The sequence below is a fragment of the Pyxicephalus adspersus genome, chromosome 2 (assembly GCF_032062135.1).
Source record: "Pyxicephalus adspersus chromosome 2, UCB_Pads_2.0, whole genome shotgun sequence".
In the NCBI taxonomy this organism is placed as follows: Eukaryota; Metazoa; Chordata; class Amphibia; order Anura; family Pyxicephalidae; genus Pyxicephalus; species Pyxicephalus adspersus.
Genome location: NC_092859.1, coordinates 49300503 through 49426451, shown reverse-complemented (window position 1 = coordinate 49426451; position 125949 = coordinate 49300503). Strand labels below are relative to the sequence as shown.

General features: G+C 37.8%; 4 protein-coding genes across 6 annotated transcripts; 2 read left to right on the top strand and 2 right to left on the bottom strand.

The window, feature by feature from the left end:
- Positions 1–39009: 39009 nt before the first annotated feature.
- On the top strand, positions 39010–64510 carry LOC140323549 (F-box/LRR-repeat protein 3-like). 3 transcript variants are annotated; one of them, XM_072400725.1, is made up of 7 exons: positions 39010–39134; positions 43327–43386; positions 54411–54506; positions 58286–58661; positions 59025–59147; positions 60328–60499; positions 61129–64510. In XM_072400725.1, the coding sequence occupies exons 3-7, from the start codon at positions 54445–54447 to the stop codon at positions 61770–61772; spliced, it is 1377 nt and encodes a 458-aa protein (XP_072256826.1). In that variant the 5' UTR covers positions 39010–39134; positions 43327–43386; positions 54411–54444; the 3' UTR covers positions 61773–64510. The 3 variants fall into 3 exon arrangements, with proteins under 3 accessions (XP_072256826.1, XP_072256828.1, XP_072256827.1); XM_072400727.1 differs by lacking the exon at positions 54411–54506; XM_072400726.1 differs by lacking the exons at positions 39010–39134; positions 43327–43386; positions 54411–54506 and adding an exon at positions 55074–56581.
- An 8440-nt stretch (positions 64511–72950) lies between these two features.
- Positions 72951–93088, bottom strand: HMMR (hyaluronan mediated motility receptor). The gene is made up of 17 exons (XM_072400722.1): positions 92923–93088; positions 90803–90904; positions 89552–89640; positions 86721–86798; positions 85777–85965; positions 84827–84913; positions 84399–84510; positions 83811–83876; positions 83663–83736; positions 81927–82013; positions 80632–80843; positions 78770–78874; positions 77460–78662; positions 76864–76942; positions 75593–75769; positions 74472–74634; positions 72951–73649 (listed from the first exon to the last, which is right to left on the bottom strand). Exons 1-17 carry the CDS (start codon positions 92966–92968, stop codon positions 73630–73632), a joined length of 2889 nt encoding a protein of 962 aa, XP_072256823.1. The 5' UTR covers positions 92969–93088; the 3' UTR covers positions 72951–73629.
- Positions 93089–93139: 51 nt separating this feature from the next.
- On the top strand, positions 93140–101140 carry NUDCD2 (NudC domain containing 2). Its single transcript, XM_072400723.1, has 4 exons — positions 93140–93459; positions 97558–97606; positions 99137–99288; positions 101001–101140. The coding sequence occupies exons 1-4, from the start codon at positions 93271–93273 to the stop codon at positions 101082–101084; spliced, it is 474 nt and encodes a 157-aa protein (XP_072256824.1). The 5' UTR covers positions 93140–93270; the 3' UTR covers positions 101085–101140.
- A 9437-nt stretch (positions 101141–110577) lies between these two features.
- Positions 110578–118019, bottom strand: CCNG1 (cyclin G1). The gene is made up of 7 exons (XM_072400721.1): positions 117860–118019; positions 116164–116427; positions 114753–115006; positions 114002–114080; positions 113791–113889; positions 113095–113297; positions 110578–112820 (listed from the first exon to the last, which is right to left on the bottom strand). Exons 2-6 carry the CDS (start codon positions 116425–116427, stop codon positions 113106–113108), a joined length of 888 nt encoding a protein of 295 aa, XP_072256822.1. The 5' UTR covers positions 117860–118019; the 3' UTR covers positions 110578–112820; positions 113095–113105.
- Positions 118020–125949: the final 7930 nt, after the last annotated feature.

Genomic DNA, 125949 nt, shown 5'->3' with positions numbered 1-125949 from the left:
ATATGTCTACTAGGATGTTTGCTACATACTACATATAACACTTACTGCTACTGGACTGTATGTTACATGTGTCTAATTGCTACACTGTAATCTGGGCCATATCTTACACATTTTTGACCCTAGCATTTTATACTCCACTTCCAAACTATTGTTCATCAGTTCACAATGCCATGAAGTGTGTGCGCGGCATGTGTGTAGGTCAAAAAAGGTATTAGATGGGGAAATCAAAGCAGCACAAGCTAGCTGGCCTATGGTACAAAAATGTATAAATCTGGCATTGGTTATTGGTATTGCATTAAGAAAGACCTTAATGCCTGCAACTGCAACCCAGATCAGCCTATTGAACAGGCAGCAGGGACTAGTCACACCGATGGGAAGCCTGAGAGGGGAATAAAGCATATGATAAGTAAAACTACTATTTAAATCACCTCTAGGGATAAACATTTCACCCTCGCGCAAACACATTGCAAAGTAAACTTTTACCTGAACCTCGAGTTCAGTTTCAAAGTACATTTCAAACTATGGAAATGAAAGTATTTACATATTCTTAATATTCTTTTAAACACGCCACTTATAAGATGGAAAGCTATTTAACCAAAATAGTCCAAATAGTCAATGTTCAGGATATCTCAATTCCAAACACAATTGAGGTCAACGGGAAAGAGCCAAATGCACCAAAGTGACATGGGAAGACCATTAATGTCTCTGAAACAATGTGTATTAAAAAAGGGAAGAAAATGTCTAGTGGGCCATATAAGAAAATATGCAAATCATACAATTTACATTTCTGTGGGGTTCCTAAATTCAATGTTTATGGTAACATTGAGTAATGTTTGTGTAAACATTGAGGATAATATACACGGAGCTCCCAAAAGCGACACTGTATGTTTGGCAAGCATACTTTGCTCTCTATTTCCACCTTTTTAATACCATGGTTTGAACAGCAGCAACACCCAAAAAAATTTTAAGAAATGTCAGTCAAATATGATCAAGTTGTTCGTACTTTCTTTCATGCCAAATCCAACAGACACCCTTTAGCAATTGACAATAGGCAGCTTGAAGAACTGTTTTAATATTCCTTGTCTGAGCTTTTGATTGAAGACTCCTATAACCACAGGATGAAGACATAACATACACTTATGTCTGCCCCTACTTCCCTCTGAGAAGGAAGAAGAGTAAAAGCAATGTATGTGGTATAGAAGATGAAAACACATGATGCCACATTTAAATATTTGGCATCATCTACATCAATTTTCCTTGAAAATGGGATGAAGGGCCCTCAAAAGGACCATACATGTGTTGCTGCAGATATGTAGAATAGTATATGTAGATATGTAGAATAGTATATGTAGATATGTAGATAATTTAGAATAGAATAGAATTTAGAATAGAATCAGAGCCCGGTGCTCTACGAAAGAATGAGTGGGCCAAGCAGAGAGAGCAGGAAGCTAAATTTTGTGTTTATTCTAGGTCATGCTGTGGTAACCATGATCCCCTCTTAAGGTAAACCCGAGGATAGCTTTCTGTTGATGTTTTTTGTTAATAAAAGTGGCACAGTGCCCTAAAGTTAAAATCAAGCCTTAGACACCTCTGTGCAGCCAGTGCGTTTGAAGGTAATCTCCCACATTGATCAGCCCTATCTCTATAGGTCATTCTAAAAGGGGATCCAGAGCATGCAGAAAGGGAGGTGTTTCCTTTTAGTGCTTAATGTGAGACTGTGTCCAGTCAAAAGGAGAAGAGAAGTTGGTATATGACAAAATGCATGACCCAACATGAGGGAAAGGGCAAGGCATGTGTGCTAATGCCCAATACAATAAGACTATGTGAAAAGACTGTGAGGTTTTCATCTGTTCCTATATATGATAGAGGGATATCATTATCTTGAAGTCCTGGGTAACCAAGAGTGTACCCCTGTCATCGTGCACCTAACTATGAATACATTGTTACTGCTAAAATACACAAAAGTATAAAACAATGTTTTTTTTTGAGGATTCAGGATAGTAAAAAAAATAGCTTTTTACAAAAAGTCACCGAGATAAAACTCCCTGTGTACAACTGTACAAACATACTTACCACAAAAATAGGCACACACAAAATTTACTCCAAAATTTACAATGTTTTGGTGGATTCAATTACAAAACATCCAACCAAATCAGACAATTAAAATTTTCTGTGTGTGAACTATACAATTAAAGGAAGTACACTAAGTTGCAATAGTCAAACAACTGTGAACTTGTGAGTGTGACAAGTGATTAACTATCATTTATACGTATCAGTCACAACAGAAAGCAGTGGAAAAAATATTCATTACCCATCTCGGCCTGTCTAGAAGATGTAGTGATCAAATAATTAATAACAGCCCAGAGCTTGCTACAGATACAGGTACAGATTCCTCTTCCTTCACGCACCTGCCCAAGCAAAACTTCCAGTCCCCAGATCTGTCAAAGAAATCTGAAATATTGGTGCCCTGTAACAGTAAACCCCTTCTAACAGTAAAAATAATTACACTGAAGTAACAGCTAGAGCAGACTTCTGCTTTCTGGGGTTTGGTGGTAGCATATACGGTACATGATGATCTTAAAAATAATGCCCGACATGATGCCTTCACAAGATGCCCCTTTCTGGGGCAACTACTTGGTGCATTGGGCATTTTAGAAGACATAACATTAAAACCCCAGTTTAGGTAAATCAGCATCAATATTCTGCTTTAGCAAAACTCAATTAAATAAGCACTGGTCAGGTTGACTTCATGATGGGCCCAAACTTGCAATATAACAATACAACAGCAATACCATTCTAGTAATCAGTAAAAGGGCTTTACAATTGTTAACAGTAATTTATTTAAAAATATCCCTCAAGACCACAACAACTCAAAGTTGATTAACTAAAGTTGGTTTAAACAGGTTTCTAACTGTTTAGAATTATATGCTAATGGTTTACATATGAGGGCTGACATTCTGCCAAAATCTGCTATCATAAAAACAAAGCTTAGATTCCTGTGCCTCTGTAGTGATTTTATGAAAAAATGCCTTTAACAATACAAAAAAATAATGGCTTTAACTAAAGAAGAAAACAATAGCTTGTTTAAAAATGCTTTTACTGCTTGTTAATAGTATAATATGGAAAAACTTCATTGACCATAGTCTGGGCACATGTTAACTTTAGAGACCCAACAGTTAGATTTATATTCCACCATTTAAGTGTGGTTATGCTTTCTACACAGAGAAAATTATCCTTCAATGACAAAACACCTTCTGGAGTAGGTTTGTAACTCTTTTCCCCACATATGAACATAAATCTTAAAGAAAGCTTATCACTATTGTGATACTTCCTGTAGAAAGGCACACACCCTGAAGGTAGAGTGGCATTACATCACATTGTTAGTACAAAATAAAAACTCATATATTATCATGCATTCCTCACTAGGAATGCCCAAATGTACAAAACCACAAACCCTACATCACCACTTCTTCTGCAGAGTTTGATCAACTTCATAGCCTGAGACTGTGTGAATGTCTATCTGCCATCTATGATGATGGTGTATGATCCACACTTTTCTGATTGTGGTCAGCTTTTAACTTGAAGTCTCAATGTTTTACCTGATATGAAATAAGGGGAACTCTCCAAAAGTGATGCATAAACAAAACTGCCTTTCTTTAGTACCATAGAAACATAGGTTGAAAAAGTCCATTGAGTTCAACCAAAAGGAAAAAGTTAAATTAAAGTTAATTAAAGTAAAATATACATTTTAGAAAAAAAAACCTGCATATTTAAGACTAGCCTTTCTCTACATTTGTAACATGGGGGAACCCTTAAAATAAATTTCAGGTCTTTAGGGAACCCCTGCTATAATTACTGAACCCACAACTCCTTTTACATTAGTGTGGTGGTCATTGGTAAGAATGCTTGGAAGTTGGAAGAATTTCACCCTTACAGATAGCCAAAAACATCAATTGTCCCACTTATAATAACCTGAGAGATATAAATTGCTCATTGTTCAAGTACCCAACAGTAGCTTCTGGAGGAACCCTGGTTGAGAAACACAGACTAATACCTCTGTAAGATTTGTATTTTTGTCCATATCCTTTACATCCTTTTTCTTTTCACTCACTTTTTCCTATTAAAAAATCTATTAAGGTTAGGTTAATTAACACAAAATTGAAAATATATTTTAACTGAAGAGCTGAAGATATCCTAGCACAGAGCTGAAGCCTTAGGCCACGTACACACGTGCAATATTTGTCATTCACAATCCTTCCCAATGACAAACGACTGCACGATGCATGAACGAGTGCTGTACATACAGCACCGTTCTGCTCTAGGAAGAGGGAAGGGGGAAGAACGAAAGAGCAGCACCCCGCTGCCCTTCACTTGCATTACGATCGTCCACCAGGATGGTCGTACGGACAATGGACGACGAGCATTGTACACACGCCAGATTCTCGTCTGATATCGGCCCTGAGCCGATTATGGGACGAGAACCATTGCACGTGTGTACGTAGCCTTAATAGTATAGTAATCTCTTACTTACAATGGGATATATCTAGCACTGAGGGGGTCCATTTATTCTCTTGCAGATCAGTGTTTAAATGAGTTCTCAGGACTACCAGAGAACTCTGAACTCCTATCAACTGATTACAAATGATTGATATTATCTTCATGGAAGGGGGTTTGCCCTTTTTTTGGTAAAAGTGAAAAATCCCTTTCAAGACATTCAAAAGTATATCTTTACATCTATTTCTAAATTACCGTATGGAATATACCATCAACAACTTCCTACATGAACTGTTTTCCTAAATGTAAAATAAGGCACATTTAAAAGATTTGTGGTTTACACATCTCACTTGTAATCTGTGAATGAATATTGTGTACTTTAATTTACTACACCTAATATTTTGAAGATATCATGTATACCACAGACTATGAGTTAGCAGGTTTTCCACCTGCTGTTTTACTTTAAGTTAAATGGTTTTCTAGTCTCCTCAAAAATAAAAATATGAAAATAAATTGTATGTATGTATTCACTTTAGCAACAAACAAAATAATATTTTATTAGTATTGAGTATATTTTAAATATATATATATATATATATATATATATATATATATATATATTATACTCAATACTAATTAAATATTATTTTGTTTGTTGCATAACACTGGTATTCTTCCCTCCCCTCAGGTACTTTGTCTTGGCCTCACCTTCTGCCCTCTCATTTACCCCTCATATTCAGAACATTTACAGGTCCTGACACTTTGACCTGCGCAACATCTCCAAAATCTGCCTACCCATCTTCTTTTCTATCTTTTGAAACCCTCACTACTTCCCACCACTACTTACCTCTCCTCCTATTGTCTGTTACTTCCCCCACCTCCTAGATTGTAAGCTCCACAGGGCAGGGTCCCCTCCTCCTCCTGTGTCACTGTCTGTATCTGTCTGTCATTTGCAACCCCCATTTAATGTACAGCACTGCATAATATGTTGGTGCTATATAAATCCTTTTTATTATTATTAATAATATCAATAATAATAATATTATACAAATGCATACATATATGGGATACAAACATATTGCACACAGAAATACTCTTAGGTGTAATTGAAACCCAGAAACCCCTTTAGGAATGTTCAGACTAGCAGTAAAAAACAAAAATTATTGATTACCGCTCCTGGGCACTTGCTGGCAACTGCTAGGTATGCCTAGTACATTGGTGTATTTTAATAAACTGCCTAGAAACACTTGCAATTGCTTAAAAATGCTTCCATTTGGAAAAGGTAAAAATCACCTGCAATTCAGTTTTTGGAGGCAGCAAGGATAGCAAACTACCCATGAATGCTGCATAAAGCATTGCTGCAAAAAACACAGAGCAATCCTACTGCCATAAGCTTTCTGCTAAAAACAGGGAAAATTGATTAGTTAATGCCAATAATTTTTTTCAAGCCCACTTGCAAGGACCATAACATTTTTATGGTTGCTTGCAATTTTCACACACTGTACAGTATCATTGTTAAAGATATAACTGCAAAACATACTGGACACAACTGAATTTCTTTTAATTTAGGGATCAACAGGCATCAAACAATACTTTTCTCAAAAAGATTAAACAAAATGATTTAGTAGTAACTAACAGACCAAAATGACCTGGTTCATTATAGTGTTTGTGCTGCATCAAAAAGATTTGTGTTTGGTCCTTCTCTCCAATTTGTGTACACAGAATTTATGAATTTTTGATTTAAGCAGGTAACAAAGCAATAATTCTATGACTAATCTGCATACCTAAATCATTGTATATATACTTAATAATTTTTTATCAGGTAAAATGTGCTTTTTCCTTTTATTCACTTTTAATAATCTAACTGTGTCTGTCAGTTGCACTATTTAGATAACAATGTGGAACAGCACTTTACAGAAAAGTCTGGAAAACAACTCAATAACAGAACGATTTTAAAAGGCCAGTGTAAATTTCAATACCAAACATAAAAGGCATAATAAATACTTCCCCAGATATTACATTCCAAAAATGATAAGGAATATCTAATTCCGTCTAGAACTTTACATTGAAATGACCTATTGAATTTAAGAAAGACAGAGGAACCAGGGGTGGATAATTGAAAAAGGAAAATGAATAGATATATGCTATTAACATATTTCATTGAAGGAATCTTTCAACTGAAAATTTGAACATATCCTCAGAAAATTGGTCTACCTAAATACTTCATCGTTTTTTTTAAATAACCTCTACATTCACAATGTAGCTAGTATCATGACAGAAAATATTCTGGCATGCAGAAGATGATATAGGTTTCAAGATTTGTGGAAGAAACATCAACTTACGGTATATCTTCGAGGTCAAGACTGAAAAGGTCAATTATGACTAAAAAAGTTTAAGGAGAAACAAACCAGATGACTAACAATAAGGTTGTCGCAGGCACTGACAACTTGAGTATGCAGTTAAAAGAATTTATAGTCTATATTGTTTTTCTGTTGTTTTTCCTACTTTGGTTTTTACGTGGTAATATCTAAATGATCCTTACATTGGCAGAAATGAAATTGCTGTAATGCAAGCACATGTGATCAATGAAACATATATTCTCCCCACCTCTATGCTCTTTTACACTTTTCAGCTAAATACTTACAGAATCTGTATGTAGGGCCCTAGTCCATTTCTAGTGCTGACCAGATACTAATCCCCAAATCTAAGTCCACGCTCTTCACCTATAGAAAGCCCCCCTCTCAGCCTTGAGAGGCTAGTAGCGCCTTCCAAGCACACAGTTGATGGAGAACCAGAAGCCCACAAGTGCAGGAGAGGGGACACAATGGCAAGTCAGTTATTCCAGGATCATTTACCAGGTGATCCACATATAAGCAGACACGGGAGAGTCCATTGACAAGTTAGAGAAACAATCACAGGGTCAAGAAACAGGCAGAGTCAGCAAAAGGAAATCCAACAGACCCAACAGTCAGGCTAAACACTACAGTGGGAAACTTGTGCCTGGGAGCTGAGAAGCTGGGAATTACCAACAGCCAATGGCAAGGCAAGATCACAGCCAGGAACTAATGCACTCGTTGGCTGAAGCACATACTCTAAAATTCCTTTCAGCTGCACATACCCTGTTTCCCCGATGATAAGACACTGTCTTATTTTTTTTTGAAGGCCAAAATATGCTCTAGGGCTTATTTTCAGGGGGATGCCTTATTTACCCATGAAGAAGACTACAGCCATTCATGTCCACTTCTGATCAATCTGTGCCAATCATTGTCCCCTTCTGATCACTCATGTGCAATTCAAATTCCCTTTCTGATCACTCTGTGCCTTTCAAATTCCCTTTCTGATCATCTTGTGTCATTCAAACTCTCCTTCTGATCACTCTGTCATTCAAATTCCCCTTCTGATTACGCTGTGCTTTTTTTCTATTGCACGGCAGTTAGGACAGGGGAACAGCAGGTGGCGCTGTGCCGGCTTCTTTCGCTTTGCTTTACAGACAGGAGAAAACACGATGCTGGCAGAGGAGAGAAGAGAGACGCTGCAGCCAGACACACGCAGGATCGGGTATCGGGTGAGTATAATATTTTAATTATTTTTTTTGGGTGGCTTATTTGCGGGGGGGGGGCTTATTTTTCATTTTAACATGAAAAGGGGGGGCTGTCTTATTTGATGGCCCTGCCTTATCATCGGGGAAACACGGTAGTCTCAGAAGAATGCTGAGAAAGAACATTAATGGCTAAGGGAAATTGGGGTTGCTGCAAGCTACAGACAAATAAAAACCTGCTTGATGTACTTTGCGGCTACAAGCATCACTATCGTGTGGAATAAACAGGGAGCACTGAACTGCAGTGGCTTACTGCACAGGATCACTGGCCAGATAATTGTCTCCTAACATTGCGGGCTTCAATTTTAGGTTTTTTTGGCTTTCAGGCTTCAAGTAGGAGAGAGTTCAGTCTGGAGAAACACTGTACATGTTCAATGTGATTGCAAGTACATATAGCTTCTTGATCAACAAAAACCTCAATACCATTTCAAAGATATCTTCACGAGCTGGTGTTACATTTGGTAAGCATAATAAAATAACTCCAGCATTGTTGTCCTTCAACATTTTTACCTTCACAACCTTAGTACCCCCCCCCCCCCCCTTCAATTGCACTACCTCTTTATCTTTTCTTTTTTCTTTTGTTTTTGTTTTCCCAAAACGCCTAGCTCCCTAGCAACTATTGGTGCGCTTTTCTACAAATGCAACTACCTCCATTACTAAAGTTTAGCAACGTGTCAATTTGGATTTTTTAGTAAACTTTACACCAAGAAAAAACAGTGCTATAAAAAAATTGCCCTGACATTCAGCAGCAACTTGAGGTGGACCTGAACATTTTTAAAAAGTCAGCTCTTGACTTTCGTGATGAAACCTTGATCTTCCAGTATGATCCTGAAACAAAAAACAGTCAATTCACTAGAAAACACCCTAATCACCAAGAATCAATCAAATGTTCCCTAGATCAACAGTCTCAGTAATCTTTACTTTAAAGCTTTATTACCCAGGTATATTCTGTGCTTTTTAGAAAAGCATCCAGCATTTTTCTTGAAGCCATCTATAGTACTTGCTGAAACTACTTCCTGATGGAGTCTATTCCACATTTTCACAGACCTTACAGTGAACAATCCCTTCCTTATCGGGACCTTAGACTTATTTTCCTCCAGATGCAAAGAGTGCCCTCTTGTTCTGTGTAATGATCTTAAAGTGAGTAGTTGAGAGTTCTCTATATGGACCATTTATATGGTTAGACAACATTGGTCTCTCTTGAAGCCATGCTCCCTTTTTGAAGATAGAAACCACATTGGCCTTACACCAATCCATTGGTACCATGCCAGTGATTAAAGAGTCTCTAAATATTAGAAACAACAGATTTGAAATAACTGAGCTCAGCTCTTTGAGGAAACCTGGATGTAATCCATCAGGTCCTGGTGCTTTATCAACCCTAATTTTGTCCAACTGTATCTCAATCATATCAATTTTGAGACATTGAGGCTCATTTAAGGCAGTGACTATGCTATTAACAATTTTGACTTGATCTCTATCATTTCCCCTTGTGTACAAAGAGCTAAAAAAAAGTGTTGTCTTTATCCACAGTTACAAACCCAGAGACATCCTTTGTTGCACCCCAAGATTTTTTATAGATATATGCGTGGATAGATATATATGTATATACATGTAAGTGCATGTGTATGTAAGTATATATAGGTGTACATATGGTACCCTATGTTTCCATGCTTATACATACACTATAAGCCATATCCTAATAGTTAGGTTTTATATTAAGTATAATTAAACAATGCAGGACAGCATGTGTGGGAATGTTTGTGATCTGATTACCCCTGTCCAGGCACATAGACCCCCTAGTAATTCCAGGGACTTTACAGACGTGACAATAGGTAATAAATAACAATAGGGTTTGGCCAGGAAAGGGCTGTGGAAAGAGAGGGATGACAGAACAGATTGAGTGAGGTGATAACCCCCATGCCGATCTTTGCTGACACCTAAATTAGAAGACTCCTACTTGATTTCCCCAGCAACTTCAGAACTCCTACTTTTCATGTTTCAATTACTTAACAGAGTTTGAAGTACCCTATCTCAAGCTAGGGAAAGCTTCAGCCAATAGGTGTTCAACAACTAGGTGTTCTTGTTTTTAAGCCCTGTTTACAGCGTACAATAAATAAAATCATATTATGGTTACTGCTACCCAGATTCTCTTTTATATGCATATTTGTTATAAAAAAAACTAGGTCCAGCAAAGTATCATTTCTAGTTGGGGCTTCTAAAAACTGTACCATACACTTATCCTGTGTTAAATTCATAACTTTCCACCCTTTTGCTGTACCTGTAGTGCCATTACTCCAGTCAATGTCAGGGTAGTTAAAGTCTCCCATTATTAAAACTATGCTAGCTTTAGCAGCCTTTTCTATCTGTGCTAGTAGTTGATTCTTTTTTTCGTCCTTAGCACTGAGAGGCCTATAGCAGACTCCAATAATTAACTGTGTATTATGTATCCCCATATTCGACTCCGCTCATAATGTCTCAACCTCATCACTTGCTCCATCAACAATTTCTTCTTTCACATTCACTTTCAGATCACCTCTCACATACATACAGACACTACCACCCTTTTTGTCTTTATGAAAGAGAGTATAACCAGGAACATTGACAGCCCAGTCATGTGAAGAACAAAGCCAGGATTCAGCAATACGAACTAAGTCATAATGCTTTTCATTCATTAATGCTTTCAACTCCCCTATCTTGTTTGCCAGACTTCTAGTATTGGTGAATAGGCCCTTTAAACCATTGCTGCATTTACCAGCACTGTTTGCACAAAAATCTTTTTGTTTTTCAGTACAATTAGTACTGTACAATCCAATGTTTGTGTGTAACATGGGAAACTCCCTATAATTATTCATTACCCTCACCCCAACTATCCCCAATCCGTTAGTCACTGCCCCTTGCCTGACCTTTCTGCCAGCCACCTTATTTACCTGTCCCACCCCCCTCTGTCCTAGGTTAAATATCTTCCACCATCCCCCTAAATCTTTCCCCTAGCACAGCAGACCCCCTTCAATTTAGGTGCAAACCATCTCTGGCATATAGGTTATACCCAAATGAAAAGACAGCCCAGTGCTTAAGAACCCAAACACCAGGACTTAAGCCATGCGTTTAGCTGTCTAAGCTACTGCAGCCTTTCTGTGTTGCACATGGCACAGGCAATATTCCAGAGAAAAAAAACCTGGAGGTTCTTTCCTTCAACTTGAAACCTAGTTCTCTAAACTGATTTTTAAGGATCCTCCATCTTCTAAATATCCCGTCATTGATTCCAACATGGACCAAGACAGCTGGGTCATGCCCAGCCCCTCCCAGTAATTTTTCCACCCAGTCCACCATATGCCAAACCCTGGCATCAGGGAGACAGCAAACCATTCAGTTGAAGAGATCTCGGCGACAAACTATTCTATCAGTCTTCCTGATCATAGAATCCCTTATGACTACCAATTGTCCTGCATTACTTTCCCCACCCCTACTAGATGTGCTGCTCTTCCTGCTGTTAGGGGTAGCAGTAACATCTAGGGTTGCCACCACTGTGTCTGCCAACTGCATATCTTCACATAGCTTTGCAAGTTTGTTAGGGTGCTCAAACACAGGGCTACCCTTCCTTTTCTGGGACCCCCCACCACTCCCTCTAACTACAGTAACCCAGCTTAGTACATGTTCATCCTGATTAACCTCTCAACCCTCCACATCTATGCCATTAACTACCTGTTCATTGAGCAGGAGACCCCTCTGTAAGTGATCCAGTAATTTCAGTGTTACAATAAGTCTCTCTAGATCTCTAATGTGAGGTTCCAGAAGGGCGACTTGTTTGCATTTGGCACAGCGGTATTCACCTAGAAGCTGTTGCTCCATTTGTGCATACATATGGCAGACTGTGCACTGAACAAAACCTTCCACCTTGCTGCCACCCATTTTCCCATTTACAATATTTATTATTTTAACGTAAAAGTTTACTTACAGTTTGTAGTTATTTTAAAGATTCAACACCTTTTGTTTTCAAACTCCTGTGTTTTTTAACTCCACTTATTTCCAGCCACTTGTTTCACCAGCCAAGATTGAGCCACCCTGGAACATACTCCATATTTACCAAATTTGGCACCTTGTGACTTTTTTCTGTTTCATAAATTAAAATTAGTGCCCTAAGGTAAAGCTTTGAGTACATGCAGTAAAGAAAAGAAAACCAGATATCCTGAAACTGATCTGCTCCATGCCGTCGACCAGTAGAAAATAGGACTGCATTGGTGTTTAATTTTGAATGGAGAGTATATTGAAGGAGACAACCATTAGAATGGCCATATACAGTGAATAAATAAAAGCGAAATAATATATCAGTCTCGTTATTTACCCTTCTGAGCAGCAACCCTGAATGTGGCTCAGGGTAAAAAAAACAGCTGATAGCGGTAACCCTGAGCCTCAGGGTAGCTAAAAAATAAAGAGTTACCTGGTCCCACCAGTGTCCTCCCGTGTCCGGCCTATCCCATCCCATCCTCTGGCTGTGTCCCCCGGCGACAGCAGCTGACGTTCCCCGGTTTCAGTATTGGATTAATTTATGCACCCTTGTTTTAACAGATTTTTGTGTTTTTTATTTAAGGTTTATTATTAAATATATTACATTTATTAAATTTTGGACGTATTTTGGTGAGTTATGCTTAAGAATTACAAGCCTACAATGAAAAATAAATTTTCCTGAAAGACAATGTAGCCCCTTTAGACATATAAATCCAGACAGAAAGGAGGTAAAATAGCTTGCATATTTATATAGCTGACTGTCTGATATTAACAAATTTATTAGAAAGTAGGTAATGCAGAAATCAGTGTGAAGTTTTTACTGACATTAGTTTGCATTTTAATTTCTAAACACTTTTGATCACGGTGGCTGGAAACAGGGGTAATTTTCACCTAAAAACACAGATATGCAACAAAACGTACAGAAATTCTTAATATTAGAGCCATGAATAGGGAAAATGTATTTTAGCTAGTGGTCCACTTGTGTTAACATTGTATGCCTTTGACAAGGCTGTCAATTGTGTTTTTGATAATTTTTTAAATAAAAATAACTTATTCAAAAAATGTAATTATAAAATAAAAAAAAAAACAAATTAAAAAAATAGATTTTTAGAAAAGTAGAGATTATCTTTGGTAAAAAAAAATCTCAAGGAATTTCAGAAAGGATGAGTCTTGCTAATGTGAATCAGATAGTGTTTCATCGTAACCTTCAAAGTTTTGAATGAAATTATTATACCTGTTATCTATCCTTCCTCTTTTATTGTAAACATGAAACAGATTGGTATCAATGACTTAAATGATTAAACAGGGATTTCCCCATATTCTTGGAACAACATGCTTTCATAGTATTGGTTATTTTCAATAAATGTTCTTCGTTTGCATTAATATATAATACAACAGTTTTCCTAAAAACAAGGAAAAATGTTCCCTGCATTTAAAGAGGTCAGTATTATAGGATGAATAGGCTAACTCATAATTATTAGAAACCTGAGATTATCTCCTTGGCCTGTTTCTGTTAGCTTTGCCTGACCCAGAGTTGAAACAGAAAACTGTGAGGTGTTTCCAAAGGCCTTGAGTTGGTTTCCTATAATGTCTGCCAGGATTGACAGTCAAAAAGGATTAATAAATTACATATTGTAAGGAACTTACCTGTCCAGCGAGCCCGCAGCCTCTTTGGGGATCACAGCTGGCAAGGGAGACGCCCTGCTCACAGCCCATCTCTACCTGCCGGCAGAGGGAACCGTTCTGGCTGAACTACTGCTCGGCCAGGCGGCATCCCCAGCATCCCTATGGACGTGAACAGAGATGTTCTTGTTCTCAGCACTCCTGCGGACGTGCAAAGTAGGGCACATCCCAGGGGTGCTGTGGGAAGAGGTGTGTGCGCTACCACGCGTGCCTCTTGTACCCCCGGGGAGCGAGGCACTCGGCTGCCTCGCCGCGGGGCGGGACATAGTGAGTTTAAATTCCTGTCCTGAACACCATTGCCCGATATAAGCCTCGGTGTGTACAGTGTGCTGTGTCCTGTCTTTGCCTTATCCATATGTACCACGCGTATCAGACTGATCTTCTGTGAATGACCTTTGCCTTGTTTTATGACGACAATAAAGCTTGATAAAAGGATTCTTGGAGTTGGCTGTGGGTTGTGTGCCCAGGCGCATTACACATATTTTGTTTATTATTGTTTGTATGGTATTTGTTGTTGATAAGAATAATATACTGTATGAATGTATATTGGCTGCCTCATCCCAGTTTGTGGTTGGTTGTATGATTTGAGTTAGTGGAAGGATGGGGGTTAAGGAACAAAAGTGTGGATCTGGGGACCTCTGAGCCACCCTGGTAATGTATTCTAAAACCTCAACTAAACAGTTTCAGTTATAAATGTTTATGTTATTGTTTCTATCTGCAATCTGTATATTAACAATTCCTAGCAGAATTCTCCATGTTGGGAATATGTTAATAAATTTGTACAGCTGGCTGAATCAGTCAACGGCCAATTCATTGCTAGTGGCTGCTTGTAAATGCCTATAAATGCCTATAAGCAATTTTAAATGCTTGTATTGAAATCAATAGTTTGGAGATGGAGCGCTTGCAAGCATTTATAGGCATTTAAAAACTTAGAATTGTTTTAAATGCCTGCTTTAAACGCGTAGAAACTCTTACAATTGCCCAAAGCAATATAGGCTTTTAAAAGTGTTTTCAGACGTGCTTTAAAACACCTTTAAACGTGGTATTTATAAGGGTTTAAAAAAACAGTCTCTGTAGCAGACTAAACCTTGATGCAAAAATGTGTTATTATCACACATTTATTAATTTCACATAAAAGTTTACTTGGAGAACCCCACAACCCTCTTCCCCTACCACAACAACTAGGTTAACATCAAAACTTTTGTTCTACACAAAAAAAGGACATTCTTCTCTCAACCTCTCCAGCAATTTTGGTGGCAATGCTTTATTCTGGGAATTTACAATTAACTTTAGCTTTGTTGGAAATCCTAATTTAAACTCTAGCATCAGATTTTCAAAGTAATCTGACAAAATTGGGTTATTAGGAATCTGGGTAAAATTTCTCATTCCAACTCCTAGTTGTGTTTATTTATTTTGAAGAGATCTGATACACAAAAAAGTGCAAAAAAGAATACTAATAAAGTTTTGAAATATCACTCTTTCTAATAATACATTGTGAGATTATGTTAAAAAATGTTAAATGAAATTAAATTGAAGGTTAACATACATACAGGATAGTGTATGCAAATTAGAGAGAAAAAAATGATCTGACGTGATCTGAAATAATGAAATTACAAGTGTTTCCTGTGCAATATTTTTTAATAATATCTGTAAGCATATACATGTAAACTGTTTATATGCTGAAAATTTCATCTTTGTAGATGACTAAAATTACAATGTAAAAAGGATGCATGACTCCAAAAAAAGTGGGTACAAAGTTTCAGTTTATTAAGGATTTCCCCTTTTTTACAAAAACTTCTTTAGAAGTGTTTTCCAGAAAGGTAAAAATGAATGATCCCCACACAAACCCTTGCCTGGAAACTCTTGCACCTAGGAATTGTGGGTGGGAATAGGCAAATATAAAGTCGGGTTGAATTTAAAGCTCTTTCAGACAAACTGGAAAACTATCACTGGACCCGTAATACATAGTCAAGATGCAAACCTATATGTTAGCAGTTTCTTTTCTTTTTTGTATCGCATTAGCTGATGGACAACTATGTCTTACACAAATGCTTATAAATAGAATTGATAAAATTAGGGTATGGCTATGATATTTAATATAATTTTTCAAAAGACAAACGCATACAATGCTTGAAAACATAAATATTACTTTTTTTTCTTTTCAGAATGGGGAGGTATTAAAGTGTCCCTGTATTGAAACTTCTCCAAAGGACCAAGTAAGTACTTAAACCTTTATTTTTTATATGTCTATATCATTGTTCACACATTTAAGAGCAGATTGCAGTATATACTATTACATGAATGAATCAGGATTAAAATAATGGTTGTCTGCATTTTATTCTTATACAGGTGTTCTGTATCAGGACATGTTTCTATTTTGTAGCAGACCTGTCAGAATTATTCCTAAAAATGTGAAGCTCAGTTGTTGTTTTTACTAACGGCAACGAAACAGAATTCATTCTCTATAAATCTTACCAGAAATACAATCAGTTCTTACTCTGTTTACCTTTAATACCCAAGTGAACTGAAAACAAAATGACATTTCCCTTGCATATGATTAGGTGATAAGTTAAAAAGGTAGCATTTTAGATATCTTTTTAGCATTTTGATTGATTAATATGTAATGTGTTTTAAATAAATCATTTAGGCAGTTATCTGTGATGCAGGGCTGTCACAATCAAGTGGCTGGTGCATACCTGTATAGAGAAACTAAAAATAGCAAGTCTGAAATATTTGCTAAAAGGAAGTTTAGCTTTACCACTCCTTAATTTCAGAAAACTTGTCACTTTCTACAAAAGGTTCATTTGTTTTTGTAACACATGGTAAAAATACTGAAGAACTCCTGAAAAAGATAAGGAGGAGTGGCTTGCTAGTGGCCCACAGTAACAATTCAAAAACTGCTTTAATCAGTTTACTAATGACTCTTCTTTCTGATGGGAGTTTGAAGGTTTCAGTCCATTTTATGCTGTTTTTAAATTTGTGCAATTACAGTTCATGACACCATATACTAAATGATATGCAAACAAATCTAGGCTCATGTCAAATTAGTTACTTATAGTTATTAAATAATACCATGTATTTTACTGGTCCTTGTTTTGAAGACCTTTCTAAAATTTAAAACAGGCTCACAGTTTCACAAGATCTGTAATAGTTCTATAGTACCTATATTGCCTTAAGTAAAATATCTTCAAAAATGTAAAGCAAATGAACTCTTGTTTTATCTTGTGTTAGCTGGTAGTGGTAACTGTGTCTTGTGTATACAAATCAGTTTATTAGGATAGCTAGAAACACATTAAATATGCCCACAGTCATCAAATATTACCAAGTTCATATTTTAGGGTCCTAAAAAATATAGGTATGTTTAGTAAAAAATAAAAATATTCTAGTAAAACTGTCTAAATATAAAGTTGTAATTGTATACCTGTTTCTGAAAATACAGCTCGATTGGCTGTTATACTAATCTTATGGCTTTAATACAGTCTCTTGGGTCTCTTACCCATAGGAACTGAAAGCACTAATTTACAATGACAGCCAGCCAACCAGCATTTCAGAAAAAGTTAGCTTCCGTGTATCTCTCAATGCATGCTTCATTTAAATGTGTAGTACGCTGTTGCAGCCAATTTTGAAATACTCGTACAACAACAAAAGCTGGTTTATTTTTGTGTGCTATATGTTTGTTGTTTGCATATATTTTAATACTGTATATGCATTTTTCACTGCCCTTAACACTTATCATCACCTTTCTACAATGTATTCAATTTCAGTCTGCAACAAAATGGCATTTTAATATAATTAAAGTGTATGCATACCTAAAACTTTTTTTTAATTTTAGAAATAACATAAAAGGTTTAAAACCTCTATCAGTTTATTGTTTGATATATGAGTCCTACTGGGGAGATTAGTATTTACTTCTTCTCATGAAAGTGAGGAGAATTTTCACCTAAGGTAGTTTTCACTGAAAAATTGTCCTTTTTGGGAGGTTTCACTCATCACTTGTTCACAAAACATCATAAGATAAATATCCACCAGTGTACAAAAATGTATTACCTGCAGCACCTATTGACTTTTGACTTGCTATTCTGCGTTGAACAAACTTCCTCTTCTCATTATTAAATGCCTTAATGCTGCAATTGTTAAAGGTATAGGGTTGTCATAATGTTTACTATATGTATTGTTGGATAGATCTGTCAGAGACTACATACATACATACATAGTCAGAGGATATAAAAGCATGAATGGTTCCTGGATGGAGACATGTTAAAAGAGGCTGGTAGGGATAACTGTTATTCCTTTTAAAATCATTTGCAATCCCACAATATACCGTTGAGGTCCAATGGCTTGTATGTAGCCCCTGGGCCACAGGTTGCGCACCTGGGCATTATTGGCTTGATTTACAAAAGAAGTGATTTTCACCCTACCTCAAATACTTTTTATATACCTAATGATGTTCAGGAAGTCAGATTTACCCAGCTGAAAATTTGAGATAATTCCTGTAGAGTTTTTCTACGGTTTGTAGCCATGCATGTTGCCTATATACAATCTGTCCTTGTATATGTGTTTTTACAATTATTTTAAATGTAGATTGTGAGTTAAAATAAGTTGTATGATCAAATTTGTTAACTTTTTCTTTTAGAACAACATTAAGACATGCAAATGTTTTGAAATTCCTAAGGTAAGAACATGCCAAATTCTCTTAATCATGTTATTGTAAAACTGTATTTTGCATAAGTAAGGAGGCAGGTGTTTATTATCAGAAAGGAACAGGCAATGTCCTTTCTGCAATAACTGCCTTACCTGCCTGATAGCTGCTCAGCTGTCAAAGTTCGCTGAACTGCATGCACAGCTCAGTGTTTGTTACAATGGATACCTAGCAATCCTGGATTCCCTTGCGTGTGCCAGGAATGAACTCCCATGTGGCAGTTACATCATCATGGCCGGGCCAAATCAAGATAGCCAATGATCATCTACAGGTAAAAGAAGTTGGAGCCCTGCAATGGAACAGGAACATGTGAGTAGTTCAGCTTTAACAGTGACAAAATGATTATGGGCATATATCATAAAAAATCTTATACCTAAAACCGTGGCCAACGTTTTTAATTACTCACTTTTTTGGCTGTTGTTATTTTCCTTAGTTTTAGGATCAATAAGGCATTTAAGTTTCAACCAATAAACTCATACAGCACTACATAACAGTAGGTAAAGAATCTAGTGAGGGATGTATCAATTGCACAGGTGTACTATTTCAACAAATTAAACTATTACATTTGCTAGTAGTTGCCTAGAGTACACTTTCACTCATGTAAAAAATGGTTAGTTTTGAAAACATTTGCCCTAGGTAATTTAAGTGCTCCTTTGAAGATAATTGGCCACTGATATCTCTCCAACAACATTCCTGTCTTCATTCCACTACTATTAAGCCACGTACACACTTCCAATTATAGTCGTTGGAAAGGATCTTTCACGATCCTTTCCAACGACTATGCACTGCACGATGCATGAACATTCTGCTCTATAAAGAGGGAGGGGGGGAACGACAGAGCGGCACCCTGCTGCGCACTCTCCCCCTTCCCTTGCATTAAGATCGTTTGTTGTTCATCGTCCGTGAAACCGCCAGGACGGTCGTTCGGACGATAAATGACACGCACTGTACACACTTTAGATTCTCGTCCAATATCGACCCTGTGTCGATTATCGAGCGAGAACCATTGGAAGTGTGTACGTAGCTTTAGGTCGCTCTTGTCAAAAGAATTAAGATGGGTGTAGGTGGTCAATCCATTGTCATCTTCTTTGGGTTCTCCATCTTCTATCAAAATTAATAAATAAAAATGAATTCGGAATTTACTGGCCCAATTATTATACATTTAAAAAATATATATTTTACTGTACGTGCATGCAGAAGGAATAAAAGAATACAAATATATTAACACTTTTTACAGTTTTATTGATTATAGTTTCATTACATTACATTTTTTATTCAGGTTTGTAATTTTGCTTTGTTTTTTAGGACAATAAGTGTAATTTGACCTGCTATCAAAATGCATTTGGTTCGTATACAGTGAATAACAAACATGTGGAGCAAGCAAATAAAACAATTCAGAATTTAATCAAAAGTTGTGTAAGTTTTTTTGTTTTCTTTTTAGGATTTGTAATATTTATATAGTAGTTACTATAGACTGAACTATTTTTTTAATAATTTCAAATTTGGGCTAGCCTCAGACTAGTGTTTTTTTTTTTTTCCATGAAGCTTATTGCCCCTGATTTCAGGAATAATTTCTGGAAAAAATGCTTTGTTTTTGTAGGAGTTTGCAATGAGTTTTAGTGCCTTGCAAAGTGCCATGAAAAATGCCTGAAAACACATGCATTGTGCATTGGACACTCGATTGAGCAACTGAAAAAACCCTTGCAAGCACTACCACTTGAAAAAGAACAAATCCATTGTTTTAATGATAAGCATTTTTGCAAGTAGATTTATATTATTGCAAGCAGCAAAAATGCTTAAACTGCTTGCAAAACACTAGTTCAAATCTTGCCTTCTTTTTATGTTTTAATCATAAATAACTATGTTGCTGTTATATTTTCAATGCAGACTAAAAAAATTACCAACATTGTTGTAATTATAACAACCAATTACAAAGTTTTAAACTTTAAAATGAATAAAACAAATGTAAAATGTTTCCGTAAAGATGATTCTGATTCTGATTCTGATACATATATAATTACACAGTGACTGCACAAAATTATTTGTATTATAATTAAAGTCTTTACATACACCCACTGTACCCTCTGCATAGAAAGCAACATGTCTAGTAGTTATTTACCCATCAGGGGTATGTTTCATTCTAAAATATTAACATTCTGTACCATCTTGTTCCTTTAGAAACAATCGTGCCAGGAACCCTGTGGAGACATGATAAAAGTTAATGCAACTGAATTATTGGACAGATTGAAAGATGTTTTCCAAAAGATCAATGCAGAGAATTGATACAAGCGTTGAATTTCATTTATGTATCTGTGTTATTTATATCTGATTCACAGTATTTATTTTTCAATGTATTTTATTAATGTAATATTTATTAAATATTTTTGCATGAATACTAAACCAATTGCTCTCCAGTTACTCCTAAAACATTACACTTACACTTATAACTTTTTCTTTCACCATTTTAGTGCTGGGGAGTGGGGGGGGGGCTGTTAGGCTTTGATTTGGTAGATTTCATTGCATCTTTTATGCAATTACACACCCCCATACATTCTTATTAAAGCTAAAAAATTATTGCATAACTACAAATTTATTTAAAATATTTAATTGGCAAAACACTAAAGCTTAATGTCAGTGTTCTTTTTTTTTTTTTAGGAGAGCCTTTTCCGTTTTTCATAGTACACTGTGATACAGGAAAAAATTATGATCTGTTTGCGTGAATTGTTAGTGCAACATAATGATAAGATCAAGTCTGTGCAGTCAGAAATTTCCGGAGGTTTGCAATCACTAAAGTCTGAGTGACAAAGTTTTTGTTTACAAGCACAAATTTCATTTAATGTTATCCAACAGTTTTGCTGGGACCTGGGGAATATTGATGAGAAGGAATACTTTTGATTTACTTCTTACAATTTAAAGCAGACCATTTCTTTAACTTACAAGTTTGGGGATTTACTTAAAGCTTCACATGATGTTAAATAACAGTATAATGTTTGAGGGACATTCTTATATGAATATGATTAGTTTGCGACCTTACCACAGCACAAAAGTTGTTAGTAGAACAAACATGAATTCCTGTGTGGTGATGTGCTTGTTTATTGCTAGGATCATCTACTTGCCCATGATGTTGAGCGAGATACTGGATACTGAAAGAAAAAGATGAGAATGAATCACAAAGCACAGGCGATACACTTCATACACTGCACCAAAACTGAGCATTTGCCCCACCTGCTAACTTCTCAAACACCCCGCATGACCCTCCCTGAAAACTTGCCATGGACTTTATGCCTTACAGCTGTTACATTAAAAGTGCACACAATGGTAAAAACAAAGTCAGGTAAAAATGTTAATGTGATCAAACTTTTCTGAGAAGCACTGTTTGCAAAACATCCCCCATTTCTTAAACACAAAATATATGCAAGTTCTGGCCCCTCAACTCATGGACCAAAATTATTTTAGCACCTTCTTATTTTTTACTACAGGACCTCTTTCAAAGCACTAAAAGCTTTTAGCTAATTCATGCTGAAACAGCAACACATGGATGGCTATTCACCACCGCCTAGTGGCAAAAAAACATTTGTACATTTGTAATATTTGTCTGCAACAACAATTGCCAGTTTTTTGCAAATACATTGCAACTGGCTATCTCAAACCCTAATATAGACACATACATTGGAACACAGATGCTATCCCCAGATCCAGGTTTGCTGGATCACCCAGCTTCAATGATGAAAGTGTAATTCTCCCCAGCTTTGGAGAGCTTTATTAAATCAGGCCCATTGATCTCAAGCAGAACCTAATGAAGCCTTACAAGTCAGTTCTAAAGCTACGGCAATAGAAATCTCTAACATTCTTTAAAAATGTATTTATTTATTTATAAGTCAACCATAACAAAACAAGATATGCAAACAATTGTAGATAAAATTGTATAGAAGTGACTAATATTGAAACTGTGAGAACAAGTGGAAAAAAATACTACACATTTGGTACATCTGTAGATAACCATTAAAGGTAAGAATCTTAAAAACAGAATTGCAGTAAATTATTAGGGTAATAAGTATTCATACAATTAGCAGATAATTCAAGCAACATAAAGTAATATAGTGATAACAGGCCATTACAAGTAGTCAATAAATATTGGAGAAAGAGGTTTAGGACTAAAAGGAGTTAAAGACTAACTTTACATAAAACAATTTATGTAAGATAAAAATTACTTTTTTTTTTGGGGGGGGGGGGGGTTGAAACCCTTTAAAAAAATTGCAGAGCAGAGCCTCCTGGGATGCATATCTCACACATACGAGGAGGCTTCCGACTGCTCCTTCTGATCATACTGCTTTAAAAGAAAGAGGTAATCATGTATTAAATAGAGATTAAGACATATGAGGCTGACTAATTTAGAGGTCAGTCAATAGGAGGGTGCCTAGGGGAGAGTAATTGGGGGGTCTCCTGCAATCATACTTATTAGATACAAGGAGGAGTGACTAAACAGTTGTATAGCTAAGATTTGGTAGAGGGATTAGTGGTGTCAATAAAACTTCCCCAGGTGCCAAAAAAGCTTTGGGTAAGAGAGTTTTAGTAGGAGGAGGCCTTAATCAATTTCATTCTGAAACTCTAATATTATTTTACCCCGTTTTGTAAAAAAAAAAGGACTAATCTGTAAACTATTATATCCAACACCATGAGAGTAACAGAACTGGAGAATTAGTCAGGGATCTAGCAATGGAACAATGGAACATTATGGAACAAAATAAAACTGCAGAACAATCTAAAACTATTACCACAATAGAATAACAATTAGAAGACTAGGAAACAGAAACAGACATTTGAACCTATGTTGATTTTCTGGAATATTTATCTGCATAAATATGGATGTTATATCCCCTATCAATGCATATAGATATTCAACAAAAGAAGGTTCATGCACAAATGATAGCTAGTCACTCAAATGCAGTAATACTATAGACACCCATAGGACTACAATCAGGAATATCTTTTAGCTACCTGCTAAGAGGTTTATGGGTACCTCAGGAGCCTACTTCCTTCAGAAGAGGACTCCATACCAGCTTACCCTCAGAAGACAAAAAGAGCAAGCAAGAGAGCCAGCAAGCACACCAATAGAGCTCTCAATTCTCTCAGTTCCCATTTTTATATAGGTAATTCCCATTAGGTATCCTTGGGGCTCTTGGATTGGTTAGTGGGTGTGTTCTGTACGATGACCATCGGTTGACACACTCCCCACTTGATTGGGTTTGGTTAATGTTATCTGATGGACCTCCCAGCTTAATTTGATATGTGAATCTGGATCTGGAATCGAAGTTTAGGGGTCAACAAAAGGTCGAGCTGGGTCATCACCTCAACCCACCTGTCCAGTTAGGCATCCATCTTCTGCTAACTCAGGCTTTATGGATTTATTACCCCTTGAGGGTCCTACTGGTAACCAGCTTGTTATGGGAACTAGATCTTGTGTACTGGCATGTTTATTATTTGTTTTGTTTATTGTTCCTTGGTTGAGATTCTTTGATAACCACTGATTAGACATCCCCTAGGTAATCCAGATGGCCAGTACAAAGAAAAACAGGTTTCATGTTTACACACAACATTCCTGCACCTATACACATACATTATATATACATATATATCTATCCATATCTCTAAATATCTATAAATAATCTTGAGGTGCAACACTAAGAATCATTGGCATCCTGGCAATGCATAAAGATGATAATTTCTACAACTTCCTAACAGTGTAACAGAATATGAACTCTTGGCCTGCAGGGAATATGGAATAAAACTCCCACCTAGACTAAGATTGACAGGGTGACACCTAGGCCCATCATAGCTAAAAATTTCAATTTTATCAAACAAAAAGATAACTTTAAAGCATTTAGAACAGGTTTGGGCAGCACGGTGGCTCAGGGGTTAGCACTCTGGCCTTTTCAGCGCTAGGTCCTAGGTTTGAATCCCAGCCAGGACACTATCTGCATGGAGTTTGCAGGTTGTCTGCGTGGGTTTCCTCCGGGTACTCCGGTTTCCTCCCACATCCCAAAAAAAACAAAAAACATGCAGTTAGGTTCATTGGCTTCCCCCTAAATTGACCTAGACTACATTAATGACATATGATTATAGTAGGGACATTAGATTGTGAGCTCCTTAGAGGGACAGTTAGTGACACAACTATGGACTCTGTACAGTGCTGTGTAATATGATGGCCCTAAATAAATACTGTATAATAATAACTCAAAGTAGATGAAGGATGAATACAAATTGTCCAGGACTTTTTTCACACAGCAAAGAAAAGTTTTCATAACTATCCGAAATCAACTCTCTGAAGTTGGGGTTGTTTTTATTTACTTTAATCTGTCAAACTACAAGACTTAAAGTAAGGCGAAACCAAATTTTTTGAGAACTGTCAGAGAGAAAATGACCTCAGTGATACTCCTCTATTGCTATAGATAAAATAGACCACCACCTTAAATCATTAAGTCACAACCTAAACTAATTTTCATCATTATACAAAGCTAGTACATGAAATTCTGTTTTGCTTATCATAAAGGTACTAATATGGAGGTCTGGCCAAACAATCTTTCAGGGAAGTTACCCTTTCTGTTTAGGTGGAAACATGCAAAATGCCACGAACAGATTTTTTTACACTTCATATTTCCAGACACACCATCATTACCTAGAACCCTGATTCTCCAGCAAAAGCTGCAAACAGCTTATTGAATTGGGAGTTAGTTTCTACTTACTTAACCCAGAGAGTTTGTGACTCTCAGGTCAGTTTAACAGATACAAATGATCTTTATGGTTATCTGTAAGGGTTCCCATTGGACATTAATGTAAAAGGCATTCTTCCTACTGACCACCACACCAATATACTGTGAGATGCATACATAAAAGTTTTAGCAGAGATTCCCTGAAAACTTGAAAGTTATTTCAAGGCTTCTCCTGTATAAAAAAGTTACCTTAGAGACTCATGGATAGATTGAAATGTAACCACAACCTAGAAATTTAAAAAGAGATGAATGGCTATAATATTTAATAATAATAAACCCTACCTATACTGTTAAACAATCACTTATAAATTGATAAAGTTGATACTGGGTAATCTGGCACTACTAATGCCAGATGTTTACGGAACTAACCCATCTTGTCCTGGAGCAAGGATATCCCAATCTAATCATAGCAGGTAGTTTTAACACAACTATAGATCCTTGCTTCAATCCCTTCACTCATACACTCTCTGCTTCTGCTTTTTATTTGATCTATACTACCCTGGTTGCATTTTTGAGACTTTTAATACTATTAAAGCAATTATGCATGCTGTTATAAAGCTCATGCAACCTTTTAAAGATAAGTCCACATGTATGAATGATATGGGGTCTTTTGCACACCCACAAAACAAATTATATTCCTGAAAATTCCCAAGATTTCTCTCTATTTCAAGAGAATTTCCTAAACTTCAATGGGCTAATTACCTAGAATATTGTGATAACCCAAATCCCCCTATAGTAGACTGCCAAAGATGTACTTTGCAGTCACATCCTAGTATATAGTTTGTGTAACGTATGTATACGTATGTATGCAATTAAGTATGTAAACACTTATATATACAAATACATTTTGCAGGTTGGGAAACAGTGGCTTTCTGCTGGCATAAGTAACAAGGACTTTGGGTCTTAAGTGTCATATTCTTAAATTGTATGACTCCCTTATGCACATCACAAATTGTCAAATGTTTTTAACATATTGTATATTCAGCTCTATACAGCCCAACCCTCCCAATGGACTTGCTATTCATGAAACCAACTTAACCAACCTAAATTAACCACTGAACTAAGGGACTCTGTTACAGTATATGAGCCATCATCATTTCTAGAAAAAACAATTAACTATTATAACCCCAGAAAACAAAAACATTCATAGCCCAGAAGTCTATACAATAGATTAATATAAAATCATCTCAGGGGAAGTCAGTCCTCTTCTGAGGTCTATATTATCATATAAACATATGATCCTTCCATCCTTGAAGTTAAGGAGGCTCACATAGCAAGTAACTTCCTCAACGGTGACTATAAATTGTTGGCCAAAGTTATGGCTATCAGACTCCAAAAGGTTCTCCAAGCATTTTACCTAGTTTCTTGCAAAACAAACACTACACAGTTGGGATTCTGACAGTCATGGTGGTCAAAGTTTTTTTTTAAATTTCCCAGTTCTCAAAATTGGTGAATCCTTGTGGAAAAATATTTTAATAAAACACATTTGTACACCAAATAATGAGCTGATCTGCCTTTTTGCAAGCACAGTCATGTACTAGGTGAATTATTAAAAATCTCCCCCATGGATTGGACAAATTTGGTAGACAAAATTATGCTAGGAGAACCTAATGTAAATTCTTTGCTGTCTGGGAATCATTTATTGACAATGTCAAACAACAAAAAACAAAAATAAATACATTAAAATCCCCCCCCCCCCCCCCAATACAACTATCTTCAGACTTCAGACTTAGGTTACATACACACGTCAAATGATTCTCGTACAATTCGTACAGAATCTGACATGCATACAGGCGCCATCCGAGATCATTAGATCCACAAACGACAAAGGACGAGGGACTACAATGCAAATTAAGTGGAGAGAGCTCAGTGGGATGTCCCTTGCTTGTTCTATCCCCCCTATCCATACAGCAGAGCAACACTGTATGTACATGGGCCATGGCCTGGGCAGCATGACCACTAAGGGACGGTGTTATAACATGTCTATGTGAAAATAGGACCTGCTGCTTCAGGCCAACAAGATCTACAGTAACAGGATAGACTAAGTGATTATACCAAGGTTGCATACAATGTAGAGACCTGTGCAGGAAGACATCTTAATTCACATCTATGCAGGGTGACATCTGCATTCATACCGGTATCTGTAAACACTCTTCTCTCTTATTCTCTTCTCCCTCTCAATACCCCCTGTCTCTCTCTTCTCCATCCCTCCTTCTCGTTTTCTCTCTCCCCATCTCTCTTTCTTCTTCCTTCTTCTCTTTATCCCCTCGCTCTCTCTCCCCCTCTTCCTTCCACTATCTGCCCTCTTTCTCCCTTTCTCCCACCTGCCCTATCCCCATCTCTCCTCTATTTCTTTCTCCTCCCCCCTCTCTCATCTTCTCTCTCCTTTCTTTTACTTTTTGCACTCCCCCCCCCCCCATCCCTCTCACTCCCCTCTTTCTCCCTATTTCTTCCCCCTCTATTTCCTTCTCTGTCTCCCGCTACCTCTCTACTCCCGCTCTCTTCCCTGTCCTTTCCTCTTTTGACTCCCTTTTCTTTCCATCCCTCTATCTCCCTCTATTTCTCTTCTCTCTCCATTCTTCATCTCTTTCCCGCACCCTATTGACCAGTTTATATGGGATGTGACAGTGTCAAAGGTTGTTATTTGTTAGGGAGTAGCACAAGCTAGCTGGCCTTGGGGAGCAAAATAAATCCAGCCCTGCATGGACCTATTTGTTGCATCGTTCCTTTCTGGAATTTCTGCATCAGCAGTTGACTAAAGCATGTTCACTGTGATCTGAGGTCTGCTAAACCATTGGCCTAAAGAACTTACATTATTTAACCACCGATTTTAAATCTTAAAAAAACATCTATACCCTTTAAACCAGCACTGAAAATGAAATGAAAAAGTAAGAATTTCTCTATCTCCATAGACTCCAATAGAATTAACCTCTTAATTTGTGTTTGCCTGAATTTCTGGCAAGATTCCCCAAACTCTTGGTGAGTTGAAACTTGGCAGGTTCAGTTCCCACTACCATTCACCTACAATATAAGAACTTCTATATTACATATTTCATACCTCTGCAATATATACATTATGTTGTAGGTTATCTTACTGCATAACAATCTTCGTACACAACACTATACTGCATATGCTATGTGTTTTTTTATATACATTCTATTATTACTATTATCATTATTTTCACATGCCCATATTGCTCTCAACAGGTGGCAGCTCATACTACACTTGGTTGTGCAGTAGATTTTTCACATGTACCAAAGACAGAGTTACTGGGGAAACCAATTATCCTAACCGCATGCTTTTGGAAGAGTGGAGTGTCCAGATGAAAACCCACTAGTACACAAAACATACAAACTGCTTGTGGGTGTCCTAACTGGGATTATAACCAAGGGCTTAGCTCTGCATAGATATGAGTACTAGCAGCTAAGCCATACATGCTACCAGTTGTACAATATAAATTTTACTGCACTATAGAAAACAAATCTTTAGCTCCCTCTGGTGCGTTATGACCATATGCCACATCACTTACTTGAAACTACAACAATAGGAAACAAAACTTATGGGGGACTTTAGGCATATTCTACAAATGGTCATATCACCAAATTTTTTAGAATGAAAATTAATAAAATCAAATTATTCATAACAATTAAAAACCATAAAAGATAACATTCAATTAAGATTCCATTACTCATACATGTCAAAATCAGTCTCCTAAAGATGTTATTTGAGCATTCCACACGTTTTGCAGATTATCCACTTCATCAAGAATACAGAAACCTATAATAACAGAAAAATCTTTTACAAAGAAATCATCAGTTACCCATATTTATTAAATAATACTGCAATCAATAGTATGATTTCTATAAAAATTTCTTTTAACTTACACATGGAATGATTCACAATTAATGCGTATGGACTAGACAAAGAAGTTCTCATTTGCAACCCCTATTTAATGTACACTGCATAATATGTTTGCACTTTATAAATACTATTTTTTATTATCATTATTATTATTATTATTATTATTAATAATATTAATTATAATAACAAATTAGGATGAGGAATTACAACCCGAGGCACTGTAGAATAAAAAGTTAGTGGTTACAATTTTGTATGATTAGAGAATCTATATTATCAGTAAAACGTACATTAAAATACATTTTATTGCACCCAAACACTCTATATACTTGAATAAAAATGATTCAAATATAGACTAATTTAACTATTACTACTAATTTAACAGGAAAAACACAAGACGTGGCTGTCGCTGCTCACATTCGATATATAGTAATTAATAAAAATGTCAGTAAAATTAACACAAATAAAAGTTATTATTGAATGAAAAAATCTAGCATCAATTAAAGTGACAGGTGACACTGACAAAGGCTGGAGTGACAGATGAGAGTGACATAGGTTGTTTAAGGGTTACTTGGATTTTGGTGTTAGTGAATACCTGTCATTAACAAGGTAAAAAATGTAGTGTTTTTGCATAGGTAGAACCCCCACTTGTCCCCAACTATGGTAAGGGCCTTTGTTAGGGGAGGGTGCTTCATCTTCACAATGAGACCCCAGTGCTGTGGAAGTCTGTGGGCAGGGAGCGTATTAGAATCTACAACCCCCCTAAAAAAGGTTCATTTCTAGAATGGGTTACAAAACATCCTAAAGATAAACAGTAATACAATTCAACACAATAGAAAGAAGCTGTCCCTTTGCATGGATGACTAAACAACTGTAAATGATGCGTCAGCCCTATTAATATTGTTTACATTCTCTCATCCAATCACTTGTCCTTAACTTCCTCAGCTTAACACACCGCTACAGCAGCTATACCAGGGCATTGTCTCCAGTCCAACAACTGGCATCCATTTAAGTCATTCATTGCATTCTGTGTTACTAGGCTGTGCACCAGGGCTTCATTCTGTATCCTGCATTGGCTTCTGAGTTTGACTGTGGACAATGTCTCTGGTCATTATGGTACCCATTGTGCCTCTGCAGATATATTTCCTGCTGTGTCAGTGGAGAAGTGATTGTCTCCACAAATTTGTTTGTAAGCTACAGTGTCATGGCTCCTGCCTAGGCTCCTCGTTCTTGTGACCCCTCTACTAATTTCCATGTCAGTGTCTGACTGAAGACTTAACTAACCTCTGACTATGATTACTGCCTGCCCTATATTCTACTTTTTTTGGTCAATATCGTTTTACTGCAAGCCATGTTCTGTTTTTCTAACAACAGTTTCTAGTTCCCGTACAATATTTTACTGCTGTTATTCTAACTTATCTGGGTGCTCTGTAACCTGTAAGCCATTCTGCAGCAAAGTTCAGAATTCCTGGCAGGGGTTCACAGGTAAATACCAAACGGCTTGTTAAATTCTGTGCCTCAACCATCGTTAAAGCCTAAATTTGTCTGCTGGTATGGAGAGTTTACTATTACCGTGATATGATAGTATCTTTGTGTGGGCCTGTAAGGCCCTTGCCCAACACCAGTACTCGCCAAACACCAGTCCCCCAATCTAACGGCACACCCTTCACCTAAATCAAGTCCCTGCTCAGCCCCGGGTGGCTAGTCGCACTGTCCCAGCAAACAGTGGCCCTCAGGACTTCTGTGTTAAAGGTATGTCAGCTGGTAAAGGACTAATAGAGAACCAGAAAACCACAGGTAAATGCAGTACCGAGATTCCAGCAGAGACAGCATACGGAGCCAGAGGTAATTCACAGTTCACCAGACAAGGTATACAAGGGTAAAGACAAAAGAGTGGACGTCACAGGCAAAAGGTCAGTCCAGGCAGTCAAGTCAGTAAGAGTAAAACTAATGAAACGTACACAAGTAGCAGGTCAGCCCAGTTACAACAGGCACTAGTGACTGTGAGCAGAAAGGCTATTAAGCTCTAGCAGCCATTGGCAGCGCAGTATTGAGCCAGGAACTAATCTGCTCCTAAAATACCCTTCAGCTGTGCCTCAGAGTGTGCTGAGGATCCCTAGAAAGTACATCTCAGGCTGCACAACTAAAGGAAAGCAGGAGATGCTGCTATTTTCTTGTTATGTAGTTACGTAGTCAGTTAGGTTGAAAAAAGACTTAAATCCATCAAGTTCAATCACTAGAGATATAAACATATCCCAGATAGAAACCCTATAGTTGATCCAGAGGAAGGTAAAAAAAAACCCTGGTTCAATTTGCTCCAACAGGGAAACAAATCCTTTCTGATCCCTTGGGGCAATCAGATGTTCCCTGGATCAACAGTCTCTGTTGTCTTTATAAATTATGTGCTTTTAGACAAGTATTCAGCTTTTTCTTAGAGCAATCTATAGTAGTTGCTAAAACTACTTCCCGAGGGAGCTGATCCCACATTTTCACAGACCTTACACTTTTTCTTGCTGCTGCAAGTGATACTGCAGAACAGAATAAACAGGGTGTGATACTGTGGTTTGATAATACAGCATGCCTGAAATAGATTTCTTAAAATCATTTGCTATATTTTGGCAAAAGTTTTCAATCCTGGACCAAGTCAAGTATTATATCCAGGTTTGCTGGAACACCCAGGTTCACTCATGATAGTCTATCTTCTCCAGGTTTGCAGATCTTTGTTATGTTAGGCCCCAGTGTGTTGTGTCAGTATGGTGCTGACAGTGTCCCATTGGACGTATTTTTGGTTGCACCTATACAATGTCTTTGTGGATGTGTTTCTAGATTTGTCAGTCTAGTACATGAATGTTTTGATTGTGTCAGTATCATACTAGCATCTCATACAGACATGTTTCTGGTTGTATATAGATTGTGATGTGTGTGTCTGGATGTATTGGTATGGTATAAATTATATCTGCAGATATTTTTCTGTTTGTGTCCCCACAAATCTGATTATGTTGGTTTGGACACTTTTTAAAACTATATTGTATTGGAACGTTTTTTCTTATATTTACTTTTTTAATTATGGGGCAATACTATTTTTAGTACTGTTACATTGCATCAACTGTGTTTAAAAATATTATTTTTTGTGTATGATGTACAGTATATGATATGTATTTGAGATAGTATACATGCCCCACATGTGATAATGTTTTGGAAGGTGAGAAAGGCAACCAACACAGGTGTTGGGGACCAACATAAGGTAGCTAGCCTAAGACAGAAAATAGGTAACAATTTTAATACAAATGTTATTTAGGAATTTCAGATTGGATACAGAATTTCATATGGAATGGAGTGTGGCTGGAGAAAATACACTTTCATCAGTGAAGCTGGGTGATCCAGCAAACCTGGAATAGATCTGTTCCAAGATTCAAAATGTTTGCTAGCAAATCATTTTTAAAAATACATTCCATGTTTTCTGGATCACCCAGCCTAACTTCTGAAGGTGTATTCTCTCCAGCCTTGGAGAGCTTTCATAAATCGTGCCCAGAGATTCAATGGGGTCCTACCAGGCTAACCCTATTGGTCTGAGAGCCTTCATCTTTTTTATTTACAGCACCACGAGAAGCTGTCTATTGCAGGTGTCATTGTGCCCTTTAAACAACTAATTTAAACTGGAGAAACTGCCTTACCACACTCTCTATACTTTTACATAAGCCTGGCAGCATTTTGGTTAATAATTGATGTACCCCACATACAGAGACTGAAAACCACCTGGAGTAGATCTGATGAAATTCATCAAAGTATTAGGACTTTTTTCTACTGGCTACCAATGTGAGAAGAGACTCTATACCTAAAATAAGAAGGGTAATCGCCACTAAATAATATTGTACGAGGGGGATGTACTTACATGAACATCAGACTAACTGGGCCTTTCTCCAATACTCCAAAAACTACAAATTTAAATAAAACATTTACACTGCACCTCATCATGTACTAATTCCAATAATGTAAAATGGTTATTTTACCCGTAAAATAAACCCGATAAGCATACAGTCACCCCTGAGGAAGCCCAAGTCTGGGCGAAACGTGGCGGGTCATCGACAACACGTATGCGATACGAACTACTCTGTTTTGTATGATCTAATTAGAGGTCTTCTGTCTAGTGCCCTGTGTGGGCGGTCGAGGCCAGAATATGGTCTCTGGCCATGCAAAAAATTGCTAATATTTTACTTTTTTGATTGATATGTTTTATGAGAATTTATCACTAATACAATTTAATATTTGCCAAAAAACTCTCTCTACCTTTGTTTTGCTTCAATACTATTATTTAGGTTGACTAAAAGGCCAAATCTCCAGGCCATTACACACCCATTCCCACCGGTAAACATAACCCTCCTACTTGAGTCCTTTGTTAGGAGAAGCCCTTCAAAGATCAATAATAGGAATGGATTGGAAGAATGATCATTGATGAGTGACAATTGAAAGAATGAAAAGGCTGCTACAAATAAGGAGGTTTATTATTATCCCCAACATTTGGGTAAATAAATATTGAATAGTAGTAATACTAAGCAAAACCCAAAGCCCTCTGTCAACATGGATACTCATGGATACTTAAGTCCCAAGTAAAAAAATCCTCAAGATAGTCATGCTGTGAACAAGATAGGAAACCCAAATCAAATCTTTTTAGTGCTTTGCTCTTCTCTATTTATAATCTATGCCCCTTTTTTCCACATGCCTCTGGAAATGGGATGATGAGGCTTCCTGTATGTATTTATGAAGCATGACACACTGACCTACTTTCAGCTGCCCTAATGAAATTCATTCTTCAGACTGGGGGCTTAACTGCTTCATTAGATTAACTGTGCTGTGTCATACTCTGTCGGAGTGCCTGCTCAGGTGATTGAAGTCATTTTTTCGAGCCTGGGAAATGTATACAGGCTATAGTTCAAACAAGGTGTAAAACAAGGTGAGCTTAATTAGTAACAGAAGGGTCTGGATAAAGCTCAGGGTTTATTACACTTTCTATAATAAGGCTGTATAGCAAAGTATAGTAACCCAAAACAACATCCATCATCTTCATATTTCCAGCATACTGTTTCCAGTTATCTGATGAACGATGAGAATTGCATAGTGATGTTTTCCAAACTGGACAGATTCCTAGCAATCAAATTTTAGTCTTCTCTATTCAAACTGTAAGATAAATTGTAAGGAATGACTTGCTGCTTTTGCACATCATCACTAGGGATAAGCGAGCAAGTTTTCCGCAAATTCGTCTGTTCTCGTGTACCGAATTTTACGCGAGAACGGCGGGTGTAAATTCGCCGATTGAGGTCGAATTTAAAAAATTTTGTTTTTTAAGTGTGTGATCTGTGGCACCAGAAGTGAATAACCCTCTAGATCCGCGGATCACACATTTTCTCAATGAATGCGGCTGAGGCCGCCGCATTCATTAAGAAGAGTGTGCAATTGCTGGCACTAGAGGTTTATTAACTTCTAGTGCCCTGGGGATCGCAAACAGGAGTATGTTTCTTCAAAGAGAATGCCACAGATAACTTTATTGTTTTCTGCAAAATAAATGTGCAGCATAATAGGTGATGAGGATGACGTAAACCATAATTTAGTGACATTTATTATGCAAAAACAATATGTCTCTGAAATACTTTGAATTCTTTTAGTGCATCTCAGTGTTACTAAGTGCTATCTAACATGACTTTCCTATCTAGACACAGGCATTCAGTAATCGTACAGTCATGAAAAAAAGAAAGTGCGCATTATGTTAACACATACTTGAATTCTCCAGATCAGTAAACTGCCAAAACTTCACTTTTAAAAAGATAGAAATGCTTGCTGGTCAATGGTTAATCATATAATTAGAAACATCTGGCGGATAATTACCCCCTTAATCCCCATGGAAGTGTTAAGGGTGTACTTAATTTTCCACACACTTATTCTGTATTTTTACTTAGACTTTGTTAAACAAATGATGACACGTTGTAATGTCTGTGTTGTTAATCTGAGGTTGTATTTATCCAATTTTAAGATCAGATGATTTTATTTTCTTGATACACAAAACCTTAGAATTTGAAGAGGATTTTTGTCATGACTGTACTTATTAGGGCAGTATTTTTATGGTAACAACAGTGAACTCTGCTCACTGACACCCTACATCTGCCCACTCTACATCTTTACAGCGGCCTATTCAAGAACCTTCAATGTAAGATCCCCAAGTATTATTTTATAGAAAGCTGCTAATTTAAACAAATTTGAAAATAACTTTAAAAAACACTATCATGTTAAAGTTTAAGAATTTGTGGTGAATAATTTTACATATAATTTTGGGATAAAAGCTTTAGTGTAGTGATAAAAGCTGTAGTGGATTATATGTGTTTTTTAAGTAAATAGCATAGTCTTCAACAGTGCTTTTTTTTGTAAGAAAAAAGGTGCCTGAAATTACATCTTGTTAATCTTTTATTAAAAAAATAAATATATATTCAGTTCTTAACATAAAATTAATTATTTTATTTAAGGCAAATATTCATAGTAAACTACAAAGTTTTGTCCAATTCTCGTCCAACAAATCTTCTCGACTCATTTACTTGCTATTGGAATCTGTGGCCAAATGTTGTTCATTGGAGGACTAAGAATACATTATTAATTAATAGAGGCACCAAATTTAGAATATATGCAGAGCAAAGGTTCTCCCCCCATCCTCCAGAGTCCAGTAGTATCTCTTACAAATGATACATTTGTTACAGATACAAATTTACCATTTGTAGGAGATACTTATATTACAATGTCAGGAGGTTCTCCTGTGCTGTGCATCTTCTCAATGGTTGCAGCTGTCACTGCATTCATTGAGAAAGGTGTGCAATCCTCAGGGCGCTAGAGGTTAAATAACATTATGATGCAGCCCTGGAAATACTCCTGTTCGGCGGGAGCTCGACCTCTCAGCGAATCAGAAGGCCGTTCTCGCTTACATTTTCGATGTAGGCCCGAGAAAGGCAAGAAAGGCCTGATTCGCCATGAGATTGAACTTAAAATTCTCGCTCGCTCATCCCTAGTCATGACACTTTCCAAGCACTTAGACTGACCAGACACTGTCAAGTATCGAGGCACGCATGCGCAGTCTGTAATCACAGTCTGCGTTCAATTAGAAAAAAAGTCCTGGACATCACTTGTTCTCAGCATCAGAAGTGCAGTGTCATAAGCTACCAAAAACACACATCAATACTATCCTCCTAACTTTCATCTATGTGCCAAGCACAAATTTAGATTTATTGGAATCTGGAAACCAGTTTTAAAGAAGCCCCCCCAATTAGCTGCTCTCTAACTCTAGAAAATGAGGGTTGGCAAGTTTATTTACATGTGAGGAATCTGTCATGAAAACTGACAGTTTCATCTGAAAATCCTTTAAGTATAAACAAGTTGGTCAGCATTATTTACATTTTGCTGCACAGGTATCGGTCACTTTATGAGTTAAGGTTTGCCTGGACAATTATCCCATAAGTTTATAAAATGTCATCTTTCCATATGGACAGCACTAACCCGGAAAGTTCAGTTTTAGTGGGAACACATGGTTCCTACTGTGTTGACCTGGCAAGAGCGTGTAGACAGGTGAGTATAAGACAACCACATACAATTGTGAAATTTGGTGAGCAGTAAACCTACATTTGGCATGAAATCCAGTAGTGGCAAACTCAAACCTAATCACTAATTTGCACAAAGTTGCCTCTATCTAGCCCAACATTTCTGATAAATGCATTACCTATTCATCACATGAGTTCTGGTAAAGAATATTGTTGAGAAACAAAATTAATTCTTTTTGAAACATTTACAGATACAATGTCTATAAATGCTACTTATTGGATATTTAAACCTTGTTACTAAATTTTCATGTGGTCTTTCTTTATAGTCTGTATTTTTAAACATCATTTTAATTATTTTTAAACTCTGCAATTTTAATTGAAATTTTAGGGTCATAGCATGAAGACCCATGTTCAGACATTTCAATTTTAAGGTACGAGTACTTCGCCCGTCTCCAGATTGCACTCCTGTGTTGTCACCTTGTCACATGGGCTTCCGATGTAAGCTAAGTGTCTGTAATATACATAATGCAAGCAAGTTTTACTGTTATCTTTATTATGAAACCTTCCTGTGTAATGTCATACAGCCAATGCTGAAGTGTATGTATGTGAACACTGGAGATTAAGTAGTCAACAAAGATTGCAGAAGCACAGAAGTGCAGCAACACATGTAACATGCTCTTATCATTTCTCGTCTGGACTACTGTAACATCCTTCTCGCTGGTATTCCACTAACCCGACTCTCCCCTCTACAATCTATTATGAATGCTGCAGCCAGACTCATCCATCCTTCGCTCCGCTCCTCTTCCGCTACATCTCTTTGTAGTTCTCTCCATTGGTTTCCATTTCACCTTAGAATCAAATTTAAGCTCCTGTGCTTTGCCTTCAAATCCCTCCACAGTTATTGTCCCACTTACATTTCTGACATGGTTAAAAAATACTCCCCCCGCCGCTCTCTCCGCTCCTCCAATGACCTACTAATGACTTCCTCACTCATAACCTCATCACACGCATGGATACAAGACTTCTCTAGAGCTGCTCCAACTCTCTGGAATGGTCTTCCTCATCCTATTCGGCTTGCTCCTACTTTCTGCTCATTTAAAAGAGCACTCAAAACCCATTTTTTCAAACTTGCCTACCCGGCTTCTTCTGTCATTTGAAACCATCACTACTTCCCACACTACATATCTCACATCCTTTGTAGCCTACTAGATTGTAAGCTCTTCGGGGCAGGGTCCTCTCCTCCTGTATCACTGTCTGTATTAGTCTGTCATTTGCAATCCCTATTTAATGTACAGCGCTACGTAATATGTTGGCGCTATATAAATCCTGTTTATTAATAATAATAATAATAATAATAAAATGGTGATAATGTGTTTTTTTTTCAGTAAGGCAATTTTTTTAATACAATATGCTTTAGTAAACTAAATATCACTTAAGGCCTGTCCCCACTATAATCTGCACTTTGTTGTGCAAAAAAAAAAAATGCACATTGCCCAAATGCAAAAGCACATTCATCACCATTGCATGTCTTGTGTGTTGCATTAACATGCATGTTTCGGCATTGGAAATGTGTGCATTAATACAGAGCACTCGTGGGAACAAGCCTTTAGTTAGAGTTTATATTTACTGTACGACTAATGCAGTAGCCTTCCCTTGATCTGGCCCTGCGACGTCCTGGAATTCCCCTTTGTCCCAGCGCAGAGGAATGTGTTGGGCACCGCCATCTTCAAATTTCACTTCTGTTTTTTCTTCGGTCTTCTTTCTTCGTCACCCAATCTCACACTGCGCAGGTGTGAAATCTGGTGCCTGTGAAGGGGAAAAAAGATCTCTTTCCTTTAGAAGGAAAATGCCCTTTCTGCACATGCTTGAGATCTCGGGCATGCGCAAACGGAGCAGCCAGAGCCTCCTGGGATTCGTGACTTAGGTATCCCAGGGCACTCTGCGCTCCCATTAAGTCTTGATCACCAACTACCCCTCTATGTAAAGTAAGCGTTTAGGTACGCTTTAAATAAGGCTAAGTATGCATGAACTGCAATTCAGCAGGCTGCAGTGTAGATGGGTTTGTAGAAAGTTTTTATATTTTGCATGTGAGGTCACCAATAAGCTGGGGTCAATTATGTTTATGTTTTCAGGTTCCGTTTAATGAAGCGTAGCAATACAAACCTATTATTTCAAACCATTTCTAGGTGAAATGTTTCCTAATTTTCAGCATGTGCTAGTATCAACAAAGCCACTGGTTTACTTAGTGATCTCTGTTCGTGTATTGGAGCTTTGCCAGACCTCCTCCTTCCCAGTGACACAGTGACCTACTTTCATTGCAGAGAAACACAAACAGGCTTGGGAGGGGGATAGACATAAAAGCTATACTTACCCACTCACAAACACAGAGACTCTGAGCTTACAGAGATATTAAGAAACATTGTATCCTGAACACTATCAGCAAAGCAAACTGAAGGTAAATCTATTTTCTTTACTCTCATTACTGTTTTATGTCTTGCTTGGGTGGAAATGTTTCATCTAAAACATAGCTTACTATTTAAAACACTGGTACTCAGAGAACAGCAGAACATGTATTATAATGCTAGTTTTCTGCCTTACATTTGGCCATAGACATTAGACAGTAATATATTAAATGATATTGCACACACATGCTGACATAGATATAAAACATTTGTAAGTGTTGGTTATGTACTCCTGGTGCATTCTTGTCTTCAGTAATGATGGCTACTGGAAAATGCAATCTGAAATACTGGGTTGTTTCTGCATCTAAAAATATTCATATATGGGCAGATTTTTGGTAGCTATAAGATCTGTTTGTACTTTTCATTATTTTCTGAAGACTCATTGTGGTGAAAGGACTGCTTTTAATTAGTTTCTCAACAGAGAGAATTAGCTTTAACCCCCCTGGCATTCTAATTCTGTCCATACCAAAGGCAGTATATTGTTTTGGATGGAAATTTATTTTACATTGTAAGCCTATATTTCTTAGGCATAACTCACCAAAATATGTCCAATATTTAATACATTTAATATTAAACTTTAAATAAAAAAAATCTTTTTAAACAAGGATGCAAAAAAATATTGAAACATTATATGTATATATATATATATATATATATATATATATATATATATATACATATATATAAGGATTTCTCTGTAATGGATTCAATACAGTTATTTTGTATTGAATCCAATACAAAATAATTTGAACGTCACCGGAACTTCTGCGGGAACATCAGTGCACTCGCCGGCTAAATATTGGAGGAAGAGGACACGTCCCAAGGATAGGCACGGACGAGCAGGATGATGATTAGACCAGGTAAATGGTTTTTTAATGTTTTTAGGTACCCCGAGTGTGGTTTAGGGTTACCACTTTTTGCATGTTTTTTTTACCCCGAGCCACACTCAGGAATACCGCTAAAGGAGTTATGAAAGTAGACAGAAATATTTTACACTTTATAACACAATAATGTAACAAAGCTAGGAACGGCCACTTTCAATCAGGAGTGCAAAACCCATGGAATACAGAATGCAAAAAGTACAAGGGTCAGGACTGTGCACACAGAATGCAGGGGTCAGGAATGTGCAATAGTGTGCAGGGTACAGAGCGCACGGTTAGAAATGCATATTGCACAGAGGGCTGGGATCAGAAGTGTGCATCTCACAGAGCAAAGCGTGCATTGCACAGAGTGCAGGTTGGTCAGATATTTGCAGTAATATGGTTTAAAATAAGCATATGCGGGATGTGGAAATCCCAGCCAGATCAATAATGTGTCTTTCTATTATTTAATTGTTCAGGATCAGTGATTCCTTGTTCAGAGCTGAAACTGTACTCAAACTGATTGTCTACCCTTTTATGTAAAGTGAAATTTCTGAGTTTATGTACGCTTTAAGCTGCTATTTTTGATCTGGTTAAGAAAAATACAGCTTGCCTGTAGTTTATGAATTACTGACCAAGAATGAGTATGCAGCTCAGATATTCAGCTAATTGTCACAAAGTTATCTGCATGTTTGTTTCATATGTGTCTGACAACAATGAGTTAAACAGTGCAAGATTCATGCTTTGTCAATGCTAGGCACTCTTTAGTGAAGAAGGCCTTTTATATTACTGTATTACTATCACAAATATTTTACATTTAGATACCATATTGTGTTTTTTTCATACTGTGTGTGTTTGTCTGGCACCTTATGCTTAAGATTGTTTTTCGGGTCATATATGACGCACATAGAGAAGGTACACCGATTAAAAGCACGGAGATCCTTTCTAAGCATCTGGAGCATAGTGACTCCAGGTCATGAGGACAAAGGGGAATTATAAAGAAGCTCTATGCAGGAAAACATGGTGTGAAATTACAACTCACTCAGCAATGACAATGAAAATTATATAGTACTTGAGTAGGAATTTTAGGTGCAAATGCTCAGAAATTAAATCAATACGCTATCTAATTTTTTTGTGTCATTCTGTTGCTAAGCTCAGTTTTCCTAAATTATTTTTTCTCTCAAGTCATGGATATCATCATGTTATCTTTATTTTCTTTCTTTCACTAAAAGGTATGGTGTTCTTTTCATTCATGTGAACTAAGGTGTACTTTAAATACATATATTATTTTCACTTAACTTACCAATAGATAAATAAATATAGACTTAGACTGACCCTTTTAGATTTTCATGCAAGTATCAAAGATTGCAAGCACCTCAGTGCAGGGTCCTCTTCTCCTATGTCACTGTCTGTATCTGTCTGTCATTTGCAACTCTATTTAACGTACAGCGATGCGTAATATGTTGGCACTATATAAATCTTGTTTAATAATAAATATTATTAAATAGTGATACCATTGTAACCTGCATTTGAGATGCTCTATTTCTGTTCCAAAGACATGCAGTCTAAGCACAAGAGGACAGCAGAGTGTCTCACAGTGTGCGAAAATTTTACCAAGTCAAAATTCAATAACCAAGGATCTCCAGTTCAATCTGCCCCTCCACAGCTCTGATGTATACAGAAATTACAAAACTGTCATAGTAAGGGCAGAAATGTAATTAAATTGTAAACTGTGCTTATCAGCCAGGTATCTGCTTTCCTATACAGGGCAAGAGGTAAAATGTTGGTGTTCAACCAGAAATTAGCTAGTTCCAACAAGGACAGATTGGAGAAGAGTTCACGTTACCTTACTGATTAGCACTGGGGAGTTCTTTGTATGTTGACTAGTTTGATTTGTCAGGGATTTTTGTACACACTGACAAAGTAAAGGGTTTATTTGAATAGGAAGTCCAATTATATTAAGTTTTGGATAGACTGAGAAAAAGTTAAGGTAGGTTTATATCATAAAGCATGCATTAGTGTATATTTGTTGGTGTCCAGTTTGTGGGTTTTTTGGGTATTGTTTTGACACATTGCTTTCCTTTACATACATGCTGCTGAAATGCTGCTTCCCTAATTTTGTTACAGCGCACACCATGCAAGCATTTGGTGTGAAAAAGCTTCCAGGACTCCTCTTGGGGGTATACTGTTATATGATCCCCTTTAGAAAATGTCCCCTCAGTAATAGAGAAAATGAGGAAAATTAAAAATCTGATATATGTCTAATTTTGGAAAATTTCCTACTGGGGATATGTTTCTTAGGGGCTCATGTCATCAACTAATATCTTCTTACTTTGGGCCTGATTTATTAAACGCTCTCCAAGGCAGGGGAGGATACACTTTCCACAGTGGTGCTGAGATCCAGAAAACCTGGAATGGATTTATGAAAACATAATTTGCTGTTTGTTACCAAATGTTTGCAATCCTGGACAAGATTCATTCCAGGTTTGCAGGATCACCCAGCTTCACAGATAAAAGTGTATTCTCTCCAGCCTTAGAGAGCTTTAATAAATCAGGGCCTTTGTGTTGAATTCCATCCTATATATTATGATGAGCAAAAGGAATAACCTTCCTGACCGGCCAGATAAAGAGGAACAAGTAGGTAATTCCTGACATAGGTATATTAAAAACACGACATTTTATTTTAACATTGCAAGCATATTCACAAAACATACAGATTCATAAAAATTCCAATAAATATGCATAGTAAGGTCACCATAACATAACATATAAAAGAGTTGATGAAATGCTATCGAAAGTTTTGTTCCCTATGTGTTTCTCGGATGAACTGGATTATTTGATTGTCTTGACACAATCTGGGAGCAGGCTTGGAGTCCAATAGCTGCAGCAACAAGAACATCCGTAATGAGAAATAAATGGGCTTAGTACACAGGTTAGGAACGAGTCAGAGGCATAGGCAGGGATCAAGCCGAAGTTGATAGCCAGGTAGATAATGTTAGTGGCAGAGACCAATGAAGATTTGTCTGCAATACAGAAGCCATAGGTACGTACACTGGTAGGCCAATAGGGGAGGATGCAATGCAACAGCAAATGCCAGATACTAGCAGGAGCATAATATTCTGGCAAACAATAAATGCAAGGTATTTGCAAATAGGAAGTTAAGGGGAGGAGCAGGAAGTTCAATGTTTTTCCCAACACAGGGTATTCAGAAAGGTTAACTATAAGATCAGGTAAGGAGATTTCCAGGCACTCCAGGTAGCTCAATAGGATGAGCCCCTGCATTTGGATCCTGATCCTGACACTGTGTCTTAATTGTTTCTTACAGAGACAATCTTGAAAACAGCTAAGGTCCTAAACGGAAAGACCATTGGCAGTTCACTCACTGGTAAGCACTTTGTTAAAACTTCATAATAATCAATATATGTATTATTGTGTGGAACTTTTCTTTTTTAAATAGGGTGTAATAGACTTTTCGTTGTGGTTCCATGTTTCTATCCAATATAGTAAATAACCTCTAGTGCCGGGGATCGCAGTGGAAAGTTTATCTGCAGTTCAATTCCCACGGTCACCGGGCTGATAAGTACAGCCGGGTGACCGTGGTAACTGAACTGCAGATGAACTCTGAATGGAGAAACTCCATTGAGAGATCGCCTGCAGTCACAGCTGATTGGAGGGCAATCAGCTGTGACTGCAAAGTTCCCATGGACCCAAAGTTCCCATGAACTCTCAATGGTGAAACTCCATTGAGAGTTCATCTGCAGTTCCACTGCAATCCCTGGGCACTAGAGGTAAATTAACTATATTGGAGCCCTGGGAATCCTGTGTGCAGCCCTGGAAATCCTGTGTGCGATCCTCGGCACTAGAGGTTAAATGGGGACAAGTCTCTCTATTCAAAACCTCTAGTACTCTCTGAGCATTCTAGTCTTCCCATTCAAAACCTCTAGTGCTCTCTAGAGCTTTCCGCAGCCAATCAGAGAGCACTAGAGGTTTTGAATGGGAAGCCGGTGCTGCATTCATTGATCAGTAAAGCCCGCAAACTTTTTTTTTTTTAAATTCGATCTCATTTGGCGAATTTACACCGGCTTACAATTTCAGTATTCACAGCGAGATGGAGTTTTAAAAACTCGCTCGCTCATCCCTAGTGTCTATCCCATCTCCCCAGATACATTTCTTCCATTACCTTTATATCTTGATGGAACTTCTACCCCTGTTCCTCACTGAAATCGCCAAGGTAGTGAACTTTTATGCTCATAGTAGCACCCAAATTTTTTTTAAGTTTAAGAGCAAGTTTTGTACCAGTTCTTCATAATTTTGTGCTTTATGGATACCCAGGAAGTTCTTGACAACTATGACATAGCTGTGCCAGGCAGAAGCTTCACTATCAGTCATGTAACTTGTAAAATTTGAATCATTTATCAGTTTCCGAATCTAGGGTCCATCAAAGATTCCTGCTTTTAATTTTTCAGAACTCAATCCAGGGAAGAATCTACAAATGTATTTGAAGCAATCACTGTCCTTGTTCAGAGCTCTAACAAATTGTTTCATTAATCCCAATTTGTGTAGTGGAGGGAGAATGATTTTTTCTTTGTCAACAATTGGCTCGATAATGATATTCGCTGCACCTTTTTTCATGTTTTCCCTTGGAGGCCATGTCATTTTTTTCTAGTGATCCTGCTTTGCTCTACTATCCCACAAGCAGATGAAACATGGGTGTTTTTTTTTTCTTTAAAAGAAGACTCAGCACAGCTAGAGAATACCATCATAGCTGTGCTGGGTTAGAGCTGCTGATAAGAACCGGGTGGAGGGGGCAGGGCAGCTGGGCAGCCTGCCCACCAAAAACTGCTGGGGAGAACTTTGCCTTGACTGCTTTAAACCAGTTTTTGTCACTGCCCTTCTTTCTGGTATTCTAAAAGACACTACAACAATTGACAGTCATATCTTCTTATCTCAGTTGTGAAATATGAACAGCCACTTACCATTTGTCATGTCCAATCTCAATGCCATGGCCACTGGTAAGAATGTTCATCCACAAGGAGACAGAATGCCGCTCTGTTGATGAGACATCCTCTGTTAACCTCCTGTGTGACTCGGTGACGAGAAAAAAGATGCTAAAAGCAGTAACCCCGAGTCACTCTCGGGGTAGGTAAACATATAGGAAACATTAGTAAAACCGCTACTTACCTGATCCGCTGGCCCCCGATGTCCTTCTCTGCAGTGTCCGTCTTCCTTCTTCCTCCAGCTGCCTTCCTCTGCACACGATGAGTCACCGGGGGAGTTCCCGGTGACGTTGGTGCATCCGGACGTTGCCGGCGGGGCGGGAAATTCAAATCCATTTGTATTGCATTTAATACAAACTAACTGTATTCACTGCAATACAGTGGATATATATGTGTAAAAGCGGTACATTGTATTTCATGAACATTTATTTTACAGTATAATATATTAGTATGGGTATAAATTATATATATACTTTTTAATTTTAAAAAATGAAAAAAAGAGAAACCTTTTTATTTAATTGAACATTTGTAACTTTTTTTAGACTGCTCTCCCAGCAGAACTGCATTGTTTACAAATATTAGTGAGTTTGAGCTTTTTGTCTCTGACAGCCTGCAGTGGGGGCTGAAGTTTGACCTATGTTTGGAAAACCCTTCTTATGGTACACTGTTTTATTCCTCGCCACACAAGTGTTTCTTTGCAACCATTTAGTGCAAAGATATCTGCTGGGAGTGGTAGTAGCTCCTTTTCTGGTAACTGAGGACATGTGTGATGGTCATTTGGGTTGGTGTTTTTGGGAATGAACAGCTCGAAATTTATGTGCTCAGGAAAAATATGCTGCATACTGCCAAAGCTGCTGATGATCTTTTTGTCATTTGGAGTTCAAAGACAGTGGTAATACACACCTAAAACAGTGACACATAGTTCACAGGGGTGATTGAGAAATGTAGTTGAGGTGTGGGGGGGTCTTTAGGTTTCAATCACTTTAAACCACTCCTGCTTGCTGGTTACACTGGGGTGTTTTGCATGGTCTGGTTTATTAACGTTTATTGCCCTAATCATGACAGAGGGTAGAAAGCACTTTGACACATGTACATAATATTTTAGTAATGCCAAAAAATTATTTGCAGCAAACATTTGAGCAAGGAATGTATTATCTTTTTCTTAATTCTAAACAGGTTTACCTGCAAATGATGAGATCAAATGCCTACCCTTACTGCATTTCATTCCACCTGCATTCCATTCTCATAGTGGAGAATCTTCCATTTCCATGTGTGTCAATGCCAGTAAATGAATCTCCACCAGGGAATGCTTCGGCGGGTGTCATATTCCCTGCTTTCCAAATAGACCCCATAACTTGAGTAGCCAAATTTGCCATAAATGGCTACCAGTATAGGGCCTGATTTATTAAAGCTGTTCAACGCTGTGAAGAAGATACACTTTTATCATTTAACCAGGGTAATCCAGCAAACCTGGAATGGATTTCTTAAATCATTTGCTATTTGTTAGCAAATGTTTTCAATCCTGGGCAAGATCCATTTCAGGTTTGCTGGATCACCTAGGTTCACTAATGAAAGTGTATCCTCTCCAGCCTTGAAGAGCTTTAATAAATCAGGCCCATACTATATATTTCTAAATCTGTTTTGCATTAATTATAAGTGTGTTCATGTCAGAAAGTCTGTTCTGTCTATGGTGTTCTTTATTCAATCCTGCATATTGTTCTTTTGCCCCTTGGTCGGTTTTACTTTTCATCTCCCCTGCCTTCGTGGCCTGAACACCTTTTATCATTTCCTACGCACTTTGCATCCAGTTTAGTTCAAATAAATAGCAAGTTGCAAATAAATTGCCTAAAGAGGAACATAAAGGCAACAGTACATACTATGACAGTAGGATACTATGACACAAAATAATAGTCCTACCAGGATGTTACGTAGAAGCTGCATTTTTATTAGGTTTTACCCATTTAACAAGAAAACCACTTAGGTTGTGAAATCTCTCTAAAGATCCTGAAATAGACCAACATCTTCACATTATGAGTGCAACATTTGGTACAGCACTTAGGACACTGTGTTCTGAATTTGTTTCTTCGGTATAATTGGTCTACTGCTGCATCTATTTGTACAACAGCACACTTCATTGTGCAGTGTATATTTAGAACACGGAGCTCAGTCACGATTTTAAGCAGTTTGCAGTTTTATGTAATTTTGGGTTTTTGTAAGATACAGCAGTTAGGTTTAACAAGATAAAAAATGGATGGATGGATGGATGAGATTAAGAGTATATACAAATTTTAATAGGGGATAGGCATTGTGTTAACAATTTTTTGACAAATTGCACATTTCTATCCCTTTGCAACTTTCCTGAATAAATATGTATATAAAATATACACTCAATTTTGAAAATAGTATTTCCAGAAAAGTGCACAATCCTTCAAAGTCAATATACAAAATTGATTTAAGGGCTTTTAAAAGAAATTGCTGGTAACTGTTACCCATGTGGTTGTATATGCTAGAATTCATTTCATGACCCTATTTTTTAGGCATATTTCCCCTCATTTTCTTTCAGATTTTCTATCACTTTCTGTCTTGATAGTGGTCATGAGGAACTCAAAAGAAGTGGGTAAACTTACCTAGCAGAGGATTTAGGCAGAGGTTTAAAAAAAGGCTTCAGTCAACTACAGCATATCCAGGCTAGTGGTTTACTGCTCAAAACTACTTTTAAAAAAATGGTTACATTTGGAATAAATCAGTCCATTCCTTATTCTTTACTTAATAGCAGGCAGAAGTTGACCTCATTGCCATGATTTTTTTTTTGTATGCTGTATGTAGCTGTGCTCCATAGACTTTGTCATGGCTCCACAGGGCAAAGTGGTCGACCTACTGTGTCACTGGGCACAGGGTCTAAGCAGTAGCTTAGTCTTCTCCAGGGCCTCTGGAGGTGAGGATGTTGTGTGGCAAGCTACTGCCAGGTTGCGGCCCCAGTGCCCACCAAGGCAGCTGACAGCTGACTGACAGGACCAACAACATTTTACCAGAGCGAAATCCAAAATAGTAGTCCAACGAGCCGAAGGTCAAGACAGGCAGCAAACAAGAGTAGTCAGGAAACAAGCCAGGCGTGGTTCACGTATAGCAAGGAACTACACGCAAAGACTGGAGCTGTAGAAACCTAGGAGAAGAACTACAAGGTTGCCAGGTCACTTCCTTAAAAAGGGGATGTTAGGTGATAAGTGTAGATCATGTGAGCCGCAGACACCAATCCCACCAGCAGAGGGAGTGCTGGTGATGAGATAGCTTCAGGTGTTATTTAGATGCCTGCCAGCAGATGGTGTGCATCTGCAGAAGACTCTGGTCCTCTGAGGCAAGGGAGCAGCTGAGTAAGCGGGGGCATGGAGGTCTTTTAGAGGGACCCAGGAACATTCTTCTGGACCATAGCCCTTCAAATGAATCCGATATTGTAGACAACCTCGGACAAGCCTGGAATCCAAGATTTGTTTAACATCGTACTCTTCTTCCGAGGCATCAGGAAGAGGGCCAGGAGGGATTTACTTCTGTTAACGACAATCTGTTAAAGACAACTGGCTTGAGCAGAATACATGGAATGAGTCATGGAGGCAGGATGCATTTATAAGTGACAGGGTTGACCTGGGACAAGACAGGAAACGGACCGATGAAGCGTGGAGCAAACTTAGGAGTGGGCACTCGTAAGCGAATATGCTTGGTGAAAAGCCAAACCTTGTCACGGGAGAAAACTGGGGAGCAGGGGCTTCCCTCTTGTCAGCCCATCTTTTGTAACGTGCAGACAAATGTAGTAAGGAATTCTGGACTTTTTTCCAAACCTGCTGGAAGTGGTCATCTTGCTGGGAGTTGGTATAAAAGATATTGTTCCAGTGCCTGATTGATTCTTTCAGTTTGCCCATTGGTCTGACGGTGATAGGCTGAAGTGAAGTCCAACTGGATCTCTAGATGGCGACAAAGGGCCCTCCAGAAGTGGGAAGTAAATTGTACTCCGCGATCAGAAACAATGTGGGAAGGCAAGCCGTGTAACCGAACAATTTCTTTAAAGAAGACCTTCGCCAAGGTCAAGGCAGACGTAAGGCCAGGTAGGGGAATGAAATGGGCTATTTTAGAAAAATCAACCACAGCCCAAGTTGTAGTGAAACCAGATGGAAGATGTAAGGTTAGTAACAAAGTCCATGGAGATATGTGACCACGGTTGTTCTGGAGTGGGAAGCGGAAGTAACAGACCTAAGGGAAGCTCCCGTGGCACCTTGTGTGGGGCACATTCGGTACATGTGGCCATGAAATCCATCACATCTTGTTTCAGATCCAGCCACCAGTATCTACGGCTAATGAGTTCAAAAATTCTCTGTTGCCTGTGATGCCCAGCAAACTTAGAGGCATGCCCCTATTGAAGGATCAGCGGGTGCTGGCCTTTTTGAACAAGGATCTTTCCTGGCGGAACTCGAACCAGCTGGACTGGGGCCGTGGGCAGGATTTGAGCCAGGTCTATGATAAAGGCTGGTTCCACTTCAGGATTCTCCTTCTAGAAGGAATGAGAAAGGGCGTCTATTACTGGCTTCAATACAATCATACCATCGATACACCATGTACACTAGAGGGTGACAGTAAAGTCAAAATCAATCAGCACGTTAGCAGGCATTGTGTTACATCAGAACTAATTTTTCCAGGTTTATAACTTTAAAAACCCAGTCAGCATTTTAAAGCAAATGAAAAATAATGGAATGTTGTTATATCTCCATGCTCCTTGTACCGTAAAAGCTATTTTCCTGCCTGTTAGCATTTCATTTTTAATACACATAGTGCAGCTTAGTGTACAAACTTGGAATGCATTGATTGAATGCCAGGATAAAGTAATTCACACGTTACATCATCCTTGGGATGGAAAGGCTGAAGACTCCGGATGTAAAAGAAGACTAGGAAAAGACGGCAGCAACAGAGCGATGAGGGAAAGCACTGATGTCGTATCACTAAAACAGTGCAGTGTAAGGCAAGGTAGGTATAATGTGCACATATGCTGTGCAGGAGCTCTTGGATCCCTTAGGTTTAGGTCAGCAATGCAGCTCCATATTTTCTCTCAATACTTTCTTTCATGTACGTGATATATAACTAGTTTTGTTCATTTGCCTAAAAAACATTTATGTGGAGTTTCATATGGTGATCAGCAATTAGGTCAATGATGTGATTAATTTTTCAAAGTCTGCCACTCCTTAACCTGTTTTCATGGACATGTAATACTTCAGTCATGTGGAACAGCTGGATCTAGAAGAGAAAACTTTTCCTTTCTGTTAGTACAGAGCTGCCTTTTGAGATGGAGAAATCCATTAGCAAGCATCAGTAATTGGAATTTGTCAGATATGTTGGATTAATAATGACAATTTTCTAGTCTTCCTGATCCTGGTATAAGCAAGGACATGACTGTGGCATGTCAGAGCCTTTTACACATCCACCTACCCCCCTCCCCCTTTTCCACTCTTCAATAACATCTGTGGGTATGATAAAATGGCCCTATGGCTGTTTAATAATTTTACATATTGTTAACTATAACTTAGAACAGTTTCATATCACAACATATAACAGTTCAACAGACCATGAAAACCACCAATCAGGTTGCAGGTCCTCAACAGACTGCAACTCCTTCACCACCATTAGCCAGTGATCTGGGCTTCCAATTGATTATACCTGGCTCCAGGCACAACTCCACCACCTCCGGATCTATATCAATCAGGCGTATCCTCCCCAACCATAAACACCCATTAACCATCCAATCCCCTAATGCTGGAGACCCCATACCATAGATGGCTCTCCACACTCAATCACTTTAGTAACAAACCTTCCAACACATGCATGCTTCATACTGTCTAGGGGGAAAACATTTGGGGGAGTCAGGAACAGAAAAGGATCTGGGGGTTCTGGTAAATTATAGACCTAATAACAGCATGCAATGACAAGCTGCAATATCAAAAGCTAGCAAAATAGACTGCAGAGATGGAGACATAATCCTGCCCCTGTACAAAGCATTGGTCAGACCACATTAGGAATATGCAGTCCAGTTTTGGGCACCAGTTCCCAAAAAGAACATTTTGGATTTGGAGAGAGTTCAGAGAATGGCAACTAAACTAATAAAAGGAATGGAGGAGCTCAGCTATGAGGAGAGATTAGCTGAACTGAATCTATTCTCCCTTGAGAAGAGACGTTTAAGGGGGAATTTGATCACCCTGTATAAATATATAAATGGTCATATAGAGAACTCTCTTCCCCAATATTCACTTTGAGATCATTACAAAGAACAAGGGGGCACTCTGTGCGTCTGGAGGAAAAGAAGTTTAAGCTCCGGATAAGGAAGGGATTCTTCACTGTAAGGTCTGTGAAGATGTGGAATCGGGTCCCCTCAGGAAGTAGTTTCAGCAACTACTATAGATTGCTTTAAGAAAAAGCTGGATGTTTTACTAGAAGCACAGAAAAGAGACTGTTGATTCAGGGAACATCTGATTGCCTCATGGAATCAGGAAGGATTTTTTTTTCCCCTATTGGCGTAAATTGTTGCAGGGTTTTTTTTCCTTCCTCTGGACCAACTATGTCCATAGGGTTTTTTATCTGGAATATGTTTATTTCCCTAGCGGTTGAACTTGATAGACTTATGTGTTTTTTCAACCTGACTTACTATGTAACATTGCTCTCGAGGACCTAAAAATGCAGATACTTCCCATGTCACTCCATTTATATATAAATGCGGGAATCTCTCCCTCAAAATTGTGAACTCCCCTCCTATTCTCCCCTTTTCTTCTAGCTTTCTTTCCCCAACCCATTGTTTTCCTTATCTACCTACCCTTATCAAACCCTCAACTTGACCTCCCCCCCTTTTTACCATCATCTAACCTCTTGGCCTGCCCCTACAGTCATACAGGCCCGCACCCTCCTTCCAGGCCTTTCTATCTTAAAGTAGGCATTGAAATACATACAGTGTATAGGAGGTAAAAGGCAAACAAACCCGGTAGGGTGCCAAGTTGTAGATTCTTTGCTCTAATTTTTTGTGTGTGATGCCTAGTTCCCTCACAGTGCTTTGTGGTTTTACCCACCAGCCAGTCCTAAATAATGCAAAGGGAAAATAGTTGTAATTTTATCTGAAACAGGAATAGACGTTATATACTCCAGTTGTGTCTTTAAAATTGTCTAGGGTGCTGCCATCTTTGCCTCTTTAGACCTTCAGTCGCCCATGTTCTCTCAAAATGTGTTGGTTAGGTATGCAGTGGGCAGAGCGTCTACTGACTGATTGGCTTAAGGCTGTCGTTGGCTATCAAGTGCTACAATGCTATTTATCCTTCACTGAAATCACACTGCAGCATTATCACTCTGTAGACAGGGTAGTCTTACATGAATAATAATATGAACATAGTTTATTATATTTTTAGGTGTACGTGTAGCTAAAAATACAAAAAAAATCGGATTTCTGTTTAATATCAATGCCTTATTAAGGACACCCTAACAATTTGTATCCTTGACACACAACAAGAGTTTTAAGGAACTCTGCAAACTTGTTCATCTTCTATTGTCACGACAACAAGTGTCCCTATTTGTAAAGTTGCTTTCCTTGAATCAAACACACAAATGGAAGCCAAAAGTTTTTGTATAGTAGTCCTAAGTCTTAAAAGCTTCTATTTCTCTGCAAAGTCAAAGTAAAACAAAAAGAAACAGACAACATTTGCGACTATTTTCCCCCCACAAGGATATGAATGTGCTGATAGCAATAAATACACAGAAGATCTAACCCTTCCAGGTTTACTGATTGTGTTTGGTTTTGTTCTTTCACATGTAGAGATTTTCCTTCACTTCCTGCTACAAAAAAAAATCTTTTTGAGAACACATAAAACCCTCAAATCTTCCATATACTATCCCACACAAATTCTAAAACCTCACATAATAGGCAAGCACAGGGTGCAGGACAATGGTGACACAATACAAGTCCAATAGCAGATATCAACACTAATAGTTCTTTTAAAATCCATTTATTGTGTTTCCATAACAAAAATGTAAGCGCTCTATCCATATTCTAAAATTAAAACAAAAATAATCTCTAGAGTTAAAAGTTAAATGTTTAATTTTTTTTTTACTGAAACACTGCGTCGATTAAGAATGGGAGCTCCTAGATATTTCACCGATACCAGGAGGCTTCTGGCTGCTCCTTCTGCGCATGCCCGATTTTAGGCATGTGCAGAAGGGGGGAAAAGAGACGCCAATCTCGTGCATGTGCAGTGAGATCGGCAATCTTTTTTCCCTTTTACAGCGGGCTTCATGCAGTGCAAGATCAGATGACTTAGCCAGAAGAAGGAAGAAGACGGAGGAAGATGGTGGTGTCCCGCCGGGATGAAGGCCAATTCCAGAACAGCGCAGGAGCCAATCAAGGAATTCTCCAGCAAAATCGGGGATCTGCAGAAGTAAAGGTAAATGTATATTTTTTTTTTTTAATCCTAAAATCATTGCAGTCTATGGGGATTATTTATTTATTCTTCACCCTGTCAATTCAGCTTTATTTTCATTCACAACTATTTAAATCGCCCATGCATTGCTCATTTTAATACAGACTCATTCTGCCACCTAATGGCCAATCATGAAACAGCACACCAGTCCAATAGTAAACACTTTATATTCTAACTAGTAAATAGTAAAAGGGCAAATCTATGGGGAATCATTTCTAAATTAACATTAATGAAAGTTAAAAAGCAAATGTGGTATAATATATAAATTTTTTTTTTAAATATAACATTTTGGTCAATTTCAGGTTTTCTGCATTATAACGACCGTCTCACAAAACAAACCGAAAACATGTCATACAAACAAAATTCCACTTTTTTTTCTTACAGATCTGTGCAGTAATCTAGCTCAATTTTTTTTCTTGTACGGGAACTTCCTGAAATATAATAGCCCTGCTTTCATCGAAGGCTTTCTTTTTACAAAGTAATATCTGTGTTTGCAGAGGCATTTAGAGCACATAGAATATAGATTTATATATATTTTAATAGAAGTTTCTGTGAACAATATTTTTAATCTTTAATTTGTGCCAACTGCATGTAAATGTCATGGAAGTTGTACACATTGCATATAATAATGACAGTGTACTAGTGCTGACCTCATAGTTGCCAGCTCTTTAACCTATTTACTATTTTTATTGAAATCCTATTCAAATGGTAAATAATTATCACAGAGAATTGCACGCAGCATACAAACTATTGGGGAATTTGTTGGACATTTGGTCGGGGGGTGAGGGAACATTTCAGTCTCCAAGCATTGTCCCTTCAAATCAAGGACTGTTGGCAACTATGAGACAGTACACACTGTGTGTTGTTTTTGTCACAATACTTTCTGATGGATTTATTCTTATGGTGTTCTGCTGAGGTAGGAAGTCAAAGTGGACGGATGCTGGTGAATGCCCCATGGCAGCGGTTACCTCAGTCAATGCATCAAGTACAAGCTATAACTTGGGAGCATATATTAGGTAAGAAACTTGTTTCCTAACATGGAAATACTCTTCTTACAAAAGGGAGAATGTGTATGGTCATAAGAAATTTCTCAACCACTTAATAATTGATATTCATTTAATTTGTATATTACTGAAAATACCAATGTCTCTGAAAACAAAAAGTTAGAATCACACTTGATTTCTAGCAGATTATTGAGTATTTTTGTGTACTTTGTGTTTGAGTCTTCATTGCCACTTTGGAATGTATTTAAAAAGCAGTAAAGATGACTTTTGATAAACACTCTGGTGGAGAATCAATCACTGTTATTGAAAATACTGTAGATACTTGAGTATAAACTGAGATTTGTTGCCCCCAAAATGGGTTTATACTCAAGTGACACCTAGTGGTACATCCTAGGACTGCATTTGTCTTTGATTTGACAGACGTCAGACATGTTTGTAACACTTTACATGAGAACACAGCACCATCTATGGGTGGCCAACAATAATGTACAAAAGGTTTTTTAAAAGCAAGTGACCCATCAAGAACAACTCAAAAGTACAAAAAAACTAATAAAAAGAAAAAAAGGAGGATAAAAAATAAACTGATAACCCATGTTTTTTAATTAAAAATATACCATAAATGTATTTATTCACATTCATTTTATTAGCATTTTTGTTTATGACTGCATTGAATGTTAGCAGTAATGGCACATTTTTTGCTCTAGGTTTATACTCAAGTCAATATAGTTTTTCTGTGTTTTTTAAGTAAAAGTAGCTACCTTAGGTTTAAATTTGAGTATATATAGTAAGTGAATCTTTGCTAAAGTAAGTAAAGTAAGCAAGAGAATATTTGCTAAATGTCAGAGTCACTGCTTTATAAATAGACCCCACTATTTTCATAGTTACATCTTAAGAGTTTGGATTTGTATATGAAAATAAAACACAAAAAAGGCTACTAACAATTATTTAAAGGGCTTTTGTGAAATAGCTTTTGGTTTGTGTCAGTGGCATAAACTTGATATTAGTTTGAGACACCTCTTAGATCATTCTGAACACACTGACATGAGCATTTGACTAGCTGCACATGTGTTTTTCATTCGCATACACTTGTATTAAAAAGGCAGATCCTATTTGAAACTCACAAAAGCCTATCAATATAGGACCTAACTTAGCGAAGTTCCTGGTGATGGCTTAAGCTGCCCCTTTGTCTTCTAATCACCCAGAACTTGTTTTTTGGATAACAGTATTCACTGCCTTTTTCACCATTAATGTGACCCTGTCAGCCACTCCAAAAATAGAAGAGATATTTTTGCCCACCTATCCGGTGGCCTGTGTCTCCTACCTTTGCTCTCTCTCAGTTAGGCAGCCTCTATCAGACATTTCAGCATACAAAACTTTTGAAAAGTAAAGGATGCTTGTGTTCCTCTTTACATGCTGTGGTTTCACGTCACCACTGTACTGTGTCTTGTAGTGACCTATGGGTCAGAGTGTTAAATTCTGAAAAGTCTGATGAAGGCTGCAGAATATGGAGCACTGTCTGTAATCTCTGGCACTGCAGTTTTGATCATGTAATCAGCTAGATTTGAACAACTAATTGGCTTTTTGTATTACTTATCATGTAATAGTGCCTACAGGTTGCACTGTAATCTGTCTGATTCTTTCTGCTTGCTGAAAACATTAAATGTTTGTTCCCTCTGTTCCAATAGTTTTTTGGTGCCTATTAAAGGATTCACAGTGTCAAAGTCTTTGTATCTGTCTGTGGTGTTCTCACTGCAGGTGATTGATGTGGCTGATAAGCATGTACAATTATCTTCTAACATATATATGTCACCTATTGGATTTTGCACACATTCTGCCTTCTTGCAATGTTTTAAATTGTTTAGTTCCACTTTAAGGGCAAGTGACCCATCATAACCAGCTCAAAATGACAAAATATAACCTGTATATAGGTAAAAAAAACTGAGCTTTTAAATAAAAAAACATGGATGCGTTTTTTCACATACATTTTATTGGCATTTCTGTTTATTACTGTTTTGAATGTTTGCAGTGTCCGCGTTTGTGCCCTAAGTTGACAATATGGATATCCCCTTTTTTTTAGAAAAAATCAGGTACCTTAGTTTATATGCATACTGGTTTATATTTGAGTATGTTTATGTATACAATATTTATTGTATTCAATCCAGAGAATTTTTTAGACAGCATTTATTGGAATATGAGCACTTTTCATCTTGGTTTTTGAACTGCTATAAAGACCACACACACATAAAGAGTTCTGTTTCAATGAGTCTGTCATTAGATTGAGATGGAACAGTAGAGCGTAACTATTTTTAAACACTGCATTGTGGTTTATACCAATGTGGTATGTGGCCCTATGTATGTATATAATTATTAACACAAGCTGATTTCTACAGCATATGTATTTATATCATGTCAACATTAGAGGTTTTTGGAAATTTCTCCTGTGCATTGGTGGAAATATTTTCCTAATATAAACATTTTTGGTTGGCTATGATGGCAGTTGATAAGATATGTGTTTGATAACCTAACTAATTTAGTTGCTTGTTAAACAAGAGAAGAAAAGCACAGGTGTCCAGAGTAGTTTAAAGGGAAGCACAATGGAATCTGCCAGAAGACCCTCTAAAAGTCACTACAGCACTAGCAAATCAATGTAATCTGCTATATAAACTTGAATTGGCCTAATTTATTAACCTCCCTGGCAGTATTCCCGAGTGTGGTAACCCCAAGCCACACTCAGGGTGGAGTTGTAAGGGAATTTTAAAGTTTACCTGGTCCCCATGTGTCCGCGGTGACCTCCAGCAGTGCTGTGGTATTCTCCAGTGATGCCTGGCATCACTGACAATACCCGCCCGGCATCTGTGTAGCCTGGTGATGTCCACCCGGTGTGTGAACGTTGGGGACGCGAGGCCATGGAACGCAGATGCCAGGCGGGCATGGGACGTACGAGTGTGCCGCTGGGGAGCGAGACCAGGCGGGAAATTTAAAATAATAAGTATTTGTAAATGTACCACTTTGACATTTAAATATACTTTCTATATTCAGACCTCCAGGCAAGTTAAAGCTGTCCCAGACTGGAGAAGATAGACTATCACCTGAGTGTTCCAGCATTCCAGGTTTGATGTATCACCAAGGTTATCCATGGCAGTATATCCTCTGCAGTCTTGGACAGCTTTAAAAGATCAGGCCCAGTGTAGCCACAAAAAAAATGACAGAAATGCAGATTATGGCATTAAATATTAGTGTATTCCGTCTGGTATAAAAAAAAAAAAAAAAGTTGTTTTTATGGAGGGTACACTTTAAATTACCAATTCCTCTAAAGTGTTATTACATTTTCATGTAAGAAAACTAGTTGTCACTGGGCTTATTCAGGAAATGTTTGAATGCTTAAGTATGAAATGTAATCTAGACAGAATTATCTGGGGCATTGGAAGAACAGTTCATAGTTAATTCCACATACAACTTTTAATAATGAACATCTACTGGAAAATGTTCTCCTTCTAGCTGTTTGTACAAAATTCCACTGCACCAGTTACCGTAAACTGCGTGTAAATTATCAGGAGTCTGTAGTGCATGCTGGAACCTGTTTGAAATAGCAAGCGAGTTCCCCAGTGGCATACATACAGCAAAGTGAAAATCTACTTTCCACTAATATTTAGTCCATTTTGTAAAAGTGTTCATAAAACTTCATTATATGATATACTAGGTTAACTAGGAGAAACTATGGTTTTTTATTATGTTTGTATTGGGTCTGACAATCATATGCTAACAAATGAATATTTATTTTTTCTTTCCAGAATGAAACGAGGTAGACTAACTGTTACAATTGACAGCCAAGTTGTGGAAGGACCGCAGAGGAATAAAAAACAAAAGAAAGATACTCAATCACCTAAACTTCAAAAATCTCAAATGCAAGCCTGCCAACTTGATTGGGGAAGTCTGCCACACCATGTAGTGCTGCATATGTTTCAGTACCTTCCTCTAGTGGACAGAGCCCGTGCATCATCTGTTTGCCGACGCTGGAATGAGGTTTTCCATATCCCTGAGTTATGGAGAAAGTTTGAGTTTGAGCTTAATCAGCCAGCTACTTCATACCTGAAGTCTACTCATCCTGATCTCATTCAGCAAATCATTAAAAGGCATGCTGACCACCTTCAGTACGTTAGTTTCAAGGTACAACATACAAATTATTTTGGGCTCCAGCAATTTTTTTTTTATTTTAAAAGATTAGAGTGAGGTTATAAGTAAAATATTCTATATAAGTTTTAAAGCTTAGGTTAGGGTTAAGTTTGGGGTTAGGGTTGGATGGAAGCAGGGTTAGGTGTTATGTTCAGTTCAAGAAGCTAAAATTAGAGGTAAGATATAAAGAGATTGTGTTTCTTCAAGTTGTGGCCATCATGTGAATGAAATGAGTGTAGGCTACTGTGAACACTGTAATGTACACCCAGAAAAATATGTGAATATTTAAATAAGGGTCTGTTTAGTGGGGATAAATGGTTTCAACAATAAACTACAATGACGATTGTCTTTTTTCAGGTTGATAGTTGCACAGAATCAGCTGAAGCAGCATGTGATATCCTTTCCCAGCTCGTTAACTGCTCCATCAAAACTCTTGGACTGATATCAACAGCAAAACCAAGTTTTATGAATGTTTCAAAGGTATGGCAAAATGATGAAAGGTCCAAAGCAAAGCTAAATAAACTGTATTAAATTAATAATTTTAAATTTAAATTGTCTAAATATATCCATAGACATCAAAACAAAAGGTGAATTCAGATACATCCTAAGTAAAATAAGCCTGGCCCCTGCTAGTGATCTGCAGAAAAGGTCTTTTGCTTTCTGTGTGTAAGCACTAGGCTTTCTGCAGAGGCCCATCGCGTGTCTCTTGTTGATCAGACCTATAATTCTACAGTCAGCAAAGCTCAGTCTCTCTGGATGAGCCTTTCTTTGAAATTGTAACATTTGTGCTGAAAGTTTTTAGTTGACACACTTGCTGTTTTGGGCTGAATGATTAGCAATTCCTTTAGAGTAAGTCGGCCATATTGGTCTTTCCGTAAGAGATTGGTATTGGCACACAAATAGGTGTTTGAACTTCTCAACTTCAGCAGCAAAAAGAGGGGGACTATTTTGTTTATTTTTAACAAACTTACTAAACTCGTAAGCATTCTTCTGCAGAGACTGTGACTAAACATTTTGTTTTGTATGGCTACAGTAAATGATACAGAATGTGGAGGTTGGTATTGACAAGGTCCTCTTAGGAAACTTTTTGTTGTCTGGCTCTCATACTGATTTTATTAGATTTTATTAGATACATTAGATAACATTTTTAAATCACTGCCTAGAATTAATATGAAATCAGAAGTCTTGATTTTACTGTAAAACCTAATTTGCATGACATTTCTGGTTTAAGACTCAAAAAGTCTTAAATCTGAAGGCAAATACGTACCTAAATCTTGGTGTGCTTTGTGAATTTCTTCAACACCTGTTAAATGATCTAAAGGGAAAAAAGGGCTACTGTCTTTCTTTGTGAGTCCCTCCAAAACCTTTGCTCTGAATAAGCTATGTGTAGCACAGTAATTAACTCACTGCTACTTTTACAGGATAATACATAGGTTTGCAAAAGCATTTGGTGCAAACAAAGTAGATTTAAAATTTTATGTGCCTATTGAAAAATAAAATTAAAATACATTTTTAGCATTTTTTCAATGAATGCTTCTTTAAAACGCCAACATACGTTTGTTTCTGCTGGGTGATTTTTAATACCGTATTATTTAATTCTTTATAATATTTTCTTTGCAGTGAACCTACTAAATAAAGTAATTCTGACTTTTTTTTATAGTCTCACTTCGTATCAGCGCTAACAGTGGTCTTTGTCAACTCAAAGTCTTTGTCTTCAATAAAGATTGATGACACACCAGTGGATGATCCTTCACTAAAAGTTTTGGTGGCAAATAATAGTGATACTCTGAAGCTACTAAAAATGAGCAGTTGTCCCCATGTCTCACCTGCAGGTAAGAAATATTCAAGAAAGAAAACAAAATCATTATTTATATTTTATATTAGGTTAAACAAATAAATGGTTTCGCTTTGAAAATACCCCAATTATGGGTTCTCCACTTTACATTCCTTAAATTACAGCTCTTATGAAAGAATTGTAAGGGAAGATAACAGTACTATATGACCAGTTCCTAGAGAATGTTTTAATAGCAGTAATTGATTCCTACCAGGGAATGGTTATGGGAATGTCAGATTCCCTGTTTTATAAATAGAGCCCTTAGAGTTTAAAGTAAAAGTCCCGTGTTTTTAGTTAGGAAATTTTTGCCTTTATCAAGGCTTAAAGCTGTGTATTAAAGACTAGATTCTGGGTTGAAGATGAATTTATTATTTGCTTTGAATTTGTAATGTAATGATATTTGATAATGTAATGTGTACAAATTGTATTAATTTAATGAATTTGTCATTTAAAAGTAAACTTTTAGCAACTGCTTAAAAACTCAACTTATCCTATAATTAGTAATTAGTAATGTCAGAAAGGAAAGGAGTTGATGAAGTGACAATAGATTTAAAAATGTATAAAACAGTATTTTATTAATTTTGTAATATTTGCATTAATCTTAAATTTTATTCTTTATTGCCACAGGAATTTTGTGTGTGGCTGATCAGTGTCATGGCCTTCGGGAACTAGCCCTAAACTACCATCTTTTAAGTGATGAATTACTCTTGGCTCTTTCCAGTGAAAAACACGTACGCCTTGAGCATCTTCGTATTGATGTTGTAAGTGAAAACCCTGGCCAGACACAGTTCCACACAATAAAGAAGCAAAGCTGGGATGCACTCATCAAGCATTCTCCTAAGGTCAATATTGTTATGTACTTCTTTCTGTATGAAGAAGAATTTGATGCATTTTTCAGAGACGAGACTCCTGTTACTCATCTTTATTTTGGGCGCGCAGTAAGTAAGGCTATGTTGGGCCGCATAGGTATGAACTGTCCTCGCTTGATTGAGCTGGTGGTTTGTGCAAATGGACTTCAGCCTTTGGACGATGAGCTCATCCGCATTGCTGACCGTTGCAAGAATTTGACAGCAATTGGCCTTGGGGAGTGTGAAGTTTCCTGCAGTGCATTTGTTGAGTTTGTAAAAATGTGTGGAAGGAGACTAACCCAACTGTCTATAATGGAAGAAGTGCTCATCCCCGACAACAAATACAACTTGGAGCAAATCCATTGTGAAGTTTCAAAGCATCTTGGAAGAATGTGGTTTCCAGATATGATGCCTACTTGGTAGAATACCAGGACTTTGGGGAAGATTTACTTAAAAAGTTTAGGCTGTTAAAAATATCCATAGCACAGTAATAATTTAAGTGAACAGCCTAGTATTTTAGTAAATCAACCTCATTGTTTTAGGATGTTTGTTGCTTTAGCTTACTATGCAATCATTTGACACATAGTATTGGGGCACGGCTAGATACATTTACTCATGTACATCATGCTTACAAAGCAGAAGGCCAATCAGCATTATTAAATAGAAATACTAAACATATCCCAATAACAAAAAATAGGATGAAATGTAAATTAACTTGTTGATACAGAAGAACATTTTTTTGCTAATTTCTTAGTGATAATGCACTTTATGACAATCAATTATTTAAAATATAGTCAATGTACTAAGACATGTTCATTGTATGTGCATGGTATTTTTTTTAAATAAAATTACCTATTGGATCTAGGAGAATGAAGGCTTTAGACTGAATGGGCTAGATAGGTTAGATCAAGGTAAGTTGTAGAGCATTTTGTACATAATCTTACTTACACTATACCAGATAGAATTCCTGGGCACCATTATATGATCAATCACATTGCTATACAGTTAAACATTTGTAAGGATCTAATTTTCAATTTTAAACTATGATACATTTAAAGTAATCTACTAAAATGTTCCCAAACCTAGTGCAAAACCACTGTACTATCAGACATTAAGAACATTTGAGGAACAGGCTGTACTAATATTTAAAGAGGAAATAAAGGTTCACTTTAAGAACTTGCAATCCGGGAGGGGTTTATTGCAGAAAGTGACAGGTGATGCTCTGCAATAAGCATTACGTGCCCAATTACACCCTTCAAGTGTCAAAATAGATGAGATGTACATGCATGGCTCAGCATGGGTTACCTGTCACACCTGGGCTTCTTCTGCAGCTGCTGGAACCAAGTGAAGGCCTGTGCACCTGTTTAGGAATTATCTATGTCATTGATGGAATAGGCCCAATTTATTAAAGTTCTCTCAGGCTGGGGAGATCTGGTCAAGGATCCAAAGCATTTGCTTGCAAATAGCAAATGACTTTAAAGAAATCTATTTCAGGCTTGCTGGATCACCCAGCTTCACTAATAAAGGTGTGTTATCTCAAGCCATGGAGAGCTTTAATAAATCAGGGCCAATAATGGAATTTCCACACCTGTGCTTTACCATATGTAGCATATAAAAAATGAAAGAGTTTCAGATTCCTACTAGCTAACTAAAGTTGTGTCCTAAGTTTTATCACACTGCTCAGCTATTTCTAGGTCAGGTTGCATAAATGGGAACATTTTATAAAGCCCAAGCCTTTGCTTTAGTATAAACCTAATCAATATTCTCTTGTGAAGGTGGGTTTTTGTCCAAAGGATGGTGTCCACTCCATGTACAGACATTTGCCAGCTCATAGATTTATATGCAGAGTGTACCAGTGAGAGCAACGGCAGGAGACATTAGTACCTGTGTTTAGCGCCTCATTAAGAAGGCTTTATTTGCATACAGGTATTGGATGCGATTATTGTATTCTCAGTGATTGAAAATTATATTTGAGACTTTGGTATAGTTAAGGCTAATATTTTGTGATAGCCAGTTATTGTAAATAAATGTGAATATTTTTTATATATTTAAGATACTGATCTGTGTAAAATTGGACCTAGAAAAGTTATATATAGTATAACATATTACAAAACAAATATATAACAAAATATACATATATAACATTTTATTGGCAATCTTGTTCTCTTGTGCTTGTAAAAAAACATGTAACTAATAATTATTTTGAATTTTATTAGCTTATTTAGCATGAGGATATTGTAGATTAGGCTCTTTTTACAGAAATGGTCCATGGTACAAGAGGACACTCCCTGGGTTTATATACCTGCTTGTGAGATTTTCAGTTTGATTGGTGCTCTGAGAACCATTGGGATAGAATTCCATAAGGGAGACTGCATAATAGGTTTGCCCTTTTGTCATAAATAACATTAAAAGGTTTTTTAAGCATACCAGAACAAGATAAAAAAAACAACACGACACATACCAAGTTATGTATTTAGATGTAAAATATTACATTACGTGTTATAAATTAATATTTCTTGTGAATGGCACAGGTATGTTCTTACATAAGTTACCAGTCAGGGTATTATGTACAATCACTGTAAAATGTTTGTAAATGATAAAGCAGACAAGTGGCATAAGAAACATTTACATTTATTTATTTTTTTGTACGTTCTTTGAATTGCTGTATGTTCTCAATTTTACTTGTGACTCATTCGACTTAACTGCTATATGATCTTAAAAATGTACTAGCATTTTAGGTTAGCACCCTAGGTTTTACACTATGAAGAGATAACTATTTTATACATACATATTGTTTAAACTACATCATAGTTTTGGTGAGGTTTAACAGTAACAATAATGTTAGTCTGTTGATGGTTTGCATTTCAGTGTACACTGTGACCTTTACAAGACAGATAGGGTTTTTTTGTTACTTTTTAACTTGTACACTTTTAACTAATGATGACTAACTCAAATGCATTAAAATATACAAAAATAATGCCCAAGAGACCTATGAGGCGATGGTTGTTATATCCAATACCTTCCTAGATCATATACATACACTTCAATTTGGTTCCTATCTGAGGAATTTTGTGAACAAAGATCTCATAGCAGTTATATAAAAAAAGTTAATAATATTTTATTTACAAACATTAAAATAAAAACAAAAAACAATGGTATAACATATTGTGTTTGTGTTGTCAGTAACAAAACAGTTCCAACATGGTTTATTGACCTTAAAGCTCCCAGAGCTTCTGGTTACTTTGGTGCAATATTACTTTATCCCACTTGTTCATATATATTATCTTTTCACCTTCAGAAGCTATTTTTATCATTTGAAGTGTATTACGGCAATAGAAGCTGCTTTTTCAAGAGAAGTGGGAGCATTGACTGCTCTATAAATAAAGCACAAGAATATATCAGAAAAATAACTTGCAAATACAATGTTCCATGATCTCAAGACTACAACATTTTGTGCTTAGTCCTAAACAGAGAAACTCAAAATATTTTACACAATCTGTAAAGATTTCATACCTCTACCTTCGACTTTTTACAGATCTTGCCAGGCACCTTATAATGTGTATATAAGGGAAATACCTAACTATCAAATACATCATGACAATTAGTAAAGTCCCACTTAAGTTATATTCAAGAACAAAATATCTCTACCAAATTGTCATGCAGAAAGTGCAAATAATAGTCTCATAGAATTGGTACAAATTACCAATATACATCATATTATCACATTACTCTTAAATCCTTAGGAGTTATTATCATATTCAGCACTCCATGTACGTATGCATAAGCAGTGTTCATTATTTAACTAATTATCCCATGTGTCAATGTCTTAGTATTAACTAACTCGCAGATCCGGATAGCATGTATATAATATAAAATCCAAAGCAAGGTATCAGCACATTCAATCTTATTGTCTTATTCATGATATGCACCATAAACTATGTATACACACGATGCTATATGCCCCACTACTTGTCTTTGTATTAGCATCCTATAAATGCGTTTGGAACAGAGCCTTCTAAAGGATAGCGAGTTGCGCATGTGCTTTGTGGTTCCACATACATCAGAGCTGGCTTGCTCTGACAGCTGAATCACTACTATTTGATATAAAGTAAAAAAGAGAGAAACAGTGTGCTCCTTCTGGAGCAGTTTGAGTAAGCTTGCTGAGGTCAAACTGTATCCCATTCAGTGACATCTTATATGTATCAAATCTTAACCTCCTAATTTACAATATTAAAAGTTACAGTTGACAATCGAAAATCCAGCCATCGATAACCCGGTTCCCCCAGTTTTCCAGCATAAATTTCGAGTCGCATTTTCAATACAGGAACTGTGGTACACTGTTGGGCACTACCGTGTTTCCCCGATTTTAAAACATCCCCATTAAGTAAGGCACCCCCGATTTTTGAAAAAAAAATTAAAATAAGACACTTACCCGTTAATAAGACATCTGATCCTGCGTGTGTGTCCTTTATGCTGGCTGCAGCGTGTGTGTTCTTGATGCTGGCTGCAGCGTGTGTGTCCTCCAGAGAAATAAATGTGTACTGTAGTCTGCTTCATGGAAAAATAAGACATCCCCTGAAAATAAGACCTAGGGCATATTTTGGCATTTCAAAAAATATAAGAGAGTGCCTTATAATCGGGGAAACAGGGTAATGTTTTGATGGCGCTGTTCTGCAGAAACAGCTGTTAGGTCTTGCTTGCTACACTAAATACACGTTAAAATGTCCCCGCTGTCTACTCCCTGGAACTGTGCCAGATGTCCGCGGGTGCTGCGAGAAGAAGGCTAGCCTGTGCATGGAGGTAAGTATAACTTTCAAAAATCCAGAATTTTCAAAACTCCAGCACTTCTCAGGTCGGGAGGTTGCCAGATTTTTGAATGTCAATTCTTTTATTGTTTTACTTAGAGTAAACATCAAGCAATAATCTCATACCCATCCATTCTTAACTGCTAATCCCTATTTCCAAATCATACATTGCTAATCTGTAATTAACCTGGATATGTGCATACAAATCCGAGAACAGGTAAACCAATCAGGTGTTTAGTTTTTCATAAACTATACAATTCTTTGCAAACGATTGAATACACACATGCTCTCTGAACCTATATATAACATAATGCCCTCAAATCTCATTGACCATTTTTTTCTGGTTTGTATTGTTACATAATTTCACATATTGTAGATCATTACCTTAAAATGATAATTATGCACTTTAAGGCAAAACAGTTTGGGAAAGTGTCATCAATTAAAAACAAGCATTGGGTATATTACTGCAAATTTTGCCTCTTTTCTTAGTTTTTGTAAGAACAGGAAATGTGTTAAAAAGTTTACGTATTTCCTGTCTAGGCCACAATTACCATTATACACAGGGTTTGCATCTTTAGTAGTTTTTAGTTTTAGTAAAACCGGCAGAGCCTGTAGGTGAATGTTTTGTTTCATCACTAGAATTAATAAATCAAAAAGTATGATGAATCTATAATAATTTAAAGTGATACTGCTGGGAGCACAAATAAAATATCAAAATGCATGTTTTTAGGATACCTAAATGCATGTTTGTTAAAATGTAATAAATATTATGGGCTTGGGGAGTGCTTCCTCAATTCAAGTTGCTAATATAGAGTTGGACCCCCCTTTTGCCTTTAGAACTGCCAGAATTCTTTGTGGTATAGATTTAAACAATGTGCTTTTCTCAGGAATTTTAGTCTATGCTGACATGACACCATTACACCACACACCATACAAAGCAGGATAAATTCATGCTTTCTTATCGTTTTTGCCAATTTCTGACCTTATCCAATGCTGCAGTAGAAGTTGAGAACTAGACCAAGCAACATTCTTTCAATCTTCTCAATTTTGGTGAGCCTGTAGCTTCAGGTGTGTGGTCTTAGCTGGCGGACATGGCACCTGGTCTCCTGCTGCTGTAGCCCATTTGCTTTAGGGTTTAAAGTGTCGTGCATTCAGATATACTGTTCTTCATACCTCATTTGTAAGAAGTGGTTATTTAAAGTACTGTCATCCAGCACCTCAAAGAGTTTTGGTCATTCCCTTCTGACCTTTGGCATCTACAAGCATTTTTGACCTGAGAACTGCTGCTTACTGGATATTTTCCTTTCTTAAACCAATCTCTGTAAACCCTAGGGAGGTCGTTTATGAAAATCCAGCAGATCTGCATTTTCCTAAACACTTAGACCAGCCTGCTGGGCATTATCAACTATGCTATGTTTAAAGTCACTTAGATCATATTTTTTCCCTTTTCTGATCCTAGTTCTATCTGTCTTGACAATTCTTACATTCATTAAGTTGCTCCAATGTGATTGGCAGATTTTTGGATATTTGCATTAACAAGCGTTTTGACAGGTGTACCTAATAAAGTCCTGGTTAGTGTATATTCACATATTACAGGATGATCTCAAAGCTAATCACTGCCATAATATAGTCCAAAGGCACTGGTTTAGGCCAGAAGTGTTACTACAGAACAAATATAAGTGCGGCTTACCATATCATCCCAAGTCTGTACAAAACAGTTACTTACTAGTTTTAGTATACACAGGTTGCAGCATTCAAAAGGGTTTTCAGTGATATTGAAGTGCCGCACCTTTCCAAAGAAAAACATCTGTATATTTGCAGATGCAAAACTATAATCCAATGTAAAGTGCTTCCTTCATTTGTCAAGGACACCCCAGCTAGTTTTATTAAATCACCTGGTGGTTGGGAGGTAAAGGACTCGTATTCATCTCAGAAAAAATAGGTCCAAGAGCGTTGAGAATATTTCCTTATAAAGCAGAACATTTAAACAAAGCGTTAAAAAGAACTACAATAAATACATGCAATGGGATAGAATATATGACAATATGTATTCTATAGGCATTTTGTTGCCTCTCCTGAAATTTGTTTCAGCATGCAATGGTAGGTTACTTTTAATTGATGTTTAAATTTGAACAAATAAACATTGGCAGTGTTATTTTGCAAAAACAACATGCAGCCCTATGATACAACCAGTTGGTGGCCATCCAACAGTATTCTGCAAAGTTAATACCAGAATTATAACCTGGAAAAAGATTTGGAACCAGAGGCCAAAGACTTAAAGCTAAAAAACGTAGTCTGCGCCTTGAAAGTACCCTCAAACCTCCCCATTCTTTTAGTGTGAAGCGGCGTTTCACAAATGTTGCAGCAAAGAGCGCTTGTATTTCTTTCGTGGCATGTTGGAAATGTGAAGGAGCGCCAATTCAGGTCTATGTCTTATCAACCTCTGTGAGTTTATAAACTACTAGGGATGAGTGAGCAGGTTTTTAAAACTCAATTTCGCTGCAAATTCAGCCATTCTTCCGAAATTGTAAGCGAGAATGGCCAGTGTAAATACGCCGATCAAGCTTGAAAAAAAAAGCTGCATTCATTGAGAACAGTGTGCATTCCGCAGCACTAGAGGTTAATTAACCTCTAGTGCCAGGAATCTTCTCAATGAAGTGCGATCCCTGGCACTAGAGGTTAATTAACCTATAGTGCCCCGGGGATCGCAAACAGGAGGATTACCAGGGAATCCCCTGTCAATCCTACTGTTATAATTTCCTCGGTCTTCCGATGGTTTTGCAAAATCGGTTCGCCAAAATTTTGCAGAAACATCGGAAGTTCGAGGAAATTTTCAAGAGTACCTCTGAGCAGGACCCGCCAATGGCGTATCGATTCTAGAGGTAATAGCTGGCAACAAAAATTATGTAACCGGGGAAGTGATCTAAGTAGATAGGTAATCTGAATTGTACGCCAGCCATTTTAATGCAGGTAAATCAATTTCTGATTGTAGGGTTGTTAATGGGATACAAGCTCCTTCACAAATCAATGTAAAGCTCTAAATATCCCATTAGTGGGCCGTTGGCAGAAAACTGGGGCAGAGGTACTTTGGGTCAGGTTCAGGAACCCACGCCAATGATTCAATTGGAATTGGCTAAATCGCACCCTGCAATCTGATCCAGAGTTTCGGTCATTTGTTAGTGCACCAGTCTAGAGGTCTAGCTAGGTGTATAGCCCGGTAGTATAGTGTGGGGTCTGGAAATGCCATGCCCCTTTTTACTTTAGGAAGTCTCAATGTTTGAACATTTATTTTTGGTTTATCTAATTGCCAAATTTTTTAATTCTGATCTAAATTTGCACAGGACAGCAGAAGGTATTGTGGACCGGTAAGGCCTGCAACAGATACAAGAGCCTAAGCATGATGTTAATATTTAAAATGTTGCATCTACCAAATCAGGTGAATGCCAACTGTTTCCATCCTTGGAGGTCTTTTTGGACAGTGTTAAGCAGGGGAATAAAATTAGGCTCTACAACACGCGACAGGTTGGATGGAATCCAGGTGCCCAAATATTCAATATGGGAAGTGGCTCACCTAAAGGGAAAATTTGGAACTACTGCCGACTGAACCGCTCTGGGCACTGAAATGTTCAAGGCCTCCGATTTTTGCAAGTTATTTTGAAATTTGGTAATTCCGCAAATTTTCTGAATTCCACTAACAGATTTGGTAACGTCATGATAGGGGATGTTACATACAAATCGTCCGTATAAACGGCAATCTTGTGTTCCATGTTGCCAATTTTAACCCCCTTCATATCTCCATTAGATCGTATCCTACGTAGAAATGGCTGTAGTGTGAGAATAAATAAGAGAGGGGAAAGCGGGCAGCCCTGCCTCGTCCCATTTATATTAGGAAAGAGCCGGGACAGCTTGCCAATTATTCTGATCCGTGCCGTAGGTGAAGAAAATAATGCCTTAACCTATTGCAAAAAGCGCTCAGGCAGCCCTAAGTATGGCAATGTGGTATGTAGGAAGGTCCAATCTACTCGATCCAATGCATTCTCCACATCTGTAGAGAGTAACATGAGCAGGACACCCACATAGTCTATGATATCTAGTGCAGGTAGTATTGTCTCTAACTTCTCAGAATGGAAAGAAGCTCAATATGGGTGTCAACCTATAAGCCAAAATACTCACAAAAAGGCAGTGTGTGATACTAGAAAGTAGTCCAAAGTGGAATAGGTTTAATGCACTGGGGAGTAAAAGGTAAAATCTCTGGTTCCCCGCTGCTGAATACTCCATTTATCCACTAACAGGTGGACAGGGAGTAATACTTTTAACGCCTTGTGAAAAGAGAAAGGTAAGTGTGAGTGCCCCGTCAAAGTATCTTGGGTTGGGTTCAGTGTGATGTTGAAGTCCCCCCCCCCCTCCCCATTATAATCGTACCAGTGTCAAATCCTCTTGGATAGCCAATGAGAACTTGGAAGGTAAATATTCAGCAATGTAAATAAATAGCAGACAATTTTACCTTGCACAATGAGGAATCTACCCTCTGGGTAAGAGCGTATTGATACTAGAGACCATGGCAAATTCTTAGCTAAGAGAATGCTGACCCCTCTTGACTTAGAATCGGGTGAAGTACTGAGGTATCCCACATGGAATCGTCTTTTACGCAGACTGGGGAGTTTATCATGTCGAAAATGCGTTTCCTGTAGGAAAGCAATTTGTCAACTTGATTTGGTTAGGTTATTTAAAAGAATAGACCTCTTGGTTGGAGAGTTCAAACCTCGGGAGTTAACTTCCTGGGCGGTCCATTTCTGTCCAGATTTATATGTCTAAAAGCAGTACATTGTTTTTCATGAAAATGTATTTTACAGTATAATATAATAGTATAATAACACAAAATCATGTCAAAATAAGTAAATTTGAAAAAAAAAGTTTGTTAATACATTTAATAATAAACCTTGACATGATTTTGTGTTTCAAACTTTAATATACATATACTATTGTAATATACTGTAAAACAAATGTTCATGAAAGACGATGTACCGCTTTTAGACATAGAAATCCAATGTATTGCATTCAATAGTTAATTTGTTTTGAATGCAATACAAAATATTTTGACATTCCCGCCATGCCCCTAGTGATGGCTGTACGCATCGGCGTCACCGGGAACTGCCAGGGAACGTCAGAGCACTCGCAAGGGGACAGCTCAAAGAAGAGGACGTGTCCACAGGATGACAGGACACCGATGGGACTAGGTAGGTGTTTGTTTTTTATATTTTTAACGACCCCCAGTGTGACTCGGGGTTATCGCTTTCAGCTTGTATTTTTTACCCCGAGTCACACTCAGATTACCGCTGGGGAGTTTAAGGAAGGCGATTTGCAGAGACATTTGTCACAAACAAGAGATAAACATAAAAAAGCATTTTCAGTGTGGTCACCTTGGAGTCTAATGTCTTTACAATAGTGCATCACCACATTTCTCACCTCAGGGATCCCTCAACCCAGGTAGCTAATGAGTCTATAGCCTCCTTACTGGGGATCCCTTAGTAAGGGAGCCTGCAGGTCATGAGGTAGATGACAGCCAATGAAGATCTGAGGGAAAGTACCCCATTATACTCGCTCATCCGGGAGTCTTGTGGGATCCTGTGTATTTCTTCCCTTTAGGCATCTGGAACTGGTAGCGGTGCTGATCTGCCCGTGATCACTGAAAAAAGGCCTGGACAGTCACAGAGCCAAACACAGCTCACACCGCCATTGCCAAGCCCTGCCCCCCAGCACATGGTTGTTTTCTAAGGCAGTCTACAAGTAAATGCTGTTCAGGAACACCTAATACATGAAGCAGTGACTAAAAGGTTGACAGAACTGAAAAGGAAATCGCAGACAGGGGAAAGCAAGGACAACAGAGACAGGAGTGGGCTGGAGCAGTGGTCACCAACCTTTCAAACCACTAAATCCACAGAATCCAGACCACACATGCGCAGGGAGCTGTCTGTCACTCAAAGGGGAAGATACTTCCCCAAGAGTGTCATCAAAATGCCAGAACTCACCCACCCTCCCACCGCAGGCTCAGACCTGGACAGAGTGGACAGGTTGTGGTACTGAGACACATGTGTGTGTCCATACACGAGACATGGTTTGTGGAGATGCGGACCACCAGTTGGCAACCGCTGGGCTAGATGATCCTTATAATTCATGAAGCAGGAAATAAGGTGTACTTAAGACACCTGCTGCAGCACTATATTACTTTTTTGGCAGATTGAGAAAGAAACCGTGGTAAAAGCACACCAGGGAGATTTCATGTATTAGGGTCTTGTAACCCATCCAGCTGGGACAATCTTTATAGTGATGATAACTAGAATTTTTTCTATTTAAATACCACGAGAGACAAGGCAAAATATAAGAGGAAAAACATGGATCAAATCTGTAGCGATATGGTGGGACCAAGAATGTCCATTGTTTCTGTATCCACTTCTTGGGGTATGCTTATTGTGGAACTTGTGGCCTCTAGTTTACTCCATCTAAATATTTTCCTAAAACACCAGTGGTTCACAAAGGATACTAAAGGGAACTTATGGCCACTGCAACTATGTGGTGCATGCCACAACACCCAAAACCGCTAAAGGAAGATCCCCAGTATATCAGACTCCAAGAACAGTGGGCAACATAACACAAGGGTTAAAATATCTGAATCATAAGGAAGTAAAAAGGGAACTGGAAGCACCCCATCCTCTGGGGCCATCTTCCCACAGGATGTTGCATGTGTGGCAATATCACAGAGTGAATCTTTAGCGATATATAATGACATCATAGGAAACATGTTAAAACTTTTTATTAGGAAGTGGTATATACACAATATATTGGATAAATAAAAAATGAATACCAAAGTATATATAAATCAAGGGCATTCGAAAATAAAGTTCTACTGATTGCTTAAAATGTGAGCAATATAGACAAAGGGAAAAAAGCACATACTGCAAATAAAAATAGCGACATAAAAATACAATTAGACAAACGGAAGAGAAAGCAGACTGTATTATGCATGTTTACACCACCTAAGGTTTGTGAACTGCTTTTAGTGAATTGATATATATTTGATTTTTATAAATAGTATTTTTTGGGTACTTTATATTACAAAAACTGCATAGCCATTTGATCACCACACAGAAAAACCAGTGGCACAAATCCCATTTACTAATTCTAATTCACAGAAATAATGTGTAAGTTTCAATTTTGGAGGCAGCAAGTAATGAACATAAAAGTCAAATGTCTATGAAGAACTTCTTCTTTGGCCATCATAACAAAAGAATTTTCAATACCTTTGCATGCTTGTCTAGATCTCAGAAGTCCTAAAGCCAGAAACAGGAATGAGGAGACCAGCAATGACAGCCTGCATAATTTTGCATGGCAGGTGCACTTTATTAAAACATAACATCCATTAAAAAAAAAAAAAAAAAAATTAAAGTCACGATCATTTTCAATCAGCAACATGCTCCTCAGGACATATTTCGGTTCCCTGTTAAAAAAAAGCACAAGAAAAAAAATAAATAAAAAATGGTCATCTAGAATCCATTGTTAATTTATACTTTCTTACTATCCCAGGGAACTACCTATCCACAGGACAGATCTTGTCGGCTTTTTAACCGTTCAATATTTCTCCTCATGTCCCAGAAAGTTATTATTTAACTCATTTGGGCACTGCTGGAATTCTTGCTATTGAAACCAAATATAAATGAAAAACATATTTAGGCAAATAAGGGTCATGTAATAGATTATACATAGTACAAAATGTAGGGCAAATTTTTTTATTTTTGCATCCTGTAAATAACACTGAAAGCTCTGCAACTGGGAAAGAGAACAGTGCTACAAGTCCATTAGGTTCCACTGGAATGGTATCTTGATCCATTGCGATGTGTATGACAAAGCTGGTGTGCTCACCTAGAGTAATAAGACTTAGACATTGCAATCCCGCCTGTCAGAGGTCACAAAGAGGACCACTCTACTAAGATTAGGCAAAGACTGTTACAAGTGTTCCAGCACAATTCCAAAATAGAGTTTGTATAGCTTAAAATAGTGGACAGTAGTGTCAAGTTTGGTAAAATGCACAAGAAATCCTCTACCACAGAAAACAGGTGGAATTAAGGACTGGTGTTTGGGTTTTGCAAAAATAAAAAGCAAGGCAAGCAGAGATTATTGCCTTGTGGGTAGGATTAAACCTCATTGTTTTAATCACCCCTCAATCTGAACTATGTCTACAACACACACGTACAGCACAAAACACATTAGCATTTTATTCCCAATATGTATTTTAGATTATAAGAAATATGGATTTGTTTACCATCTTTTAATGGAGCTCTTTGGTGAATGTTTCTTTTGACATCATGCTCAAAAGCTTTGGATGGATCAAACTTCTTTGCTCCCATCAAATCATTCAGTTGGGCTTGCAGCTGCCTTTCATTTTGCTTTTCTTTTGACAATTCAGCCTTTACCCTTGCAAGTTCCTAAAGATTTAAGGATAAGGAGGTAAGCATAATAAAAAAAAAAAAAAAAAAAAATTCACTGCCTTTTTTTTACCAAATTCCAGATACAGTAACATTATGACCGAACTATAGAAAAAAAAAAAAAAAAAAACACTTGAGATGTGGTAGGAGGAGTCTAGTTGAAAACCCCACCTATTCAATAAGCTCACAGCAAACATGATGCTTGTGTATTTTGTTTAAAAACTAAGTGCTCCAAGGATTACCTGACAACAGTAGCATTCCTTATTTACAAGTGAATGGACGCCATTTGCATCTTTCAAGATGGACATTCAGGATGATCTCAGATAAAAATGCAGTGGCCACACAGCTGTCCTTCAATGTTAGTGTGTGTGTCGTAAAAAAAACTGAACAATTTATGAATAGAAAAAATATCCACTCTCCCATAAAATGCAGATTTTCTTATAGAGCTTATTGGTCCCTAGTGATTTTAGAACTGCCACTGATCATTTCCAGCAAAGTGTTTGTACATACCTTTAGTCTGGCAATACAGAGCTTTATCATCTCATGTCTTCAAGCAAAATTTCAACACACACCTTTTAGGTCATTTTTTGGGGCTGCAAGGATCACCCGAAAGACTTTCATTAAGAAAGCAGTTTCAGGAAAGAGCAGATATCCCAGTGTTCGTAAATCCACTACTTCTGCAAGCAAATGGATCACCGGCAGAGTAAGTGTACCGAGTGAGGTGGGGGGGGACTTCTATTAAGAGGTTTTCTGCACACCTATTTGTATGCTCAGATGTTCTTTAAGTGTTTAAAAGGCAAAAAAAAAAAAAAAAAAAAAAAAAAAAAAGCAAAAAGATTTTAATACATAAAGTGAAGAAGCCCAATACTGCCAACTGCTGTGCAAATGAGAAAATAAAGTGAAGAAGCCCAATACTGCCAACTGCTGTGCAAATGAGAAAATGCAACTTTTACTGTACCTGTTTAAGTTGAATGTTTTCATCCTTTAGTTTCACAACATGCTTTATCTTTTGTTTTTGATTCTGATGACCAAGGAGCTTTGCATATGCCTCACTGAGTTTGTTCAGCTCATCTTGTGCTGCTCCACGCTCATTAAGCAAGGCATTTTTCTCAGCTTCAAAGGCATCCAGTTGTTGCTGTAAGATACATTTCATTACAAAAACTATACTCAAAAGTTTTAACAGGTTACTATACAACTCTTTCAAAACCAATTTGCACATGAAAAGCACACATCCCCAGTTGTGGATTGGTACCAGTAATCTGACCATGTTGCTTTAAACTACCCAGGACATCCGATAGTGCCTGCGTTAATCCGCTTCCTAATTTTATGGTTAAATTCTACCAAGATATACTGCAGTTTATTACACAATTTGATGCAGTGAGGCTGTGTGGTGTGCACTGGGAGCAAAATTCTGCTTTAACCCCCCTAGAGTTCTAATTTGGTAAGTTTTTTGATGCAAAATGTGACCCTAATTTTTTTGCATAGAAATTTTTGTTTATATTGTGGCCTGTAATTCTTCAGATTACCTCCCCGGTATGATAATTATATTTATTATAATCATGAATATAATAAATAATTCTAAAAAAAAAAAAAAAAAAATGAAATAGACCACAACAATGTAATTTAATCAAAAAATGTCAAAAGGTCAGGGATAATAGTGGGCAAAATGTAAATCAGGACACTTCCAGGGGTGATTTCCTGCTGGCACCACCCTAAGAATTTACTATTGCTGCTCAAATCAGCAGATAGATGTGATGCACAATGCAGAAGTCCTGCATTGTGCGTCGCATCTAACTGCTGATGCAGGCAGCAACGTGGCCGGGACCCCGGGTGGTATTTAAAAGTAGATTACTTGGTAATCTGCTTTTAAATTTCCCGCCCGGCCTCACCCCCTAATTCATTAACATCCCAGCATCACAGCGGGACCATTAGACCCGCTGCTGGAGCGCTGGGCGAAGGTAAAGGGGGCTTCTAAACTTACCCCGGGTCACACTCGGGATTACCACTAGGGGGGTTAAAATAATCATGTTACAGGTGCCAAGGACTCCTGAGATGCATAGTAGCAATAAATATTAAACCACTATCCCTGCAAATGATCTCTCCCAGTCACTGGCTTAGATTGCCTTTTTTTGCATTGTGCATTTGTGGGAGGAAAAGGCAGATCACTAATGGGTAATGCCAAGGAAAAAAAAAAAAATAATATATATAGGAAATAAATTATAAGTATACCTGAAAGGGTCTGACTTTATTGAACAACTCTTCATACAGGGTGCGCCATTTTATTGTTTCTTCATTTTCACAGCCTTTCCTGTAAAATAACTTTAGCATTATCAAGTTAACCAAACCAGAGAATAACCAAGGGAAACAACTGTCTGTTTTTCACCCAAAGTTAAACAATCCCCCCCCCCCCCCCACATATCTGAATCTAATTTGAGCTGTGAATCTTGGGTAATAAAGTGTAAAATATTTTCAAAAAAAGAATAGCTTAAACTTTAAACCTTAAGCCAAGGTGTAGCTAAAACCAAGTTTATCCTGAAACTAGATTAGCCTTCTGCCCACACTACACACCTGTTTAGTAGAAATAACACCTCCCCCCCACCTCCATCTACAGACACTGACAGTTACTTTGTTTTTCTTCAGCTCACTTCTAATGACTGCAAGGTCATTATGACTCCATGAAGGTTGTTTTGCAGAATGGAGAGTGATTTACACAAAACTGAGCAGTCTTTTGTAAGCTTCGCCTAAATGTACATTGTATTAATTATGTGTTTTTTTAACATATGACAGAGCATCTATACAGGTGTGGTGCAATTATTGCAAGATACCTTAAAAGCTCTACTTGTAACTCCGAAAGTTGTATCTTTAGGTTTGTTAGTTCATTATTCTGTTGTTGAAACGCCTCCTCTTTTCTGGAAAAGGTCTCAAGAAGGTCTTGAAGCTGTTTCTCCAAGTTTTCTTGTGTTTTCTTAGATGACTCCTGCAACTGAAGTAGTTGTCCTTCCAATTGTCCTTTTATTTTTTCAGAATCCTTTTCCATTTCCTGCATTATTTTTTCTACGGTTTTATTATTGTTCCTCAAAAGTTCTTGAATCTTGTGCTCTGCTTCATTCTTTGTTTTTCCCAGCTCTTGCTGTAGTTCAAGAACTTGCAGCTCTAATTCACAAACAGTCTTTGTTGAGGTCTCTTGCATCTCAAGAATTTTTTTCTCCAATTCTTCACAAACCTTGGCTTTACTAGCCTTAAGTTCATTAATTTGCTGTACTAATTCTTCCCTAATTCTTGTTTCACTTTCCTGAAAGTCAATGAGCTTCTTCTCTAATAACTGGTTTGTTTTTGAAGAGGTCTCCTGGACTTCAAGAAGTTGCTTCTCCAGAGTTTCCTTTTCCCCTTGCAAGTCATAAATTTGGTCTTCCAAAAGCTCCTTAGATTTTAAAGTTTTCTCCTGGAGATCATGAAGCTGATTCTCCAGTTCTGCTTTCACTTTGGAGGTGGTCTCCTGCTCATCTAAAATCTGCTGCCTTGTGATAGCAGAAGACTCCTGAAGCTCAAGAAGCTTTTTTTCCAATGCTTCTTTCTCTTTGTCGGAGGTTTCCTGGAAGTTCAGAAGCTTCTGCTCTAGTTGTTCCCTTTGTTTGGCGGAGATATCCTGGACCTCTTTAAGCTGTTGCTCCAGTCCTTCCCTTGTTTTGGTAGAGGTTTCCTGAAGCTCAAAGAGCTTCTGCTCCAGTGCTTCCCTCATTTTGGAAGAGGTTTCCTGGAGATCATTAAGCTCTTGCTCAAGCCTTTGCTCTGTTTTTCTTGAGCATTCTTGAAACTCCAGTAGCCCGAGTTCCAAACTTTCCTTTGTTTTTGAAGACTCTTCTAGCAATTTACAAATTTGTTGTTCCAATGCTTCATTTCTTTTCAAATTTTTTTCAATTTGCTGTTCTAGTAGTTCCTTATCATTTTCTGCCTCTGCAATTTTAGCCATTAGAGACCCATTTGTTATCTTTAAAGAGACCACTTCTGTAGCAGCTGTAGTCTTCAGACTAGATCATAAAAAAATAAATGACAGTTTATTACAATAAGCCTTATGCTAGAGTCAGCTTTCACATGGAATTTTCCTTTTGTTTTTACACAATAAATATTTATATACCCTTCATATTCAGAGAGTTGTAGCAGCAAATTATTCTGCTCTTCTGTCAGCTGTGAAATTTTATTCTCGTGTTTCTCCTTTGTCCTTTCAAGCTCTGCATTTTTGCTAAAACAAAAAGGTTGGACAGGCAGTTAGTCATGTTTGCTTAAAAAAATTAAAGGCTTTATGAGACTGTTTTTTACTGTGGTTTTTGCTGCCTACAGTCAAACACTAGGCACGTAGGAGCATTAGCAGAATGTCACAGGTACTTTTTTGCAACCTTGAAAAGTTAATGGCAGTTATCAATCTGATGGGCAACTATGGCATAAAATAGCAAGGTTTTGATTTCCAGCAAGGAGGCTAGAAACTAGCAACAGGCATTTCAGGTTCTGTTTTTCACTATGCTATCCTGCTGCTCTGACATCCACAAAGCAAGGTTTTGGTGTGAACACAACAGGCTGACACACATGAATGTTTGTCTGAGGACTGTAAAAAGCTAGGTAGTGGTTAGGAGAAAATTCATAATGGATACCAATAAAAAAATATACAAAAGTTTGAGGACTGCACAAGACAAGTTACCTCCTCCCAAGAGGGACAAAAAACACAATAACAAAAGACACCTAAAAGGAAATCCTACTGAATTGGTCAATACCAAAATGTTAACAAAATGAAGTAATCTCAAGCAAAAATACATAAAAAGGGTGCAGGAATCTCAACATTAACCATGGATTTCCTGAGTAGTATTCCAAGACTGTATACGAGAGGATTAACAACAACAACAACAACTTGCCATATCAGGAGATGCAAAAATCTGTTTGGCCCACTTTATACATAGTTACCCCAGGACTCACTGAACAAGTAATACTGAAATCTATAGAACTAAAGTAGAGGTGTCAAAACACAAGGCCTGGGGACCGAATCCAGCCTAGCTGGATGTTTTATGTGGTGGTCCTCATAATTGCCTGACCGTGCAGCAGGCAGAAGGACCCCAGTTGCTTCTTCACTCCTGCTGAGACCCAGCAACAGGCCAAGTACACCTAACTCTTAAAAAACTGCTAAAACTGCTTGTCAAACAAGAGAAAAGGTAATGCAGAAGGGAGACAGTTTAATGAAAGATGAGATATATTCACGATGTTCACCAAGACAAGCATGGTCTTTTTTTCAGAAGATGATTAATGCACAAGGATGGTGCGAGATATGATGTCTCAGGGTCAGGAAGGATCTATACTTCTACTATGACTATGCATCTTAAAAAAAGTGTCTCGCAACTTGGCCAAAATCTAAAAAACAGGCTCTCTATGTGATTTGAGTTTGACACCCCTGAACTAAGGCATAGGTCAACTAAGGATGGTCGAATTTTTAGAAAATCAATTTAATACAAAAGTTCAATTCTATCAAATTTGACTTCTTTAGTCCAGTTGCATAAAAAAAAAAAAAAAAAAAAAAAATATATAAATATAAATATATATATGGTTAATAATAGGTTATTAGGTTGAAGTACAGAAGAATCAACTGGTGTCTATGGAGGGATATAAACAGATAGACAGGTAAAATTGGCCAAAGAAGTTTTTTAGTAGAATCAGGACTTACAATTACAGGGGAACATATTACAGTTATGTACAACTACATGTGGTAAATTTAATCTGATGAATTTGACTTCATTTGCAAGAATTTGGGTAGAATCTAGTAAACATTTTCCACTGCTAGTAAAATATTCTATTAGTAGATATATTCTGTCTGTACAGCTCAGTGAATCAACTCTGTGACCACTATAGTGTATGGCTCAGTAAAGCAAGCAGACGAAGATTTAGAAGGGACCCCTGGTAACACTCCTGTGTTTCTCTAAAATAAAAAAAAAAAAAAACATTTTCAGTTTAAAATACCCTTGAAGAGTTTTCTCTAGCTGTACAATCTCTTCTGCCCTCTGCTTATTTTCTTGCTCTAGTTCCATGATTAGTTTCTCTGCAGCCGCCTCCTGTTGTTGTAATTGATCAAGATCATCTAGTGTTCCCTCCAGCTCCTGTTCCAAAAGGCGCCTCTCTTTCATCATTTCTTCCTGTATTTTCTGCAATTCCTGACGCAGGGAACTGGAAGTCTACATGGAAAAAAAAAAAAAAAAAAAAAAAAAACCTACTATTTTGTTGTTTGTGTGGTAGAGCTTTTCATAACTAGCATTTAAATCCTCTTGCCTATACATACAAAATTCCACACACTGGAGTTTAGCAAGTCCCATTGCAACCAGTCAGTCTGTATCCTCTTCATTTTGCTCTAATCTGTGGCTCTGGGATATGGTTGATATATCAACATGCCAGCCCACGCAAACTGACTTAGTTCTGCATGAATGTGCACAGGGCAAATGACCTAATGGATATTTGTTTGGAAAGTTAAAAAGATCTCCAGGAACGCAAAAATAAAGCCCTCCTTTTAAAGCGTCTTTAGGATTATTCACCTATTCTACACATTGGGGGGGGGGGGGGGATTACCAGAAGGCAAGCCTAGATTAAATGACAACCAAAATTCAAAATTGAGAATAGAAAAGATATTATCCATCATGGTATTCAGTTCCACTATACTATTCTGGAGATCTGTACCAGAATCAAAGCCTGAATCCAGCAGGATCCCCCCACGAGAAGGGTTAGGACCTCAAATTTTTATTGCCATTTCAATTCTGAAGAAAACATTTGTCCTTAGCGAGTGCTCATGGCTCTCCTATTCACTCATATACAGCTTGTTTGGGCCTGGCTGAAAAACCATAATGACCACTGCTTAATCATGTAGATCCCTGCTACATTTAGGCCTCTATTTATAAATCATTCCCGTCTCTAGAATTGTTCATAATGTACACATATAGAATTTCCGATTGTGACAGCTGTGCACTATACCAATTGGCCACTAGGTGGCAGAACGAGTCATTGTTGTAATTTGAACTGAGATAAAGAATGGGAGGTGTTGTGACCCATATACGGTTTTTAATGCAAACCTGGCCCTAAAATGTGCCTAAATATAACATTAAAAAAATTTTAAAAATTCACACGCCCCAAGATATTCATTTCCTCAAGTTATGTCATTTTTAAGTTTCCAGTCTATACCAATTTACACCTCATCGCAAAACTTGCCCCATTGTACCAGGGTATACACTGTAAAGACTAAGATATAGAGAACATATAAAAACATTTACCAAGCTCTGCTCATTTATCTGAGATGCTGCAATTTCCAGTTTACGCTCATATTCCTGTTCTTTGCTGGTTAGTTCCAGTCTGAGGTCCTTAAAAAAAAAAAAAAAAAAAAGTGTTATTTGAAAAGTGTTCAATATGTGTGGCCATCTGGCTGTTTAACAATGCACACAATAAATGATCACCTCCACAACCTATATATTGGAGGGGGCCGATTTTTTTTTTTTTTTTTTGCATGTTGCAAAGCATATTTACCATTAGCAGTCTTCAGCTGGCAACATTTAAATTTGTCCAATGTAAGTTTAGTATCAGTCCGACAGTCATTTTATATAAATGCCATCTAACATTTTCCATTTACAATTGATGCAACATATAGGTTACAGTGCAAATTCTACCCTTTGCATTTTAATATTCATGAAGGCCACTGTTTCTGTGCCATCAAATATGTTAAACTTCTACCCGTTTTCCTGCAGTCATATGTTCTAAAGTAGACAGGAGCTGGTACAGATTAAGATGTAATCCACAACATTTCTCAGCTATAAACAGGCACAATTGGAAAAGGATTTCTTGCCTTTCCAATAGGCATACAGCAAAAAAATTGAAAATCTGCCACACTTTCGGGTCATATAATAAACCAAGCACATAGCACTGTCCAATTGGATGGAATGTGTATTGCATCTGCCATCACAGTCAAACTGCAGCATATAAGGGATATAACAGATTTTCCTTTAAAGCAGTCTCTGCAAATACATAACTTTATAAAAGGGAGGGGAGGACTGTTTTTTAAAGTTACAACAACTGAACAAATTGCCACTTGTTACCCAGATCACTTTCAAAGTGGCAAATGCTGAGAACACCATAGATCATAATGAGGAATAGTTGCGTTTTGGCAAACACATTGTTCTCCATTTTTGCAAGTTAAAAACATATGTCATTCAAGTAAATAAAGAATGATCACCAAGTTTGAATGCTGCACTTTTATATATACCATAAAATACAACCAGTTGCCACCTTAAAATTGTAAATGAGGTTCCACTGGATCAGGCAGCCATCTTCTCTTTCAACCATCTTTATTGGCTTGACTGCAAAGGTGCAAACCCCTGGTGCAGGCATGTGGGAGTTTATTCATTCCCTGCAAATGTAGAGGAAGCTGGGGACCCTGGCAACCAAATGCGATGCAAGGTTGACTGCTTAGCTTTTTGCCAGAAACCTGGAGCGATCAAGCTGGTAGTGAAGTCAATGCCTGATATTTTTTTTTTTTTTTTAAAGTGGAACTTTAGTTCCACCTTAAAAAGGTAAAAAAAATAAGCTACATCCAATACTTAAGGGAGCATTAAGAAGTATACACCTGATCTAAAGAAATTGCCCCTTCTCCTATCATTCAGCATACATGCTTTAATCGTATAGCCCTTTGCCTGCCTTGCTGTTTACATTCTTTAGGTCAAATCTATTTCTTGGCTGTGCCAGCAGCATCTCCAGGATTCAATTCTGTCTCCCTATAGAAGCCTATGGGAGGGGGATTTACTACACATACTAATTTTAGAAGAATTTAAACATTGCTGTAGGTAAGTATACATCTGGAAAAAGGTAATGTAAGATTAAACACAATTTTTTATGAAGTGTATTGAGACTTAAGCGCACCTGTGCCCAGACTACTCACGCTTAAGTATTTACAAGCCCTCATTCATGTCTGTAGATATAGTGATATCCATGGTGGAGAAAACTTGTAGAGGACATTTACCTGTATTTGCTCTTGGGCATTTGATAGATAGTTCTCCAGGTTTTTATTTTCTCCTTTGAGTTCCTTAACTAAAACTGTAAACAAATGTATTTAGTATGAATTAAGGAAAATAAAAATAAAAAAGTAAAAATCAAATTACATGACATACCTTGAGTTTGGTTTAATTCCTCTGCCAAACTTTCATTTTGAGCCGCCACCTCTTTATGATTTTCCTCTATATATAAAAAAAAAATTGAAACTGAAGTTTGAGACCTAAACGCTCAAATTGTTAAGCAGAAGACTATATAGTAAAGATTTGCCATGAGCTGACTGCTGATTTCATGATCTGAGCACAACAAGTACAAGTATGTGGCAAATTACAGTGCAAGATAGCAGAGATAAAAAAAATTTAGGTTTGTTTCAGGAAAATAAAGTACAATTATAGAAGCCAAAACCCTATTAAAAAAAAGTCATGCTTTGAGATATCATCTACAGGCAATTACATATTAGAAATGCATGCCTTTACATGGGAGGAGGGAAGAGTAGTGGAATAGGTTACAATTGGGTGTACCAAAAAATTCTTAAACATAACTTTTCCGGCAAGATCAAAAAGTTTTTTTTTGTACCTGCTGAAAGGATTAGCCTAAAAAGGCAGCCACTACAACTAGTAAGCTGCAATGTATGACATGGTTATTAAATATAACAGATGCAAATACAATGGAATCATGACATGTTCTAGGGGATTTTCATCACCTACCAAGAAGAGAGTTCCTTTCTTTAAGGGATTTAAAAGCTGCTTTTGATGTAGCTAAACTTTTCTGCAGTGTTTCAATTTGTTCTTGAAAGCTGGCTTGAAGACGTATGATTTCCTGCAACCAACACATTGATTTTCAAACAAAGCTCATAGGTAACTTTACATTTTTTCAGTTTTTGGAAATAAGGGTTTTGCAAAAAGCAACAAACACAGCCACTGAACTGTAACATACGGCCAATGTATCAATAAAAATTTTGCAGCCATAAAACACACACCCTTTTACAGAAAGTGAAATTTCTGAGTTTAGGTACGCTTTAAATCTTTAGTTCTGCACGAGGAACACATTGCAGGGCCATCCATTTCAGCACACCACAGTCAATCTCTTATGAAAACTATACATTTCCTTTAACAAAAGAAGCAGTTAAACAAACCTTGTCCTTTGCATCCAGTTTATTTTTAGCTTCCATTAGTTCTATGCACAGGCCATCAATTTTTCTTTTTGAGCCATCATCTGAGAACTAGTGAAAAGGAAGAGGAAAAAAAAAAAAAAAAAAAAATTGTCATGTTACAATACCATTAGGATAAAGCATGCAGATTGCAACACTGAAAGACAACGCACATGCCTGAATTTTTCATTTGATCATTTCACAACATTTTCTTTACTATGAAATCAAAGACCCATTAGAGAATCTTCTATTAAACTATTTCCACCCCCAATATTCTCTGTAAACTCGTTGTCCACTACCAATAGTCAAACCATTATTATTACTTAACAGTATTTATATAGCGCCATCATAATACGCAGCGCTGTACAAAGTCCATAGTCGTGTCACTAACTGTCCCTCAAAGGAGCTCACAATCTAATGTCCCCACTATAGTCATATGTCATTAATGTAGTCTAAGGTCAATTTAGGGGGAATCCAATTAAACTAACTGCATGTTTTTGGGATGTGGGAGGAAACAACCCATGCAGACACAGGGAGAGCCTGCAAACCCCATGCAGATAGTGTCTAATACAAGATACCCAAACCAACTGCTGTATGTTGTATGGTGGTTGCTCAATCATCCCCATCCATGTCAAACACCCGATACCTGAACTGTTAAAGGTAAAACTAACTTCAAAGTAACTGGGAAAAGATCTGAATAATCGACTTCCAAAATTTTTAACTGAAATAGGCAGGGTCAAAATACCTGTATTGATGAGCTAATGTGCTCAGTTTCCCCACCCTGTCTGTTCTAAAGCAGGACAGTGTAAAACCAACATCCTAACTAAAACAGGAGGTGGAATACTCCGTGGTAGAATGTGGACAATGAGAAAATGAAGTTTTAAAACTACTGCAAAGGCTCTTTCTTCCAACTGCTATTGAAATACTTAGGGTACCTTAGTTTTCAGGAGGTCATTCGCTTTGCTCAAGTCAGCCATCTGTCTTTCTAGGGATGCAATTGTTGCACTGAGTGAAGTCTTCTCCCTCACAGCATTTAAGAGTTTAAGCTCGGTTTTTCTAAATTCTTCTTCCAAGGCTTGAAGTTTCTTGTCCTGCTCAGCACGTTCTTTTAAGAGACCACGAATCTTAAAAAAAAAAAAAAAAAAAAAAAAAATTGTTTGTTATAAAAATATAGTTTCTGGAATATGGAAAACGCAAATCTAGTCTAATCTAATGTGAAAACACATTTAAAAAAAAAAACCCTCCTGCAGAAAAGAGAAATAAACATCAAGAATTTAAAGTACAGTACACCTACAATCACTGTGGTAAAACCCTTTTAAAGCTACATTTTCACTTGCCTTACAGATTGCCACTGCATATACCCATTAATCACTATGGTTTCTCGCATTAGTTCATACATTAATACAAGCCAGCAGGAGAAACCCGAACAAATGACGGCTCAACTTCCTACTTTTCCCCATCTGACTCTGTATACCTACAGCAATGAACGGGTGGCTTTAGAAGTGACAGTCATAGAAAGGACTCCATACACATGGTTGGAGGTGTCCTTTAACATTTACAGTGCCATTACCATACAATGCTTTCATAATGTGTAGCAACTAGTAACTAGTATTTTAACATTTTGCAATTACACAATCTGTGCACTTTACAAATAAAAAAATACATCAATATTCAAAACACTAACAAAAAAACAAAAACAAAAAATGTTGGGCCTCTAAAATAGTAACCATTTTCATAAATTATGGGGATCCAAGTATCTATTTCCATTTCTATGTAGAACACAAATGTTCCAAGCTGCTAAATATGGAATTTTGATGGTCAATTCACTCCCTACATAAAACAGACAGAAATAATGTATTATACAACTTTCTGACCTTACCTCTTTCTTCAAAGCATCCTGTTTTTTTCTTTCCCTTTGGAATTCTTTATCTTTTTCCGGTTTCTGTCTCAAATTTGGCTGCAAAAAATTAAATTCATATATATATATATAAAAAAAAAAAAAAAAAAAAAAAAAAAAAAAAACACCACAAACAACTTTACATCTATTACCCTGTTAAAATACCATGAACATATAATTAAAGCAGAACAGCAAACTAAACAAGCTCCTTATTTGCTAAAGCACCAAGCATCAGTGCATCAAACATTTTTTCTTAAGTACTACTTAGTTGTAGTATTCATTATTTTAGTATTAGCTACTAGTTTACTGTTATTCACTACTGTGCTGGCAACCCTTGACACAAAGTAAAACCCTCTACCAAGAAACCACACTTCAGATTGTGAAGAACATGCCAGTAATGGGGAAAAATCATGAGAAGATGACAGCCAATTCTGTTTATATAAACCTTACATTGTCTCTGGTATCTCAGTACCTGGTTTCCTGCAGCCTCTTTGTAGCCATTGTTGGCCTTCATGCACTTGCTTCATCCATAGCTGCATGGCATTTCCCATGGCATGTGCCAAACACTGACAATTGTGAATCACATCTTTATGTGTGACGGTGCAGCCCAGTGTAGTCGCCAACAAAAGACCATGTGACAAAGGTGACAACGCATAACCAAAACCAGGGGACAGTTCACCCAATAACTATGGTTCAACAAGGACCTTTATGGCAAGAACATCATTAATTTTAAAAATAACACTTATTGGAAGTTACCTAATTGTTTTACATTTACTTTGAAATGGGTTAACAATTTTAAACTGGTCAGGTGTGTAGCCAATTTTAGTTTTTACACAAAAACTACTCTAACATCATAAAATATTGGAAAACAAACCCACAAATTCTGCAGCAAACAAATCACAGCCCCCTTCCCATCTGTAATAAGGCTCCATACATAACAGTTGACTGACTGGGCAAGTTCTGACATGTGTTCAGTGGTCACCGGATGTCATTCATCCACCACTGCGAATCAATGAACGTCCAACCAGAAACAAATAATGGGTTGAATTAGAGAATCAGGATGGTTTTTCGGGCTCTATAGAATCCCTCATGTGGAGTTGAAAAAGTAAGCGAGGAGCTGTGCAATGCCCAGCTCTGTCTCAATCCATTCAGGTATGGGATAAATTTAGCATTTGTCCGACACTAATCTCACCTCAAACCTCTAAACCCACTCTGGCATAATCTGGATTTTCTGCCGGGCTTATGTCCTGCTGACTTTCACTGATGGATTTCCAAGGGTTTTAGAGGAGTGAAAGAATTGTTGGATAGTCGCGCAGTGTTCACGTGGGAACATTTGGTCAGTAATTTTGAAATTCCTCCAACGGAACATTTTGCTATAGACAATTGACTTCCTATATCAACATGATAATTAAAGAAGCCCCGAGACCCATGCGCGCTTCTGCATTTGAAAGCACATGCTCCTCCATAGCTTCCACTAAAGGGCAAATTTCTGTTATTTACTTAGCCTTGGTTGCCCCTACCAGTAAACTGCAGTATATGCGGGATTGGGAATCTGAACTGGGCACCACATGGGATATGGTGTACTCCCTTTCCAAGGTTTCTATGAACTCTGCGGTAGTGGAAGCCAATTACAAAGTAGCACTTCGATGGTATCTCACTCCAGCTAGACTAGCGAAAGTGTTCCCCTCAATTTCTCCCTTATGTTTTCGAGGCTGTAATTCTAGGGGCTCCATGTTGCATATCTGGTGGTCATGTCTGATAGCCAGAGTGTTTTGGGACAAGGTATTTCATTTGATCTCTAGAATTTTACAACAAACGATTAGTACTGTAGAGGCTGCCCTGTTTAGTAAGCTTGAGGTGTCCCTTTCTGGACCCACAATGAAACTGATTAGATTGATATTACTAGCGGGCAGAATCTCACTGGCCAAAGCTTGGAAGTCACCCTCGATATCTTTGGAGCCTATTTATACGAAATTGAATTGGATTATGGTTTTGATAGACTAACTCATACCCTAAAGGATTCTCTGGAGAAATTTGATGATATGGGAACCTTGGATCGCATTTAGTAATACATAGATGTTGTTTTATGCTAGTTTACTTGGGTATAGTGCATTAGTGATATGTGCCTTAACTTCCTCTACCCTCCCTTGTAGTTTTTACTTTTTATGTTTGTTGTTGTATTTAATACACAACTGGGACACTTGATTTGTTTACTCACTGCTCAAACTTGACTAATTATTGCTTTGTCTTCTACTAACGGTTCTTATGGTTTGCTATATTATACGTTCATCTGACTCTAAGTTGTTTCCCATTATAGGTATACCTGGATGAGGGAAATAATTTGGTTTGAGCATTGTTTGCAATGAAAAATGTTTTAAATGTCTGAGCACACACAGGCCGTTTTTTCCCTTGTTAGAACATTGTTTTTGTCCCGAATTTCTGTATTGTAACCTTTAATATTTTTTAAACATATTGAAATACAACCAGAAACAAATGCGTATGAATGTATAATGGTGGATAGCACAGTGAAGTGCCACTTGTCCTCGCTTCTACATAGAACAGAAAGGGTGCTGTGTGCACAAGGCTCATTTGTTTATGTCATTTGAAACTCTTGTGCAAGCGATTGTTTCCAGCAACAAAATTCCTATACGTATGCATAGCCAAAACAAAAAACTGAAAGGGTTTCACACTACCACGTTTTTGTTTCAGATATGTTGTCATGATAAACATTTTTACAAGGATCATTTCAGAAAAATCTTTATTAGAATGCAATATTTGTAATACAAATAATTCAGAAGGTTAAAAATAGTTACCGTAGATCCATGCAAAGAATGTTTGCGCAGCCGCACAGGAGATGTTGGTTCGTCTCTCTCAGTGTCTGCTTGACCTTCACCATTGGAACCTAGACAAATCAAACGTCTGGTAAAACGAACAATTAAACCTGACATCAAAGCAAACATTTTACATATAAAAAGCAATGATACTAATGTTGTGGTAAGGAAAACTGGACTGTTATTCATCCAATTTACTAGTGCCTTCCCATTGTGTTCTAAAGAGCAGGGCCTCTTAGTTCCTACAAATATGCTCTACCTTCATACAACATAAATTTAGATTTAGGCTGGGTAGGTGTGGGGGTTACACTCTCTGGGTCCCTGATTTGGCTGCACAAATCTATACTATGGTTAGCTCACCTATACCCACCTACCTAAATTCAGAAAGGACTACCTCATTTATATAAAATGCAAGTTTGTCCCAAGTCAGAAATCCTTATTTTTATGTTTTATTCAGGTTTCAGGCAGCATTAAAGCAAGAGGGCAGACATATTAAACAGGAAACTAAGAATTGTTAAATGGGAGGTAGCAATAGCAGTCTCCAAGTCACTTTAGCATTCTAATTAGACAGAAAAACATTGTCACTTTCTTTTTATATCCTCTATCCTTTTTAATCGCTTACTGTTTGCAGGAACATTAATGCTTTAAACTGATGAACGAATGGGCAAGTTCTGGCATCATGACATCACTCTTAAGTGAAATGGCTCACTGCACGGTCCATGAGGTCCAAAAGGTTGACTGCCACTGCTCTAGATTTTGGTCCCACGCTGTCCTGTAATCCATCTTGGTGAGAAGGAAAAAACCCCTTCTGCACATACTGCTGCACCCCCTCCCCAAAAAAAAAGCTTTACAATTTAATTTAAGCCGGGAGGACTTACAGCTTTTAGTTGATAAATCGATTGTGTTTTTTTTTGGAAGAATTCTATCTGTGTGCCTTCCTCATAATTTGGGACACTTTACTATAAATAAGTACACTCAGAAAAGAAGAGGGATTGGCAACATTCCCTCCCATTCTAAGCAGCGTCATGCAGGGAAGTTGATACAAAGGAATCTGTAGGTACTTCTGTCAGGTGTAAGTACACATTTCATTTACATGCACATGTTTTATTGGCAACATGTAGATAGCTCAACTTTAGCATAGCACAAATTTCAAGACAGAATGTTACATTCTGAAATCAATACAAGATATAGGACAAGTTCATTTGATCACAGCATTATCAAAACATAACACACCTTTTTCTTTTCCTCTGAACCTTTGAGATTTCTCAAATGACACGGGTCCCTTGGGACCATCAGCCATCTTTACATCATACGATCCTGGAGCAGGAGCACAACCTGGATTAAAACATAATAATAATAATTAGAGGTTCTGAATTGTAAGTCTTAACACAGGGGAACAACATTCTGGGAAAAAAAAAAAAATAAGTTACTTAAGCAGTAGCTCATGTGTCACCATGCCATGTCACTCCTTCCTAGCCATTGCAAGTATTCAACCCAGTTCAATACCCACTTCATCCTGCTTACACTGTGCTTCCTTTTACCAACTCCTAAGCAGTCAGGAACAAGACCAAAATCCTGTATACAGCATTGTGGCATATTAACTCCTTCCTATACATGTGCAGTGCACAATCTAAATAGAAAAATTGCTAGGAATGCGGGGATAGGTTGCAGCAATAAAAACACTTCTAGCTCCTAGCAATAGTTCAAAAATAAAAAAAAGGTCTAGAAAAACACAATGTTTAAAATGGAGGTTTGACCATCTGTTATGCTTTACTGCCATGGGGCAGAGTAACCCATGTATGTGTACCAGTCACCACTGGCAACGGGAATCCTACATTTTTAGAGATGTACCTAGAACAAGAAGTACGCCAACGGGAATAAGTTTAAGAGGGAACTTCTCCTTGCTTCCTGTTACATCTTAGGGACAGGAAGTTAAAAAAAAAAAAAAGCACACAAGCTGTCCATAATGTTAAAGCAGACAAAGTTCAGGTGTAGAGAATACTTTCTGCTTAGGGCACACATCTACCTTCATATTAGTGCTCTGCACTGATATCAGTCCATAATTCTGACAATGATACATCCCTAAAAGACAGTATGTCCGCTGGTGACACTTCTGGGTCATCCAAGATCCTCTTTGACCATTGATGATGCATGCAGCGGTCAGTCCCTGGCAAATCAGGCTACACTGGGCACTACCAAGAATCAGAACCAGGTGACATCCTATGCACTGTAAGAGGAAATAAGCCACCAGGAGCAGGGAGAGGATTTCTTTTTTTCAGTACAAGAACTTTCAATGTCTACCTATAGAGAATTCTCTTCCCAATTATTCACCAAGATCATTACAAAGAACAAGAGGGCACTCTGACTGGAGGAAAAAACAAAAAGTTAAATCTCCAGATAAGGAAGGGATTCTTCACAGTAAGGTCTGTGAAAATGTGGAATCGGCTCCCTCAGGAAGTAGTTTCAGCAACTACTATAGATTGCTGGATAATTTCTAGAAGCACAGAATATAACTGGGTATTAAGGCTTTAACCCCCCTGGCATTCTAATTCTGTCCATACTTTCATGCAAAAAGCATTACATTGTTTGGCATGGAAATTTATTTAAGGTTTATAATTTTTAGGCATAACTCACCAAAATATCTGCAATATTTATTAATAAACTTAAATCAAAATAAAAAATACAAATAAAATAAAAGTAAAATTAGGGTGCATAAAACACTGAAACCTGTAATATAACTGTACAGTAGCATATATATTATAAAGACTTCTTTGTATTGGACTCATTATTTTGTATTGAATCAAATACAAAATTATTTGAATTTCCCACCGCAGCTCCCACACGAACCGACATCACCAGGAAACCCCTGAGGCCGGGAGTAGATCAAAGAAAGACGGGCAGGACACCAAAGGAACAAGGCAAGTTGGGTTTTTTATTGTTTTTAGCAGCCCCAAAGGTGACTCAGGATTATTTTTGCAGGTACAATCCACCTGGAGTCACACTCAGGAATACCGCAAGGGGAATTAAAGTAAAATTAACAATGGCCAATAATCCAGGGAACATCCTATTGGCTCATGGAATCAGGAAGGATTTTTTTCCCCCCTCTTGGAGTAAATTGTAGCAGGGGTTTCACTTCCCTCTGGGTCAGAGGGTTTTATATCTGGGATGTTATGTCCCTGGGGGTTTGATGGAGTTATAGGACCATGTCTTATGACACAACCATGTCCTATGTAACTACATACAGGTGCTATACCTGGAGTCATGGTGCCCCCTCGCCCTGTGTCAGTACATGTTCCCCTGAAACACAAACTACAGTAGGTGATAATAAAGGGCAAATACATGGCTGTACTTACCAACAGTCTCATTAAACCTTTTGATAGGCGCCTTCGGGAAGGACATGGTTGCTATCGCCGTAATATTCAATCCACACAATCTCAGCTACAAATTCCTCTTTTAAACACTGCGCACAGAAATCTGTACCAATCAGCGATCACTACCGGGTAGCGCCTCAAGTTTGAACTCTAGTCCAATCACAAAAAGAAGGACGGCTTGTTACCAGCCAATAAAGGCGATCCTGTGCAATGACTAGGGCAAATTAGGCTGTATCACGTGATACTTCAGAAGCAGTGTATAATGGGAAATGTGGTTCCACAGAAAGGAGACTACGCATGTGCGTTAGCTTCTAGTCTTTTCCAGCCGGGATGTCGGTGAACTTCGATGAGAGAAGTGGGGTAGTGCCGTGTAAAACTCCGTGGGGCTGCTGGTACCAGACCATGGAGGAGGTGTTCATTGAGGTGGAGGTTCCGCCTGGCACACAGAGCCGAGATGTCCGCTGTAGACTGGGAATCAGAGACATATCATTGACTGTGCGGGACAAGCAAATCCTAGAGGTGCTTCTGGGCTCTCTGATTGGTGGAATGTAAGGGGGAGGGACTTGTGGTATCCCTGTGCAACCAAGGCTTTAAAGTGAACCTGTCATTTGAGGTAGAAGACCATGTCACCAGATTCTTTATTCATTAACATTATCCTATGTGCATAATTTATTTATAAAAGCCTAGCCTCAGACAACCACAAGTCATACTAGTGCTGCTGGGCACCCCCTTTATGGATGTTGTACTAATTTATAATATTCAAGTATAACCTCTATATTAGAATGACAGTATTTAGACACTCTCAGAAAGCTTAAACAGCAATAACATATAAATCTTATAGACCCTAAGATGATTGGTGCCTGAAACTAATAGTCTTGTTTGTCTTGGGCAAAAATCTGATGGGTACAAAGGTTCCCTGATGTTCATCAATATTCCCTGGTAGATTGATGATTGTCGGAATGTGTTGCTCACCTGTCCTCCTCCCTATGTTTGAATTTGGTGACAGGGTCTCTTTAAAGTGTACCTTTCACCTATTGTAGCTTCAAAATCCAATGTGGACTGAGGATCATTCACTAAAAACTGAACTCCAAGCAACTATATCAAATAAGGAAAGAAAGAAAGATGGGCTTGCAGCAAGGTTTGTATAAATCAAAAATAAAACATAATTTTAATGGCAAATACTTGTATCTAAGTCTAACAGTGACCTTGTCTCCTGTACAGGGTCCCCTATACAGTATGAGTACATCATTTTCCCCATAATAGGGAATGCACATGGGGTTCAAAAAGTACATCCAACAATTATCTCGTATCCCGACAGTATCATATACAGACTTACTTGTTTACCTTACTTGTAAAAGTTTTTATTGGACAACTATGTCCCAGCACACTTAATGTCTTCTTATGCTTCTTCACCCAAGCGGCTTATAATCAATCCTATAAATCCTTGGTAAACAAGTGTGTATTAATAACTGTATATGATACTGTTGAAAATGTCACCAGTTTTAAATGGAAATATCTGTATTGTCTATATTATCTATGATGTAGTATAGTCTCAAGCAATCCCATGAGGAAGCTCAAACGAGCAAACGCGTTGGGTTACAAGATAATTGTTGGATGTACTTATTGAACCTCATGTGCATTCCCTAATGGCGAGAATTAGGTACACTGTATAGGAGACCTCTGTCAAATTTTGAACACCGTGTAGTGTAGGGGTGTCAAACTCTGGCCCAGGTGTTAAACTCTGGCCCGCGGGCCAAATCTGGTCCTCAAGGTTCTTTTTATGGCCCCCAAAAAATTCTGAAAATGAACTACATCTAGCCCGCCCAGCTGCGTTATCACCTTACATCATTTTCAATACATGCAGTTACATGCAATACATAGACATAATTACTGTACACCCATCATGTGACACAAAGCCTAGGCAATGATCACATGGTGCCTGACTACCAGGGGCACTGTGTTTGTTTCAATCCATTAGAGACTGCATTGTGTAATATTTAGTGTCAGACAAACCTGTGATGAGAGGATGAACAACACACAGGCTGCTTAAATATACAGAAATGAGTCTTTTCAACCATAAAGTGTGTGTAGAGGGGTTTGTTTTTGTTAGTTATGGATAAAGTAGTAAACTTCCTCAGTTTTTTCAATAAATTTCAAGTTTGGCTCCTGACTTGGTCTAAGTTTTTACTTTCCGCCCTCTGGGTATTTGAGTTTGGCACCCCTGGTGTAGTGGGTCTCTGTTAGATTTAGATACAAATATTTGCCATTAAAATTATTTTTGGTTTTTGATTTATACATACCTTGCCACAAGCCCATCTTTCTTTCTTTCCTTATTTGATATAGTTCACTAAAAAGGGCGAGGAAAATGCTAATAAATTATAATTTGTGATTCTGGGGATAGTTTTAAATTACTAAACACTGAACTCTAAGCAAGGTTAATACCTCCATTCAACCTCTTGTTAGCCTAGTGCTGGCATTGTACAGCAGTGTTGGGGAGTGAGAAGAAGCAGTTCAAATGCTTATAGGAGTGACTGGTGAGATGGGTTCATCAAAGAAGCATTGCTTTTTTTCACTGTTCAATAAGCAGATCCATGATGACCTGGGCTCTGTAAAAGTAAGTTGAATGATGCCCCCCATTGGACTGAGGACATCTAGGAAGAAAAAATAAAGCCCTGCATTGAAAAAAGTGAAGGTGATTATTGCAGCAAATACTTTGTGCACAGAGATCCTCTTTGGCCCCAGGTGATGCAATTCCTGTACATGCTGGCGTTGTTGCCCCAGGCACCCCAGCAAAAATACAAAAAGCCATGATTGCCAACCTTTCGGACCTCAGGTATCAATAAATTCATTTTAAATCCCGCAGACCAATAATATGATTTTTTTTTTTTAAATATATATACATTTGTAGAATAATGATCTTCCTAATGGTGCCTGACAAGGACTGTGGAGGCTCTGATTCATTGATCAGCTCACAGTTAAGTGTTAAGTAATACTGTTGTTACTATTATCATTAGTTACATTATTTTTGGTAATACTAACAAAATGCAAAATATTTTGTTTGCTTATTCTCACTCATTATGGGTTTAGTTCATTCGAATCTAAGACCAAACATGATTGATAGTTATCAAAGTCAAACTATTTGATGCTATTAAATTTAACAGTTAAAGAAAATACACAGTTAACCTCCCAACCGTTAAGCCCGTACTTTTCCGTGCAAAAAAAAGTTGCAATTATCGTTAACCCCGTACTTTTCTCACTATATTAAAATCTCACCTGGTCCCGCTGTGCTCATCCAGCGTCGGGTCCGTGTTCCAGCGTCATCCTCCAGCGTCGATCTCCCTCTCCAGCGTCGGGTGCCGTCTCCTATACCAGCGGGACCGGTAAGATGCCGGCCGGCATCTTGTGTTCCGCCGGCCTGCATGTTGTGTTCCGCCGGAACACAAGATGCCGGCCGGCGGAACACAAGATGCCGGCCGGCCTCTTACCTGGTCCCGCTGATCGTCCCGCGTCGTTCTTCTTCCAGCGCCGGGTGCTCTCTGAAACAAGAAGCCGGCCGGCGGAGGAAAAAAAAAGTCGTCCGGCTTCTTGTGCGTGCGTGCGCGATGACGTCAGCGCGTGTGCGGGAAATTCAAATTGAAACTCATTCATTCATTTTGTATTGGATTGGATACAGGAGTTTGTATTCAATCCAATACGTAATTAAGAGTTTGAATTTTGTTCTCATTTTGTATTGGATTGAATACAAAGTCCTGTATCCAATCCAATACAAAATAATAGAAAATATATTTATGTGGTTTTGTCTATAGGTATGTGACGGACACTAGGGAGGTGTTTTAGAAAAAATATATTACTATACAGTATACCGAATTATCGCATTTTCAGTATTTTTCATTTATTTATGTATTCTTGTTTAAGCTGAATTTTGTGTTTTTCCTTTAATTTTATTAAAAGTAATTTTTTTTTTTTTTACATGATTGTGTGTTTCAAACATTTTTTATATTCATTGTATCTACTAGACCCCTATTCAGACATATTTCTGTAAGTCACAGGTCTACAATTTAAAAAAAAAAATTTAATGAAAACCTGTAACGCTTTTGGTACAGAAATCTAGACATCAGTGTAACGCCCAGGTGGTTAAGGTCATACTTACCTAAAAGAGCATCTGAGAAAAAAACAAATAAAATAATACAATCGGATGAGAATCGGTATTCACGGAGCGGGGTGACTGGTGTAATGGTGGAAACAATACTGAAGCGTACAGCTCGGCAACGGTTGCCTCTTAATACTACACTGACGTCGCGCTGCGCCTCCCTTGTTCTTCTGCCTTTGGTACAGTTTGTGAATTTCGTGCAATATAACGGTGAAAATTGTCATTCAGAATATAAGCATTTAATAGAATATTATTTTTGTTTTATTATTAATAAAACATAAAAATTGAAAATAATGTTCACATTTTTCTGCGGACCACCAGTTGGTGACCGCTGGTATAAGCTATGTGAAAGGACCTGTAGGCATATCTAGGTGTAGCCCAAGCGTTGTTTATTTTTAGGACAAGGTATGTTGTTGGTTTTGGGTATTTTATTCTGTTTGTTTTGTTTTGTTTTTTTTTTTCTTTAGGGACGTCTTTATGATTCAACAATAAGTGATGAAAGTACATGGACTTTAGGTGAGAATGCATCTTCTAAATAAAAAAATGTTTTTATTACTGCTAGCTTGTGACCTATGTGTAGCCCTTATAGTGATTCAATTTTACTGTAGGGGAAAAGCTTTTCTTACAAATAAGTTTTTTTTTTTTTTTTTTCACTTCAGTTTGGACGAGCCGTATGAAAACGATCAGTCCTAACCAAAGCATATTGTCATTGTGAAGCTCAAAAACATTTATAATAAATATCTGATTAAAGCTTTTTATAATTGTGGTATGCACAGCACATGTAGCCCCTCCACAGGAACCGATAAAGTAGTAACACCATACACATACACTGTGGTCTTTTACACTGGAGTGTATCTTCTGCTGGTGCCGTTTACTGGAGTGGAATCATAAAGTAGAACTACCTAAAAGAATCTGCTTTCCTTGGAAGCCCTTTTTGACTGTAGTCACTGTTTACCTTCTCCCATATGGATGTGGATCCCCAGCTGGGTACATAGTGTTGACCCATAATGTGTTAGAGCTGCAAGACTACAGAATAATTTGACATTATCTTAAAAAAAATGTTAGCTATTGAATTTTATTCAATATCGCTGTATTGGGCCTCTTTATTTTTTCATTCAGCTCAAAAAATTACCATTAATTTGCTGCTCTCAGGGTTTATTTTGCAACCCCTGTGTAAAAAGGAAAAAAATAGATACATTGTAAGTAGTTGCTCAAAAAAAAAAACAAAGCAGCTAGCTACAATTAGTGTATGCATACACATAGCGGAATGTTAGACCCACAGTCTTTTTTTTTTATTTATTTGCTCTCCCTCTCCCTCTCTCCATCAAGGGAATTAACCATTTTGTTTGTCCCAATGACCATTATCAATGAACTAGAATGTGGGGTAAGAGGAATTAAAAATGTTAGTTGTCCCCAGATCAAAAAGTACAGGGAAATCCAATGAGGACACCAGTTCCAGAGTTTGTTTTAAATATTGAGTTCCCCTCCGTTTAAAACATGATTTGAAGAGAAGTCTCCCACGTTAGTAGTCCTTGTGGTGAAGTTTTATGAGCATGTCAGTATAAAACAGAAAAAAAAAAAACCTAGCAGGGGTTTCACCATCTCTACACTATTTAAAACTAAAAAGAATAGTTTTGGCTATGCATACACTTTAACAAACACAGATGACAAATCCGTTTTGGCTGATTAGCGAGGAATAATTAGTCACATTCAACTGGAATAATTCTGTAATAATAAATATGGTTGTCAAGCTTATCTAAACTGCTTTTTCAGTTTTAATGAGTGTCAGGCTTTTCTCGTCAAGGGACTGGATTATGTAGTTAGAACAGGGGGCTTCCACAAATTTTCACACCTTCTATTCTTTTCTTGGGCTATCATCATGACATATTCTGTGGTGACTGAAATAAAAAGCTAATGCTTTGTTTCTTATTAGAAATGGAGAAAAACATTTCCAACAAAGCAGAACATGTCAAATTTAATGTGACATTCCACCAACTTTTGTAGCCACCATGTTTAATTTTGTTATTTTTTATTTTTCCTTTAAAGAGGACAAAAAACTTATAAGAATAGTATTAACTAAGTCCAACCGGGACGCAGGCAATTGCTGGCCCTCGTTGCTGGAAGGAGAATACTCTGCAGATCCATGGCTTCAGGATGAGATGCAAAAGAAGCTGACATTAGAAAGATTTCAAAGAGAGGTATTACACATTTTCACTGTTTTGGCCTGTATTTCAGTTTTTTAGCTTGCTAATAGCCTGAACCAATCTCTCTTGATGGTGTCCTTTAAGCATCTAGAATGACCCGACAGCTCTTTCTACCTTACCCCCTTTGAGTGCTCAGATCTCTTTGCCTACTCAGCTGATTTCCCAAATATATCTAAAATTGCTACAGCAGATTTGACCTCGTCCCTCTTATTATGTGAGGGCATGGGAATGTGATTTGGGTAAGGACTTCACCCGGGCTAGCTGAGCTATTGCTACACAGGAAAACAGCTTTAAAGTTCTGTGCTGGTGGTATCGGTGCCCTTCTGTTCTGCACAGAATGTTTCCACAGGTTACAGACCTCTGTTGGAGGAGTAGCGGGGAGACAGGCTCCAGGTACTATATCTGGTGGCAATGCCCCTGTATTAATAATTTTTGGAGTCCAGCGTTCCACCTGTATAACCGGGTGGGCCTCCATCCCTTTTGACCCTTCCATTGGGTTATTGTTGGCCATACTCAGATCTGTGTCCTCAGCCAGGAGGTGCTTCTTATGGTTTTTCTTGCAGCTGCCAGAGCCAGTATTCCTCAATATTGGGGGCTGACTAGGGTACCTACACTCGGTGACTGGGCAGCTGAATTATTCCATATACAACATATGGGGTCGCTGATGGCGCAACTACCCCATTGTTATGAGGTATACATTCAAACATGATCAGTCTGGATGGTCTTCACAGAGTCTTTGGAATTTTGTGCTATGATTGAATAAAGTTACACTCTCGCCAGTAATGGACTAGCACCTCAAAGAGTTATTCTAGGACGGACGTCCTCTCTATCCCTTTATTCCTCTTGCTCTATTTTTCCATACTTTCCTGGCTTTTTCTTTGGTGTGGAATGTTATGACTCCTACATTGTGGCAAGCACCAATTGTATGGTATGTATCCTTTATCTTACAATGTACTGTAAGTCTACTTGTATTTAATTTGAATGCTACTTTTTTATCCCACTGATACGCTGTGATTGTAACATTTATCGATACATAAATGGAAATTCCACAATGCAAAGGATTCTCGCAACTGAAACACTGCAACAAAAAAGGAGTTTTGATAAGCTGTAGCAAAAAGTCACAAGAAAAACCATAGGAGAGTCACAACAGCAACCATGTTCTAATCTTTATGCCTAAAATGTGAGTTGTAATGTGTGCAAAAACTAAAGAAAATCACCAAGTGTATTAAATGCTGTGTATTTTTTATACACAATTGTGTGGGATGCTGGCCATGAAAATAATCCAGCACCTCCCTGGTACATATTCTTTCAAAATAAAATGTATGTACAATTTATTAAATTACAGTTTGCAGAACCTCAAAGATGCAGCTGCTGCTCGCAGTTTGTCTATAATGATAGAACATTTTTATTTTTCTTGAATAAAGCCAGAAAAAAATTGCATTTATGATGCTAACTATAAATGTTAAACTTGAATAAATGGCAATAGTACAGTAAGAAGATAGGAAGGGGGGAAAGACGTCCACACCCCCAGCTACCATTAATTTAATTTAAGCACAACTTTTTTTATTTTATTTTTTTTATCTGTCCTCTGCACGGTACCCAAATAGGGGGAAAAGTTATTAGGAACTGTGGCTACATTTACATTTTTACTAGCATCTTCACCCAGGAAACAAATGTAAATAACTTGCATGTTTCACCTATTTCAGAACCCTGGCTTTGACTTCAGTGGAGCTGAAATCTCTGGAAACTACAGTAAAGGTGGACCTGACTTCTCCGGTTTACAAAAGTAACCTCATTCTATCATGTAAACCAAATAAAACAAATTTTTATATTTTATATTTACAAATATATTTTGTAAGTCTTTTTATTCAGTGTCACCTGTCAAGTATGTCTGGTAAAGTTTTTTCAACCTCCCTAGCAGTCTAATTCTGTCCAAATTTCCTTGCAAAAAGCGGTGCAAATTTTTGCATGGAAATTTATTTTTTATTGTACACTATAATTCTTAGGCATAACTCACCGATATTTATTAAATTTAACAAATAAATTAATTTAACTTTAAATAACAAAACACAAAAATCTGTTAAAAGAAAAATATTTAAACATGTAATATAACTGTACAGTAGCATTTATAATGTAATTATATATATATTATATGAATATTAATTTGTATTGGGCTCAATACAGCTATTTTGTATTGAATCCAGTACAAAATTATTTGAATTTCCCACCAATCCTCCCGCTCGCACCAGCGTCGCCGGGAAACCCCTGAGATTGTCGCTGCATTCGATGGCTGGAGATTGAGGAGGAAGAATGTGTCTGCAGGACCTGCAGGCACCAGCAGGACACCGGGGGACAGTGACGGAACAATATAAGTGGGTTTTTTTTATAGTTAAAAGCTACCCTGAGTGTGACTCAGGATTACTAATTTTTGACTGGAAATTCCACCCCGAGTCACACTTGGAAATACCGCTAAGGGGGGCTCAAGAAAAATATTAACCAAAAATGGAGATATAAGGTAGAGGTAGACAAACTCCAGCCTTTAGGCCAGATGCAGCCTAGCCGGTAGCTTGTTCCGGTCTAGCGCCCCCTGGCCGTGCTGGCCTAACCCTGGCTGGCAACCTGTGGTGGAGCTGGAACAAAACTATCGGAGTTCCGGAGCCGCATGACGTTCTTGAGCCTCTTGAGTGTTGTGGTTCCCTTCCCTATTTACGGTGGCCAGCGTTAACACTTCCGCACCCGGGGTAAATAGGGAACATTCCCTCTCCTCCGTATGCATTGCAGAGGAGAGGGATTTCCCTTCAGGGAGGGACTCAAGAGAGAGTCTGGCCTAGTGTGCTCCTGCCTACCCCTGAAATGGCCTAGTGGCCAAAAAAGTTTGCTGACCTCTGATATAGGGCATCCCTGCTAGGTTCTTTTTAGGTAACACAAATTTCCTTACTGCACACCTGTTCTATCAGAGGAGAATAAAGTGTTTACAAAACGTTGAGACATAAAACGAAAACCCACATATAAGAGAACCTTTTTGAGCCAATGCCTGATAGCCTGGCACAATTATTCCCAAACTTTCAAAATGGTAGGAATCCTTAAGAAACAAACATACGGAAAATTTCAATCCTGTTCCATCTAGAAATCTCTGAAAGTAGTGATAGAAAGATGGTTGGATTGAGTCAGATTTGGGAGTTAAATATGACCCGTGACCATCCCTGGGATCATGGTAACTGGTGACCTCCGGCAAGAATGTGGCTGCTACTTGAGCAACCTTTCACATTTCAAACCCAAGACCTCTGCATGAAATCCAAAGAACCAGAATTGATCCCCCACAGTAGGGCAATATAAATTTGAAATATTGGATTTATTATAAAGAAAGAGATGTGACAATCATGTGTTTTCAACTTAACATTAGAATTATGTCCTCCACAGGTAATTGATAACATTGAATGCAGATGAGATACCTTAATAAGGAGGGGAAATCTACATTCAGGTTTGAAAATCTACTTCAATAAGTATTCACCCTATGGATTCACTAATGTGATAAAATAGTCACATATCCATGTAAAGTGAGTGTGATTGATTTTTACACCTAGGATTCTTAAATACAATCTTATACCATGCAAGGCTGTAATCATAGCATTATATATATTTCTATTTTGTTTTATTGAAGGCGTTAAATAAACTTCAATTACTACTAAAATATGCCCTTCTGAGGAAGTCCTTGTGGGGAAATGCATCAAGGACAGTTCAATGGCATCAAAATATAAACTATATGTAAAAGATAATGCACTCTAAAAAGAGAAAAAAAAATTTAAGTGTTTGTATGTTTTTATACAGTGTGTTTTGTATCAAGAATAAAATACAGAAATGTAAAGTTTATATAAAAAGTATATTGTTGTGATATTTATGTGCACCAAAAAAGTCCCATTTCCTTCATAGGAAAATAAGAAAATCCTATTGAGTTTATTTTTGTTTTTTGTTTTTAGCATAGTGAGTGGTAGGTTGAACATAAGGGTCCTTGTGGGGTCCTACCACTGCCCCGGGCTATTATATGTGGCAGAGAGTGATCAGAGCGTAAGTTGAGATCCAGGAGGTGTTAATGTGTGGCACATCTCTAAGAGGGTAAGAAAATTTAAGGGATTTTTTTTCCATCTGAAGCCAATCCCACCGAGGACTAACACAAAAAGATAAAGGTTCTTTGATGTTCTGTGACTTTGAAGGGGCAAAAAAAAAAAAAAAAAACAAATTCTGGAAATTGAAAACAGGATATTTTGGGCTCTGTATGCTTGTGACTTTATTAGACAGGTCCAATCAAACAGCCTCAAATGCCCTTCATTAAACATGCTTACATGACTAAATAGGAAACCATACTAAGTAGAGAGCTTCCAGTGGAACTCTGGCGGGTAATTTTGAGCAAAGCTCATAAGAGCTTGGTGTGTACTCTATATAGGAAAAAATGCCTACAAAATTCTTGTGCACTGGTGCTACACTCCTGCTAAGCTTCATGCTATATACCCATCCAGTAGCAATCTATGCTGGAGATGTGGATCTCAGGTTGGCAAACACCATATTTTATCGAAATGCCTGAAAATAGTGCCCTATTGGACTGAGGTTAATGAGCTTCTCTCCAGAATACCAGAAACCCCAACAGGCCTGGACCCAGTGACCTATCTGCTAAAAACGTCCTATAACGAGAAACCAAACAAAAAAAGGGCTCTGTTGGCGCATTTACATATGGCAGCTAGATGCCTTATCACAGTACACTAGAAATTAGCCTGCCCACCTTCTATTTCTGAGCTGAGAACTCGTGTGGGGGATGTTCATCTGATGGAAAACTAATAAACTAATAAAAGTGGAGGAGACATGGGCCCCCGGGTCCCAGCAGTATCGATAGGTGTTATATATTACTGACCACCTGCACTTCCCCTATCAATATTGAATATTAGCTCACTAATGTATGGTTTAACCTTGTGGTTGTTGTATTGCTTGATTCCCGATTGAGTTTTATGGTCCTATCTTCTTTTTCCCCCTTATTCCCCTCCTACTATTTACCTTTCTTTTATCTTTATGTTTATACATATTGTTTATTTAGAGGATTTCACACAGGGCTACACTTTTGGTGTATTTTAAATCAAACTAAGTGGATAATACAAATAGCTTATGCTGGTCAAACTTTTGAACCTTGAACCTTTTTGAACCTTTTGGGCCTGATTTATGAAAGCTCTACAAGGCTGGAGAGAATACACTTTCAGAAGTGAATCTGAGAGATCCAGAAAACATGGAATGGATTTGTAAAAATCATTTGTTATTTGCTAGCAAACGGTTTGAATCCTGGACCAGATCCATTCCAGGTTCCACACCCAGCTTCACCGGTGAAGTGTATTCTCTCCAGTCTTGGAGAGCTTTAATAAATCAGGGCCTTTGTGTGATGTATGTAACCGTTGACCCCACAGCATAAAGCCTGTACCTGAATTATATTCACTTTATTCTGTTCATGTTTGCTATATAATTGGAAGTTGGCTCATATTGTAATACCTAAAGTTCTTTTATAGTTTTGTATATGTATGTATCTTTTTACTTTGAAAACCTTTAATAAAAATTTACATAAAAAAATAAAGATTATTTATTATTTTTTCTAGGGTGGTTTTTCAGTGGGAAACAAAACCTCTTGGTGCGGCTATATTTCATTACATAGAGATGTACGCCTTATATCGATTTGTAACAATCCGTCGAGCTTGTGACCACCAGAGGGCACTAATTCTACAGATATTTGTTAGAAAACTGTTCCAGGCCTGAGGCGGAGTACCTCCCAGCAAGTTCTGTTTACTTCTTTCTAGAATTTTCACAGAAGTCAGAGCATTTTTCTCAGCTGGCAATCGTTATTCCAACGAAAGACATTATTGTAAAAAAAAAAATCATGTTAGTAATTTGATAAAAAAAGGTTAGCAATTCTTTATGCTACTGCAAAGTGCGATAACCAGCTAGAAATAAATTATCAGTTGTTACAATTTCCTGCAACTTGTACATTACCAACAGTTGTTTACAAGTTTTGTTTCTGAAGAGTCAAAATAGATCTAATAATAAATTATTCAAGTAAACCTGTAAAGGTAATAAATATTACATACAGCAACAGTATAATATTCCTGAAAGCAATGCCTATTCTATATATTCAGAAATTTACATGACCATTAACCTTATATCGCCAGTTTTGCAGGCAGGAATAAAATGTCTTCATTCGGTGTAATATTGTCATGACATTGGCGCTAGCAGTAGAAGGATGAGGTTCACAAAACACAGCCCAGAACTTGGAAAATACTGGAATATTAGTCCAAGTAGATGAATGCTGTGAGGAATACAATATAACACAGTACAGTAGGGGGTCACACTAACCCAGTTATTTAGGACAACTGGCTATAAACATGATATATACATGAATAAGCATAGAGTTCAGTAGTAGATATAAAATGTAAACATTGAATAGATCATTCCATTGGAACTGCAATTTTTTAGGTTGATAAAATCCTTGGAGCATTAAAAAAAAAAATCTTATACATATATAAACATAAAATCAGCCTAACTACAATGCAGCTGGGATATATAATGACCATAAAGGGGCAGGAAAAAAAAACCCACACAGGAACATTAGTTTTTCCTATAATGAAGCTGAACAATTTAGATAAGGGTAACTGAATTGCAAATTAAGCCAGTAAGCAATATTCATGTATAATGACCGGCTGTCACAACAGCCAAAAGCATGTCAGGAAACCTGCCATTACCTACTATCTAGATCTTTTTTATTTCTTTTTGAAGCAAATGTAAAAATAGTCAAACATTCCAAAGTAATACCATTGGAGAGGCGCATGTGCTGGCGTCTATGGCTGAGAATGTTGGACGGCACGGCTCCCTGAAGGCTCCACTCCTGGCCCCGTGTTTACAGATTCGGCAGGACCCGTGCCTACTAGGACGTGAGCTCCATACAGCAAGCCCGCAGTATGGTGGGGAAAGCAGCGGGGAAATCAAAAGATCGGGTTGCCTGGTCTCAGTAGTTACAGGCACAGACTAAGATGGCTGATAGGTGTGCTGCACCCCATACAGCGCGGTCTCCGCAACTAAACCCAGGTGGCTCCCTGACTACTGGTGCAGGTAGGACCAAGGGAACAGAAGTTAGGGAATGGAACGGGGCATCCCCACCCGCAAACTTGGAAACATCTATGGAAGGCTCTGGCTATCCGTTGTCACAGCAAAATAAAAAAAAATATGTTACAGAGCCATTCAATATTGCCCTTTTGTGCTACCCCCACTTTCTGAGGGGGAGTCTAAATTGTTTGCACACCTGGCGGCTCTTCTCCACACCGAACTGGCGGGTACTTCAGCCTCCATTACTTTTGAATTTAGGCACGATTTGCAAGGGCTTGGTAACAGATTACAAACTATTGAAAACAATGAGGATACTACTGCTATTAAAGTAACCCAGAATATCAAACAGATTACAGTGCTGGAATCTCAAGTGCAAGAAATACAACATAAGATCGATGATTTGGAAAATCACTCTAGGCGATCTAATTTTCGTATAAAAGGATTACCAGAGACTTTTAAAGATGTGACTATGGTGATTCAAAAATTTCTTGAGGAAAACCTGCCTGATTTCCAATAAACACACCTCAAGACTCATAGGGCACTGATGGCACCTAAAACAAATGGTCCCCCAAGGGATATAATAGTGAAACTTCATCATTCAACCTAAGAAGCGTTAATGAAAATATCTAGAGGTTTGGAACCAATGAGGAGAGCGAACAGTTGCTATCCAAGCTGGACTTACCAGATTCCGTTTCGTTTGTGGCAAAAGGCCAGTCACGGTTAAAAAAAAAGGCTTTAGAATTTATTTGAGACTATGGTCCTAATTAATCAAGCAAAATCGGATGCTCGCTCACGCATTCGTATTCGCGATCCGAAATCGTAAGCCGTCGCGCAATTTAGCAACTGAATGAGCTCGCGGCCAGAGCCGCGCATCTCCAGCAGCTTTACACTGGCGAGTTTGCATTAAAAGTCACTGTTCCCCTAAAAAATCATTCTTTCTAATGGCACACATATTTGACAGCTTAACAGATCCTCCTTAATCGCGCAGCTGAAATCTAATGAAGCATTAAAGATTCTAATTGACCTGTAAAGGACTGTAGATACGCACAGAACAGAGAGCAGGTGTGCGCTAATTAATTGCTATGATCTCACCATTGAGGTTAACAGATCCTCCTTAATCGCGCAGCTGAAATCTAATCGCCTTAAGTTGCAGATTGGCATGGTTGTTCATTTTATCCCTAAGGGGCTGGGGGAGCTGGATGGGTGACACATGCCCTCTCAGATTGAAGTGTAATTGGTGGGGTGTAACTTATAGTGTGGGCCCCTCTGGTCTCTTCATATGTTTTTTGGACAAGGATATGTCCTTAAAGATAAGGGGGCCTGGGCTGATGGCGCACACCCAACTCCTAGTGGGGGACTGGGAGGCGGGATCAGCTCCAGACCTCCAGAAATAATGACATTAGAAACTCACTTTTTTATGTGTTTTTGTTTGTGGTATTGTGTAAGTGTTTTCCCTCGTGTTGTTTTTCTTTTCCCTAAGGGCCTTGAGTAATATCAAGTTTTTAAGTTTTTTTTTATTTGTTCCACTTATGGCAGGATAACCAATACTAACACAGAGACTAAGTCAGTCCTATTCCATTTTGACATATAAGGTTCAAGGCCTGAACCCCTCAATTAAGCCAGCGAAGGCCTTTCATTATTATAATTTGTTAAAAATAGATATTCCTGCAATACAAGACTCATTTTACTACTAAATCAATGCCACACTTTTTTCATAGGTGATTCCCTGTAAATTATTGTGCAAACTCAGATAAAAAAAAGTGTGGAGTAATGTTATATTTTGCTAGACATCCTAATTTTTTATTACAAGACCCTTGAATATATCTTATGGTACATGGAACTATCAGAAGATAACGGTTGCCCCCTATTATGCCCCAAATGAAGGTCAGATTGCATTTTTTATTTTATTGTTGCATAAACTGGATTCCTTTGCACAGGGAATGCTTATATTGTTGGGAGATTATAATTTAGCCTTAGATCAATTTTTGGACAAATCTAACAGGCCTAGATATTGGTATCCACCTAAAAAGACCTAAAAATTGTCAGAATTACTGAAAAAATATAATTTTATCGATATTTGGCGTGAATTGAATCCTTCAGAAAGGGACTATACGTACTTTTCGGTTGCTCATAACCAATATTCCCGAGTTGATCATATATTTACTCATTCTAATTCGATTCCTTTGGTTTTAAAAGCACAAATCACCTCAGTACCATGGTCAGACCATGACCCTGTTATGGTGAACTTAATGGGGTTTCGAAATATGCAATCTTGATTTCGTTGGAGGCTAAATGAGAATCTATCTGACCCAGAAATTTAAGCAGAGATTGGATGCCTGGTCTCGGATTATTTTACTGTTAATCTACCAGAGGATTCTTCCCCAGGTAACAATTGGGAGGCTCATAAAGCATATGTAAGAAGGGAATTAATTAGACTGGGGACTCAACAGAAGAAAGTTCAAAACAAATTAATAGTCTAAGATGAAAGAATATCATTTCTTACAAAGGTGTCATAAATCCAATCCAAAATCTATTATTCCTAGTTCCCAAATTGAAGCAAAGTGAACTGAATTTAATTTGTTATTGACTACGAGGGCGGAAAAATCCTTGAGATGGTCGGCCCATAAATTATGTACATTGGGGAGATAAACCAGGAAAGTTATTAGTTAATAAACTGAATCCTAGACCCACAATTTATACACTCCTTAAGATTAAAACAAAAGAAGGGAAGCTTACTCAAAACCCAGAGAAAATTTTAAAGGTCTTTGAGGAATTCTATTCTTTGCTTTATGGAAATCAACAAAATATAACTCAGGCGCGTAAGCTCTAAAATTAGGTCAGCCCCCATGCACATTGGGTCTCACAGCTTTTGAAAGATCTTGTAAAACATTAATGGATATAAAGGACAAATCTTAATAATTTAGAGTAAATTGATGTCATCCTCGAATAAAATGAATTATATGAAGTCTTTGGATAGAGATTTAGGTAGAACATATTCAAAGGAAGAGTGGAATGATATCTCCTATTCGCTCTCGAAAATATCATTGAACTCAGCATTAGTTGAGGCTATTTATAAAGCCATGCTTCGTTGGTATTTGGTCCCTGAAAGGATAGGTAAATATTACCCCTTATCCTCACTGCTGTTTTTGAGGCTGTGACAATGGGCACATTATTTCATATGTGGTGAAAGCCTCCCCAGAGACTGCACTACTCAGCAGATGTGACCAAGTAGCTCCAAAGTCCTCTGTGAAACTTTTGAGAATGATGTTATTAGCTGCTAGGATCACATAAGCTAAGTCCTGGAAATCATCTACGATTAAAAATGTGTCCATTTAACACTAAAATGGACTGGATCATGGTAAATGATAAGATGGCACATATCCTACAAAATATACAATGGCCAAATTTGATAAGATCTGGAATCCTTGGAAAAGTTATTTTTTCTATTACAAATATTTAATTAAAACTTATTGAAAACCCGTGTCACAGTCTATGGTGGGCCCCCCTTGTGTTTTCTTTCCCAATGTTTCTTGTCGTGTTTGTCTCTATCATGTGTGGTATTGTTGGTCTCTTGATAATTCTTGTTATAAAGTTTCCTTCCTGGACAGATTTTTTTTTATTATGCAATAACATTTTGGTAACAGTGATAAGGGGTTTCTTGTACTCTTTATTGAAATAATTTAGATATAAATTTTAGATCACAAGTAATGAAGAATACACCAAATTTGATCTTTAATGATAAAGAGAGGGAGTGTAGGGAGGTAAGGAGAAGGAAGGAAAGAAAATTAGGTAAATAGGGAGACTTCACATAGAGGGATTAAAAAAAAAAAAATTAAAGCATGAAATATATTTTGTTTATTTTTCTTCATTTACATGAGGAAATAGAAGTACATGTTGGTTATACTCACAAAGTTATGAAATATAGAATGTCAAGGGATGTGGTTCATTTATTTGTCCAGTAAAATGTGTATGTAATGTTCCAGGATTGGTAAATAATTTATAGATTTGATTTTAAAAAGATGTTTCAGTGTAAAATTGTTTGTATATGTCTTATTTCATAAAAAAATTATTGTAATACCAAAGTATTACCATTAGGGAAAAAAAGGTGTATGTGTTCATTAACAGTAGTTGCTGAAAAGAAAACAAACCACAAAGTTCATTTCAATAAATTTTATTGAAAGGTACATTGCTTACTGAATTACCAGAGGCACTTAGTTTACATTGCATTATTTTAGCCCTCCAGGATGTGCAGACCCTGCCTGCCACCAAGCAGCTTAACCTAGTGATGGGCAATATACAATTCTTCCATTTTGTAGCTGAGCATCTACTAAATAATGGATTGAAAGCATTTCCCACACTGTACTTAAGCTGCAACTGGGTCACTTTAGGGTTAACTACTCAAGTGATTCTACACAGCTTTTGAAAATTGCTTTGTAGTTAAGTTTTAAAACAAGCTTATATCACATTACAGAGCATAGGCATACAGCAGATATGTAATCTTTTTGCAAAACATAGGTTGCAGTTACACCAGCTGCATCAGATCCACTCTATAGCACTCCAGGACCTCATTTGGGAGTGCAATTTAAAATGAAATGACACAACACATGTAACGTGTGTTACCACAATATTCTGGTGTAAGCGAAAAGCAGAATCAGGAAGATTACCAACCAATTTGCTGCCCAACCTAACCTAGGTTTGGGGGGTTCTGAGCTGCTATAAAGTGGCTATGCAGAAATGTGCAGGCATCTGTATGAAAAGTACCATTTCTTTTTAAGTTTCACATCATTCAAGAATACAAAGCCTAGCTCTTAAAATAACTTTATGCGAAGATACATACAAGTGTGAATATTATAACTGACATAAGGAAAGCTAGATTACAGCCTGCATGTTGTCTTACCCCCTAAAGATAACACAGGTGACACTTGCACATCTATTCAGCTTATTTACTTCATTCAGTTCTATGTATGCTTAAGTTACATCAATTCACAGTTACAGAAAATGGCAGCACTAGAAGGGATGTTAACACTGCTTTTTCCCCTCCATCTTCCTACTGGCAGTAAAATGGTTTCAGGTCATGTACAGAAATCTAGTCTTCAAGGGAAATGAGTAAAATAAGTATTGTGCTATGCAGAAAGGTATTGCCTAACAGACCTTGGCTTCACTAAACCAGATGCGATTTGTATGGCAAACTTGCTGGATATTTGAGAACAAAACATAAGACACCTACCATGTTTAAATATTAGGAGCTAAGGTTTCACATAAAACCTTAAAGTCCAGCCAAAAGCCATATTATTCTTATACAGTAGTGTGAATATATTTTGTACCCATAAAAGAAATCATTACTTCATGAGCCCTTTCTAACCATAAACAGCAGATGTTCCTCTTTTGAAAACCGTGCCATACATCTTTTTTTAAATGTGCAAAAAAATTGCACTCTAAACTAGTACAAGCAGGCAGATAAACAATAAGTATCCAGCACTGCAATGTCACATTAAAACGCAAATAAAGTGCAATTCTTTTTTTTTTCCTTTTTGAGAAATAAATTACACAGGACTATTTAGGATTTACAATTAGATCAAGAATGACAAACATTGTGTACTCATTTTGCATTGCTAGGTTCCTTAGAAGTTGAGCAACTTGGATGTTGTCCTTGATTTAAATAGTAGTGTATTTGTCTTTAGAAAAAGCTGGCAAGTAGTACGTCCAGTATATTTGTTTTATACTTCTATCCACAAGTGGGAAGTGTGCAAATCACTGCAGCATTCAACTGTATATTACATTACATCCTAAACTATGCAAAGCTTACTCTGCAGGTAAGTTTAATGGAATTATGACCATATAAAATAATAATTAGAAATATAAATTATTTAGTCAGGTCTGCAGCATCATTACAGAAAAAGGAACAGTCACATGGAAAATGGAGTAGGGAATTAAGCAGTATCACCTTTTATAAATAAATCCAAATATGAACTTGGTACAGAGGTGCCCTCAAAAATCCTATCAATGGCTATAAAAGGCATGTACAGAGGAAGAAACTGCAGCAAATATTGCCTCACTTCTCTTCATAAAAAAAGCCCTATTTGTGTCTTCTCAGCATTGACCTCATATTAGTTACTTTGAAGTTAGGCGTATGCAGCCTCACCAAACAGTGCATTTCACATTGTGTCTATTACAGTATGTCCATTATGAAATGTCTCCAGTGAAAAAGTATTAAACTGCTAATATATTTCTCTACTTAACATTTTCAGTGCTTTTTTTTTTTTTTTAAGCCAAAGAAAAATGTAAAAACTAGCTGCCGTTTATTCCTTAGGCTTCACAGGTATTGCATTCCAAACAGGTTCCCCATAGTCCATATAATTCGAATCACACCATTCTTGTGCCTTTTCCACTTTTATAACCTGTAAAAATACAATAAAATGCGTTAGTGTGTCTCGTCATCACCTATATGCCAATGAGTTACAACATATCATTTAATGCCAAGGTAATAAATGAATGCATTAGTAAGCTAAAATGCAAAATAGATCAAATAGGTCAACTACACTTAGGAACTGGAAGTTAAAAAAAAAAAAAAAAAAAGTTATAGGTTTGTCAGAAATGTCATAGTAATGGGGCTTTATTCCTCCCACTGACACCAATAATGGGGCAATAAATCTGCCAACAAGTAACAATTACCTTCAAAAACATCAGGAGCCAGTCTCTGGAATTGTGGGTAAATGTGCTATCCTATAGTAACTGTGCCTCAACTGTCTTTCTGTTCGACCAGATACAATCCATTTAAGCTTTTGTACATTTGGCTTCGAACATCTGCTTGAAGAATACTCTGCAAGGCACTTTGATACAAGCTCTTTCCAACAGAGCAGGTCTCTGCTGCTGATCTGGTGAAAGAAAGAAAAACCAAACAATTTATTTCTATATTGTCCAACATAAAGTTCACTTGTCATTTTATATCAGATAATGTGCAATTGACTAGTGTAAGGAATAACATATACCAATTTCCTGCCAAGTTACAGAGTTGTAAAGTTAAACTTTACTACATGTGTACTAGCTAAAAAACAGCTCTGCACGGACAACTGAAACTTGGGTCTACGCATTAAATACACACCTATGCTTTCTATGTCTTTTTACCTATGACATCCACATTGTGGCGACCCCAGTTTAATTTTTAGTAATCAAAAACAGGTGACTAAAAAAACCAGGAAGATGATGGATGGCGAAGCAGAAAATATGAACATCAAATGCCTGTTTATGCAATATGCTAGAGATAGGGTTATGCAAGTAAATTAAACCCTATGACTGTTTACACAAAAGTCATTACAACAGGGTATTTAGTGATTTACTTGGCGTTCAGCAGCTGTAATATAACCTTACCTTGGAATGTTTTTGTAGAGAATCCAATAAATCTGTCAGTTCAAGCAGTTTCTGTTCCTGAACTTCAACAGCCAAAAGGGACAAAGCCAACACAGAGGGCTGATTAAGAGAAAAAGACAAGCTTGATCAGTAAAAGATTGTGTAGATCATATTTTATTACAATCCTTCGGCAATTCAACACAATTTTGCATATACATCTCAAATAGCTCACCTTTGCTTTGGAGAATCCAATCTTGCAGTGACAGACTTTTAGATTTGTTTCAAGTCTGTCTAAGGTCAAGAGTTTTTGCCTAAAATGAACACAAAAAAATATTTAAATAGAGAAAATAATATTAAACAAACAAGGTAAGGATGGTGCCAGTTTTAGTTAGATCATGTGACAATCGTCACGCTAACACAATGATAAAGTTGTGGTGTGTTGCCTCTAATTGTAACAATGCATTCAAAACTAAATATTGTTTTACCATATATAGGGGGACTTTAAGTACATATAATGGCCTTTTCATTATAGTCTAAACAAATAGAGTTGCTATCTTTTTGTTGCCACACCTTCACAGGAAGCTGCATTAGGTGTACTATTACTTCCCATGTATTTACCTACCCCGAGTGTGACCGCTAGGGAGGTTAATACACCTATAATTAGATGCTGCAACACATACTTTTGTTTAAGTGGAAAATCCATAGTTCTTCCTTAAGGATTCTCTTTTCTGGGTTAAAGGAGAAAAGTAAAATACTGCAGACACACTGCTATTTTTTTTTTTTTTTTTTAAAGATAATGAATTTTTGAGGTGGAAGGCTCTCCTATTATTGTAAAAGTGACTGTTTTACCAGTGTACTGACAAACCATTGCAGCGCCAGGCACCATAAGTTTTAATAATTAGATCAATGAGAATGGGTAACCCACATATTTAACTGAACACATTGTAAAATGTTTTCTTTTAACAAGCAAAAATAATGCTTACCTCTCACTAGACAGGTTCTCATAAACAAGGGAATGGTAAACGTGTAACAAGTTTAAGGCAGTTGTAGCTTTCACTTTCCAGACCAATTTTTCTAGGACAATCTTCTCCATCCGCATCATGTCATACACAGTGAACTTATACTGGCTTATTCTGATTAAATCATTCGCCAGAGGGACATTTCTCTCCTCTTCTGTGACTTTTACAGCAACATAGAAACAGCAGAGGCCGACACAACCTAAATGTTTGGGTTGCACCTACAAAGTTGAAGGAAAAAAATTGAAAATTTAAAAGGTTTTCTAGGCTTATTTATTGTTACTAAGTGATAATACAAATCCTCTTGCACACTATTCATTGCATTACACAACACATTACTATGCAATAAGCAGCACACAATACACAACTGCCTGACCTGCTTTTAGTCTTTATTGTGGTGCTCTGCAGTGGGTGCATCCCCACTATCGTACAGCAAGTTGGGCCACAATTTTAAAATGTGCTACGATTTTTTTCATTCAAAAATAAAACTCACATTAAATCAAACCTAATCCTCCCAAACTTTGGAAAATTACCAATTCTTAAATGTAGTGTTCCTGTTCTTTTGGAGCTACACCGATTGTTTACTATAACTATGCAGGCAGCCACCAAGGGTGCAGCACTGCCCCTTCAAGTCTTGATTAGGACCTAATGGGAGTACATAGCCTCCCGGGATACCTACGTCACACATCCTGGGAGGCTCTGGCTGCACGGAAGGGGCATTTTTCCCCCTAGGGAAAAAGATGCTGATCCCATGCATGCGCAGTGAGATCGACCCCCACACCCTCCCTTCACAGTGTCTACGTCACCCGCACAGTGATTGAGATCAGGTGATGAAGAAAACGGAAGAAAAGATTGAAGATAGCGACAACAGGACGAAATACATGACGACGGTACAAATTACTGGATTACAGCATTTTTCCGCTAAAAAAGATGGCAAGAAAGACCAGCACCATCGAGGGATCTGCAGGAATAAAGGTTAAGTGTAATTTTTTTGTTTCTAGTTTACTTCCGCTTTAAGATGCATTGCATTTAGGAAGACTACGCAGTCCTTTTAAACAGGCTTTTATTGTGTTTAAAAAAAATAAATTACAATACTGTTAAGAATGCAGAACACAATGCACATTGCATCCATAGCTATGCATTGTGCTATTCTATAGCTGCACTTGGGTCTAATAATATATATGTGTTTTGGTGGAAATTCAGACTGAACATATTAATTGTCAAATGATCATGATTGTCTTGGGTGAAAATCTAGCATCTAGAACAGAACTAGAAAGCATCTGCCAGTGTAATGTGTATTTATGTAGAAATTGGAGTGTTGCAAAGAGAAATTATGCCTAGAGATGCCAAAAGCAATTCACAGATTCACACTACTTACATTCATTTTAGATAAAAACCGGTCCAGAAGGTTCACAGCTAAGGAGAATGTCTGTGTACTGAAACCAAAGAACTGAATTAAGCTAAGCAAATCTTTCACTGCAAAGTCACGAAGCGTGGCAGTCATCCGGAGGCCATTGTCATGCGTCGTTTCAATACGGCGCAAGCCGCAAGCTTTAGGCTGGTTTTTTATCTCCTGTTCCAAGAGTGAGTTCAGCTGATGAAGAAGGTTCTGAGCTTCTGATGTTACAAGCGTGTCAATCATCTGAAAATGCAAACAGAACTCCAATAAGATGTAGAAACCTCAGATTATCTTCAGAACTGCACTAGAATAATAGATCAGACTGCAAAGCCAACTTACTTTGAAGAGACCCTATCACCAACCAAAAAAAAAAAAAAATTGTGGCGTTTTCCTTTTCATATCCCCGCTACTTGCAATGTGCCTTTGAACTTGCTAGAATCCTTTGACCAGAGACCCAGTACAGCCCTTTGTTTATAATAAATACCTCCTCTACTCGTCTAATTACTTTATGTGCTGGCCCAGCTCCTCTACTTTCACCTCCCTGCTTAACATCTGGGAAGGAGAAAAAAACAAATATAAATCAGACTCTTGTTTACCTAAACATGTCATGCCCCATTAGAATTACTATATGCGTAGATAGGCTGCAAATCTCAAACTCTGATCTTGCCTGCTCCTGCCTATAGAGCTCCCTAATTGGTCAGTGAGGATACACCATCAATTCTGAAAATACCATGTACAAGGATTGACCTATATGACATAGTGACCATCTGTGTAGGAAAATGGATGTAGAAGCTGCAATTACATCGGACACCCGGCTACTTTGACCATTTAGGCCCACACAAATGTTGCTGGGGAAACGGTGCTTTACGATTTCCCTACAATTACAGCTGCAAGGCTGTAAAGTGAGGATAGATAGATAGTTAGCCCCCTCTTCACGGCTACACACAAAGGATACATACCGTATATCAATACACAGAATGTGAATGTAGGCCATGTACATTGCCCTCTCCTTTATTATATAGCAACATGTTAATTTAGCTGACCCCCTGGTACTATCTGTACATACAAGTCTTCTAGTTGAATGCTGTGCAGTACATGGCCAGACTCTATAGAAGAGCAGCAATACATGGGGGAAGCAGCTGCTGACACAGTTAGCCTGTGCTGGGTGCCAGCCCTCCCCTCCTCCATAACTGACAGCCCTCAGCCTTCCGTAGCCCCGCCTCTGAACCTTTCAAGCCAATGACGTAACATACGCCTAGCTGACCAGCCACGCCCCCTCTTCGGTGCACAGAGGACAAGCCTAGGCTTGTTCCTTCTAATGGAGATCTCCATAGAGGCCTGCACAGTCCACAGACATTATATAACTTATAATACATCACCATTACGAAATAAAGATTTTACTTCACATCTCCGCTTACTATAACTTTGGACTTTTTACATTGTAGTAGTATTCTAAATTAGGCCCCGATCAGTTATAGCTGGCATAGGCTGCACTGTCTATAAATGGGCAGATTTACTCACTCAGCATACAATTCATCATTACCTCAGTGCACATACCTTTCTACATAAAGCCATTCATATAACATATCAGCATTCCTCTAATTATTACAGTCTAGGATTCCCTATTACACAATGATACGAGCAGTACATGAGGCACACACACAGTCTGACTTACCTTTCCTGGGGTGCGGGAGGTCGATCTCTTGAGAAGTTACTTATAAAACTTATAATGTATTCCAGAAGAATACAAAGAAACTGCAAGGCCGGTAAATGAATGAATAAAGCTTCCCCACCCCAAGCAACTAAAATCCCCTCTTATAGCTCAGCTCACTGAATAGGAAGCCCGATCTACTGACTTATATAGCGGGCACCAAGCCACGCCCTCCTCGTCCTATTGGTCTGTACCACTGATATTGCTGCTGACACAGAGCGCCTCCTGCTGGAACTATCTCCGTATTGCCCATAGAATGTCTTTCTCTTGCTTCCATTCAGGAATAGATTTTACATGTCATAATGAGTTTAACATGCACTCCTCTCTATGTCCTCTCTGCTGCAGCATTTTGAAATGGAATATAGCAAAATCAAACTACTCAACTTTACTACAGGACTGCTGATATTTTCAAAAATATCAGGATAAGATTAGTATGAACATCACTGAACATTTAGTGTTGGCCATATATGTAGTAGAATGATGTTAAAGCAGACCAATCACCAACATTTCTACTTTACATAACAGTGTAGACAACCTGGCATTACGATAAAATGACAATGCACAAGTCACTGTGACATATCACCCCAGTAACGTGTTGTAATGCCATGAATTAAAAACCGCAGTGCATGCACAATAGTAAAACCAATGCACCTGTATTACCGGGTACCACAGTGCATATATTGAGTATCTTGTTGTGCTGTGCTCATCTGAAAACACTGCAATCCCTGGCAAAATGAATATGGTGCAACTTAACAGCAGGAGGAAGTAACGCAGGAGAAATTGTCCGATAGGTTGCTAGGATCTGAAAATGCAAACAGAACTCCAATACTATGTAGAAACACCTCAGATTATCTTCAGAACTGCACTAGAATAATAGATCAGACTGCAAAGACTGCCCTGCCTGCAAAGCCAATTTACTTTGAAGAGACCCTATCACCCCAGTAACGTGTTGTAATGCCATGAATTAAAAACCGCAGTGCATGCACAATGGTAAAACCAATGCACCTGTATTACAGAGTACCACAGTGCATATATTGAGTATCTTGTTGTGCTGTGCTCATCTGAAAACACTGCAATCCCTGGCAAAATGAATATGGTGCAACTTAACAGCAGGAGGAAGTAACGCAGGAGAAATTGTCCGATAGGATGCTAGGAGGTGACAGATTCCACTAAATTAATGATCTGAGGGATTAACCTCTCTGGTGGTCTGAATATTAAGTAAATCTTAAATGTCAAAGCACTATATTTAAAAATACTTATTTTAAATTTCCTACCCCTAGGCCGCAACGTTCATGTGCTGGGGACGCAGATGCCAGCCGGGCATCGCTTGAGGGCGCCACGGGAATGTGGGGCCCAGGTAAGTTTTAAAACTCCTTTGCAGTTCCATCCCAAGTGTGTCTCGGGGTTACCGCTTTTGGTACTGAAAATTAACCCCCGGTCACACTCAGGAATACCGCCAGGGGGGTTAAGGAGGATTAGAAGGAAGATGAAGGCTTGTGGTGGGATTCAGAGTTGATCTTGGCAAACATGGCAAGCTGAGGGCTGGTGTGTTTTTGCCGTGCCAAACATTTGTTGATACTAAACAGCGAGAGGGTGACTGGGTAGCCACACTCTTAGACACTCACTATCACAACATGGATTTTTGTGCTACCAGAGGACAGCCATTTTTGTAAGCTGCATGCCAGTGCCTCATCCTATCAGTCCTGGGCCGCATTTGTGTACATCAGTTGCCAGATCAAGCAGAAGCACCACCAACAGCAACACCAGGCTGAGTAGAACAACTACAGCCTCTGGGACATGATGGCAAACCATGCCAGGCTACAGCAGCATGAACAGATAGAAATGACTGTAGGTAGGGCAGATGGTATCATCTCAGAGGGCATTTCTTAAAGTCCCTGATTACTAAACCTTCAACCGTATGGATTACTAGGCCAAGCAAAATGGACACTTAGCCAGAATTATCCTAATATGCCAACCAAGTGCTATTCTGTACAACCTGCAGTTTCATCTTGGGAAGAGTTTTCAAAGCATTAGGTGGCACTGTCACTCCTAAACAAACTAAGCTGCCTGCCATTAGTGTGTGGTTGATTCTCCTTAAAATAAATCAATTCTTAATTAGTGACCTGTTTCAGCCACCTGTTCCTCATAACAATTAGTGATTACATCACCACCAACCACCACAGTGCCGGCACAATTATAAGTGAAAATTTGAGTTAGATTGGCCCCATGCTGTCCAGGTTCCTAAAATTAGCCAAGGAAAACATTCCTAGTTGTTTTCCACTAAAAAAAAAAATAACAGTCATAATATCAGAAAATAGAAAAAAAAATTGTGACTTATAAAAGGTGAATCACATCAACTTGTTCCAGTTATACATTTTTCCCATTGTGGAAATAATTCCCTAAGATTTTTTGAACAAAAATAATAATTTTCAACCTTAAATTCCCTAAAACCCTAAAAACCCTCAATAGTTCAAATTCAATACCGTAATTTCCTAATCCATTTGTATTTTTTGACCAATTCAACTGGATTTGATGCAAGATGAATTGTTTATGAATGTGACAAATGCATAGATTAAATGAATGAGATTAAATTGAATGAATGAGCAATGTACACACAGCACTAATATGTTTTTTTAGAGTGGAGTACATGCAAGCTGCACCCTGCTGTGCTCTCCTTCAAAGGAGTGCCCAGCAGTCATTTAGTACCAGTATTGGTAAATGATGTGGGGAGACCACTGTTTAGATTTTCTCCTGAGATGAGCACACTCATTCATCTCTGGTGGGAATCATCTGACATATGTACATAGTTTAAATCCAGCCAAACATATTGCAATCCAAGTTATTTTACTGGATAGTTTTTAAAAATCTAGAAACGATTGTACAGAGATTACACAATTTTGCTGCTAAATAAATAGCCAATGTTAAAAACATTGTAAGGTAAATGCACACCTGGTTAGGCTAATGTGGTATACAGAGTCCTTGACTAGGTACACATGTGCAATAATTATCGCTAGAAAATGAAGGAAACGACTGATCAACGAATATTCATAATTATTTTGAACGATCGTATAGTGCATATTTCTGTACATGCTGTAACGATACGTTCAAATATAAACCACCAATAATGTACACACACTAGATACGATCATTTGAACAATGCAGGAAGTGATGTTTACCAGAGAAAATGTACCGCAGAACAATCCACAATCACTGAACGAGCGTACACACAATAGATAGCGAACGATCATCGCCCAATCAGCTCCGCTGGGATGGTCATTCATTTCCAGCGACATTTCTCATTCATCTGCATCTTTGGTCAGTCGTTGTGCACTTTTTTTGTTAATGATTATCTGACAATCGGTCATTAATCATTTGTTTCGAACAACAATTATTGCACGTGTGTAAGTAGTATTTCTCTTGGAACAATTCTCCAGGTGTTTGATTAATGATGCTTTATATCTGTGAAAGCCCTGTATACAGTGGTAAACTGGTTGGTATCTATTGTTTAGGAAGGTTGCATGTGTGAGCTTTTGTTTACATATAAGGCTTAGGACAATTTGTCTGAATAAATTAAAGACATACATTTACATTCACCTACTTGGATGGAAGATTGAGATGTGTATTCTAAACTCTCATTGAGTATATATTTCGATTGGTCTGAGGAAGCGGTCTTTCCATGAAACCTGTTACCCATTTGAAATATGATGAATGGATACTCCATGTTTATAAACCATTCAAAAACAAAATTTTTGACATTGCTATTTGTGTGATTGAATGGTGTTTTAATGTATACTGGTGTTTTTAATTGGATTTGGAACGCTGAATAAAATTTTGTTTGTTTTTAATCAGTATAAGAGAAGTTTTGGTCTTTGAACATGAAATAATAAATGTTCCTAAACTACTGGTGTTCTTTGGGGGCACACATTTTTCCATCTTTTTTTGGTAATTAGAATGCACAGTGTAACTGTTCTGGCCAGCTTATATTGTAGCTCCTTCCCACCTGGGAGAACCTAGGTGATCAAGTAAATGTAGCTCAACAATACTGAGGCTAGGTTTAAGGTTTGGTAACAAGCTCATTAATGAAACACATGGCAATGCAAGATACTTGCAATGGTATAATGCGGTGGAATTTATTTTAAAAGACATTCCAGCTCACCTTGCAGTGGGAAATATATGATCATGATCCTTGCCAGGACTCTATCTGCATGGAGTCTGCAGGTTCTCCTTGTGTTTGCATACGTTTCCTCTGGGTACTCCAGTTTCCTTCCCCATCCCAAAAACATACAATTAGGTTATTTGGCTTCCCCCCAAAATTCACCTTATTCTATGGTAATGACATATGAATATGATAGGAACATTAAATTGGGGGGCCCTTTAAGGGAATGCTGCATAATATGTCAATGCTATATAAATACTCATACCTATTATTTGTATCATGTCTCATTTATGTCCATTAGTCAGACTGAAGACTCTTATAGTGGGCAACTGATCCAATTTATGCAGTTGATAAACATTGTAATATACAGTGAGTTATAAAACAAAAAATAGAACATGATGTATACAACTAATTTTATGAAATAGCAAGTATATTTCATTAAAAAATACTCTTGGGTAAAAGTAACGGAAATAAAGGCAACGTTTGCCTGTTGAAGTGCTGCATGTCATTTGAATGTGCGAATGGTAATTGTGCAGCTGCATTGTAGCAGTAAATTGTTCTTGCAGTAAGAATGAAAAGCATGCACTCTATTTGCTGCAGCAATGAATGAACTGCCTTGTAGGAAACATTTTCAGCCATTTGGAAAGCTGAATGCTCAGGCTTGGTTCCTTACAGGCACAGACTGCACTGGCTGCTTCTAGAAATGTCTGGAGCAGCTGTCCTTATATAACACAGAGCCTGCAGAGTCATTTGAAGGCTGCCTTTGATGTGTCCTCTCGCCTTCATGATCTGTTCATGTTATATTTCACTGAGTCAGTGTGTTTGCCCTACACACAGCTTGACTACAATCATGTCCTGACATGTTCTTTGATAGCAAATGTATAGAAAAAAACTATAACTATAGTTCAGTTTCTAAAAATATGGGCATTATAATAAATAATCAAATCATCTGCTGTAAATAAAGTGTACATCCATTTTTTAGCATGGGTAAGCATTAGATCTGATCTGGATTTCAATTCTTTTAGGCAAGAGAGATTTCATCTCCCTCTTATTGTCCTGGTGACAACAATTTCACAAACCACAAAGACAAAAAACAAAACAAAACAAAAGCGTACCTAAACTCAGAATTTTCACTTTACATAAAAGGGTAGACAACCTTTTTATGTTAAGTAAAAATTCTGTGTGTTTTTATGTGCAAAAAAAAGGGGGAACCCCCCACCTCTAATTCTCGATCGCCTAGGCGGATGAGAATGAATGGGAGCACATGACTAAGCATCTCGGTCATGCGCAGAAGGAGCCTTTTTGCGCAAAGAGAAACTTTTTTTTATTCTACATCCGACCTCGCGCCTGGGTCGAGTTACGTAGGTTGATGAATAGAAAAAATAAGAGAAGATGGATGCCGGGCCGATGCGTGACTCGATGCAGGACACCCCTGGAGTGATCGGACTGCCCTGTGGAATGAAAGTAAGTGTATTTTTATTTTTTTATTTTTTGGGCAGTATTGAGTTTAGTTCCTATTTAAAACATTGGCTGAACTTACACTTGTAAACACATCTTTAAAGCAGTGCAATGCTAGATCTTTGTTTCTTATGGCCCTATGTACAGTGCTTGTTCATTCTACTAAAAATCCTTAAGGGTCCATTTACTTCTTTAAGGTGTATTAATGGATGCCTATTAATATGCACCCATTGCAAGTACCTGTGCATTGCATTAAAGCAGCTCATTGACATTAGTAGCCAATGTACCTTTTTTGCTAACACTACACATGAGTTCGCTACAATGTTGGTGCAAGTTGGGGTGCTATTTGATCCTACCCCATCCCTGCTTGGCACAGCTCACTAACCAAGACCAAAAAGAAACCAAATAGATGTAAACCTAAATAAAGACATATAGTTTGCTAAAGCAGCAAGTACTGTAAACTAATACCATTTTGTGGAAAAAAAATTCGTTTGCTTTTTGTATTTTTGCTTGGCACTTTTCAGGGTTAATTTCCTGATAGTAACAACAGCAGACCATATCTGTGTAATGTGTGCAGAAATGGCCACATGAGGACTATTAAGTGGCACAACTAATGACCTTGCACAAAATAAGTTAAACCCTCTTGTGCTTTTTTCACACTTATCTTTCCTCTACTTACAGCTCTATGTCAGCATACAAATATGTTAACCCTTTTTCACCTCCCACTTTTAGAAACATAACCTAATGAAGTTCTGGCAGTCTATACACCGAGCTTTCTTTTTTTACCCCCATTTGCTCCCAGCTGATTGTGGTAAAGCTCTGACAGTCCGACATGTCCCCCTGTATGACTTTCAATGGTGTCCTGGGTGGGAGGTCCACTGCTAGACCCTGAGGGCAGCCTTGGTAACTTCAGTCAGTGATGGCATGGTTCTCCAAAAATCAATTTGCCCCCCCTCCCAATGTGAATGGATGTTGTTGTAGTGAAGCTGATGCGATAGTCAGTGACTCTGGGAGTCTAAGCACAAGTCGGACCATGACTGGGGTAGCTCAGACCTTTTGCCCCTTCCCCCACACACACCCCTCTCCCCCCCACCCCCAGCCTGCCAGCCCCTCAGAAATTAGACCACACAGTTAGCTGGACTTTAAATGGCTGTCAAGCATCTGATATATTTATTAAACAAATAAATTACCTTTATTAGTATAAATAACAATAAATATTACCATAACTCAAAATAGTCAAATTAAATAATGAATAAATTAACCAATAAGTAACATAAATCAACATAAATTAGCATACATTACCATACATTAACTCATTATTTATTTACAAACAAATATTGACCAAAAATACCATAAGCAAATTAGGCTAAACAATTTACCATAAATATTTACCCCCATTATTACCATCACCAATATAAAACCAAGTGTGAACAATATTCCTTCTTTTTCCAAACCAACCAACTGAACTCAACTTAAACTACCAGGCTGCAGGTCTGGGTAAGGTACAGTCCGCCTCCACCATAGATATCCATTAAGTAAAAACACACCGGCCCCTACCCGCCCAGCTCCGCCTCAGGGGCCGCCCACAGCACACAATAATAGGGTGCCCTACCATTGGGTTGCCCTTCCAGCAATTACCGACCCTGACTCTTACCCTTCCAGACCTCAACCGCCACAGCGCACAGATGGGTAACCTCACGCCTGTGCGCCCCTCTACACCTGAATTGCTCTCTGGAGTCCCAGGAACCACATGTTAATGCCCACTGCATTCAGGTGCACTCCATCCCTGCGCAAAAAGCACCATGTATCCTCCTCCCTGTGCCGTACCACAAGACCACCATTTTGTTGCACAAATCTGCTAACCTCCTTGTTTACTTTAATTTGGGCCTTATTGACCCTTTCCACGGACCTGGCCCCTCTTCAGGTGGTCCTTGCTACCATTGCAGACCATACCAGCACCAGCCCAGGGAATTCCACCCTCAAGCGTAAGAAGTCCAGCCTAATGTCCCTAATCAGATCACGCATAGCCCGCTGCCCCATATCATTACCCGCCGCATGGATGACTACCACATCCAGGGGCTGATCCATCGCTGCAAATTGCTGATCTCCGGACCACCCTGCTCCATAACATACCTGAAATACCATACCAGAAAAAAAAACATACCATCCCATACCGTTGCCTCTGACCTAGGAAGGCTGGCGCGCCCTCTGGTCGGACCTCTATTCTCTTCACACCCCACCAGACATGGGAGTGCCTGACAATCCATACTAAACACGGACAGCCACCTAAAAAAAGGAAGAAAGAATGCCAAACCAAATAAACCAAAATTACTCATAAGCCCGCCAATACACCCCTTTACACCACAAATTCATTTTAAGTTATCAATGCACCCACATTATAGCGACAAACTCACTTTATGGCGGCGTCAAAAGTGGTGTA

Excerpts from the sequence above, each read along its gene's own strand:
- LOC140323549 (XM_072400725.1), top strand. The coding sequence starts at position 54,445 with ATGGCAGCGGTTACCTCAGTCAATGCATCAAGTACAAGCTATAACTTG. Across the intron at positions 59,148-60,327 it reads GTTTTATGAATGTTTCAAAG|TCTCACTTCGTATCAGCGCT; the intron begins GTATGGCAAAAT and ends TTTTTTTTATAG. Across the intron at positions 60,500-61,128 it reads TCCCCATGTCTCACCTGCAG|GAATTTTGTGTGTGGCTGAT; the intron begins GTAAGAAATATT and ends TTATTGCCACAG.
- HMMR (XM_072400722.1), bottom strand. The coding sequence starts at position 92,968 with ATGTCCTTCCCGAAGGCGCCTATCAAAAGGTTTAATGAGACTGTTG. Across the intron at positions 85,966-86,720 it reads AGGATGCTTTGAAGAAAGAG|ATTCGTGGTCTCTTAAAAGA; the intron begins GTAAGGTCAGAA and ends TTTTTTTTTAAG. Across the intron at positions 83,737-83,810 it reads GGAATTAAACCAAACTCAAG|TTTTAGTTAAGGAACTCAAA; the intron begins GTATGTCATGTA and ends ATTTGTTTACAG.
- NUDCD2 (XM_072400723.1), top strand. The coding sequence starts at position 93,271 with ATGTCGGTGAACTTCGATGAGAGAAGTGGGGTAGTGCCGTGTAAAACT. Across the intron at positions 97,607-99,136 it reads TGAAAGTACATGGACTTTAG|AGGACAAAAAACTTATAAGA; the intron begins GTGAGAATGCAT and ends TTTCCTTTAAAG. Across the intron at positions 99,289-101,000 it reads TAGAAAGATTTCAAAGAGAG|AACCCTGGCTTTGACTTCAG; the intron begins GTATTACACATT and ends CACCTATTTCAG.
- CCNG1 (XM_072400721.1), bottom strand. The coding sequence starts at position 116,427 with ATGATTGACACGCTTGTAACATCAGAAGCTCAGAACCTTCTTCATCAG. Across the intron at positions 115,007-116,163 it reads GGTTTTTATCTAAAATGAAT|GTGCAACCCAAACATTTAGG; the intron begins GTAAGTAGTGTG and ends TCAACTTTGTAG. Across the intron at positions 113,298-113,790 it reads CTCTACAAAAACATTCCAAG|ATCAGCAGCAGAGACCTGCT; the intron begins GTAAGGTTATAT and ends TTCTTTCACCAG.